Below are 144179 nucleotides of genomic sequence, written 5' to 3'. Positions count from 1 at the left end.
CAACAGCATTAAATGACTGGAGTAAGGAGAAACAATTTAGGAGGTTGCAGCATCATATTGAAAAAGAACAGAAGTTTGCTGTTGTCAGAGATGGTCAAGTCATCCAAATACCCATAACTGACATAGTTGTCGGGGATATTGTTCATATCAAGTATGGTGACCTTCTACCAGCTGATGGTGTGCTTCTCCAAGGGAATGACCTCAAAATGGATGAGAGTTCACTCACAGGAGAATCTGATCATGTTAAGAAGACTTCGAGTGGAGATCCCATGCTGCTATCTGGTACCCACGTGATGGAAGGCTCTGGAAGAATGATAATAACTGCAGTGGGTGTAAACTCACAGATGGGAATTATCCTCACTTTGCTTGGGGTGGGAGGAGAACTAGAGAAGGAGAAAGTGAAAAAGAAAAAGAAAAAACAAGATGTCTCTCCTGAGAACAGCAACAAAGCAAAAGCTCAGGATTATGCAGCCACAGAAATGCAGTCTGGAACTAGTAAACAAAGCACTAATGGAGATGAGACAGTCACCAGGCAATCAAATTTGCCAAAAAAAGAAAAATCAGTCCTACAAGGGAAACTTATTAGATTAGCAGTTCAGATTGGCAAAGCAGGGTTGGCAATGTCTACAATCACAGTGGTTGTCCTTATAGTTTATTTTTTAATTAAAACATTCTTGATTCAGAAGCGTACTTGGACTGCTCAGTGCACCCCAGTTTATATAAAATATTTTCTGAAGTTCTTCATTATTGGAGTTACGGTCTTGGTTGTGGCTGTGCCAGAGGGTCTCCCACTTGCTGTCACTATCTCACTCGCTTATTCTGTAAAGGAAATGATGAAAGATAATAACCTAGTGCGGCATTTGGATGCTTGTGAAACAATGGGCAATGCAACAACCATTTGCTCAGATAAAACAGGAACATTAACCATGAACAGAATGGCAGTAGTCCAGGCTTTCATCAGCGAAATGCATCATAAAATTATTCCTGCATATGAATCAATTCCTCAGACTACTCTGAGCTATCTTTTAACAGGTATTTCTGTGAATTGTGCTTACACTTCCAAAATATTGCCTCCTGAAAAAGAAAGTGGCTTGCCACGTCAGATTGGCAATAAAACTGAATGTGCCTTGCTAGGATTTCTTCTGGATTTAAAACAGGATTATCAGGCTGTAAGACATCAAATACCAGAAGAAAAGTTGTATAAAGTATACACTTTCAATTCTGATAGAAAGTCAATGAGTACAGTACTGAAAAATGTTGATGGTAGTTACCAGATGTTCACCAAGGGTGCTTCTGAGATAGTACTTAAAAAATGCAACAAAATCTTGAATGCTGCTGGTAAACCTAAACCATTCAACTCAAAGGACAGTGATGATATTGTAAAAAATGTGGTTGAACCTATGGCTTCTGATGGACTCAGAACGGTATGTCTGGCATTCAGAGATTTCCCAGCTGGGCAGGCTGAACCAGAGTGGGACAATGAAAATGATATTATCATGGAACTTACATGTATTGCAGTTGTTGGCATTGAAGATCCATTGAGACCTGAGGTTCCTGATGCAATAACAAAATGCCAGAATGCTGGCATCACAGTGCGCATGATTACTGGCGATAACATTAATACTGCACGCACAATTGCTTTGAAATGTGGTATTTTGCATCCTGGGGAGACCTTCCTTTGCTTGGAGGGAAAAGAGTTGAACAGATTAATACGTAATGGAAAAGGTGAGATTAAGCAAGAGCTCCTAGACAAGATTTGGCCAACACTTCGGGTGCTTGCAAGATCCTCCCCGACTGACAAACACACTTTGGTAAAAGGTATAATTGACAGCACCATCTCAGAACAGAGACAAGTTGTAGCAGTAACTGGTGATGGTACTAATGATGTGCCAGCACTGAAGGAAGCAGATGTTGGTTTTGCTATGGGCATTGCTGGAACAGATGTAGCCAAAGAAGCATCGGATATTATTCTCACAGATGACAATTTCACAAGCATCGTTAAAGCAGTTATGTGGGGCAGAAATGTGTATGACAGTATCTCCAAATTCTTGCAGTTCCAGCTTACTGTCAATGTAGTAGCAGTAATTGTTGTATTTGTGGGAGCATGTATCACGCAAGATTCACCACTGAAAACTGTGCAGATGCTGTGGGTGAACCTCATTATGGACTCATTTGCTTCTCTTGCTTTAGCTACAGAAAAATCAACTGAGTCTCTCTTGCTACGGAAGCCTTATGGAAGAAATAAACCCCTAATCTCCCGCACAATGATGAAAAACATTTTGGGTCAGGCATTCTATCAGCTCGTGGTCATCTTTACACTTATTTTTACTGGTGAAAAGCTTTTTGATATTGACAGTGGAAGAAACGCTCCTCTGCATTCCCCACCCTCCAATCATTACACGATTGTATTCAATACTTTTGTGTTGATGCAGCTTTGTAATGAAATCAATGCCCGAAAGATTCATGGTGAAAGGAATGTCTTTGAGGGAATATTCAGTAATGCCATCTTTTGTGCTATCACTGCTGGTACGTTAATTCTACAGATACTTATAGTAGAGGTTGGTGGGAAGCCCTTTAGTTGTACTGAGCTTACAGTAGAACAGTGGCTATGGTCACTTTTCCTAGGGATAGGAACATTACTGTGGGGCCAGCTGATAACAACAATTCCAAATAACTATTTGAAGTTCTTGACAGAACTTGGTCATGGGCCACCAAAGGAAGAAATCCTTGAGGAAGAACTAGCTGAAGGTGCAGGAGAGATTGACCATGCTGAAAGAGAATTACGTCGTGGTCAGATCTTATGGTTTAGAGGGATGAACAGAATTCAAGCTCAGAGCCGAGTGGTGAATACATTTCGCACTTCCTTTTATGAGGAGTTACAAAAACCACAAACACACAGTTCTGTTCGCAGCTTAAGAGAATCTAAGCAATGAATTTTAAGTCCTACCTTCCCATTATTGAAACATCACTCAAAAAATAATACTGGGCTACATGTTAACACATTCACTGCCTTAAGAAATAAATGGGATTTTTTTTTCACACAGAGTGATAACAAGACAATCTTTTTGTCTTGAACTGCAAAGGAAAGCACACTGGCATGAATGGAGATTTGTTGAATGGAGATTTGTTGATTAAATAGCTTTCTGGCAGATTTGAGGGTTTCTTTTTTGGAGAATGGGAAAATAAATTCATATAGATAACAGTAGTTCAGCATAAAAAGGCTGCTCCTAGCTGTACTCAAAAATGGGTCTGAAGAGCATATTAAGAGTGCTTATGTTTATCTTGAGCCTTTCATTTGGCTTTTTTGTGGGAAAGGGGTGACTATGCTGCCGATCTATTTACTCTAATTTCTGATGTCAGCTGTTAAAATTTGACTAGTTTATTTTATAAAAGACAACGATCTTTTTATAAAGTTCATAGATACTTTCAATTTTTCTCTGTTTATGGAGGGCAAACCTCTTTCTATGTGAGTCAAAGAAAAAAGTCATTTAAATAGTGCTGTATTTTCTGGAGTAGGGGGTTTCTATTGAAACAAAACTCAATTCGGTTTCCAATGTATATGATAAATTCTGGAGATAAGTTGCTAGAGCTAATGCTTCAATACAGGCACTGCTAGTGCTTTGTGAATTCAAGTGTGTGGGGCTGGAGACCTTACAAGAACCTAAAGGAGTTTGCTACACAACATCTATTGAAATGGAGTGGGTGATGCTTGCCTGACTCCTTTACCCTGGCCTAGTGAATAAATTAGAGCCTCTGTTCTACTTAATGTTTGTAGTACTGAAAGGAGGTCAGTCACAGCTTTGTAAATGATCCAGCAACTTTAGAAATCTGAGCTGACTTTCCCCAATAACCCAGGCAAGAGGGATATTGGCCATATTTGTAAATTTGATGGTATGTATTCTTTGGGAAAGAAGCTCGTCTTTAGAACTTTCAGCTCTACCCAATGCCAAGCATCATCCTTGTAAGTTATGTTGCAGCCTGACTTCTGTCCTACTGAAGGATGGGACTCGGGAATAGTGTTTCTATAATAATATGCTTAATAATATTTTCTAAAGTGTTTAATCACAATCCATATTCCACAGAATATTCAAAATCAAAACATGTTAGGGAACATTGCATACTGTGAAAAACTAAAGCCCAGGCCGAGCAAACCCAGTGACTCCGGGCTCCATGTAGCCTGGCAGCTCGGAACACATTTTTATCCCTTTTGCAAGCTTAGGCCAAGTCCAGCTCAAGGTCCAGGGGAAACTGGTCCTTTCTAGGCCAGCAGTATTCCTTGGTGAGTGGAACATCACTGGCAGAAGAGAAGGTGCTCTGGGGCACCATGCAACACAGGAAGCAGCAACTCCAGACTTCCCCAGGACATGAAATGCAAGCTGCCGAATGCCCCTCTCGCTCTTGTTATCTGAGGCATTCAGCACATAACACAGTGCTATCAATGGAGTTTTGAAAGGCCTTCACTGCACAGCATTAATGGATTTGAGTATATTGTTTAATGTTGTTAAATCTTGAAAACTGTATGTAATAACTGGTTTTGTTCAAAATTCAGTAGGATATTGTTAAATGTGGAAGATCGATAAACAATGGAACTTGCTTGAAATGTTTTTTTAAATCTAACAAAATGTGTTAAATCAAAATTGATCAATACATTAGTCATTTTAGTCAACATATTAGCTCATTGCTGTCCTGGGGCCCCATACAGCTCTCATTTATGTCAATGGAATATTTACCACTGACTTCAGCTGACTAGGATCAGGCCCTTGACAATCTGTGAATGGGACTATGTTCATTTAAATCTAAGTGTTTAAAAACATCCCTCCAACAGGGGATTGGCATGTACAAGAAGGAGTGTTACGATAGGTGCAGTTGACATGTTTTTGTTTTGTTCACCATAGTTGTTTATGAACATTCCTTATTATTAAATAAAAATAATTTTGTAAAAAGCTCTCTTCTCCCACATTGCTTGATCAAGATAGAGGCCAGAATCTGGGAGAAATCAACAAGAAAATGCCTAAAGGGGTGGGTTGGTTCCTTTGGTTGCAGAAACTTGGGGGAGCAGCTCCAAAGGGTTCTGTGCACTTTAAGAGCATGAATGGGAGGGGCAGAACCATGGATAAGGCAATGGCTGCTCATCTCACATTTTCAAAAGCCCCAAAAGGCACCCACCTCTCCCTAAGGCGCAGCTTCTCTAAGGGCTTGTCTGTGTTTGCAGCACTGCAGTGGTGCTGCTGTAGCACTTAAGGGAATGTCTACACTTAAAATACTGTTAATGAAGACACTCTAAGCTGATGGGAGAGAGCTTTCCCATCAGCATACATAGGGGATTATTTAAGTATAATTACATTACTGAGGGGTGTGGATTTTTCACACCCTTGAATGACACAGTTATACCGATATAGGTCTGTAGTGTAGACCAGACCTTACTGAAGATGCTATCTACACTGACAGGAGCGCTTGTCACATCAGCATAGGTACTTCATCTCTTTGAGAGGCAGTAGCTAAGTAGATGGGAGAAGCCCTCCTGTTGACATAGCACTGTCTACACTGGGTATTAGCATTTTCCATGCCCCTGAGCAATGCAGTTTTATCAGTATAAGTTTGCAGTATAGACCAGGTCACCCTTTGCCTCTCATATCTGCAGCACACACACCCATATGCTGACTGTGATGATAGTATGTATGGGAGACAGAAAGGCAAAGAGAGTGACAGATCTACTTGCCTTGACCAAGGAAGGAGAGACAGGAGGAACACTAGGCATATCTCTGGGGGAGGCCAAAGGGAGGGGGCGATGTATTTTTGGTGGGATGAACCTTGTCAGGCTGGGGGATGTTGCACAGTGCTACACCTGTCATATTGCTTCCAGCCATGATTCTGTTCTATATAAAGAGGCAAGAGGAGGAGGGCCAGGATGGCACTGGCCCAGAGCTGGAAGAGGAAGACACAATTCTACTTTGCTAATAGGATGTCTGAGAGTGCCAGGATCTTCCTTGACCTTCCAGAAGCATATGCCATGCAGTGGTAGAAACTCACCTCTGAACTCACCATGCAACTGTAGAATGAGCTCAGTGAGAACTTAGAGAGAGCCACAAAAGGTACACATGCTCTTTGTGCATCCAGAACAGTCACTACCACCTGGGGCCTTCCAAAATACCAGAGGGGAGACCACAGACATAGCACAGCCTCATGGAGTCTCTTCAGACCCTCATCAGAAGGGCACCAGATCACATCAGCTTCTCATGGAAAGAGCCACTCAGCTGTTAACCATGCTGGGGTTCCACCCACCAGGCCACATCCCCTCAGTGCTGGGTTGTGGTGCCACAGGCTGAACGGTGCAAGCTTTCGTAATGGATGTGTGCAAGGATTCCCAGGGACTGTCACACTTTTGTCCTCAATAATTCAGACCTCCCAGTGTTGGATGGAAGTCGGGAGGCAGATGATGGATTCCTAGTGGCTGAGTACCAGACACTGCTGAAGTGCACACTGTCATGCTGTCTGGAGTGGCTCATGACTGTGAGTGCGTACCTTTGGGCAGACTGTCGGAAAACAGGCAGACACCCCAAGCTGGCAGTATGTTCTGTAATTAGATTTCACCAAGACAGTAACAAATGTGAACTCCTGGATCATTGTATCAGTCTTCCCATGGAGTCACAGACAGTCCCCTCAGACTCTCCAGTCTATCTTGCCACCCAGACAAACTGGACCTTGTGATAAAAGGTCACTTATGCCAAAAATACACCACATCAGGTTACTCCCAGTCCCAAGAGACCAGCCACTTACCCCAGATCAATTGGTACTCTAGATCGTATGCCAAAGACAACTCTGGCATCCAAATTCTATAGTAAACTAACTAAAAGTTTGTTAGCAGAGCCCTACCAAATTCACAGTAATGTATCACAGACTGTGAAAGCTGGTCTTGCCCCATGAAATCTGGTCTTTTATGTGCTTTTACCCTCTACTATACACATTTCACAGGGGAGACCAGCATTTCTCAAACAAGGGGTCCTGACCCAAATGGGAGTTGCAGGGGGGTTGCAAGGTTATTTTAGGGTAATTGTGGTATCACCACATTTACAATTGCATTGCCTCCAGAGGTGGATAGCTGAAGAGGAGCAGCTGTTGGCCAGATGCCCAGCTCTGAAGGCAGCACCCTGCTAGCAGCAGCACAGAAGTAAGGGTGGCAATACTATACCATGCCATCCTTACTTCTGCACTGCTGCCTTCAGGACTGGGCAGCTGAAGAGTGGCAGCTGCTGACTGAGGGCCCAGCTCTGCAAGAAGAAGCGCAGATTTAAGAGTGGCAATACTACACCGTATCATCCTTACTTCTGTGCTGCTGCTGGCGGCGGCTCTGCCTTTAAAGCTGGGCTATCAGCCAGCAGCTGCTGCTCTCCAGCTGCCCAGCTCTGAAGGCAATGCCGCCACGTGCAGCAGTGCAGAAGTAAGGGTAGCAGTACTGCCCCCTTCCTCTACAATAACCTTGCAACCCCACAACAACTCCTTTTTGGGTCCCCTCTAATTTTTTCCATCCATGCGCAGAATGAAATTTGTTATATTTACCAAATTATCGAGGTAATGTGCAGATGTGTGCCAGCAGTAGAAACAAAAAAACCTAGCTATAATATATAATTTTTAAAAGTTACCATAGGGAAAATTACTCCAGCCAGGACAGATTAGGCATTTTAGGAATCACTACTAATTAAGTTTAACTGTAAGAGAGAAATAAAAAAATTATGAAATGCACAGACCAGTCAAAAAACACAAATAACATCACTTGGAAAGAATAAAATTACAGAGAATATGTGTGCATTGCAGGAAGTATCAAGAAGTAACAACCACAATAATACAAGTATGGGGAGGTGAGTGTGAAAGACTGTATGTGTGTGTGTGTGCGCGTGTGTGCGTGTGTGTGTGTGCGCGCGAGAGAGAGAGAGAGAAACATGTGTTTCCCCTTTAAGTACGTTCACAGCCTGGCAGGACTCCCCAGTGGACAGCAGCTGCCCTAGGGCATCCTTCAGGTAATCAGTATTGCTAACTCTCACACTATATGGTGCTTTTGCTTAAAGCCCCAGTGTGTACACATGGGCACAAGAGGATGATATTGAGGAGGTAGTGTGTATATACAGCATCTGTATGCCCAGAGTGTGGAGTCCTGGCTGAGTGACAGCTCCGACATGGAGCCGCATGCTGAAAGAGAAGTCAGTCCATTGCCTCAGTCCCGGGCAACATGAATCTTTTTTCTTATTTTATGGACGGCTCAGCCATTTCTCACCACTAGGGGCAGCTCTATGGAGGTTACTGTCATTCTAGTGTTTACACATAAATTTACAGTGTTATGACTCTGTTTTCACAATGGAAAAAGATAGAAACTCGGGGATTGTTTTAATTAAAGTGCAGAATTTCAGATGATGGCAAAATGCAGTCCAAATGGTGGAGCCTCACTAAAATCCTGAGTGCAGCTGTTTCTTTTCAGCCCTATGATTTGCCCTTATAAGTAGATTGGTACTCAAAGCAGACACAGCAGCAGCAGCCACCAGCAAGCTCCCTCTGTCCCACTCCTGAGCCCTGTCGCATTCCCCTCCCTATGGCTCTGCAGAGATGAGGTACAGGGGTAGGAGAAGGGGGACACCCTGACATCAGCGCCCCCTTCCACTCCCCTCTGCAAAGCAAGCAGGAGCAGCTCCAAGGCAGCAGGCAGGAGCAGCACGGCAGTGGGACACCTGAAGTGTGCGGCACTTGATAGCTTGCTGGGCAGCCATCTGGCCATGCAGCTTAGAGGGAACTTAGGTCAGGACCCCTACAATTACAAAACAGTGAAATTTCAGATTTAAATAGCTGAAATCATGACATTTACCATTTTTTAAATCGTGTGACTGTGAAATTGACCAAAATGGACCATGAATTTCGTAGGACACTATTTATTTGCTAAGAAAAGGAAGTGAGAGTCATTAAGAGGTTAAAACAGGTAAAATATATGCAGAAGTGAGTTGCAGTTTGTAATTCCAAATGGTGGCAGTGATGTAATAAGCTGCCAGTTTCCCAGAAGTCTTTTCACGGTTCTCTGATTGTGCCTGAAAATCTCCACTTTGCATCTGGTACACTTCCAAACAGTCCAGAGACAAAGGATCTTTCCTTGAATACGTATTTATAGCTTCTTCTCACAGAAAACAAGCTGCAGGGTCACCACCCATGTGGGCTTTTCTTTTGATGATGGACAGTGAGGAATGCATTTTGAGTCTTTGACCTGTAATCATCATACACAATGACCACTTGCTTTGAAATTAGGACTTTTCTATTAGAGTTCTTCATTTGCATTCCACAAGGCTTCTTTCTCCTATGGTGGGTCATTTAATTACAGGAATATACACAGTGTAAATATTTGCTACGACATTATAACGGGATACAGATAAATGAAAACAATGCAAATAATAGGCACTAGTTTTCCTGAAGCTTAAACATCAAATACACACTTCTATGTTTAACAATCACTTTGATCTCTAATAATCAAGAGCTTGGCTTGTTTAGTCTAGCCAAAAGAAGGTTGAGGGGGGATATGCTTGTTATTTATAAATATATCAGAGGGATTAATATTAGGGAGGGAAAGGAATTATTTAAGCTTAGTACCAATGTAGACACAAGAACGAATGGGTATAAACTGGACACTAGGAAGTTTAGACTTGAAATTAGACGAAAGTTTCTAACCATTAGAGGTGTGAAGTTCTGGAACAGCCTTCCATTGGTCCCTTCTGAACCTAAAGTCTATAATATACAAGTGAATTGGCTTGGGGCTTTGACATGAACTAGCACCTGGTCTGTCAGCATCACACTCTCAATACAAAACTGATGTATGAAGGGGCGTCACTGATGCTCCTGAACACACTCATGGTTCTCCCAGTCTCAATAAGGCATTTTTACTGCCATCTCCCTTTCATTGTAAGCTTTTAATCTATTGATACACATTGTTTGCACAGCTCCTCTGCCATTGGGCTTCTTTATATCATATGTGATTCCATGCACTTTCAAACACCTCAGAAAGGCCTTCCCGATAAGCCTGCATTTTGCTTTTCCTCACAGGAATCAGCACTAACACCAAATCACCATTATCAAATGATCTTTCTTCAGTAGGCTGATAAGATGAAACTTTCTGACTTTCCTGACTGTTTTTAAGGTTCTGTTGGACTAAATTAATCATAACTCCTTAAAACAAGTGATGAACTCCCTTACTGGCTGTCCTGTTTCCTCAGTACAGCCATCCCAAGAGCCTCAACTCAAATCTAGGGGTCCCCTCACCTGCCTCTTATGGATGAGATCAACCAAGAAGGTCAGAGGATGTGCCAGGTGGGTTGTATGTGACACAGCATCACCATGGATGCCCTTGTCAGAGGAGGAAGACATGGGACAGCATCTAGCTCGTGTGGCAGAGGAAGACAAGGGGGGTGGGGAATAACGAGGATGCCCAGAATCAGAAACCCCAAAGATCTGCTAGGAAAAGGTGACCCTGGAAGAAAGTGGCCTGCTCCTGAGGCTCTTACCCATATAGTCATGGTTCCAGCTAAGAGATGAGCTAGTAAAAAGCCTGCAATGATGAGTCCCCATTTACAATTACATATTGAGCTCTATCAATTAGCCACTTTTTAGTCCATTTAATGTGTGCCATGTTAATTTTATATCATTCCAGTTTTTTAATCAAAATGTCATGTGGTACCAAGTGAAACACCTTACTAGTCTAAGTATGTTATAACAACATTATGGGCAAGAATCACCAGACAGTACTCAGAAGTTCTTTTAAAACTCTTGGATGTAAGTTATCTGGGCCTGCTGATTTAAAAATGTCTAATTTTGGAGCTTCCGTTTAGCATCCTCTAGAGATAATAGTGGAATTGAAAGGCTGTTATTGTCACCATCTGATGAGACCACATCATCTGTCTTTCCCCCAAATACAGAACAGAAATATTTATTGAACACTTCTGCATTATTATTGATAAGTCTACCATTTCCAAGTAGTAATGGGCCAGTACCATTGTCAGGATTCTTTTTGTTCCTAAAATATTTTTAAAAACGCCTTCTCATAGATTTTTCCTTGTATCCTTTTGTTTCTCTTAGTTTTCTACATTGCCTAAATTGTGATTTATATACATTACTATCAACTTCCCATTTGTTATATATTATTTTTTATAGCTGCCTTTACCTCATCTCTAAATCAGGTCAGTTTTTTTGACCAGTACAACAGTTTCTCATTTGTGGAATTGTGGCTTTGGGCAACTCGTAAGGTCTTCATAAATTATTCCCACTTATCATTCCTATTTTTTATTACATTCTTCCTCCCAGCTGGAGTGCAGCGTATGCTTAGAAAATCTGTGGATGACACCAAGGTGGGAGAGGTTGCAAGCACTTTGGAAGTGTAGCCCCCTTCTCCTGTTCACTGGCCCAGTATGAGGTTCTTCAAGATAGGGGAAGCCTGCCTTGTGACTTTTTACACAGCTTTGGGAAACTGGGCCTGCAGCAACTTTGTGTGCTCTGTGTTGTGTGTCAGTGTGCATTCATGTCATATCCTTGGAGGGAGCAGTTTTAGGAAAAAAATCACTTGAGACACAGAGAACTGTAAACCTTGAAAGCAACCATTTATTGTCACACACTGAACGAACCAAACCAGCCAAAACTGGCTGGGCTACCCCCTAATAATCTAACTCAGTTGTCATAGCAACAATAAGATTCTATTACCACTACAACCAAATACACAACATATTCCTCTCCCCTTAATAAGAACATCTCCTAAATAAAACAAACGCTAAACTAGAGGAGGGTAGACTGCCTCCATTCCTGGCTAAACTCTGGGGATTATTCTGTGCCATAACTGTGGGTTTGCCCTAGCTAAAAATCCAGCCACTGAGGAGGCCTTCTATCTCTAGGTGGATTATGGTGGACCTCTGGAGTTGTTGCATCCAAAAGTGTCTTGGGTGCAGGCCTGACAATGGGTGCAGGGTTCGTAGTGCGAATGGGCGAGGATGTGGTATCAGCTCGTTCCAAGAAGGGGCATCTCTCAGTCACTGGCAGTAATGGAAGGGGACAGTCAGGAACAAATAACTCTTGATTCGGTGTCTCTCCAGAATTGGTGAAGTCAGGCAACTCAACTGAAGATGTGTCCTGAGGACAGGTATGACCTGGCAACAGCTGATCTACATGTCACTGCCAGATGAGATCCTCTGTAGTCCAGACTGCATAGAAAACAGGTCCTATCTGAGCAAAGACAATGGCAGGGACCCATTTATCTCCAGAAGTATAATTCCGAGCCAAAACTGGCTGTCCCAGGCTAAAGGTTCAGTCTTTTGCTCTGGGTGCATGCCTGATGACTTGACCTTGCTGCTGACGTAGCACAATTTGTCAGGGTCCAGAAGGTTTCAGCAGATCAAAGCAAGTGTGCAGCTGTCGTCCCATCATTAGAAAGGCCGGGATGCCTTGGTCGTAGCATGAGGTGTGTTTCTGTAGGATAGTAAGAAGATATCCAGGCGCTTTTGAATGGATAATTGTCCCCTTGCTGATTTCAAAGTTTGTTTCATTGTCTGCACAAATCTTTCAGCTAATCCGTTGGTGGATGGATGGTATGGGGCTGAAGTGATGTGATGTATCCCATTTGCCTTCATACTATTTTGAAACTCCTGAGAGACAAACTGCGGTCTGTTGTCACTCACAAGTTGTTCTGGCAGACCAAAACGATTAGAGAGTCCCTGTAGTTTTTGGATTGTACTTTCTGCAGTAGTGGACTGCATTATAGAGACTTCTGGCCATTTAGAATGGGCATCTGCCACCGCCAAGAACATGCTTCCTTCAAGGGGCCCAGGGAAGTCAACATGAATACCTTGCCATAGGTTTTCAGGCCAGTCCCATGGGTGTAGGGGTGCCCACTGGGGTGCGTTCCTCACACCCTGACATGACATACAAGCTTTTGTCTTCTCTTCAATAGCACTGTCCAATCCAGGCCACCAAAAATAGCTTCGTGCAATTTCCTTCATGTGCACAAATCCAGTGACCGAATGTAGATGTTCTAACATCTGTGATCTCAGTGGTGATGGGATAATGACACATCTCTCCCACAACAAACCACCAGATTGGATCAATAACGCCGTCCTCCTGGACATGTAGGTAACAAGGTAGGGTGAGACCAGAGAGGTTCGTTGAGATAGTCCATGCATCACCAGGTCCATAACTTGGGACAATATTGGGTGAACTCAAGTTGCCTTCTTTACCTGAGTAGTGGTGATTGTTGTATTCTCTACCTGTTCGAAGTAAAAGATTTCTTTCTGGGCAATATCTTGATGTTTGACTGGCAAAGGCAATCTTCAGAGACAATCCGTATTGCCATGCAGAGTGGATTTCTGATATTTGATTTCATATGTGTGCGCTGAAAGCAACAATGCCCAACATTGCATACAACTAGCAGCTAATGGGGGAATGCCTGTGTTGGGTCCAAAAATTGAAGTCAGAGATCGATGGTCTGTGAGAAGGGTAAACTTCCACCTAAACAGGTACTGATGAAACTTCCGAATTCCGAAAACAATTCCCAGTGCCTCACATTTGATTTGGGCATAGTTAGTTTCTGCTTTGCTTAGAGTGCATGAAGCAAAAGCAATAGGTCTTTCTTCTTCCAAAGGCATAATGTGTGACCCGGTCACCCCCACTCCATTAGGGAAGGCATCGCAGGTCAACTGTAGGGGTAAGGATGGATCAAAGTACATCAGAACTTCAGAATTTAGCATTGCATCCTTAGCTTTGTTAAATGCACAATCACAGGCTTCAGTTCACTTCCAGGCCTTGTTTTGCCCAAGGAGTTCGTGAAGTGGTTTTAGCAGCATGGCTAACTGTGAGATGAACTTTCCATAATAGTTCAGTAGTCCTAGAAAAGAGCGAAGTTGGCTAACATTTCGATGAGGGGTAGCCTCCATAATAGCCTTAACTTTTGCAGGGGCCTTATGAAGACCCATAGCATGAATGATGTGTCCCAAATATTCAACAAAAAGTTGGAAGAATTCACACTTGTGTTTGCGGACTCGTAGGCCATACTCTTCCAGTCTTTGTAAGGTAGCCTCTAAATTCCTTCCAGTGACCAAGATGTCATCCAGATAGCACTGGACTGCTGTTAAGCCACACAAGATCTGGTCCATAGCCTTCTGGAACCAGGCGGGAGCAGACATTATTCCGAAGGTATTGATAAAGCCCTTTATGCATCACAATAGTCAACAGCTCTTGGAACTTTTCATCGATGTGCATCTGTAAATACGCTTGACTCAGATCAATTTTACTGAACTTTTGTCCCCCAGCCAGGCCCACAAAGAGGTCCTCGATGCAGGGAAGCAGGTATTGCTCTGCACACAACACCGGGTTGACAGTGACTTTAAAATCACTGCAAATCCAGAGGGAGCCATCTTTCTTCATTATTGGAATGATAGGAGTTGCCCATGGGCTATAGATAACTGGTATTAGGACTCCATTTATGACCAAGCGCTCCTTGTCTGCTTCAACTTTTTGCCTGATGGCATATGGCACAGTTCTGGTGTTCAGATATTTTGGTTGACTGTCAGGTTTAATGTTCAATGTCACAGTGATTCCCTTCATACCTCCCAGATCCTCTCCAAAAACAGCAGCATGTTTCCTTAGTATAGCGGTCAGACCGGTTTCTTCTTTAGTCATTTGGTGCACTTCTGTCCAGTTCAGCTGAATCTTCCTAAGCCAAGACCTACCCATTAAAGCTGGGTAATTACCTCTCACCACAACCAGTGGCAATTTAGCAGCCTGTCCATTGAGCTCCACCTTAACATCAATAGTGCCCAACATGGGCACAGCTTCTCCCATATACATCTTCAAAACAGTTTTTGTTACCTTACGTGGAAGATGCTGTAGCTTTTCTTTATACACAGTCTCAGAGACCAGCAAGATGGCTGCACCGGTGTCCAGTTCCATGTGTTTAGGTTTGTCGTCCAACAACGGGGTTACCCAGTATTCATGTGAGCCCACTGCCAAAGACAAAACGTGGAGTGGCACTTCTTGCGACGAGGTGTCTGGCTTACCAGAGCGGTAACATTCCTGACTCCGCAGTTTTGTGGGTAGGTTCTTGTGACACCATATGTACCCTAGGGGAGGCACCAATGTATTGCACCTCCTTTGTAGCCAGTTCCATGGAGGCTGTAATATCAATAACCTTCTGTAAGGTAAGCTGAGCCTCTGTCAATAGGCGCTTCCATATAGCTTCACTGTGCAGGCCACACACTAACCTGTCACATAGGGCATCATTTAATATCTCCTGTGGCAAATTGCGGGTACTGTTATGCTGGGTCTTGCGCTTTCTCTTCTTTGGGAAAGGTTCAGGGCACCATTGCTTGCCTCTGAATCAGTATTTTAATTACCCCACTAGTGTCCTTGAGGAGGGGAGTGGAGAGGGAGGGACCTGGGCCCACCCTCTTCTCCAGGTCCCAACCCAGGGGTCCTGAGGTTTGTGGTGAACCTCTTGAACTAGTGGTTCCTTCCCTAGGCTACTTCCCTCTCCTGCCCTTCAGCTTGTGAAGGGGCTTCTTGCCTTCCTTCTACACAAGCCAGGTGCCCCTTACCTAGGGTTTCTTTTGGATTTCTCAGCCCACCGCAGCACTCCTCCAAATTTTCCTTTTGTCTCTCTTCAGAACTGTTCTCTTCTCCAATTCCTTCAAACTGCTCTCTGCTCCAACCAAACCTTCCTGCTCCAACTCCCACACTGTCTGACTGAAGCAGGGGTTTTTAATCACATGACTGACTGCTGGTGTTCTAATTGGCTTCAGGTGCTCTAGTTAATCTATAGCAAACCTTCCTCCCCTTGCAGGGAATAAGGCTCCCTGCTAACACTCTCCTGCTGCCCTCTGGCCATCCTGTATCACATATCCCCCACCCCTGCTCAACACCAAGAGGTTGGGCTACTTGGGACGAGAGGCAGTGCCATCGTGATAGGCCATCAGCGTTGCCATGTTGGCTTCCAGCTCTATGTTGGACCTGAAAATGGAAAGGCTGCAGACAGAGGAACCACCTCGTCACTCTGGCGTTCTTCTCCTTGTTCCTGTGCATCCACTGGAGCAGAGCATGGTCTGTCACGAGGGTAAACCGCCACCCCAGTAGATAGTAGCGGAGCGTCTCCATAGCCCATTTTATCACCAGACATTCCTTTTCGACAACAGCGTGCTTTTGTTCCCTGGGGAGGAGCTTACAGCTGAGGTATAAGATGGAGTGCTCCTCCTCCCCTGCCATCTGGGAAAGGACAGCACTGAGCCCCACCTCCGAAGCGTCTGTATGTAGGATGAATTCCTTCTCGAAGTCTGGGGCTCTGCGTACTGGATGGCAGCATAGGGCTGTCCGTAAATCTGCAAATGCTTCTTCTGTCGCATCAGTCCACTTTACTATCTCGGGGCCCCGAGCTTGTATCAGATCCGTCAATGGCCCTGCTCTTGTGGCGAAATGAGGGATGAATCTCTGATAGTATCCTACTATCCCTAAAAATGCTCTGACCTGCTTTTTGGGGATTGGGCGAGGCCAACCTTGTATTGCCTCCACTTTGTTCCATTGGGGTTTTACCAAACCTCTTCCTATTACATGCCCGAGGTATCTGGCCTCAGCTAGTCCTATCACACACTTGAGAGGGTTAGCAGTGTGACCAGCCTTTCACAGGGCATCCAGCACTGCTTCTACTTTTTCTAGGTGCGTTTCCCAGTCAGGGCTATGTATGGCTATGTCGTCTAGATAGGCGGCGGCATACTTGGCATGGGATCATAGTAACCTATCCATAAGTCTTTGGAATGTTGCAGGGGCCTCATGGAGTCCGAAAGGGAGGACAGTGTATTGAAACAGGTCATCGGGTGTAGAGAAGGCAGTCTTTTCCTTGGCATCCTTGGCCAGGGGAATTTGCCAATATCCTTTGGTCAGATCCAGAGTGGTTAGGTATCGGGCCTTGCCTAACTGATCAACCAGCTCGTCAATGCATGGTATCGGGTAGGCATCGAAGTGGGATACTTCATTCAATTTCCAGAAGTCGTTACAAAACCTCAGGATGCCATCAGGCTTGGGGACTAGGACGATTGGGGTTATTGAAGAATCTCACAGTCAGTGGTCCAGCCCGAGTTCCAGCATCTTCTTCACTTCCATCCTAATTTCTTCCCTTTAGGTTCCGGTATTCCGTATGGTCTTATCACCCTTACTCCACGTGCTGGTGACAATATGATGTTGGACTAGTGTCATTCGGCCCGGTTGTGTACAGAATACGTCCTGGTTCCGGTGGATCATTTCAATGACCTCTGTTCATTTTTCTGGGGTTAAGTCAGGAGATATCTTTACCTGTCCCTGTGGGTCGTCTGTCTGAGGTAGAGCTCCTCGAATGACCAGACACATCTCTCGGTCATGCTAGGGCTTCAGTAAGTTGACGTGGTAGATTTGCTCTGGCTTTCGGCGGTCTGGTTGTCTAACCTTATAGTTCACTTCCTCAATGGCTTCCACTATCTCATATGGTCCGTGCCAACTGGCTAGGAGTTTGCTTTCTGCTGTCGGTACCAACACCATCACCTGTTCCCCCGGCTGAAATCTCCGTACTTTCGCCCAACGGTTGTAATATGTCCACTGGGCCTCCTGTGCTTTTTCCAAATGTTCCCATACTATCGGGGTTACTCGAGTTATTCGCTCTCTCATCTGTGTCACATGCTCAATGACATTCTTTCCTGGGTTGGGTTGTTCCTCCCAATCTTCCTTGGCAATATCTAATATCAAGCGTGGGTGGCCTCCATATAATAGTTCAAAGGGAGAAAAACCTGTAGACAACTGGGGAACTTCCCGTATAGCGAACATTAGCTATGGTAGAAGGGTATCCCTGGACTGCTATTACCTGTGCTACCACCTTCCGGATTATACTTTTAAGGGTACGATTAAATCGCTCCACCAGTCCATCTGTTTTCATTAGTTTTGACATGAAAGGGGTTCCTTGGTCTGTCAGGATCTCCTTAGGGATGCCCACTCTGGTGAAAACCTGTAGTAGTTCTTTTGCTATTGCCTTGGATGTGGGGCTTCTTAAAGGAATGGCCTTTGGATACCAAGTGGCATGGCCTTTGGATACCAAGTGGCTTAGCCAAGGATAACTAGTACATTTCGGTGGCCCTGTGCCGATTTTTCTAATGGGCCCATTATGTCCATGGCTATCCTCTCGAAAGGGACATCAATAATAGGCAAAGGTACTAATGGGGCCCGCAAGTGAGGGCGGGGGCTATGCAACTGGCATTCAGGGCAGAAAGTACAATAGCGCTGGACTTCTGTGAGTATCCCTGGCCAATGAAACCTTCTTAGGATTCTATCCAGTGTTTTGTCTACTCCTAGATGTCCCCCAAATAGATAACTGTGAGCTAACTCTAGTACGGCCCTTATGTGTTTCCGTGGGACTAAGAGTTGCTCTACTTCTTCCCCTCTTATTTGCTCTATCCTGTACAAAAGATCACGTATGAGCACATAATATGACCTTGGGCCTTTGATCTTTCCTTCCACAGGCACACCATTTACTTCCACTACCTCCTCCCTCACGTTCGCAGGAGGTAGTGGATCTTCGGCCCGGTCCTGCCCAAAAGTCTCACGTGCGGTACCGAACTGACCTAATTCTAGGGGGCCAATTTCTGCTTTTCCTCATGGGGTGCTCCCACTTGGGCTAGGAACCACCTCCGAGTCTTCCTGGGCCTGATTTATCTCCTGAGTGGGTTCGCCTACCCACAAGGGAAGTTTTTTGATTTACTGCTAGAATCCTGGTCCCTAATCTTTTATCTGCCCTTCGTTCTCGCCTACACTTTCAGGGTTTTCCAGGGGATGAAAATAATTCTAGAGCAAATTCAGCAAACATTGGGCTGAGGCTATTTGTAATTGCCTCCGTCTCAGCCTGGGGGTTGCTACCCTCCCCTGGCTCTATTGGGGTAAGTAAGCTTTCAAACCTGGGGAAGTCTCTACCAATTAAAACAGAGTGGGGAGCTTGGGGACCACCCCTTCAGAAACCCTGGTAGTATTCCCCTGGATCTCAATCCGTACCGGAACTGTAGGGTAAAACTTCACGGAGTCATGTACGCAAGTTACCCCTGTGTTTTTGGCCCGGGTTAGTTGGTCTGTTCCCACCAACTTTCCCAAGACCAGAGTGACAGCACTCCCGGAATCTATTAATGCTATGGTCTTTATACCATTCATTTTTACTGGTCTGGTATATCCATGTGAGGTCATTGTGATCCCTGCCAGGCCGATTAGGCCACATTGCTCCCCAAAATCCCCCAGATTACACTGCATAGGTTCTTCCTTGTTGGGGCATTGGGCTGCTATATGCCCCAATTCCCCACACTCATAGCACCGCCCCCTTATTCCAGTTGTCACCCTCTGCCTGGGGCTATTTGGTTGACCCCCCACCTCTCTTCCCAACCCCCCAGACCCCTTCCTGGCCTTGAGCCATTCCTCGGTGTCTTTCCTCCCGGTTACAGTTCTCCTATAGTTCTCGACAGCCCGGGGCCTTGGGTTTGGGGTTGGCTTCCTGGATTGTCGTGTCTCCCCGCCTGGGGTCTGGAACAGTTCGCGGGCTGCCAGCTGTCTTTCCACAAGGGAGACCAACTCATCATAGGTAGAGGGATCATTCTGGCCAACTCAAGACCTGAGACCTGGTGGTAGCCCCCTCAAATACTGGTCCAATATCAGTACCTCCATCTTCTTCTCAGCGCTAAGGGCCTCAGGGCGCAGCCATTTCTGGGTCAGATGGATCAGGTCAAACAATTGTGACCGGGGTGTCTTGTCCTCCGTATACCATCACTCATGGAACCTTTGGGCTCGCAATGCCGTCATTACTCCGAACCTGGCCAGGAGCTGTACCTTCAGCTGGGAATAATCTGCTGCAGCCATATCGTAGTAGACCTTCTGGGCTTCCCCACACAGGAATGGGGCAAGGATACCAGACCATTGATCTTGGGGCCAGGCCTCCTGCAGGGCTGCTCTTTTAAAAGCCAGGAGGTATGCCTCCACATCATCCTCCCATGTCAATTTCTGTAGGCAATGGCTAGCCCGTATGGTCTGGGTCCCTTCATAGTTGCGATTCTGCTCCATAAGGGCCTTCATCTGGTTCGCCAGGTCTTTCAGCAGGGCTCGGTCCTGAGCAGCCTGACTCATCAATAGATGATTGGTCTGCTGCATTCTAGTCACCTCTTGTTGGGCAATTGCTTGGACCCGGGTAGCCTCCTGCTGGGCCGTGGTGGCTTGTATAAGGGCCTTGACCACGTCATCCATCTTAAGGATGAGAGGGTTTTGCCTAACCCTGGTCTAAGTCCCCAGCCCCTAAATCCCACCCCTGACACCACATGTGGCAAATTGCCAGTACTGTTATGCTGGGTCTCACGCTTTCTCTTCATTGGGGAAGGTTCAGGGCACCATTGCTTGCCTCTGAATCAGTATTTTAATTACCCCACTAGTGTCCTTGAGGAGGGGAGTGGAGAGGGAGGGACCTGGGCCTGCCCTCTTCTCCAGGTCCCAACCCAGGGACCCTGAGGTTTGTGGTGAACCACTTGAACTAGCGGTTCCTTCCCCTGGGCTACTTCCCTCTCCTGCCCTTCAGCTTGTGAAGGGGCTTCTTGCCTTCCTTCTACACAAGCCAGGTGCCCCTTACCTCTTTTGGATTTCTCAGCCCACCGCAGCACTCCTCCAAATTTTCCTTTTGTCTCTCTTCAGAACTGTTCTCTTCTCCAACTCCTTCAAACTGCTCTCTGCTCCAACCAAACCTTCCTGCTCCAACTCCCACACTGTCTGACTGAAGCAGGGGTTTTTATCACATGACTGACTGCTGGTGCTCTAATTGGCTTCAGGTGCTCTAGTTGGCTTCAGGTGCTCTAGTTAATCTATAGCAAACCTTCCTCCCCTTGCAGGGAATAAGGCTTCCTGCAAACACTCTCCTGCTGCCCTCTGGCCATGCTGTATCATAGTCCTTAAAATCACAGTGTTCCGCAAGCCTTTTTAAAGTTGCTACAAATTGTACAACTGTTTCATCTTTTTGGTCTCTTTTGTGGAACCTATATCTTTCAGCAATTACCAGTGGTTTTGGATCAAAATGGGACCCCAGGATTTCCACAAAGTCACTGTAAGATTTGGCTCAGGCTTAACAGGGTGTAGTATGCTGCGTAGCAGGGAGTAGGTCTTAGCCCTTGCTTAAGAATAGTGGCACCTTCCTCTCTTCTGTAATGTCATTTCCAATAACAAAAAGCTCAAACCACTCAGTATATATGTGCCATTGCATTATAGTATACACAAAAGGTTCCCGCAGCCCCCTGAATGCAGACATAGTTTTAGTTTCAGGTTGCACAGTCAGTCACCCCCTTCCAACAGCAAAAGGCTTTTCTTTTGGGTTTTTTTTGTACCTTGACTTCTACTTCCTTCTGTTGCTGGGGCAGTGCAGGAATCCCACCCTTGTCGCTACTTTGTTGTATCCTTGGGGGCAGCAGTTTTAGGAAGAAATCACTTGAGACACAGAGAGCTGTAAACATTGAAAGCAGACATTTATTGCTGCACACTGAACTAACCAAACCAGCCAAAACTGGCTGGGCTATCCCCTAATCTAACTCAGTTGCCATAGCAACAACAAGGTTCTATTACCACAACAACCAAATACACAACAGTTCACCTCGGACCAGACCCACTCAGAAAAACCTCCAGGAACAAGGCTTTATTCTGTAAAGAACATAGAACAGGATTACAGTCTAGCAGCCTCCTCTTGGTTTGCCTGTTATGTGCTGCCAGCTTAGCCAGTGCTGACACCTCCTGCTGTGGGGGCGCGCAGAGGGTACATCCTGGCAGGAACCAGGAAGCTCTCCCAACATGCCGCAGTTTGTTGTCCACAACTCGTAGCTCCCAGGGCTGCTGTTGAAGCACACTGGACCTTGGGCCCTTCCTCCACTTATTGAAAGGACGACCTTGTCCCTTTCCTTAGTCAAAAGCCTCTCAGCTTGAATATCAGGTCACCCCCTTTTTCAATGTTTCCAAATGCTTCCTGGTGCACGTCGCCCCACAGCAGCACTGGCCAAACCCCTAGTCTCTGCTCCTCTTTCATCAGGCAGCCTACTGTTCCAAATTGAGCTGGACAGATGCCCTTCGCTGTATTATTGAGTGCTGAGGAGCTGGTGAACTATCTCTGGGCACCTCTCCAATATGCTCCCACTCTGTCTGCCCTTCTCCAATCCAATTAAGTTCATTCAGACTCTCCTCAGTTTGGTTGGTCTCCTTCTGTGGGCCCCGTGGTCTGGTCAGGCTTTTCCAGGTCAGATTACTAAGGATCTGAGCCAAAATGGTCTGACTCTGGGTCTTGTGACTAGGTACAGTGTAACCCTGGCTCCCCTTCCGTGCATTGCTCAACCCCCATGTCCTAGGTATCCCCTGTGTACATCACCTCCCTAGTTGTTTTCTTTCCCCTATAGCAACCTGGTTTATCTAGAGACCCCTACAAAGTTCCTGCTCTGCCCCTGCCTCCAATGGGAAGTTTCCCTCGAGTCCCAGCTTGGCTCCCTCCATTTGTACCTTCCTGCCTGCTGGTTGATTGATTCCATTGATAAGTAGAAACATGCATGGTGTAATTTGTGTATGACATTCCCCTTCTCCTGATTCCAGCTTACAGCATAGACAGGCAAGTCCCCTTGTCTTCTGATCGTGATATAAGGAATTTGTTCCCATCTGTCTCCCTTTCTTCTCCCTGGCTACTAGCACCCTGTCTCCAGGAGTCAGTGGGGTTTCTTGGCAGTCATAGTACTGTTTCTGGTGATATTTGGCAGTTTCAGATGCCTGTGCAGCCTGTGATATGCTCTCTCTAGGCATTCCCTTAGCTGGGAGATGTACTTCTCTGCCTCCACCGTCATCTCCCCAATGGGGGAAACCCAGGGCCAGATCTACCTTCAGCCTTGGGTGCTGGCCAAACATAAAGAAGAATGGGGAAAACCCAGTGGACTCATGCAGGGTGAAGTTATAAGCATGAGTCATGGGCTCAATATAGTCCTTCCAGTTTGCCTTTTGGTCCAGATGCAGAGTTCCCAGCATATTCATGAGTGTTTGGTTGAGCTGCTCAGTAGTTCCATTCCCTTGAGCGTGATAGGGCTCTTTGAAGTCCCCAACAGTTTCTAAAACTGGATTGCTTTCAAAAATTCTCACCTGATCTCTTTATATCTTTTCAGGATGCCATAGTGGCAGATGAACTGTTTCCACATCACTTTGGCCACAGTAGATGCCTGCTGGTCACGAACAGGGTATGCTGAGTATAGTGAGTGAAGTGGCAGTGACTACAAGGACATTCTTGATGCCCCCTCACCCCTGGGATGATTTCGGGGTGAGAAAATCGAGGCACACTAGCTCCAGGGACCTACTGGTTTGGATTGAGGTAAGTGATAGGATCAGAAAATTCCCCTTCAGAGTGATAGGATCAGAAAATTGAAAGGAAGATGCAGATACAAACCCTATACATTTACTATTTGTTTTCCATTCTCTGTATCTGTCATCTGTAGGTTCTGTAAATAATAAGGAGTATCTTGATGAAAAGAGGTACAGGAACAAGTGTATTGTGGGGATTGGTATACAGGATAAGGGAAAATGGGGAGGAGATCTTAACATTATGTTGATGTTACTGGTCCTGATCTAGTTGACCTGAAAAGGAAAATGTATGCACTTCTGCCACTAAGATGGGCAGCCCAATTGTGAGGGCTGATCAGCCTTATATACTTTCCTTGGGCAGTACCTTTCACCAGAGAGGCATCACCCCTGCATGGTGGCCTCGCCAATAATAGCGAGTGTGGATGAAATCCACCATATGTTCGATGTTCATGAAATCCACCATATGTTCCATGTCCATGTCTCTGGAGTTTCTCTGGCAGCACCACCTGTTGGATCTGTCCCTCTTCCAGGATTGTTGTCCTCCTGTAAAGGATCCCCTCTACCAGCTGCAATTGCTTCCATTAATTCAGTAATGTCCATACTGGTGTTTCTTCCTTCTGTCTCTCCTGGGCACTGGGTGCCCATTGCCTGGGCAGGTAGGTCCTTATTTTGGAGATTACTGTATCCTTTTCCTTTAACCTTTTGAATTCTTCCTTAGGTATGCCAGGGATTAATTCTATACCTGGCCTGTGGAGTGGCTCAGCTGTCTCCATTGCATTTCTTTGGCATTCACCCTGGGTTGCTATGGAGGACACATTGCAGCCAGCATTCAAAACTGTTGCCACCTCCTCTCGGGATAACCAAGACAGGCTATCAGCATTGGCATTACTTTTCCCAATCTGGTACTTTATATCAAAGTTGAACTCTGCCAGCTTTGCCATCCACCTTTAACTGGTTGCTCCCAATTTAGCAGTAGTAGACTCAGACTCATAGACTTTAGGGTCAGAACGGACCAATATGATCATCTTGTCTGACCTCCTGCACAAAACAGGCCACAGAATCCTACCCATCCACTTCTATAACAAACCCCTAACCTATGTCCGAGTTATTGAAGTCTTCAAATTGTGGTTTGAAGACCTCAAGCTGCAGAGAATCCACCAGCAAATGACCCATGCCCCACACTGCAGAGGAAGGCGAAAAACCTCCAGGGCCTCTGCCAATCTGCCCCGGAGGAAAATTCCTTCCCAACCCCAAATATGGCGATCAGCTAAACGCTGAGCATGTGGGCAAGACTCACCAGCCAGCACTCAAGAAAGAATTCTCTGCAATAACTCAGATCCCATCCCATCTAACATCCCATCACAGACCACTGGACATACTTACCTGCTGATAATCAAAGATCAATTGCCAAAATTAAGCTATCCCTTCCATAAACTTATTAAGCTTAATCTTAAAGCCAGATATGTCTTTTGCCCCCACTACTCCCCATGGAAGGCTGTTCCAGAACTTCCCTTCTCTAATGGTTAGAAACCTTCATCTAATTTCAAGTCTAAACTTCCTAGTGTCCAGTTTATACCCATTTGTTCTTGTGTCTACATTGGTACTAAGCTTAAATAATTCCTCTCCCTCCCTAATATTAATCCCTCTGATATATTTATAAAGAGCAAACATATCCCCCCTCAACCTTCTTTTGGTTAGGCTAAACAAGCCAAGCTCTTTGAGTGTCCTTTCATAAGACAGGTTTTCCATTCCTCGGATCATCCTAGTAGCCTGTCTCTGAACTTGTTCCAGTTTGAATTCATCCTTCTTAAACATGGGAGACCAGAACTGCACACAGTATTCCAGATGAGGTCTTACCAGTGCCTTGTATAGCGGTACTAACACCTCCTTATCTTTGCTGGAAATACCTCGCCTGATGCATCCTAGAACTGCATTAGTTTTTTTAACAGCCATATCATATTGGCGGCTCATAGTCATCCTCTGATCAACCAATACTCCAAGGTCCTTCTCCTCTTCGGTTGCTTCCAACTGTTGTGTCCTCAATTTATATCTAAAATTCTTATTACTCCTTAAATGCATGACCTTGCACTTTTCACTATTAAATTTCATCCTATTACTATTACTCCAGTTTACAAGGTCACCCAGCTCTTCCTGTATGATATCCCGGTCCTTCTCTGTGTTAGCAATATCTCCCAGCTTTGTGTCATCCGCAAACTTTATTAGTACATTCCCACTTTTTGTGCCAAGGTCAGTAATAAAAAGGTTAAATAAGATTGGTCCCAAAACTGATCCTTGAGTTCTTGGACTAGCCGAGTTAGACCCTACACTGCCACTAGCATCACATGATCTGGGGTTCTGCTGAGTTGAGGCACCTTGGGAACAGCCTGCAAAGCATCCTTTGACAGGGCAGGCTCCATGCTGTTTATTCTTTGAGCTGGCATATCCATTCTACTCTCTACGTTCCTCTCCCGGGCCAGCTGACAAGTTCTTCTTGCAGCTTTTGGAATGTCATGTAGCAAGGCTGCATAGGTGTCAGCCTGTCCCACACTTCTTGCTCCTGGATGTCTCACATGAACTGCTGTGTCAACTTATAGTCCTGATCAGGGAAAGGATGGCCCTCTCAGAGCTTCTCCTCTACTACTCGCAGTAGGGCCTCTAACTTGATGGCATAGGATGAGGTTGTCTCCATAGGGCATTGGTGCCTCTCATAAAAGTCTCTCATAAAAGTGATAAATGGCATTCACTGTACTCGGCACTAAGCTCTTCACTAGCTTGGGCTGGCTCCTGGGACGGCAGGTTAAGGACTAATTTATGCCCCTCCCTCCAGGTATCTGATGAGGGTGGGGAACTTCAAAGGCTCAGGAATGCCAGTGGCTGCTAGCAGGTACTATATATCTTTTATCCAGTCCTCTACGTCTACCCTGCAATCAGCCCCACCACTGAACACAGGAACCCCACGGATTTCATGCTCTGCAGGGAGATATTGCATTCCTTCCCAGGATTCCTCCCCCTACCCCCCGCCCCCCGATACCTTCACCCTGAGCAGCAGGAGTATCCTGGTTACAACACCCATTGGAGGTCTCTATTCTCACTAGCACCAAATCAGGGTCAGGCCAATCCTCCTGGGCTCCAAACTGTGAATCCATACTGTACAGGTTCTCTTCTGTGGCAGCTGACCTACTGTATGCAAAAAATTAAACTTCTGTCTGAGTCATGGCACCAATAACTAAAAAATGTAGCCCCCTCTCCTGTTCACTGGCCCAGTATGAGGTTATCCAAGATAGGGGAAGCCTGCCTTGTGACTTTTTACACAACTTTGTGAAACCAGGCCTTTGTGTGTTCTGCATTGTGTGTCACTGTGTGTTCACCTCAGACCAGACCCACTCAGAAAAACCTCCAGGAACAAGATTTATTCTGTAAAGAACATAGAACAGGATTACAGTCCAGCAGCCTCCCCTCTGCTTTCCTGCTACGTGCTCCCAGCTCAGCCAGTGCTGAGACCTCCTGCTGTAGGGGGCAGAAGGTATATCCTAGCAGGAACCAGGAAGTTCTCCCAACATGCTGCAGTTTGTAGTCCACAGGGTTGCTGTTGAAGCACACTGGACCTTGGGCTACAGAAGAAAGGATTAGAATTAAAAATGACCTTGACAAATTAGAGAATTGGTCTAAAATCAATATGATGAAATTCAATAAAGATAAGCAGACATCACTTAGGAAGGAAAAATCAAATGCACAACTGCAAAATGGGGAATAACTCACTAGATGGTAGAACTGCTGAAAAGGACCTGGGGGCTAAAGTGGATCACAGATTGAATATGAGCCAACAATGTGATGCACTTGCAAAAAAGGCTAATACGACTCTGGGGTGTATTAACAGGAGCGTCATATGTAAGAAACAGGAGGTAACTGTCCTGCCCTACTTGGCACTAGTCAAAGTCACCCAGTGAGTTTGTGAAACAGTTAGCAATAGAACCCGTGTCCTGGAGCCCAGGCAGCATTTGAGATTATGTGCCAGCAGCAAAGCTGAGGGAAAGCAGGTTAATTATGAGTAGTATTACGTACCTAGGATGCCCATGAAACAATTTTAAAAATATTTAAAGCAAGAGTTCCTGCTCTGAAAAGTTTGCAGTCGAAGTTAACATGTCAACAGGAAGCGATAAGTCAGGGTTGGATAATGGGGCAGTAGTAGGTTGAAGCTGAGGATAAAAGGGGCAAAATCAGCATTCAGAAGTGAGTCCCGTGGGGTAGGACAACAGTGGGACAGATGTAGTGATGGGCCAAGCATGAGAGTCGGCAGCAGTGGCAATGATGCCTAGGAAGGCTATAAGGGCAAAAGCAGAGGAGGGACAGGAAAAAGTGGGCATTTCAGTGGTGCAGACAGAGGAGTCAACAAGGTAGAAATACCTAGAGTTGTGCTAGGGAAACTGTTTGGCAGGGTGGGTTTAAGGGGCCAGGGCGAATATGGCAGCAATGGGGCATGGTGAGATGCCTGTCTCAGACTTTGTGCACCACCCAGATTTTTCCATGTGTTCATGCCAAAGCATACATTTTTAACAGTGGTGGGAATTAACTATTGGAACAACTTATCTAGTGACACAGCAATTCTCCATCATTTCCAGTCTTTAATTCAAGGCTGGATGTCTTTTTAAAAGATCTGCTTGTAGTTCATACAGAACTTATGGGCTTGATGCAGGAATTACTGGCTTAAGTTCTCTGGCCTGTGTTCTGCAAGAGGTCAGACAAGATTATCATAATTGTTGCATCTGGCCTTAAACTCTATGAATATCCAAACTTTTCTCAGAGCCACATAGCAGCTAACCCCACAAAGCTCACCACTCCTGGGAAGGCATTGTACTGGCACTCTTGTTCCTCCCTTTTCCTGTAGGTGGGGTTTCCCTAGGAAACAGCAGCTGTTCTGCTTCCCAGTGCTGGCAGGCAGCCGACTGGAGTCTGCATTGCCAGAGTCAGCCTGTACTTGCAAAGACTCTTCTCTTTTCCCCCTACACTGAGGTTTTTCAGCCTGGACAACAGCTGGATCTCCTACCTGTTCTTCTAGGTACTGGTGGAAAAGGTGGGGATTTTCTCTCAGTGTAGCTGGACTTGCCTGGGATTTCTGTTCCTCCTTCAGCTGGTAACATACACTGATGGTATCTGGAAATGGGACTGTCCTTGGGTGAAAACAGAAATGATTTGCAGGTTCTTTAAGCTTGGTCTGGGTGTGCAAAGTTTTGAGGAAAAAGCCATCTGTCTTGGGGCTGAGCAACAGTGTGGTTGGCTTTCTCAGAAGCATGCTTTTATTGTCACACTTTCTGCTTCAATTCTTGGTGTTGTGCTGGCACTTTTTCCTTTGTATGGATTGCCAGGAGGTGTCCCCCTTTGCTATGCAATACAAAGTGTTAGAAGAAGTGCCAAGTGGAACTGTGATAGGGAAATTATCTGAGGATTTTGGCTGGGAAGAGAGAAGTGAACCAGCAGAGACCTTCCATCAGCTGCATTTCCCCAAGGAGCTCCCTGTCCGCATTAGGTCTGGAGATGGTTTGCTTAGCACGGCAGGGCGGTTGGACAGAGAGCAGTTATGCAGGCACAATGATCCATGCTTGTTCTCTTTTGATGTTCTGGCTGCCATACACTTGGCTTTAATCCACGTGGAGATTCAGGTCTTGGACATCAATGATCATGCACCCCAATTTCCAAAACCTGAACTGGAACTAGAAATATCAGAGAGTGCATCTTTACGAACACGGATCCCACTGGACCGAGCTCTTGACCCAGATGCTGGCTCCAATGCCCTCTGCTCTTATTCATTATCACCCAGTGACCACTTTGCTTTGGATGTAATTTCTGGATCTGATGGGACTAAACATGCAGAACTTGTAGTTGTTAAAGAAGTGGACAGAGAGCTCCACTCTTGTTTTGATCTAGTATTGACTGCCTTTGATCATGGAGAATCACCAAAATCAGGCACAACCTTACTTAGGGTAATTGTTTTAGACTCCAATGATAACAGCCCTATGTTTGCAGAGAGTTCTTTGACAGTGGAAATCTGGGAAGATGCTTTGCCTGGTACAATTCTTATAAACCTTACAGCCACTGACCCTGATCAGGGTCCCAATGGGGAGATAGAATACTCACTCAGTAAACATGCTTCACTGGAGCTGTTGAACATGTTCAGCATTGAAGCCAAGACAGGCAGTGTAGTTCTGAGACGCCCACTGGACTATGAAGAAAACCATACCTATGAAGTAGATGTGCAAGCCAGGGATCTTGGAGCCAACCCTATCCCAGCACACTGCAAGATCCTCATCAAGGTCCTGGATGTCAACGACAATGCCCCAGATTTGCACATCACTTGGGCTGCCCAGGTGCCAGTGCTATCTGAAGCTCTTCCTAAGAACAGCTTTGTTGCTCTGGTGACAGTAAGTGATCCCGATTCTGGAAACAATGGTCAGGTACATTGTTACCTTAGTCAAGGACTTGAGCATTTCAAATTGAAAAGAACCAACAGATACACTTATATGCTGTTGACCAATGCCATCTTGGACAGGGAGAGATGGGCAGAATATAACCTGATATTAATAGTCCAGGACAATGGGAACCGCTCCTTATCTGCGAGGAAACACCTCACTATATGCATCAGTGATGTCAATGACAACCCACCATTGTTTGAAAGAATTACATATGATGTCACCATTGCTGAGAACAATGTGCCTCCATCCTACCTGATTACTGTCAAGGCTCATGATGCTGACTTAGATTTTAATGGAAAAGTCAGTTATAGCATCCAGGATTTCCTTGTTTCAGACTTGGTCTCTATTGATTCAAAAACTGGTGAAATCTTTGCGCTCAGAGCTTTTGATTATGAACAAATGAGAAGTCTGGAATTCCTGGTGACAGCAGAAGATGGGGGTCACCCCAAACTTGTGTCAAATGTTTCTGTTAGGGTTAGTCTGCTTGATAGGAATGATAATTCCCCTGTGATCGTGCAGCCAGTGCTGGTGGAAGGCAAAGCAAGGATCATTGTTCTAGTCAATGCACAGACCGGATGCCTGTGGCTATCCTTAGGGAATGACAGCCCCCAAGGTACAGCAATAACCACCATGACACCAACACTGAATTCAAATGTTTCCCTGCTATTCACCATGACTGCCAGGGATGCAGATTCTGGCATGAATGGGGCCGTCCACTATGACATTCTGAGTGGGAATGATACCAGTTTGTTTCTCATTGATCCACTGTCAGGGGAGGTGTTTATCAACAGCAGCAATGCCAGCAGCCTCATTGGGGGTGAATGGGAATTGGAGGTGTTGGTAAGGGATCAAGGGAACTCACCGCTGCATGCAAAAGCCCTTGTGCAGTTAAGTTTCAGAAATCATCTTAACCAGCTGACAAGCTCAGCCCAGGAGGCTCAGATGCTGAGCCCATCCACGGTGACTGTTATCTGCCTAGCTGTGCTATTAGGCACTTTTCTTCTTATTTTGGCTTTAATCATGTCTATATGCAGAAGAGAGAAGAAAGATAACATGGCCTACAACTGCAGGGAAGCAGAACATGCCCACAGACATCAGCAGCTCAAGAAGCCCCACAAACACATTCAGAAAACAGACATATATTTAGTCCCTGTACTCAGAAACAGGCAAGCTGTGCAGAGTGAGGCTGAGCAAGTTCGGTCCTGTGAAGAAACTTTGCTGAAGGAAAGTGCCTGGGATGACCCACTGCAGACTTCATTTCATTTAACCCCAACACTGTACAGGACCCTTAGAAACCAGAAAGGTCCAAATGAACAGAAAGATGCCTTCAATCTCCCTGCGATACAGTGCAGACCCTTCCACCCACACAGGCTAAGAAATGCATCAAAAGATCGCTCAAGCCTTCAAGATGCACAAACTCATTCCAAAAGCTTAGAGAACCCACAGCTGGAGCTTTTGGGAGATCAGAATTGCGACCTCTCACTGCCAACTACTCATCTTTCAGACATGACTCTGAAGAGACAGAGAATTGCTGAGCCAGATGCGAGGCCCAGGGAAGCCCATCCCCACCAGCACCTCCTGAGAAGCCTAGTGAGGCTGTCTATGGTGGCACTTGCAGAACAGGACCCCATGGGAGAACTTGCAATGGAGTCACCTCCTGTTCAGGTAGGCGCTGCCTCTCAGCTGTACTAGATGGAAGGGCCACATTCTCCCTCACAGTCTCCTGTGAGTCTCTGGGCATACAGAGGGCACACTGAGGGAAGAATTTGACCTGTCCTATCTGGGTAAATGTTCCCAAGTTACAACCTGGAGCCAGTCTCTCCCCACCCTGCATAGAGGGCGGGCCAATTTGGGAGAGTGTTGGGACATGTCAGGGGCTCAGTGTGGCAGCCACTGCACCAAAATCCCCTCCCCCTGACTGAGTTCAGCGCTGCAGGGACAGGCCAGGAGAGCTGGGTCAGAGGGCGGGACGACTGTCACACAGAGAGTGTGTGATGCCAGTTTGTTTTCCCCAAGTGTAACTGTGGTCAAATATAGTCTGTGCTGCAAAGGGAGTGAGAGGCAGCAGGCATTGGGGCTTAAGGCTGGGGGGCTGCTTGCTTGCTCTTTGGTTTCAGTCTCCAAGTGGGAATGCCAAACCATCTGCAAGAGAAGGAAACACTATAAAGCGCCAGCACAGTGAGAACATCCTGACAGGAAGCATCCTGAGTGGTGACTGCATGCAATCAACAGACTCTTCCTGTCTTACAGCAAATCTCTCAGCTGCTGTCTCTGCTGCACCAGGGTCAGTTCCAGCCCAAACCAAATCACAGGGGAAACAAATACACAGCCAAGAATGGTAGCAGGTAAGATTCATACACAGCTAGTCCCCCTGCCTGCTTCTCCCCAGCCCCTGCCAGGAGAAGTCAGCTCCAAATTTTTCCAAAGAGAAGATCTTCATGCTAAGAGGGCTCCTTGGAGCCTCAGGGTAGCGGCTTGGCCACAGGCCCATGTGCTGCCTCTCTGCTCTGTGTACCTGAATTTGGAGATGAGAGGGATGAGGCGACAGGGCTGGACTCACTCTGACTTCGCCAGGGACCTAGGCCACAGCCCCATGCATGCTGGCTCATCCCTCGGGCCCTGCTCTCATGTGGTCCTGCCTGTAGCCTTGACTTGGGCACTAACACTTCTGCACTTCTCCCTTCTCCCCACATGAGCTGCTGTGGGTCAGCACCATTGGCATGGCTAGGACTGAGACAATGGCTGGATGGAAGAGTGAGAACATGGTCGTGGGGCTACAGGAGAGCCCACTGAGAGGGAAGGAGGACCCAAAGGGGAACTGGGAGGAGATAACCCAAAGCCTGCAGCAGCAGCATCCACACCCAGGGAAGGGGCCTTGGTGAGAATAGCAGCTAGCAGAGAGAAGTGAAGGGGGGGAGCAGAGCAGGAAACTCTGGGCTAGTGGGGGAGAAAGGGAAGCCCCAACTGAGGAGATGAGGAGAACAGAGACTGAGAGGGATGGGGGGAAAGGGAGAGAGACCCTGAGAAGTATTTGGGAGGGGAAAAGAGACTATCAGAGGTATGCAGGAGAGGAGAGAATGTGGGAGGGATTGGGGAAGGGAGAGAGACTGAGAGAGAGATTGGGAGAGGGAGACTATGAGGTGCCGGAGGGGATGGAGGATGTGGTCTGTGGGAGGGAGTTGGAGTGTGGGGTGCAGGCTCTGGGCTGGGGCAGGGGTGTGGAAGAGGGTGAGCAGTGTGGGCTCCGGCCAGGCTGTGCTTACCTCAGGCTGCTCCTGAAAGCAACTGGCACATCCCTTTGGCAGTGGCTCCTAGTCAGAGGGGGCCGGGGGTCTCCGCACACTGCCCCTGCCCATAGTCACCACCCCCACAGGTCCCATAGGCCACAGTTCCTGGCCAATGGGAACTGGGGAGTTGGTGCTCAGGGCAGGGGCAGCACATTGAGACCCCTTGACCCCTCCACTCCCGGCTTGAGCCACAGGGATGTACAGGCTGCATCTGGGAGTAGTGCAGAGCTAGGGCAGGCAGGGAGCCTGCCTTAGCCCTACTGCACCACCAGATTTTTAGGGCCTAAAATCTCCTGGTTTGGCTTCAGTAGCCTCTGGACATAGATCCTGATTCTGGGAGACTCCCAGTAAAACCGGGAGGTTGGCAACCCTAATACTGAGAGGGATGGGGGAAGGAGTGTGAGAATGTAATCAAGTCACCTTTCAATCATCTTTTAGACAAACTAAGCCGATAGAGCTCTGTCAGTCTCTCACTGTCTGGCATTTTCTCTAGCCATCAAATAATTTTTGTGGCTCTTTTCTGTAACCTCTCCAATTTTTCAACATTGTTTTTACAATGTGGCCACCATAATGGCAGACAGTCCAGTGCTGGTCCACCAGTGCCGTATGCAGGCATCAAATCTTTGAGGGGACTGGGCAGGAGGAAGTCCTCTCTGCCATGTCTTCTAGGTCATCTACCTTCACTTCTGCAGCCTCTTGGCCCATGCCTGCACACTGCCATCCCCACTTGCCTTTCTTTAGCAAGTTCTTCACCTTAAACCCAAACCCAGCTCTGCCCCACCACATCCGCTCCCCTTCCCTTGCCCACTTCTCCAGTGAATCCAGCTGTCTCTCCCATGCTCTTCTCCACCCCTTGAGCCCTTCACCTCCTTCCTATCAAATCCCACCTCTCCCACGAAATGTGAAATTAAACACCCTTGGGTTAATCTATACTAGGGATCAACACTGCATTAGAACATAAGTGAGGAGTTGGTAGCATTGCCGGCAATGTAGGCAAGGTCAAGTGAAGTCAGCACTGTCACTTGTACCTAGGTACAACATCAAGGTGTGCCATGGCCTGTTGACATGATGCTGCGCACACTTGCCCCACCTATGCTGCCTGCAAGGCAGGGGCCTGCCATGTCCTAGCACGGGGTCATGTTCTAGTTAATACAAACCCAGAAAATAGTCGTGTGTGTGTGTGTGAGAGAGAGACAGAGACCTCTAGAGTCTCCTGTGTGTTTGTGGTATTTGTATCCTTGACTGTGGGCTCCCTAAGGCATCAAGCCTGAGACATGTTGCAACCTGCCCTGCCTCTGCCCCTAGGGTTGCCAACTTTCTACTCACGCAAAACTGAACACCCTTGCCCCACCTCTCCCTTGCCCCTCTTCCAAAGACTCACCCCTGCTCTAAACCTTCTCCAAGGTCCTGCCCCCGCTCACTCCACTCACCCCCTCCCTCTGTTGCTTGCTCTCCCCACCCTCACTCACTCGCTCAGTTTCACCAGACTGGCTCAGGGGGTTGGGGGTGTGGGAGGGGGTGAGTGCTCTGGTTGGAGGTGTGGACTTTGAGGTGGGGCCAGAAATGAAGAGTTCAGGGTGTGAGAGGGGTCTCCAGGCTCAGGCAGTGGGTTGGGATGCGGGAGAGTGTAAGGGCTCCGACGGGGGGTGTGGACTCTGGGGTGGGGCCAGGGATGAGGGGTTTGAGGTGACAGAAGGGGCTCCAGACTGGGGAGTGGCGCTGAGGGGTTCAGAGTATCGGGGCAGGTGGGGGGCTCAGGCAGAGGCTTGGAGTGTGGGAGGGAGTATGGGCTCTGGGCTGTAGGGTGTGGGTTCTGGACTGGGCCAGAAATGAGGGGTTCAGGGTGCATGAGGAGGCTGGGGAAGGGGGTTGAGGTGCAGGATGTGTGAGGGCTATGGCTGGGGATGAGAGGCCTGGGGTGCAGGAGAGGGATCCTGCTGGGACCAAGGGGTTTGGAAGGTGGGAGGAGGATCAGGGCTGGGGGAAGGGGTTAGGGCATGCGAGAGGTGGAGTGTAGGCTCTGGACAGTGCTTACCTCAAGCAGCTCCCAGAAGCAGTGGGATGTTCCCCCTCCAGCTGCTACACAGAGCAGCCAGGTGGCTCTGCGTGCTGCCCCGTCTGCAGGTGCCACCCCTGCAGCTCCCATTGGCAGAAGTTCCGGTGCTTGGTCTGGGGGCAGTGTGCGGAGTTCCAGTGTTTGGTCTAGGGGCTGCTCCTATACATAGGAGCCAGAGGAGGGACATGCCATTGCTTCCGAGAGCTATGTGGAGTCAAGGCAGGCAGGGAGCCTACCTTAGCTCTGCTGCGCTGTCGACAAGACTTTAACGGCCCAGTCAGCACCAGGGTCCCTTTTTGATGGGGTGTTCTGATCCAAAACTGGACACCTGGCAAACCTACCTGCCTTAGGGTTGTCAATTTTCTACTCACACAAAACCAAACACCCATGCCCTGCCCCTGCCCCACCTCTCCTCTGAGGCCTCATCCATGCCCTGCTCCTTCTCCAAGGCCCTGCCCACGATCACTCCATCCCCCGTCCCTCTGTTACTTGCTCTCCCCACTCTCACTCACTCACTCATTTTCACCAGGCTGGTTCAGGGGGCTGGGGTGCAGGAGGGGGTGAGGATCTGGCTGGGGATGCAGGCTCTGAGGTAGGGTCAGAAATGAGGATTTCAGAGTGCGGAAGGAGGCTTCAGGCTGAGGCAGTGGGTTGGGATGCAAGAGGTGGTGAGGGCTCTGGCTGAGGGTGTGAACTATAGAGTGGGGTCAGGTATCAGGAATTTGGGGTGTAGGAGGGTCCTATGAGCTGGGGTCAAGCGGTTTGGAGGGTAGGAAGTGAATCAGAGCTGGGGCAGGGGCATGGGAGTGGCTCAGGGCTGCAGGCTCCAGGCAGTGCTTAACTCAAGCAGGTCCTGGAAGCAGCAGCATGTCCCCTCTCCGGCTTCTATATGGACACACAACCAGGCAGCTCTGCACGCTGCCCTGTCTGCAGGCACTGCCCCTGAAGCTCCCATTGGCCTGGGTGCCCAGACAATTGGAGCTATAGGGGTGGCACTTGGGGCGGGGGTAGTGTGCATAGCCCTGTGGTTCAACCTATGTGTAGGAGCCAGAGTGGGGACATACCGGCTGCTTCCCAGGAGCCGCACAGTCCAGAGACTAGCAGGGAGCTGGCCAGCCCTGCTGCATGGCGCAGGCAACCAGACAGTCAACAGCCTTATCAGAAGTGCTGACTGGAGCTGCCAGGATCCCTTTTCAATTGGATGTTCCGGTTAATAACCGGTCACCTGGTAATCCTAGCCTGCTCACCAGTGCACAGAGGACCTAGAGTCAGCCCCTTACTGCATACAATCCAACATACTGTGGCTCCAGGGAGTGCTGCGAATGGCCAGATCACCGTGCTGGCCCTTCCAGATCCCCAGTATGAGCAGAGGGTACAGAGACAAGGGAGCTTCAAAGGAAGACAAAGGAGCTGGGTCTGCAGACAAGGCTGGGAAGTACATGAGCAAAGAGCAGTGAAGGGAAGCTAGATCCTCATCTGCCAGGGACAAGGGTGGTGGGTAAGGTGGAGGAAGGAGGGTGCCTGGCTGAGGCGTACACAGAGGGAAGAGTAGGCTCGGTGTGCCAGAAAAGCCGGGGGGGGGGAAGGAGGGGCAAGCAATCATTTTTAAAGCTGAGAGGGCTAAGCCTTCAGTGGTGGGAAGCAAGGGGTGGGTAGGCTAGGGAGTGGAGAGGAGCTAACGGCAGGGGTTTGTTACAGGAGTGGGTAGCTGAGATTCTGTGGCCTGCATTGTGCAGGAGGTTAGACTAGATGATCATAATGGTCCCTTCTGATCTTGAAGTCTATGAGTCTATGTCTGCTGTACTGCCCAAGTAGGTTGGAGACTGTGGGGATCAGCTGACACAGTATCCCCAGCCCAGGTGATGTGAGCCAGTGGTGGATTTAGAGTTAGTGGGGCCCCCTGGCCCTGTGCTCAGCTTCATTTTTGGGGCCCCTCCTTGGGACCCAGCCAAGAAAAAGAACATTCTCTCTTATCTTCCTCCACTCCTGTTTTTTCATTCTTTTTTCTTCATCCTCCTCCTATAAGAAATCTCAAGTAAATGAAAATAGACTCATAGACTCATAGACTCTAGGACTGGAAGGGACCTCAAGAGGTCATCGAGTCCAGTCCCCTGCCCTCATGGCAGGACCAAATACTGTCTAGACCATCCCTGATAGACATTTATCTAACCTACTCTTAAATATCTCCAGCGATGGAGATTCCACAACTTCCCTAGGCAATCTATTCCAGTGTTTAACTACCCTGACAGTTAGGAACTTTTTCCTAATGTCCAACCTAAATCTCCCTTGCTGCAGTTTAAGTCCATTGCTTCTTGTTCTACCATTGGAGGCCAAGGTGAACAAGTTTTCTCCCTCCTCCTGATGACACCCTTTTAGATACCTGAAAACTGCTATCAGGTCCCCTCTCAGTCTTCTCTTTTCCAAACTAAACAAACCCAATTCCTTCAGCCTTCCTTCATAGGTCATGTTCTCAAGACCTTTAATCATTCTTGTTGCTCTTCTCTGGACCCTCTCCAATTTCTCCACATCTTTCTTGAAATGCGGTGCCCAGAACTGGACACAATACTCCCGTTGAGGCCTAACCAGCGCAGAGTAAAGCGGAAGAATGACTTCTCGTGACTTGTTTACAACACACCTGTTAATGCATCCCAGAATCATGTTTGCTTTTTTTGCAACAGTATCACACTGTTCACTCATATTAAGCTTGTGGTCCACTATGACCCCTAGATCTCTTTCTGCCATACTCCTTCCTAGACAGTCTCTTCCCATTCTGTATGTGTGAAACTGATTGTTCCTTCCTAAGTGGAGCACTTTGCATTTATCTTTATTGAACTTCATCCTGTTTACCTCAGACCATTTCTCCAATTTGTCCAGATCGTTTTGAATTTTGACCCTGTCCTCCAGAGCAGTTGCAATCCCTCCCAGTTTGGTATCGTCCGCAAACTTAATAAGCGTACTTTCTATGCCAACATCTAAATCGTTGATGAAGATATTGAACAGAACCGGTCCCAAAACAGACCCCTGCGGAACCCCACTTGTTATACCTTTCCAGCAGGATTGGGAGCCATTAACAACTACTCTCTGAGTACGGTTATCCAGCCAGTTATGCACCCACCTTATAGTAGCCCCATCTAAATTGTACTTTCCTAGCTTATCTATAAGAATATCATGCGAAACTGTATCAAATGCCTTACTAAAGTCTAGGTATATCACATCCACCGCTTCTCCCTTATCCACAAGGCTCGTTATCCTATCAAAGAACGCTATCAGATTAGTTTGACATGATTTGTTCTTTACAAATCCATGCTGGCTATTCCCTATCACCTTACCACCTTCCAAGTGTTTGCAGATGATTTCTTTGATTACCTGCTCCATTATCTAAATAAAGGGAGGTACCTTGATTGTTCTTGTAGTCTAACTTATTTTTCCACAGACCACTTGAAAATCGCAGAGGGTCTCAAAAGACTACTTAATAATTTTTCCAAATATTAAAAAAAATGTTGGGGTGCAGGGTCTGGCCAGGAGCTAGGGTGAGGGAGGGGGCTCAGGGTTGGAGCAGGAGGGTGGGGTGTGGAGCGCTTACCTGGGGCAGCTCCTGTTTGGCACAAGCGGTGCAGGTAGGAATGCAGGGGGGGCAGGAGCTCACGTTTGGTGCTCAGAATGGGGGTGGGGGTGTGAGGGGGTTCAGGAGTCAGGGCATGGGGTGGGAGCACTGAGTATGTGTAAGGGGTGCAGGAGTCAGGGCAGGGGGCTGGCGGTTTGTGAGAGGGTGCAGGGGTCAGGGTAGGCAGGGGCTGGGGTGTGTGTGAGGGGCTTACGGGGGTTGGAGCTGAGGGCTAAGTGTGTGTGAGGGGTGCAGAGGGCAGTGTGTGTGGAGTGCAAGGGGCTGGGCAGGGGGCTGGGTGTGTGTGAGGGGGTGCAGGGATCAGGGCAGGGGGCTGAGCATGTGTGTGGGGGGATGCAGGAGTCAGGGAAGGGGGCTGAGGGTGTGTGAGGGGGTGCAGGGGTCAGGGCAGAGGGCTGGGGATGTTTGAGGGGGTGAAGGGGTCTGGGTGTGTGTCTGTGTGGGGATGCAAGAGTCTTTGGGTGTGGTCTGGAGTCATGGGGGTGCTCACAGCAGGGGGCAGGAGGGGGTATGCCCCAGTTCCAGCCCCTTCCCCAAGGCTCCGCCCCTGCCTCTTCTCCTCCTCGTCCCTGGAGCAGAGAGCGAGCTGAGGCTCCGCTCTCCCTCCTCGCTCCTGCTGGCAAGCAGCTGATCCAGCTGATCGGCGGCGGGAAGGGAACAAAAGAGGCAGGGGAGGAGCTTGGCTGCCAGCAGCGCCTGTCCTGCTGGAGCAGGAGCTGGCAGCACTAAGCTTCTGTCACCATAGGGGGTGGGGAAGGTGGAAAAGAGTGAGCCGGGCCAGGGCCCCTTTGGACCGTGGGCCTAGTGTCATGGTAAATCCAGTACTGATCTGGGTGAGGAGGCTATGGAACTTGGGGAGGAGGGCAGTTTGTTACACAGGGGCTGCAGAGGCAGTCTGTGCTCCTGCTGCCTTTTCTGCAGCTCAACAACACGCTGGAGAATATCAGTTTGATCTTCTAGTAGCCTCAGCATTGCATCCTGCCTCCTCTCATCATGCTGATGCCACCTATCATCTTGATCCCACCATATGTCCTCACATTCATTTTGTATTTTCCTGCACTCTTACAGTGCCTGCGTCCATGCATTCTGCTGGGCTCTTTCAGTGAGGGAGGACTGCATGAGCTCAGAGAACATTTCATCGCAAGTGTGGTTTTTTTGCCTTCTAATCTTCGCAAGCCTCTGGGATGGAGATGATACGGGGAGCGTTGAAACATTTGCAGCTGCAGGAGGGGAAAAAAGGGAGAGATGTCTTTAAAAAGACATATTTTAGAGAACAATGGGTAGACTCTTTCACAGTGAACCAAGCGGTTAACATTACATAGCACGTGTGCTTTCTTTACAAGGTCACATTTTGCCTCTTATATTGAGGCCCTGCCAGTTTGGTATGAGAGATCACACACGCAGGGCCGATGGGCAACAGAATTCGGCTTGCAGGCACCCATGGTAAGCCACAGTCTTTTGGCTTCTTTAACCTTCATTGGTTCCAAACAGCAGTGACCTCATTTCACATACCAAGTACCCATTGAGTTGGCTATTTAAAATAGGTTGGCCATTTAAAAGGAGGGGCTGCGGTTTTCGGGTTAACGTGCAGCACAAACCCAACTAACACCCCCCCGCTCCACACACACACTCTGGGGTGATCGCTTCATCCCTCCCCGCACCGTGTGGCTAACAGGCTTTGGGAGTACATCCAGGAGAGCTTCACTGGGATGTCCGTGGAGGATTTCCGTTCCATCCCCATACACGTTAACAGACTTTTCCAGTAGCTGTACTGGCCGTGAATGCATCCCAAGTCTTCAGGGCAAATTAATCATTAAACACACTTGCTTTTAAATCATGTATTATATTTACAAAGGTACACTCACCAGAGGTCCCTTCTCCACCTTCTAGGTCTGGAAGCCCGCCTTTGGTAGGTTGGGAGGGTACTAGATCCAGGGTAAAAAACAATTCCTAGTAGTTGGGGAAAACAGTTTCTCTATTTGCTTGCTGTGCGCAATCTTCAACTTCTTTCTCCTCATCATTTTCCTTGTCCTCAAAATCCCCATCCCTGTTGCATGAGAATCCATTGACGGAGTCCATGCACAAGGCTGGGGTAGTTGTAGGGGCACCCCCTAGAATGGCATGCAGCTCATCATAGAAGTGGCATGTCTGGGGCTCTGACCCAGAGTGGTCATTTACCTCTCTGGCTCTTTGGTAGGCTTGCCTGAGCTCCTTACATTTTATTCATCACTGCTGCGGGTCCCTGTTATAGCCTCTGTCCTTCTTGCCCCTGGAGATTTTTTCATATGTTTTGGCATTTCGTCTTTTGGAACAGAGTTCTGAGAGCATGGATTCCTCTCCCCATACAGCGATCAGATCCAGTAACTCCTGTTTGGTCCATGCTGGAGCTCTTTTACGATTCTGGGACTCTAGGGTCACCTGTGCTGATGAGATCTGCATAGTCACGTCTGAGCTCGCCATGCTGGTCAAACAGGAAATGAAATTCAGAAGTTTGTGGGGCTTTTTCTGTCTACCTGGCCAGTGCATCTGAGTTGAGAGTGCTGTCCAGAGCGGTCACAATGGAGCATTCTGGAATAGCTCCCGGAGGCCAATATTGTTGAATTGTGTCCACACTACCCCAAATTCGACCCAGCAGGTCGATTTCAGCACTAATCCCCTTGTAGGGGAGGAGTACAGAAATCGATTTAAAGAGCCCTTTAAGTTGACAAAAATGGCTTTGTCGTGTGGACAGGTGCAGGGTTAAATCAATCTAATGCTGTTAAATTTGACCTAAACTCATAGTGTAGACCAGGGCTGAGAATCTCCCAGATCCTCAGTGGTGTTTAGCACCTAACTCCCATTGATTTCAGTGGTAGTTAGGAGCTGAAATACCTGTGAAGGTCTGGGCCTTGGTCCCTTCTCCATAGGGATTTGGAGAAGAGGAAGCAGGAAAAACTGAGTACACTGGCACGGGGGAGCGACACTAGGGCAGAAAAGAGGGATGAAGAGAGACTGAGTGCTTGTCTACATGGGGAAATTTTCTGGCATAAGTATACTGTGATAATTCTACTGGTGTAAGTCACCATGTGGACATGTATTTGGGAAAGAGGACCTTCTACGGTTTAGCTCATACTTCTTCCAAAGCGACAAGAGCCTAACCAGAAAAAGGTTATACAATGGTAGTAAATACCCCTAAGAACTGAGAGGGAAAGGGCACTGAGAGTGAACAAACTGAGGGAGTGAGGGTCAGAGGGGCCCCCTGTAATAAATACCAAGCTTTGCCTTCCTGCATGCAGCACCTGAATTGGGGAAACTCTACACACAGGCAGCTGATACTGGAGTAGTATTCCCTTTCATAGGTCTCTGGACAGAGGGTCAGGGACCTGTCCTGCACCACCCAGAAAGTGAGTGACAGAGTCCAGGGCCTCCTGGCTGCCCACCCTCCAGCCAACACTTTGAAGGGACTAGGAGGGGACTGGAGAGGCTGCTTTCAGTCACTCAGGTTTCTCTGAAATGGTCGGCTTTCAGGAGGACACTTCCCAGACTCAGTCTCTTTCTACAGTTTAAGCAAAACACCTCCAAGAGTTTTAAAAGAGCTGGTCAATTAATGTTGATTTTCAGTATGTCTTGAAACATTGGGAAAGTTTCAGAAGACTGGAAGAAAGCTAATGCTGTGCCAATGTTTAAAAAGCATAAAAAGAAGGACCTGGTCAATATAGGCTTGCCAGCCTGACATTAATCCCAGGCAAGATAATGGAATGGCTAGTAAAGGTCTTGATTAACAAAGAATTGAAGGAGTAATATAATTAATGCCAATCAATACAAGTTTATGGAAATAGGTGCTGTCAAACAAACAATGAGATTACAAATTTGGTTGATAAAGATAATAGTGTGGATGTAATATACTTAGACTTTTGTAAGGCATTTGACTTGGTACCCCATGAGTAGGGCCCTACCAAATTCATGGCCGTGAAATCTGGTCTTCCCACATGAAATATGGTCTTGTACTTGTCCAGCTAGAAATATATTGTTAAGTTGGAAATCAATAGCAAAAAGCGCAAACTCTGTACTCCAGTTCTGTACATGTCACAAGCATGCAGGGCTGCAGAAGTGTACAAAATTCTATTGTATTATTTAAGGAAAAGCCTGTGACCATGTAATTCCAGCTGATAGAGATGAGGGGGAAGATGTATGCTGAGAGGAGGAGGGGTGAGAGAAACTAATGGAAACAGGAAGCACCAATAATGGGCTTCAAAACAATCAAGATGTGACAGTAGCACAGCAGCTCTGCTCCCCCAAGGCCTGTTTTTCTGGGAAGAGGCAAACCATAAAGAGATGAGGTGTGGGGGACATGGAGATTGGTCCCTGGAAAAGGACAGCATCAATGCTCTGGATTTGGTTTCCTTTGCAGGAATGCAGGGCTGGATGCTGATTGCCTCACTATAAAGGACAGTGGTCAAGGAGAGAGTGAGGCAGATGACGAGGATTCAGAAAATGGACTCAATCTTTCCATAGACCAGCTGGTGGGAGAAGAACTCGAGAGCCTTCTAGAGCCCCATGCAGGTACGATCACTATGTTCTGTATGGCACCAGAGAGAACCTGCTCCATCCTCACAGAAGACCTTCTTTGCACCAGTGTGGGGCTGCCTGGGAGGGGGACTCTGATTGTCTGAAACCACAATCTAATTAGCTGGTTGGGCTTTTTTGATGATGACGCTGCTGAGATCAGGAAACTGAGAGCTCTGGCTGCCCAAGGAGTTGGGAAGCTCTGGCAGATGAGGGAGCAAACTGAAAATTTCCATTTTGGTTTTCCCAGAATGGAATTTTTCACACTTTTTTCTTCTGTGAGAAATGGTGAATTTTTGACCTTTTGTTCCAGTGTGGGACAATTTCCCCCCTCCCCTAAAATTCCATTTTTTTCATAGGAGGGAAAGTCTTTTTCCTGCTTATTCTAGTGATGCTCTTCCAAGCTCCTCTCACAAAATAACCTTCACACATGTGAATCACCACAGTGGGATATGTCTCATATTAAATTGTGCAGATATGCAGAATAGGATTGTCCTGCTCCCAGGCTCTGTTGGCTCTTCTTAGTGGGGCTTGAACATGGCCATATGGTTGACTGTGCTGGGCTTCTCGAGTGGGGGGAGAAACCCATGAGCAGTAAATTGTGCAGCTGCTGTGATTTTCCCTCTTCCTCCTTACATGAGAAAGGGTTAATTATGTTATCTTGTAAATTATCATTATAGGACACCTTCCTTAACCTCTCATTGAGCCCCCCGCTCCCGAACTATTGTTCCAGGCTATCTGCAGATTCAAGTGTACATCCTGTCTCCCATTTCTTTTTGCAATGCCCTTTCCCCTGCAGTCTCTGTCTAGCAGGGTCTGTGTGAAACACGCTTCTTCTTCTGCATTGTGGACCTTGCCCTGCCTTTCTCTCTCTTCCCCTTTGACTCTGACTGTCTCCCCAGGCTGCAGCTCAGGGTGGGGCCTTGCTGAACTGTGCTTGTCAGAACAATCTGCCTATTCCTCAGGCAGATTCATCATCTTACAGAATCTGGTCAGGGTCTGTCCATGTAGGAACAAATCCCACTCCGTTCTGAGAGCTGCTGCTATTTGCCTACCAGCATCAGTGAGTCTGAATTAAGCTGATGCACGCAGAGTTGGTCTGTAAGTGGATGAAGCTAAGAATGGATTTTCTTCAGCTGTCGGCACAGTCACTTGCTTGACGATGGGATGACTGGAAACCATATCTTTGCATGGAAGCATGGCAGTCTGGTTGGATCAGGCATACATTTTCCTGTTCCCTTTCCCACAGTATGAATGTTGCCCCAGGCCTGGTCACCAGGCTTATAAGTATATCTGAGCACTGCGCCATCTCAATAGCACTCTGCTGTGGATCTATCTTCTCAGATAAATCCTAAGTACAGTGCTCTCTGGAATGTTTTAAAAGAGCTCCTGGTTCCTGACCCCAAGTCACATCCCCCTGCTAACTTATATAGGCTTCTAGCAAACAGATTGGCTGATACTGCAGGTGAATGAGCTAGTGACAATAAGCCCCCCAGGAGGATAGTAATAGGAAATAACCAGCTGGTGCCTCAGAAGGCTCCAAGGGAATTTGGCACTCAACTGCTCAGGGCTCCTGTGGGATTGCCAGCCCACATTTCTCAAGGACAGTCTGTTTCACAGGCATTCACTCCTATTTGCTCCTCTCTCACTAAAGCTCTGTAAACATATCTAGCTTCCCTCCCCCGGGCATGCACACCAAGTGCACACCATGGCCTAATCTTCCTCCCTCTGAGCTCAGTGCTGATGCTTTCACTCCACCCAGGTTGTGGGCTGATAAAAGTTGAACACCCAGGAACAGCAAACAGGCTTGTAGTGAGGAGATACCAATGCCTCCCAGAGTTCCTCTGACACTACATCATGATAGATAGAGCCATGGTCCATGCTACATAGGAAGGGTGTATGAAAGAAAATGACTATGATGACAGTCCTACAAAGGCTTTGCCACACCACGAGTGGAACTTCATCCGGACAGACATATCTAGTGGTCAAATATACTGCAAGTAGGCATCATTCCACGGGGGAGGAGAAAGTCTAAATAATCCAAGGAACTATATGGAAAAGTCTTACAAAACTGATGGAGTTCTATAAAACTGGGAAAGGGACCAAGAGAAGCTACTGCATGGAGAATAGCATATTTTCTATAGGGATTTGGACCTAGCCTATAGAATTTTATAGCAAGAATTCTCCATTCAATTCCTTAAAGTGTTTAAACATACTGTAGAAAGGCTACAATTTTTATTACATTCTACAGAATTTTTCCCAAAACAGGAGGCGGGGCTGGGGGAGAAAAAAAATTAACAAAACGAAATCTACTACAAGTCCTTGCACATCTCCCCCTCTCCTCCCCCAGCAATATAGGGAGCCATAAGGCAGTAGCTAAGCCCCTGGCTAACACTCCTAGCATAGGCACTTCCACAATGGTGTAGAACTGGAGCAGCTGTCTTGATGCCCTCCCCCCAGCAGAGGGGTTACTCCGGGGCAGAAGGAGCATGGCAAAGCACCATTGCATGAATGTTATTCTGATGAAGCAGCCGCTAGGGTTTTTCCATTCATTATAAATGCCTGCAGCCCTGAGGTTGTTCTAATTCACTCCAGGAGCTGGGCAGGGCTCTAGAAAATTCCAGGACATAGCATGACATCAAGGCATTTATTGCTCCTTACTCCATTCCTATACTGAACGGAGGTGAGTAGGGTTGAGAATTATTTCTGCTAGTCTCTCTTCTTTGTTCATGGGAGCTGCTCCCCACAATGGCAGATGCTGTATAAATCTCCATAACATTGTTTCTTTAAAAAAGTTTTGAATAAATTGAATGAACTCAGACAAGCCTCAGCAAGGGAAACCTATAGGAACTATAGACTATCAGAACTGCATTAGGGCAAAAGGCAGAAAGGCACCAGAGACGCACTAAATAGCTGGCTGTTCTCACCTTAGCAGGGTTTATTGTTACAAGAGTTAAATTGACTTTATAGAGCCCAGAGAAGGCTGCCATGGTGGGGCAGGTGTCTTTACAAAGGTTGTTTGGAAAATAAGAAGAAGAGAAGACAGCTTTACTTCTCTTATTCTATCCAGATAGAGACCCACAGGAAACAATTTTCACTGATCTAGAGTTTTTCAAGGCCTGAAGGGACCATTCTGCTCATCCAGTCTGAGCTCTTGCAGAGACAGGCCAGAGAATGTCACCCAATGACTCCTGCACTGAGACATCCAATCTTGATTTACAGACCCTAAGTCAGAGAGAATCCATCACAACCCATGGTGAGTTGTTGAACATAAGAACGGTCATATTGGGTCAGACCAAAGGTCCATCTAGCCCAGTATCCTGTTTTCTGACAGAGGCCGATGCCAATTTTCAGAGGGAATGAACAGAACAGGTAATCATCAAGTGATCCATCCCCGTCGCCTTTCCCAGCTTCTGGCAAACAGAGGCTAGGGACACCATCTCTGTCCATTCTGGCTAATAGCCATTGATGGACCTAGTCTCCATGAACCTATATAGTTCTTTTTTTGAACCCTGTTATAGTCTTGGCCTTCACAACATCCTCTAGCAAAGAGTTCCACAGGTTAACTGTGCTTTGTGTGAAGAAATACTTCCTTTTGTTTGTTTTAAACTGCTGCCTATTAATTTTATTTGGTGACCTCTAGTTCTTGTGTTATGAGGAGTAAATAACACTTCCTTATTTACTGTCTCCACACCAGTCATGATTTTATAGGATGTATATCATATCCCCACTTTGTCGACTCTTTCAAGCTGAAAAGTCCCAGTGTTATTAATCTCTCCTCATATGGCAGCTGCTCCGGTACCCCTAAATAATTTTTGTTGCCCTTTTCTGAACCTTTTCCAATTCCAATATATCTTTTTTCAGACAGGGCGACCACATCTGCATGCAGTATTCAAGATGTGGATGCACCATGGATTTATATAGAGGAAATATGATATTTTCTGTCTTATTATCTATCTTTATCCTAATGATTCCCAAGTTTCTTTTTGCTTTTTTGATTGCCGCTGCATATTGAGGGTATGTTTTCAGAGAACTATCCACAATGACTCCAAGATCTCTTTCTTGAGTGATAACAGCCAATTTAGACTCCATCATTCTATATGTATAGCTGGGATTATGTTTTCCAATGTGCATTACTTTGCATTTACCAATGTTGAATTTAATCTTTTGTTTTGTTGCCCAGTTTTGAGAGATCCTTTTGTAGCACTTTGCAGTCTGCCTGGGACTTAACTATCTTGAGCAATTGTGTATCATCTGCAAATTTTGTCACCTCACTGTTTACCCCTTTTTTCCAAATCATTTATAAATATGTTGAATAGGACTAGTCCCAGTACAGACTCTGGGGGGACATCACTATTTACCTCTCTCTATTCAGAAAACTGACCATTTATTCCTAACCTTTGTTTCCTATCTTTTAACCAATTACCAATCCGTGAGACGACTTTCCCTCTTATCCCATGACAGCTTAGGAGCCTTTGGTGAGGGACCTTGTCAAAGGCTTTCTGAAAATCTAAGTACACTATATTCACTGGATCCCTCTTGTCCATGTTTGTTGACCCCCTCCAAGAATTATAGTAGATGGGTGAGGCATGATTTCCCTTTACAAAAATCATGTTGACTATTCCCAACAAATTATGTTTATCTGTGTGTCAGACAATTTTGTTCTTTACTGTAGTTTCAACCAGTTTGCCTGGTACTTAAGTCAGCTTTACCGGCTTGTAATTGCTGGGATCACCTCTGGAGCACTTTTTAAAAAATTGGCATCACATTAGCTATCCTCTAGTCATTTGGTACAGAAGATTATTTAAATGATAGTTACATACTACAGTTCTGCAATTTCACATTTGAGTTCCTTCAGCACTCTTGGGTGAATGCCATCTGGTCCTGGTGACTTATTACTGTTTAGTTTATCAATTTGTTCCAAAACCTCCTCTAATGACACCTCAATCTGGGACAGTCCTTCAGATTTGTCACCTAAAAAGAATGGCTCAGGTTTGGGAATCTCCCTCACACCCTCAGCCATGAAGACCGATGCAAAGAATTCATTTAATTTCTCTGTCCTTATCATCCTTGAGTGCTCCCCTCACTGTGAAAAATGTGCACTTTATTTCCAGTCTCAGTTTGTCTAGCTTAAATTCACAGCCACTGGATCTTGTTATACTGGTTTGCTGGATTAAAGAACCCTCTTCTAGCAGAAATCTCTCCATGCAGGTGCTTATGGGCCATGATCAATTCACCTAACTTTCTCATCAATAAGCTATGTAGACTGAGCTTCTTTAGTCTCTCACTGTGAGGCAAATTTTCCAGCCCCTGAATCATTCTTGCCGCTCCTCCTTGATCCTCGCTAATTTTTCAACATCTTTTTAAAAATATCAGGTACAAGGCTCAGGAGTTGGCTGTTGGTTGTGGATGGTATCTTGCAGATGGCTCCTAGCCCATACTCTATCCATCTCTGAAATGGGCACACATGGTGTTTGTCACTGTGATCTTCATGTGACTGTTTTGAGTTGCATGGCAAAATACACCAGCTTGGATTAGGGTTGCCAACTTTCTAATCAAACAAAACTGAACACCCCTGCCATGCCCTCACCCCACTCCTTCCCAAGGCCCAGTCCCTGCGCCACCCCTTCTATGAGTACCCACCCCTGCTCACTCCATCTACCCTCCCTCCATCACTCTCCCTCACACCCACTCACTGTCACCACTGGACTGGGGCAGGGTGTTGGGGTGTGGAGAGGGGGTGAGGCCTCCGGCTGGGGGTGCAGGCTCTGGGGTGGGGCTGGAGATGAGGGGTTTGGAGTGTGTGAGAAGGCTCTGTGCTGAAGCAGGGGGTTGGAGTGCAAGGGGGTATGGGCTAGACATGAGTGGTTCAGGGTACAGGAGAAGGGTTGGATTGTGTGGGGGCAGTGAGGACTCTGGCTGGACATGCAGACTCTGGGGTGGGGCCAGAGATGAGGGGTTTGGGGTGCAGGAGGGGGCTCTGGGTTGAGGCAGGGTGTTGGGGTGTTAGGGCTTTGGCTGGGGGTGTGGGCTGAGTGGGGCTGGGGATGAGCAGTTTGGGGTTCTGAAATGGGTTTAGGCCTGGGGCAGGGTTGGAGTGTGTTTGGAGGGGTTGCAGGGTGCAGGCTCCAGGATGGGGTTGGGGTGCATGAGGGAGTTTGGGGTGCAGGGTTCCTGGCAGCACTTACCGTGGCTCCCGGGAAGCGGACTCCAAACCTTCTGGGTTTGGTGCAGCTGAGTGGGGGTTTTGTGGCTCACAATGGAGGCTAAAATGGAGACAGTTACCTAAATATTTTTATGGATCAGACCCTAACTCTCTTTGGGGGGCAGGACATAAGCCCCATACCTCTCCTCAGCATTTCCCACTGGCTAGTTTAGGTGAGCGTGCTGGCTTCTGTGAATCCTATTGTTAGGCACCCAACTCTCCTCACACAGGTGTATGGGGAGCCTGGGTACTGCACTCAGGTTTCAGGATTCCATTGGATTGCAGGGTGCTAAAAAGTTAACACATCATCACCACATGTGGATCCCCCCTTTTGGGGATCTAGCCCAGGTGCTCAGCAATTATACAGTCTAAAGAAGTAGCTGTTTGGTTGTGGAGTTAGCTTCACTACACTGTGCTGTCTACACTAGGAACTGTATGGCTCTCGGATGTGGCTTCCAGGTCCCTGCAGCCCTAGATGCATCGGCGGCCAGGGAGGCTCCGCATGCTGATCCTGCCTCTGCAGTTCCCACTGGCTGGGACCTGTGACCAATGGGAGCTTGGGGGGGGGGGGGCACCTGCAGGTGTGAGGACAGCACGTGGCACTTCCCTGGCCACCCATGCATCTAGGGGCTGCAGAAATCTGGAGTCCGCTTCCCGGGAGCCGCAGTAAGTGCTGCCGGGAACCCTGCACCCCAAACTCCCTCATGCACCCCAACCCTGTCCCAGGCCTAAACCCACTCCAGAACCCAGAAGACATTTTAAAGGTAAAAGTCGCTTAGATGCCCAAGTTTTGGCATCTAGGGATGCACATGGCTGCATCACTCCAGGTGTCTTGACATCTGTCTCCTGCTTATGCACCAAGGTGATGCACAACCTAGGGGAAGATAAAGGCAGGAGTTTCTACATCAGCTATGGGGTCAAATCTAACAGGCATGCTCAAAGGCCTACCAGATTGGGACCCATTCAAAATGCAGTGGGGGAGAGAGGCAGGTCTCGCTTTATGAAGAATTCTTCCATCGACCTTGCTACTGCCTCTCAGGGAGGTGAATTAACTACATTGATGGGAGAACCCTTCCCATCACTGCAGTGAGTGTCTGCACTGAAACACTAAAATGTTGCATCTGCAGATCTGCTGCTATGCCACTGAAACATTTTAAGTGTAGACATACCCAGTGTCTCATAACTGTTTGCATAGCTGATTCCACCTTACTGTCACTCTGGGGTACGCTCGGAAGGAATTGTGGTGGTCAAACTGTATTGCATGCAAATTCCTTACAGTGAGGACTCAAGGAGTGCAATCTGTTAACAAAGAGAAGGTGAAGGGGTGAGTTGATTACAGTCTATATGTACATACATGGGAAACAAATATTTAATAATTGGCTTCTCAATTTACCAATAAAACCTATAACACAATCCAACAACTGGAAGTTGAAGCTAGGCAAATTCAGACTGGATATAAGGTGTAAATTTTTAACAGTGAGAGTAATTAACCATTGGAACAATTGACCAACAGTTGTGTTGGATTCTCCATCACTGATGATTTTTAAATCAAGGTTGGATGATTTTCTAAAAAATCTGCCCTAGGAATGATTTGGGGGCAGTTCTCTGGCCTGTATTATACAGGTCAGACTAGATGATTGCAGTGGTCTTTTCCTAGCCTTAGAATCTATGAATTCTTCTGAGGCAAACTGGGGTCTGGATGGGGAATACAGAAAGTTGGCTCAGTTTGCCTAACACTGCCTTGCTTCTTGAATGAGGCACGACACTGACCTCCCAAAAATTTAAGTGTAAGTCCACTGTAATCAAGTATTGCTTTTCCTTGAAGGTAAATAAGTCTGCTCCCACCTTTTCCCATGGTTGGATGTGGTAACAGCCTCTTTCTGCTGGCAGTTGTCACATGACTGACAGGTGTCACACCCTTCTGTCAAGGAGCAGAGTTGTGTATTTATTCTCAGCCAGTAAACATATTCTTGAGCCTATCTAAGACAGTTGTCGATGCCCCGGTATGAGGCACATATTCTGTGCATGAAATACTTTGTAATGAAGTGGAAACAAGAGGTGTCTGTCCTTGTGGCTCTGCTCCTACTAGTACTTGGCTTTTGCCTCTGGTCACCCTACTGGGAGTGCCTGTAGTTGGATGTGCTTTCCATAGCCTCTTTGATTTCCATCAGCTTCACTTTTGAAACTTGGAGATAGGCAGCATGTTAATGGAATCAATGCCCTTATCTACCTCCCCCAAACTTGCTGATTCTGGTTGTACATGCTCTGTTCAGGGTGTCAGCCAACACTAGTTCATGCTGGACAGCAACTGATCTCTACCTGATAGTGCCAGAGATGCATAAACATGTGCTGCAATCTCTTTAGAGCACTAAGGGCTTGTCTGCACTTAAAAACTGCAGCCACTGCTGCTTTGTGAGAGCTTTTCCCATCAATGTAGCTACCCCACCTTCCTGAGAGATGGTAGCAATGTTGACAGAAGAAGCCCTCCCATTGACATAGTGCCATCTACACCAGGAGTTAGGTTGGTGTAATTGCATTGCTCGGGGGAGGAGGGATTTCCCACACCCTGAGTGATGTACTTGTACCTACGTAAGTTGCTAGTGTGGACCAGGCCTGAGAAGGGGCTTTACCAAAATTGTCACTAGGGGGCTTTGGTGAGATTGGATGTCCTAATGGAATTGCTTCACTCCAAATACCCCAGCCAGAAGCTATTTTTCTATTTAAATGTATCCTTGTTCTGCCTGGCAGGGATTTGCTGGCATAAGCAACCAGCTGCTCTGCAAAAGAGCTACATGCAGTCCTTTCTCTGATGCATGACACTGGAGTGCTAGTGGCTTTACTGACTGGTAGTACAGTACTTCATGCCAGGTAGCCATTATCATGTATGACATCATGTCAAATACTTGCTGTTAGGGACTTGCCCAGTCCCAGTCAATCTCCTGCCTTATGAGCTGATGTATGGGTTCTGCTACTGCAGGTGTGAACAGAACTTGGAAAGAAAAGGTATCATTCCTGTGAAGCTCTGTACACCTTTCACATCCAATGGAGCTGGTGTTCTCTGCCTCAGTCTTGTTGAGATCTGATTTCAGTCTCTCTGCCTCAGAGCAAATGTGCAATGTATTTCACCTCATGTATTTTCTGGGTTGAGTTTTATGTTCTTGTTCCTGTATCAATGCTGAAAAGCTTGTTTTCTGTTATTCTTGTTCAGCTTCTGCATCCTCTCCCCTTCAGATTTAGTGAAAAACCTGTGTCACTCCACAGTTTCGTTCTGCTTTGGGGAGCAATAGCTCCCCAAGACTCCTAGGCTTGAGGCAGTGGGGAGCTGTTCCCTATTAATAATAGTTTTACTTTTCTGCTGTTGTCATCCTCCTGGATGGCCAGGTCTGCATACATCTTGAACTCCTCCTTCCACTGCAAAACTTAGGACTCCAAAGAGACCCCAGACCAAGCTCCATGGCTCATACTGCCAGCTCTGCATGGATTCCGTGGCTTTCCGCGACTTCTGAAGTGGCTGGTACTGGCAGAGCTGAACAGCCCCTGGACCAGCAGCAGCAGTTTGGGTATGTGGGAGGGGGCTCAGCACTGGGGCAGGGAGTTGTGCTTGGGGTATGGGGTGGTGCTTAACTGTGGGGGAGGGAATTCCTGGCTCCCACAAGCATGTCCCTGCAGCTCCTAGACAGGAGGACCAGGGGGCTCCACATGCTGCCCGCACCCACAGCTGTGGTTCCCAGCCAATGGGAGCTGTGCAGCCGGCACTTGTGGCAGGAGCAGGCGCAGAGCCCCTCTGACCGCCCCTCCCCTAGGAGCTGCAGGGACACACCAGTCAGAGCCAAGTAGGGATCCTGCCAGCCCTGCCAACCCCACCTCCCAGCACCAGCTGGGGTCCCAGGCTGTGCACTGCTGCCCGCCCCCTCCCAGAGTTGCCAACTTTCTACTCACACAAAACTGAACACCCTTGCTCCTCCTCATGCCCCACCCCTTCTCTGAGGCCCAGGCCCCCGTTCACTCCACCCCCTCTTCCTCCGTCACTCATTCTTTCCACCCTCTCTCACTCACTCATTTTCACCAGGCTGGCTCAGGAGACTGGGATGTGGGATGGGGTCAGAGCTGGGGGTGCGGGCTCTGGGACGGGGCCAGAAATGAGTTCAGAGTGTGGGTTGGGATGTGAGAGGAGGTCAGGGATGAGGGATTTGGGATGCAGGAGGAGGCTCTGGGGTGGAGCCGAGGGTTTTGGAATATGAGAGGGGAGTCCAGGCTCAGGCAGGGGGGTTGGGTGTGGGAAGTGGTATGGGCTTGAGGTATGGGTTCCAGGGTGGGGCCAGAAATGAAGGGTTCAGGGTGTGGGAGGGGCCTCTGGGGAGGACAGGGGGTTGGGGTCAAGGGGGGTGAGGGCTCTAGCTGGAGGTGCAGACTCTGATGTGGGGCACAGGGTGAAGGATTTCGGGTGCAGGAGGGTGCTCCGGGCTGGGATTGAAGGGTTCAGATGGCAGAAAGGGGATCTGGGCTGGGGTAGGGGGGTTGGGGCCCAAGAGAGAGTATGAGGTGCAGGCTCTGGGTGGCACGTACCTCAAGCATGTCCCCCATCTGGCTCCTACATGGAGGCATAGCCAGGTGGCTCTGCGCACTGCCCCATCTGCAGGCGCCACCTCCACAGCTCCCATTGGCCACAGTTCCCAGACAATGGGAGCTAAGGGGGCAGTGCTTGGGGCAAAGGCAGGGTGCGGAGCCCCATGGCTACCCCTACATGTAGGAGCTAGAGGGGGGATAGCTGGTTGCTTCCTGGGACCCATGGAGGCTAGCAGGGAGCCTGCCAGTCCCACTGCATGGCACTGCCAACCGGACAGTCAATGGCCTGATCAGCAGTGCTGACCGAAGCCACCAGGATTTGTTTTCAACCAGGTGTTCCAGTTGAAAACTGGACACCTGGTCATCTTACCCTTCCCACCAACACCAGGCCCGTGCCACACACACACACACACACACCCAGCGGCACCCTCGCCCCTTTTTAGCCAAGGGTATATAGTAAAAGTCATGGACAGGTCATGGGCTGTGAATTTTTGTTTACTGCCTGGGACCTGTCCATGACTTTTACTAAAAACACCCGTGACTAAAATAGTCTTATTCATGATACATGGCTCACTTATTCTTGAAAAGAACAACATAGGTGGGTAAGCTGTCTAACTCCAAGAGAAGATTCCACCTGCAGCCAGGATTCTGGCACATAATTCTGTGAGGGGGCAGGGCTTAAGCCAACCTCCCTTGGCACTTCACACTGGCTACTTTAGGTGACTTCCCATTTAGCATGCTGACTGCTGTGGATTGCATTGCATAGGGAGCCTGGACTCCTAACTCAGGCTGCGTGGATCCCACTGTTGTTCTGGTGATTTTCTAGGTGCCTGAAAGTTATTAATTGTGACACTCAGCACCACAACACCCATGGGTGGTAGGTATGAAAGGCAGGGGAAGGCTAAGCCTACCCAACTGCCAGTGTGGCCCTGCATGGCCCGTCCCCCAGGCCCGTCCCGTTGCCCATCCACTTTTTGCCCAGATGGAACCCTCCTTCGCTCCCCTCCTCTTCCCCCTTAGGCCCCACCATCAGCCAGGGCGGCATGGAGCTCAGGCAGCTGTGGGGAGCCATGGCGGATCTTTCACCTGCCCAGGGGGGCTGACAGTAGCCCCCAGCCCATGTCCCTGTCTCCCCCCTGGCTCTCCAGTAGCCTGGGGCAGGAGGAGGATTCCTGAATCCATGCCGGCTTCCCACAACTGCCTGCAAGGCTCTCCCCAACTGTGCTCCAGCCAGCGGAGAGGAGCCTCAGTGCCACAGCCCGGCCATGGCAAGAGTCCCTCCTCTTGCCCCGGGTGGCTGGGGAGCCTGGGGGAACGGAACACAGGCTGGGGGCTGCTCAGACCCCCCCCCCCCACAGTGCAGGCAGGCAGAGGGTCAACCACAGCTTCCTGTCTGGCTCTTACCATGGCTGGGCTACAGCTCCTAGCCCCTCAACCCCAGCCAGAACCAGGTCGGGGACAGCTGCGTGGGCAGCTGTGGGAAGCCTCAGTCCCTCCACCTGCCCTGGGCAGGGAGGCTGAGACATGGAGAGTGGGCTTTTGTTTTGGGTAGGAGGCTTCCTCCTTTCCCCCTTTTGAGCTGGCTCCAGCATGGAGCCCTTGCCATGGGCTGAGGCTACTGGGGGCCAACCTGCAGCCAAGGACTCCCATTTGTCTGCCTGCCAGGCACTCCAGGGCTTGGGCTGGAGGCCACGCTGACTGCCCACCTGCCAGGTGCTCTGGGGCTGGAAAGCCAGGAGCTGGCAGTGGGCAGGCCCCGGGCCCCAGGCAGAAGGGGTGGTCTGGCCAGGGGCTAGCCTCCCCAAGCCCATCCATCACCCACCACCCATGACAACACCTAAGACCCTTTATGGACCTGGGTCTAGGTGCCTATCTCTGCTTGCAATTCACAACTGTGAACTGTCTCCTGGAATTAGGCATCTAAGCCTGATCAGCTATTTTTCATAACAAAAACACAGAGACCCACCCACCTAACCCACGATAACCAATAGCCCAGCAGTTATGACACTCACCACACCTAGATTAGATCTACAGAATTTCTTTTGTCTAAAAATAAAGTTTCTTCTCAAATAAAGAAATCTGCTTGGTCTGGCACCTTTTGTAAAATCATGGTGTATTTTATCCCAATTATTGATTATCTCCATGTTCTTAACTACTTTCTCTTTCAAAATTTGTTCCAAGACCTTGTATACAATTGAAGTCAAACTGAAAAAGACCTGTAGTTTCCCAGATCATTATTTTCCCCTCTCTTAAAACATGGATACTACCAATTCTCCAATCATAGGGTACGGCTCCCAAGTTTACAGATGCATTAAAAATCCTTGCTCTGGACTTGCTATTTCATATGCCAGTTCCTTTAATATTCTTGGATGGAGATCACTTGATGATTACCTCTTCTGGTCATTCCCTCTGGGGCACCTGGCATTGGCCACTGTTGGAAGACAGGATACTGGGCTAGATGACCTTTCATCTGACCCAGTATGCACATTCTTATAAGATTAAGTATTTATTTAGGTGTTGGGCCATGACTAGATTATTTTAATCTCCACCCCATCCTCAGTGTTTAGCAGTCCCCACTACTTCTTTCCTTGATTTTTTTTTGTTTATATGGCTAAAGAACCTTTTACTATTGGTTTAAATTTCCTTTGCAAGGTCCAACTCTGCTTGGCTTTTGGCAGTTCTACACTTTCTGATCTCCAAGAGATAGCTTTCCTTGTTGACTCAGCCCACCTTCCATGCCTTGTAGGTTTTCTACTTTCTCTCAATAATCTGTTAGAGATGCTTATTCATCCAACTTGGTTTGCAATCCTTCCCTAGAATTTTTTCCCCCTTGCTTGCGATGCAGGCTTCAGATAGCTTCTGCAACTTTGACTTAAAGCAAATCCAAGCCTCCCTCACATTCAGATCCTTGAATTGTTCAGTTCAGTCCTTTTCCCTAACTGTCCATTCCCTTAATGTTTTAAAGTCTGCCCTTTTGAAATCAAGGACTCTTGTGGCAGACCCATTTCTATTTAGTTTAAACTGAATTAACTCCAGATCACCTGAAACAAGGCTGTCCTCTACAACCAGTTCTTCTATGAGGTCTTCACAAGGTACCAATTCTAAATCTAAACTGGTATCACCTCTTGTTATTCAGTGAGTATTTGGTGAAGAAATCTGCCAGCAATCACATCCAGAAAAATCTGGACCCTACCATTATTAGTAGCACTTATTTTCTAATCTATATCTGGGAAATTAAAGTCTCACATAATCACACAATTCCATTCCATTCCATTCTTTCTAATTTCTTTACAGTCGACCTCATCACTAATATACGTGACACCACCACTTTTGCCTTTTTCTGTTTTTCCTGAACAGTCCACATTCTTCAAATACTCATACTCCTGTCATAACTCGTATTCCACCATCTTTCTGTTATCCCTATAATAATGGGTTTCACTTTCTGCACCAATAGTTTTAGTTCTTCCATTTTGATTTCCAGGCTCCTTACAGACATCTTAGTTGTTTTTGTTTGCTGTGCCCAAATTCCTCACCTGATTGGGGAGTCATTTTACTACCAGTATCACCTGCCTGCCTGTTAATGTCAATACTAAGGATACTATCTTTCCTCTTGATGTCCATTCTTCTACCCAGTTGTTCCTCTTTCAAGTGCTATATCCTCTTTTACTTGATTTTCCACTCACTCAGTATTAGAATCAGACATGGAGATTACAAGAGCATCTCCCAACCAGCTTCCCCAAATTGTGTCACTCCTGCTCTGCAACCTTGGCTCCCTTGCAATACCTTGCTATAGTAGCTTTCACCTGGGCCACTCACAAACAGTCTTCCAACAGGCAAGTCACACCCTGAGTGTCTGTGTGTAAATGCAGCCTGCCAGCCGCATTCTGGATCTTACCAGTCTTGAGGTGTGCAAGGATCACCATGCAGTATAACCAAGTCCTGGATTCCTCCCCCCCCAGAAATGCATGTCCTGTACTGCCCAGCCTTCTCCTGGATAGCATAAATTATTAAGTCCATTATTCTTTTAAGGCAGTGCTCTCCAACCTTTTAATGCTCAAGATCACTTTTTCAATCTAAGGGTAACCCAGGATCTACCCCACACCTTCCCTGAGGCCCCACCCCACTCACTTTCACCAGGATGGGGTAGGGGTTCAGAAGAGGGTGCGAGCTATGGGCTGGGGCCAAGGGGGTCACAGTGTAGGAGGGGACTCTGGGCTAGGGCAGTGAGTTGGGGTGCAGAAGGGGATAGAGGCTCTGGGAAGAGGGGGTCAGGGCTTTGGCAGAGTGTGGAGGTGCAGGAGGGGGGTACAGAGTGCTGGCTCTGGGGGTATCAAGGATGGGGTTTGGGGTGCAGGAGGGGGCTCAGAGTTGGGGTGTGGCCTCCCGCTGGGCAGCGCTTATCTCCAGCAGCTCCCGGTTGGTGCAGTTTGACGGAGACAGGCTTCCTGCTTACCCCAGCCCCACACCACTCCCGGAAGGGGCCAAGCACACCTGTAGGAAAAGGGGGCAGGAAGCACATGGCTCCGTGCACTGCCCCTCTCTGCAAGTACCACCCTTGCAGCTCCAATTGGCCAGGAGAGCTGCAGGGGCAGTGCTTGCAGGTAGGAGCAGTGTGTGGCAGGAGACCTGTCCCCCCGCCCCCAGAGCCATGCTGGCCGCTTCCAGGAGTCTGCCTTAGTGGCAGCCATGCTGCACTGATGGAGATCGGTATCGACTGGTTGGGGACTACTGTTTTAAGGTAATACTATACCATTATATTATACTAAATAGTTGCCTAGACTCTAAAAAACCCAATGGCTTAAATAAAACAGTAAAACAAGTTTATTAAAGAGAACTGAAGTGTCTATAAGTAATGAGGTATAAAAGCCAGAAATGGTTACAAGAAAAACAGAGACAAAACACTTTTTAATATCTACTTAAGAAACTATCTTAGTTGCAAAGCACACTTTCTCAGCACATGCTCCAGCAGATTACTGGTCAAACTCTCAGGTCAGGACCCCTCCCCCAGCATCCAACAGCTGTTTCCCTTTTCTCTTCTCAGGTGCAGAGAATGTAATGGGCAGGAAGAGAGAGGGGGATGTATTGGATTGTCTCTTCTTTTCATAATATCAGTTGCCCTCTTGAAAAACATTTCTGGCTGAGACCAAGAGTCTATGTGGCAGGATATTCCCTGCTGGGTTTTTTTTCCCCACCTGTTGAAACTTCATTTGTTTCCCTCCCTGCTTGATGACTTTGTTTATTGTTTAAATTAAAATTAAGGCAAGCACACATTACTTCCTTTGTTTAGGACAGACCTCACTTCTGCCTGGGCAGGGCTGTGGCATTTGGAACATGTTAGTAATATCATTCAGGGGAATCTTAAAACTTCACATACAGTGTTGCCACATATGTTTTACAACCATAATTACTGACCAGCAAGTTATAAAAGTTTTCAAATGATACTCTACAGGGCATACTTTGTACAAACAGATTACTACAACAGTGTGCAGGGTGTGAAGGACAATCAGTGGCTTCTTTCCTGCTCTCATTAGGATCCTCTGCAGCCTCAGGTCCACATCCCATATCTTAACTCCCAGCATACACCACACCCTTCTGTTCCCTAGATCAGCTCTGGTGACAGGCCTGTCTTTCTTAGTAGGTAGTCCCTAATCACACAGACCTGCCTCTTCCTGGTGTTGGTGCAATTCTCTGGCCTTCCTCCTCCAGTTTTTTCTGGCTGCAAGTCCTCTCATCCTTTGCTCTTACTTGCAGTCTTCTGTCAATCATCCTCTATCCTCCTGTGATTCTAAACTCTGGCTTTCGTATAGGACTAGCCACTCTTCTCTTTTTTGTTGCCCTCCCACCTTCTTTTACTGCCCGCTATGCTCATTCTTCATTTTGCAACTCAGCAAACCTGTTCTTCACCTCTATTTCCCCTTCACTAGGTGGTCTTTTCCTCTGCCTGGTTCTTGCTGTCACATGGCTCCACTAGCCACTTTCCTCATCTAGCAGTTTACCATTCAGCCTCCTTTCCATCAACTGCTCAAATCTCCTTTGAAACTCAACCATAGTTTTTACCTGCAGCTCCAAACCTTGGCGCTTCTCTTCCATCAGTTGTCCCAGATAGCACTTCATACAAATGAAGCACCTTTCAGGTACTTGTTCTGGGATACATCCTGCAGCTCCTCATCCAGTCATCTTCATTGTCTTTTCTATTCCTTGGCTCACTGATATTGCTGTCATAGCCTTCCCTCCTATAATCCTCTCAACAAAAAACAGAACACCAAACATTCTCTCCCCCAAACACTCACTCATACTACATTTTCAACTGTTTGCTAAGTCCTATACTACTGGCTAGCTACTTGACTGCCTTTATAGGCCCCCTAATAAGGGAAACCCCACCTCCTAACAGGGCTCTGCTATGATCAAAGACTCTGTCTCTCTCATGGCACACAGCTCCCTATCAACTTCTGCAAACTGAAAACAAACCAGCAAGCAAGCAAAGGTCAACATCTGATCTACACTGGAGGGCAGGCATAAAGTCATAACCCCTCAGGAGAGCCTTGTGGCTGCAAAAGCAGCTATTAAAAGTGAGAGAATTCAGAGATAATGGTGAAATTAAATATTTGAAAGCATGGAAATTCATGGCCACTGGGTTTGATTTCCTCCTCAGGGTAACCTGATTGAATAACTGGGACAGATTCCTCTCTCTCACCCACCCTAGTGATGTAAATCAGGAGCAACCCCACTGGAGACTGGAGTGACACTGGAGTAAAACCAGGGTAATTGAGAGGAGAATCAGACTGACAGTACCTAAACAACCCTAGTTCTGCCCCAGTATGGAACTAGCTTATCTGCCTTGTTTTTGCACTGGAACATCAAAAGATGAACACTATTGTATTACCATTTTCTAAATCCATTGGCTCCTCTCCCCAGGATCCTGTGTATTGCACTAGGAATGCAACTGCAGAAAGGGTCTTGCAGAATTGGAGGGAGTAGGAGGAGGGCAATAAGAATAATTAGGAGCTTGGAGAGATCGCCATGGGGGAGAGTGAAAAGGTCAGAAAAGCTTAGTTTAGAGAGCAGACAAGAGGCGATATGACAGACAGAATAATGAATGATCTGAAGCAAGCATATTGGAAATTGGGAACCCCATTTACCCTCCTACAAGAGCAAAGGGCAGTCAAAATTCTGGCATTTCCTAATATGCAAATGCTTGATTTTGCAACCCTAATATAATTCACTTAACTGGGTTTCATAAGCCATTTGCTGGGTTTTAGGTGTTTTTTTTTTTAATTAAAATATCATTTTATGGGTCACTCTTCACCTTGTGCTGTGCCTTTAGCAGGGTTTGAACTCTAGTTTTCCATGTTCCACCTTTAACAACTTTGCTGGCAGCAAGAGTAGGCTGCTATCCTGTGTGGACCAGCCACTGGCAGGGGGCACATCACTACATGATAACATAGCCAAACCAGAAATTTAGCTGTTTCTTTTTAACAGGCAGCCTGGCTAAGTGAATGAAACTGAGCCACCATTTTAGAAAGAACTTTCCTAGGGGACTGCTGACTGTAAAAGGGCTGTGTGGGGCACACAATTATTACAGTGATGCCACCTCCTGCCATTTTAGAGTGACTTTCATGCTATTTGGTGTTTTCCTTAAAGCTCCCAGATGCTGAAGCCATGTGATGACACCAGAATCTCACCTCTGATTGAATAAATGCTAAATATAGGCCCTTGTGGTTGTGAAATAAAGTCTAAAATGTGATCACTAAAAACTCCAAACTACCAAGGCAAGGAGGCCCCACATTTATTTTATTTTAAAATCTCATTACTTTTAAGCCACTTCCATGATTTTTGGACTGGCTGCCTCACAAGGTTTGAAAGCCTGGAGTCAGGAATGCTCCCCTGCCCTTCTCCCAGCTGGTCCAGGGCACTTTCCAGTCTTTTCTTTCTTCTACCATGGACTGCTCAGCCCCAGCTCTTACCATCCCTGTTTCCTTTTGGTGCATTGCTCCCTGCAGGGCTGGCCCTGGAGAGGCTGACGGCAGACCCTGCATGGATGGCTCGGCTCTCCCTGTCCCTCACCAGCAGCTACAAGGACAATGTTTTCTCCCCTGCTTCTCTGCACTCTTCTCAGGACCAGGAAGATGCAGGGCAGGATAAACCAAGAACCTTTGAGACATTTGGCAAAGTTACTGGATCTGACCCAAATGCAGCCAGGATGAGACTGGCCAGCACTTTCCTCTCCGAGATGAGCACCCTATTTGAAATGATCTTATCCCAGAAAGCACAGGCCCATGCAGCAACGGCCTCGGGGCTCCTGCAGCAGCTCTCTGCACACAGCAAGCCCTTTGGGGTGGACGGCGAAGCTCCTGCTGTGTAGGTCATGTGGGAAGGCTGACGGCTGCAGCACACACATGAGCAGAACCAATGCTCTTTGCAAATGGAAATAGCAACTGATGGTGGTGAACAGTTCCAGCGTGAACCACACCTCAGTAGAGATTGTCATAGATGCAGCTGCCCTCCTGCTTCCCTTATCTGATCCCACCACCCCCAAATCCCCTTCCATCTCTTGGCTCCTCCCAAAGGAGTTCCTATTCTCCACCCCCATATCCCAGCTCTGCTTCCCTGCCCTTGGCCCGGCACCAGGCCCATCTCCCTGCCCACAAACAGCCTAGCACTCAGCCTCTCCTTTCCACCCACAGCCTGGCACCAGCCCCACCTCTAAGCCCATAGCCCAACACCCAGCTACTCCTCCGTACCCACAGTCAAGTCTCTCTGCACACACCTCCCCATCCACAGCCCGGTACCTGGTCCCTCTTCCTCATCCATGCCCAGCCCTGCATCTCTGCCCACAGCTCATCTCCCTGCCCCAACACCGCAGCCCAGTGTCTGGTCCCACCTCCCACCTTACAGTCTGGCATCTGGACCCACCCGCCCTGCCCATAGCCCATCTCTCCCTCTCCAACCATGGCCCAGCCCCCGGACCTTCGTCTCCCACCTATGGCCCAGCTACAGGTCCCATTTCCCATCCACCATGTTTCCTCCTTTCCGCCCATGGCCTATCCCCTAGCCCCATCTCTCCACCCATTACTTGGGCACCTCCCTCCTGCTCACAATCTGCCCCCACCTCCCATCCATTTGCCTCAGGCCCAGCATTCCTCTTTCAAGTTTCTCCCTTGCTGACATGGGAAGGTAACTTAGGAGAGCATTTACCATACTGCAATCTGCCCTACATCACAGCTGGACCTGGGCTTTCACTTCTGGTAGCAGGAGGACATGAAAATTGGGCAACAAACACTATGGCAAGTGCAGTAGACACTGCAGTTACTGAAGCCACCTGACTGTCTGACAGGCAGTGACACTCTTGCAGGGGTCATAATTCAGCAAGGCCCTTTCCTGAGTCTGGGTAGGGCAGAGTGGATTGTGCTAGAGAAACAATGAACAGAACTCACTCAATCACATGCAAACTTCATTCTGAGACCCAAATTCAGCAATCCTGAGCTCACAGACAAGACCCCAGCTGCAGAATTCACATTGCCGCAGAATCAGACTCCGGGATCTTCAATTTTATTTAAAATTAAAATATTTTTAGCCTTTGTGGTTGTGACAAAAGTCTCATAAATGTGATCAAGTGTAATCAATACAGTAATGCCTGCCTGAGTCTTCAAAGAAACTGAAAGTATAGCTTGGAGAGGTGAGACCTGTCTTGTTCCTCTCTCTCAGACTTCATGGGCTCTATGATTCCACAGCTGTGGACTAACACATTTTGCCAAAATGCCTCAGAATTCAGTATTTTTCTCTCACATCCCCCATGGTGCTGCATCAGATGACTGACACCATGGTTTCTGTATCCCTGCCTGGCTGGGAACTGCCCACAACTGCCTCATGTTCCCCAGCTTTCCCACAGGGGCAGGAGCCAGGCTGCAGTGTATCAGGGTCCAGCGTGTAGCCAGGGGGTGGGGGAGCAAGAAGCCCAGCTCGATAGAAGCCCAGCCTGGAGATAGCTGACCAGTAAGGAGGAAGGGAGCAGAGCAGAGGACCCTGGAAAGTACAATGGAAACCCAGCTGTAAAAATAATCACAAGGCTCATCCCTGTGACCATCTTCAATTTGGCACTAAGGGGTGTGTGTATGTGGAGGGGGGTGAGCCATAAGGATGTGTATGTGGAGGGGGTGAAGCCATGGGGGGTGACCCTTAGGGGTATGGGAGGGCAGTTGAGCCATAGGATGTAAGGGAGGGTCAGTCATGGTGGATGGTGAGCTTTAGAGTTGTGCATGTGCATTTGTGAGAACTAGAACATGGGGGAGGAGAGGGACCTAAGTTTTGGGGGCATGTATTTATGGCATTGCTCCATCACCTGTGCCAGCCATACCATGTAGAAGGCACTCTCATAGGGCTGTGGGGACAGTGAATGAGCCCTGGGTAGGAGTGGCTTCCTTGCAGATCAAGTGCCACTAAAACTGATCTCTGGTCTGGCTGGATATTCACAGTTTGTCCATCACTGGCAGTCTTGTCACACCACTGAAGCTTTTGGCACTCATGTGATCACCACTAGTTCATGGCATTCCTTGGTACATGTGCTTCAGAATTAGCTGATCTTCCATCCTGACATGACCATGCCAAGATAACTGTCAAAACCAAACCCCTGCCCATTTCTGATCCTGTCCTGCCTCAAATAAGGAGCAAGTTGATGATGATGACAAGAATTGAAAACGTCAGTCCATGCTCTTCAGCCTTCCTCAGCGCCCATGTTTCACTTCCATACAATAAAACTGGTATAACCATAGTTCTATAGACCTACAGCTTTGTGGTAAACTTATGTCCCAACATTTCCACAGAGGTCACATGAAGGGCCCAAAACATGGCAGTAGCTTCTGCTGTATGAGTGTCCACGTCTTAGGAGCATCCTCCAGCACTGACACTACCCAAATATTTGACAGTTGTCACCTGCTCAATGTTCCACCAGACAGGTTAATACTGAGGTGGTTGTAATCTGGAGCTGGAGGCAGCTTGTTGGCAATGGCCAGAGGCCTAGTTAAGGCTAAGCAGCACTTTCTGTTTAGATGTACTGATAGCTCCACTTTAGTGTCTCTCTTGTTACAAATTTTGAGGTGAGCGCTCCAAAACAACTGCATTTCTGGCTCCCCTTTATGTAACAGCATTTCCCCAGAGCTGGCAAAGATCTAGCAGTACCAGTACAGGGCCAAAATTGTCTAGTGAATGCTCACACCTGCCCTCTCACTATCTTTCCCACATGCATAGCAGTTACAAAACTTTGTTTTGTGTGTGTGTGCACAGCAACCCACAGCAGGAATAGACACTGGGGTGGGGTCCATTTAAAGGAGTGAAAATGAAAAGACATTTTGGGGAGTGGAACTTGCTCCCAACTGTCCATCCCCTTGAGAGTGCCTTCTACATGGTGGGGCTGGCACAGGTGATGGAGCAATGTAAGCAAAAAGTCTCTAGCACTTGGAGTTCTGTAATTTTTCAAAAATCAAATCCTTCTAACACTGGATTCTCTAAAATACTTTAAGAAATGTCCAAAGATCCTTGGAAGCAAAAAACAGTGACCTGAAGGATGGGGCTCATTATTTGCTGCTTGCATCATCTTATTATTAGTTACACCACTAATTCTTCACTACTTGCTGTCTGCTGAAAACAAAATTGTTTTTCCTCAGCAATCAAATGACTGAGGCAAATTCTGGCCCAGCCACAGGCCTGAACTCCTCTGCAAGCTACAGGGGACGTGCTTGTGGCTGTGGGGGAGCTCAGCACTGGAGGGCTTGCTCTCATCTCTGACTGCAGGCATCCCACAAACACAACGAACAACTTCCCAACTTTCTCACTCTGCACTATTTGCATGTAGCCACTGGATTTATTTGTAGACAACAATAAATTAGTGAATTAAAGTGGAGATTAATTCCATTCCCCTAGCTTAGCCTTGCTATGCTTCATTCCTCCCTGCTGCACGGTGAGTTCTATAACAAAGGAAGGGGGTGGGTGCAGCTCCCCCTTCCTCCCTCCGCCCACAGCAGGGAGATGATGCTCAGGAGCAGCCCTGGTTATGATGAGAGTAGGGAAATCCGTTGGAGGGATTTCCTGCCAGTTGCATCCTGCCTCACAAAGGAAGAGCAAGTAAACTGAGTGGCCTTGAATGCAAGGCCACAGGTTTTGGAAACAGAGTGGGAGCTACCTACAGTTGCAGAATGGAGGCTGGAATTGAGAATAGATGCCAGGGGACAGACAGCTGCTGTTGTGAGGCCAGACCTACATGCAGAGATGCACCAGTTTGACTACAGGGAGAATTTGCTACTGAATTAAAACAGTGCAATTTGTGTCAAGATACTCTTAACACAGATTAAACCCTGTTTGTATCGGTTTAGCTTGTGTGGGTACATGTACAGGCGCAGGCAGAGATCAGCATCTGTTTGACTTAATCGGCTTTTAACTGATTTAATTAAACTGCTGCAACATGTGTGTGCAGAGCCACTGTGTGACCTGCAGCCCTGGTGGCAAGTCATGACACTGCCAGACAGTACAGGTAGGGGATGGACCAGCGAGCCAAGTGCAGCTCCAGCATGGAGCAGAGCACTGGTGTTCAGAGGAGGAGCCTCCAGCAAGGCCTTCAGGCCAGCAGAGACAGTGAGGTGCTGGCCCAGTTCACAAAGCATGGTGGCTGAGCTGGGTTAGGCTGTGTAAATGCATATGGTTAGGCCCCTGGGCCAAGGCAGAGTGGAGGAGCTGGGGCCCGGGGTTGGCTGGGGCAGTGTGAAATTAGGCCAGGTAGTGCAGAGTAGTATCAATAGGGTACAGGGAGACTGCTCTGGAAGCACGTGTATCATTCCTGTTCCATTAGAGAACTTGCACTGCCCCCTCCTCTCCAAACACCATAGCCTATCCCCATCCACCATCACCCCGCCCCCTCCACACTGCTGCCTCTCCCCAAGGGCTGGTGGAGTTACAGGAGGACGATACTGCTCCTCTTGGGCATGATTTCCACAGGAAGGGATTGATTCCATTTGTACCTACTAGCCAAGTGCTATCCCCTGAGAATAGAGCACTGGCTGTGGCTCCAGGCAGGAAGAATCCGATAGACTTGCTGTGTGTTCTGGGGCTGGATTCCATCTCAGTCAGCTGACGTCAGCCCCCGCCAGACTGCCTGTGCTCCAGGAGTGGGGCAGGGGTAAAGCACGATATCCCATCGGAGGGGCCTGGCGCTGCTCTGCTAGTTGCTCCAGGACCCAGAGGCAGGGGCTGGAGGAGAACGCTCTCATTCCAGAAGGGGCTGGATGACTGCTCTCTGCGGCTGTCAAGCCTACAAAGAGGAGACGTTACTGAAACTCTCAGGTTGCAGGTGACCAATCCCACCATTCAGCATGGTCAACAACCAACCAATGAGCACAGGGCAGGGTGGAGAACAAGAGTAGAGACCCTTACTGCAGCAACATCGACAGCTGCGGAGCTGTCTCCCCTCACGGCCTCTGGTGACATGGGCTTCCCGCCTAATGGGGTCCCAGCCTCTGGTGACAGGAGCCTCCCCCCGCCACGGGAGTGCTGCCCAAGCCTTTGGCATGTCCCTTTTGCCATGAACCTCTGATGCTGTAGTACCTGCCATCTCCTGCTCAACAACTTGCATTCTCTCCTGAGCATGTCTGTTTCCTGCAGCAGCTGAGCGCTGGTAATGCTCCATTGCTTCTGCAAAGTTCTGTTGTACTCCAAGGCCCTTCTCATAGCAAACACCAACATGATACCTGCTTTGGGAATCCTAGATGTAAACATACACACAGCAGTCAGGGAGGAGGGGGGTCAGGCTATTCAATTCAATTGATATGACATACATCTTTGGCAAATACAAAAAGAAAAACATTCCCAATCTAAAACCAACACCAATATCCATATAATACAATAACATGTCAATCAGAACTTAAAAAACCTCTCTTCTTCAAGACAATGCTAAAAGGGCAAAAATTGCTATCGATTTCATTACTATCAGGGATTGAGAAAATACTAAAAACATTATCTTCTGAGATAGTGATAAAAATTATTTATTATACAAAAGAGGTAAAATCCAGCATGCTTTCAAAAGCTGGAAAATTCTACAGTGCAAAAGATAATGAGGTAAATCTTCCAACACTCCAGATTTACATGGGCAAAAACACAGACATAAAGGAACTTTTCCATATTTACCTTTAAGGACAGCAGTTTCCATGGTGAGAGATCTTTACTGAATATATGCCTTACGTAAATGAGGATTTGATAATTCATTCAAATATGGTTAAAAAGCATGGACTGTCTTCAAAATAGAAAACCAAAAGGCAAACTAGGACTCATGACTCCTACTAGATCATCTTGTTGGGTAATATCTGTCACTCTCTTGTTGTACATATACTCTCCCTCATCCATCCATCCATCCATATATGATTATGTTGATTAAAAGATAGCAATAATAACTGAGTGTGACAGGGTGGACTAGGCCCAGAGGCCCCCCTGTTAGAGGCTTCAGGGTCCTGCCACATCCGTCCCAGGAAAGGAGCAGTAGAGAGGCCCTCCAAACGGTCTAGAGGGACAGTGCAGGAATGAAAGAGGCTAGAGGGAGTAGCCAATCGGGGCCCAAGAGGGCCATATAAAAGGAGCTCCATAGCCAGCGACAGGCATTTCTTTGCTGGAGCTAGATGAGCGCAGATGGCACTCCTGGCTGGCCAAAGGGAACTGCAGCACCACAGACAGTTCAGTGCTGGCAGGGACCTGGGGAGCAAGGAAGAGCATTGGCTGGCTGCTAGGCCTGAATGTAAAAGAGCCCTGAGCTAAGGGTGAAGCTTTGGTAAAGGCTGGGGCCATGGGGAAGTGGCCCAAGGAATTGAAAGCAACATAGTTAAAGGGACATGGCAATGTGTGGCTGCTATTCTTAGGGTCCCTGGGCTGGGACCCAGAGTAATGGGTGGGCCCAGGTCCCCCCGCCCCTGACAGGCCACTGGTAAATTGGTCTACAATCCTCAGAAGGGGAAAAGAACTACTTAGTGGCCTGGCTGGAGAGCTGGGGCCAGAGTAGATCAAGAGAGTGAAACCATTGTCTCCAGGGATGAAGCCCTGGGGGTACAGCCCAATACCAAGGCTGGGACTGGTTTAAAGACTGCAGACACACCCAACCAGAAGGGGTGCTCATGAGAGGTGGGTGCCATGCTATTACAGTGAGTAACAGAAAACCACAATCTAGTTATAATAAATTTGAAAGTCTTATACCATGGAAATATGGAGTATACAAACTATTCCTCAATTTCCTGGAGGAACAAAGATAGGGCAATCTATAATCTGGAAGAGTACAGACTCTTGACCAAAATTTAAGAAAAGCAATATAAGATCTATTATAGGATCAGATTACATGAAAGGGGAACTGACAACCTATAGTAAACACAGGAGAGTCCAAGTCTTGAGGCTTCTTTTTGCTCCTCTATCATTCGCCCTCTCTCTCCCAGACTGTTACTTACTCCTCTGAGCATCTCTTGAGACGGAATTTCTGTCAGATACCTCCAGTCTGTTCCTTTTATCATACCTTGCTAAACAATTTGATTGCTCCCCCCAGCTTCTAGGCCTATGCTGAAGGAACAAACCAAACACCTGGCTCAAGCAAACATACAGATTGCATAAGTAAGCACCCAGAAATTGGGATACCAGAGCTAAGGGGGCATGTGCAGCCCTATGTATGTCCCCTTGTCCATGAGCACAGCAATCATTAATGCACGGTCACACACAAAGGGTGCTTGTCCCACAAGACACCTTGCCTCCTGCACAGAGGACACATTGAATTGTGAGGATTTACAGAGTCCTATAAAGCTGTAGTGAGTGGCAACTCACAAGCAGCCCACAGCTCTGACTCAGCGGCCACAGCTCCCCACTGGCAACCTAAGCACTATAGCTTGCATGCCTGTCACACAATGGACAACCACACTATTGCTCAGTCAAGTCTAAAAGAGGATTGTGAGGAACTTCAGGAGATCAAATGAAGCTAAGCAAATAAGTAACAAATAGGGACAATCTGAATTATCCAGATCCCAGACTTACTGACTGGCTCTAAATAAACTGTAATCTCTTGAGTAAAAGACCTGGGGGTGTCACCGTGAACAGCTCACTAAAACCACACCTAAGTCAGCACTATTCTGGATAGATATGCAGCTCTGGGCAGCCCATCCCAGAGATCTCGAAGGAAGAGAGGAGGCCTAGCGATGGGCCCTGCAGAGAGGGGTTGGAAAAAGTAGGGTTGCTTAGTACTGGTAGTTGTGTAAGGGACAGGACAGAAACATACAGAAGAACCAGTGCGCTAGAGATGATCCCTAGGGCTCTATTTATCCTCTCCTAATGGAAGAACAAAGGGATACTTACTGGGTACGTCTATGCTGCAATTGAACACCCACGGCTGGACTGGGTCAGCTGACTTGGGCTCCCAGGCTCAGACTATGGGGCTGTTTAACTGCAGTATAGATGTTCGGGCTCAGGCTGGAGCCTAGGCTTGGGATTCTGTGATGAGGAAGGGGCTGTCACCTCCAGTGTGAGATGGGTGAGGCTCCAGCTGTGAGCTTGGGCTGTCAGCCACAGGGTGATGGGGCTCCAGCTGTGTGTGCCGCATACTGCACCACTTTAGTGGGTGGAAGTGCTCCAGGTGAGGACACACATCACTGACAGAAGGAGCACATGTGGGCATGAACCACTGCTTTAATTACTGTGGTGGCTGTATTTTGACTTAATTTTGTAGTGTAGACACGCCCAGAGACACTGTTTTTATGGTTCATTACAACAGTTGGTAACACACCCTTCTGCCGGCTAACCCTTAACTGCCCACTTAATTTTAAGTGGTCTCCTACAGCATGTATGAATCACTTACACTTAACAATCTGTCCCATCTTGTATTTAGCTTGGACACTTTGGTTACCTTCTCCTTATCTGAAGAAGAGCTCTGTGATGCTCAAAAGCTGGTCCCTTCTACCAACAGAAGGTAGTCCAATAAAAGATATTACCTCACCCATCTCGTCTTTCTAATATCCTGGGACCAACACAGCTACAAAAACACTGCAAACATTTAGAGAGAATCTCATTTCCAGCAATCCTGGCTCCTGGCCTTTGAGCTCAATTGAGAAGTCCCAGTGAGCCCATGACCTGAGCAATTATCCCCTTCTGCAGGCACAGAAAGCACTTACCCCATTCTTGGCCGCCAGCCACAGGTATTTCAGAGCCCTCTGCTTTGCAGACTGCAGTCCCTTCATGTAGAGCACCCCAAGGTAGGCCTGTGCCTGCAGCAAAACCACACAGCACAAATCACTAGGGATTATCTGTCTTTATTATAGATCATGCCCATCACCATGGTATCTGTGTGCTTAGAGACTCACTCCCTGTGTGGTGTCAAACCATGGGCTCCAGTGCCACAGGCAAGATGTTCACCAGCAGACTGGAGGGAAGAACATCCTCCCTGATGCACAGCCCATGGAAGAGGTTGTCCTGAGAGGATAAACCTGGGTCTCTGTCATGGAAAAAATGAGGAAGCCATAAGTGTATAAAAAAAGGGCAAAAGGCTCCAAAGCAGAATGCTTGGAGGTAAATACCCTATACTTTGCAATAAAACCCCTGCACTAACACCCAGGTTATGCTTTCATACTCACTGCCCTAGGCAAACAGAGCCACATGTGTGCATGACAATGGAGGAATCCTGACCACGAACTGTTACCCCAAAGCCTACAGACTGTCACTCATACAGTAGCTGTGCGTGTTTGAACACCGCCAGCATGGAGTGCTCCACACAACGCACAAGCTCTGAACTTTCTGGGCAGCAGTGTCCCTGGGGCTGGCATATACTGTTCCTATATACTGCCATGTCCTCCCCTATCTGAAGATATGTATGAGGGAGCAGAGTCCCAAATACAATTCGGTGCCTGCCATAGAATCACCACTTTGTTAAAACTCCAAACTAGTAGAAAAGGAGGGAAGGGAGCGTAGATCCATGCAGGTTACTCATGTCAGAGAGCCACAGTTACTGGGTAAGTAACTGTTCTTCCTTCAAGCACAGCCTGCAGGAATCCCTCCTTTTGGGGATTAGCAAGGCTTAATGAGGCGAGGTTTAGGAGTCTCAGTTGAGAGTTAAGATTGCAGGTTGGTTTAGGTCCTAGAGGCTAAATCTGGTGAACTTGGCCAGGGTCATGTGTGGCTGGAACTCCAGATAATAACCTTGCATGATTCAGAAGAGGACGCATTTCGAAAGCATGCTGTCTGGTGGCATGTGCTCTCTTTCTAGTACTGGGATCCTAGCTACTTCTTAGCAAGAGAGTGCACAATGTAATCTCCCTGGAAGGAGTCTGTGTGGAACTTTACTGACCCCTTGTACTATTCCCAGGCGCTACAATAATCCAAGTTATTTATGAAACCCCTTCATCCTGTTCAGACAGTTGGTATGTCTGCACTAGCGACTGTACATGCATACATGCACTTGGTTGTGCCATAACCCTATTGTCCACACCTAAACCTCACAATCACATCTGAAGGCGAGTAAAAGGCAAGTATAAGGCTAGCACCATTGAGGGCCATGGGTAAGTACACGCTGCAGGCTGTGGCATAGCTCCATACGACTGCCAGTTTGCAGTATGGATAGGGGTAATAGTCCTCCCCCTCCATTCCCACAATGAACTGAACTCTTTTCTTCCTGACGCTTACCCAATCTATAAAGGTCCTGGTCCCCCCGTTTTCACCAGTAGTAGTGAGCTGCACTAACCATATCAGAACAGCTTCCTGGTGCACTTTACAGATCAATCCAGGTGAAACTGGATCCTGCTCCAAGAGCAGCCACTTGGTCCAACAACCACACCTGGATGTCAATCAACGTGTGGTCGGAGTACACCATCTTCCACAATGTCACCTGGAGCGGCAGAAACATGCACTGTACCAGGAAACATCATGGAAGTAGGACCAGGCAGGCATTCAGCAGACTCCGGCCTAGTGCCTGGAACGTATCAAGCTCTTGAGTTCAAATGCAAGAGGGCTAAAGACAAGGACAATCATTCCAGGAGGGTTCGCTGTACATGCCCCTTCTACAAGGAGCTTGTCAGGATGCTGTCATGGGCTCCTAGTACAGAGTCTGGAGTGGCTCACAATCCTCTCCTCCATCTCCCCAGCCTCCTTGTCTGTCAGGATGCTGATGAGGGCAAGTGCAAGGAAGCAGCAGGGACCACGGACGATGTCCTGGAAGACCCAGCAGATGAGGAGCATGTTGTTCTGCGCCACCTGGATGAGCCAGTTAAGGAAGTCCCCCAATCAACCCAAAGTTGACCCTGCATGGCGGCAGGAACCAGAACCCCAGGCTGGTAAAGTACAACAGCCTTCCACCCTCTTCATGAATCTCCCCTCTTACTCCATTGCTGCAATCCTGATTTTAAGATCAAAGGCATTTGCAGTACTGTGCACTGACTTTTCCTCCATGGATACTATGCCATGCATTACTACATCTGCAAGTTTGAACTGTCATGCTGAAATCATGGCACTGTCATGCCCTGGCCTCTCACACAAAACTTCCAACTTTCTCTCCTCCATCCAGGCCACCCCACCCTGACAGTTATCAATCAATGATTTTACTCATTTCTGATAAATAACTATTATGCATTTGGCTACAAGTTTTTCTTAAAAAGAGATTATTAAAGAAAAACACTGCTCCTGTGTCTGTGTGTTTCTCAGCCAGTGGTAAGGTTGCAATGGTCCCAGCACTGAGAAGACTGGGAGATGGGAGTGGGTGGGTTACACAGCTCCTGACTGGGGAAGGGAAAGTTGTAGAAAACGTATAGTTGGTTGTCTAAAGTTAGACACAGCTGTCTTTTGTCCCCTGGGAGATTACACAGTTTCAGTGCTTCTCCCACCCCACTGATCTTACTGCCCCTTTACAAGTAGGAGACAAGCAGACAGGGCCGGGGAGTTAGGTTCGAGAAAGAAGGGAACAGAACACAGTTGTAGAAAACTTTTGTTGTCTGTAGTAAAATTAGTCACAGCAGTCCTTTCTTCTTTGGCAGATTACAATTTTTTTACCATCCCTGAAGTCTGGGCTCTCTCTGCACTAAGGCATGCTGCACAAGCTGGGGAAAAAGGGAACAGGAGGATATGGTCTGGTAGTTGGATAAACACAGTGCAGGGTCCCTTTGCAGAGGAGAGGTGAGGGGCTTGCAGTGCTTGTCAAGCTGTCCTGCAGTGACTCAAGACCATGAGTACCAACCTCAGGGAAGACTGTTAAGAAAATGGACACAAACCCCACATTGGTTTTGAGTTCTCTACTTAGATTTCACCACTCAAGTGTGAACTCCTCAAGAACGATAACCTAAACTACAGCTTTAACATGGAGTTACAGACAGTCCCCTTGGGTGCTCTGATCTATCTTGCTACCCGAAGCCTGCCTTTGTGACAGATGGTCCCTTACACCAAAGATCACAGCAATATTCAGGTTATATCCAATCTCAAAGGACCAGTCACTTACCGTGGTCAATTGCACATTCAATTCAATTTCACACTGAAGACAAAGCTTGTAGCCACTCCTATAATAAACTAGCTAAAGATTTATTAACTATTAAAAGGAAATAGGAGCGTTATTCAAAAGGTTAAACATATACATAAAAATCAGTTCCAATCTTAAGTTTCAAAAAGTAACAGAAGCTTCTGTAATAAGCAAGCTCTATGTGTTCTTTTGGGCTAACCCAGGCCAAACACTGGGGATCTTTTGTTTATGCTTAGTAATCCTTGCCCCTCGGAAACTAAGCAGCATAAAAGATACAGTTCCTCCTTGTTAGTGCTTTTATTCCTTCCCCACTTCTGCTTTAAGTTGCAAATTTGGCTGTTGGAAGGAATTCACTTGTTTGTCTCCCCTTCATGGGGGAGGAAGGGGGCAGAAAAAGGCAATCAACAAAGTCTTTTGTCCTCTGATGTTCCAAAGTAGTTCATCAGGCACTGATGGGCAACAGGTAACACCTCTTGTTGGAAACTATTTCACACTCAGTGTCTCTTTCCTCCTCTTTCCTCTTTGGTGATTTACATACAGAGCAAACTACCTGAAGGGGGATTCTAAAGAGGATGAAGCTCAGCTGTTCTCAGTGATGGCAGATGACAAAACAAAAAGTAATGCTCTCAAATACCAGTGGGGAGGTCTACATTGGATATTAGGAAAAACTATTTCACTAGGACAGTGGGTTACCTAGGGAGGTAGTGGAATCTCCTTCCTTAGAGGTTTTTAAGGCCCAGCTTGACAAAGCCTCTGAATAGGATGATTTAGTTGGGATTGGTCCTGCTTTGAGCAGGGGGTTGGGACCACATGACTTCCAGAGGTCTCTTCCAACCCTAATCTTTTATGAGTCTATGAAACACTTAAACATTACCTTAGAACAGAGGGTACAGGTATTATAAGTGAGATTAATGCAAGCAGCAACTTAAAAGCATTTAATAAAGTCTGAAAACTAAACACATTCTTATAATTCCTAATACCTATTTTAACAGTATCAACACACTGGTAGAGCCAAACTGGTTCCAGCTATATTTGATCAGTGTTCAGTTGAGACCTACGGGCCTTGGCACAAGCTGGTGCCTGGTCCGCCAGCATCACAGTGCTGATTTGAAACACCAGGGAACCAAAGTGACTGGGGCTTTAGGAAAAATACAGGTAGGCTGATGAACTGATTGGTTTGGTAGAAACTGGAGGACACCTTTGATGGATTTTAGGGTGCGAGCATAGGTATCACCTTGTCCTTAGAGGGCACCACATAGGTGGGTGAACCAGTAGTGCCTGTATCTCAGACTTTCCAGGCCAATGTGATTTCCAGAAGGAATTCAGTCTTCAGTGCGAGAAATGATGATACCCTGACAATGACTGGGGCGGAGTGTCACATTGATGTCCCAGTATGGAGGTGGTTCCTGAAGAAGTCAGAATGTTATAACTGTAGGTGAGAGACATGGTAAAGTACTGTCTGATGGGTGGAAGGATGAAATCTCAGTGGGTCAAACAGCATCTGGCTCAGACTCAGGGCAGGATGCAGAATCTGGCTTTACCCATGAGACAGCAGATCCAGGCTGGACCAAAGAATCCAGCAGATTGGAAAAGTCCATATTGGGAAGAGACCAGCACCGTTGCCTGGTCCACTGCCTGGCAACGAGGACTGGGGGCTGCCTGGTTTCAGTCCAGGAGGAATGGGTCTGCTAGAGACCCAGGGCTGTTTCTGCCCCAGGAGCAGAGCTGGCTGCAGGTGGCATTCTGTGCTATTGCACCAGAGTGGCTCCCCATCCCAAGATCTGAGCACTGGTTAGTGAATGTCTGAGCACTCCCTGCTGTGGCAACATCCCAAGCAGCTCTCTGCCCAGAAAAGGTGAGAAGTGGTGAGTCTGATGTGATGATGGACACACCATCATGTGATGTGAGCCAGCTGAGACTGAGGCCACGTCTACACTACAGCATAAAATTGAAATTATTAAAACCGGTTTTATAAAACTGGTTTTATAAAATCGATTTTACGCGTCCACACTAGGGCACATTAATTCGGTGGTGTGCGTCCATGGTCCTAGGCTACCATCGATTTCCGGAGCGGTGCACTCTGGGTAGCTCAGTAAAAGAATGAGACCAATAACTTTGATTTCCGTCCACACTAACCCTAAATCAATATAATAATATCGATTTTAGGGTTACTCCTCTCGTTGGGGAAGAGTACAGAAATCGATTTTAAGAGCCCTTAAAATCGATTTAAAGTGCCTTGTAGTGTGGAGGGGTACAGCGTTAAATCGATTTAACGCTGTTTAAATCAATTTAACGCTGTAGTGTGGACCAGGCCAGACACTGACCTCTGGCAGTGAGACCTGCCCTTTGCCTTCTGGTTGCCTTTGTGCAGATTGTTGTTGGGGGTCTCTGCTTGGCAGCTGAAAGGGGCATGGAATATAAAAGGCTCCTGGTCAGAATCCACAGTTCGGGACCAAGACCTTGACATCAACTCCTGGATGTTTGAAATTGGGGAGGAGCCCCCTTTGAGGGCCCGTCGACAGCTGGCTCCTCCAGCCTCTCTCCTTGTTTGAGCTTAGTAAAGGCCTAATCCAAGGGGAATCAATGATGACAGAAAAGGCACTGAGTGTGCATGTCCACCATAGGCCTAGCACCATAGTGGGAGCAGGGGGCTTGGACTTACCTGAACAAAGAGCTGCACACTGGAGTGGGGAAAGCTCACCACAACTCTGACACACAGGAGCCAGAAAAACCTAGCATAGTGCCAAACCCCAAGGCTTCTACACGCCTAAAAATACAAGGGCAGGAACAAATCTTGCTGAGGTGATGCTAACGTGTCACTGCAGCTAGCTGACTCTGGCATGCCGGTATACTGGGGGCGGGGGTAGCAAGGACACAAGCAGGGTTTCCCCAACCCCATGGACACTGCCCTACAAAGGACCCAGTATTGTGCAGAGGGGGTTCCCTGGTGGCTCCATGCTACTCAAACGCTCAGCCTTAGCAATAATTCATGTGCTATAGAAACTCACCTCCACTAGCCCTGCTGCTGCTGCCTGCTCTAGCAGAGTCACAGCCTTCTGCACATTAGCCCCTTCAGCTTTGAGCCCATGGCGTAAAAGGAACTTGGCATAGCGGTACTGGGCCATGGGGTGCCCGTTGCTGGCTGCACGATGGTAATAGAGAGCTGCCTGGAAACAGAGAAACACCATCACGAGTGCCCGGAGGTATGTGTGCCAGGCTGTATTGTCCCAGGCATCGTTGTGAGGAGGCTGCCACTCTCCAATACTTACCCAGACTGGCAAGGACACCATAGCATGCATCTGCATCCAAACCCTCTTGCCGGTTCTCATCACAAGCTATGCATACTCCCCCAGGCAGCCATTAGCAGAAATACCCTCCTTACCTGTGCAGCCTCCTTTATACTCAGTGCCCTGCAGATCCCAGACATGCACCAGATTTAGTTGGGGAATGGTCCTGCTTTGAGCAGGAGGTTGGACCAGATGACCTCCTGAGGTCCCTTCCAACTCTGATATTCTATGATTCTATGAAACATAAGACTATTCGGGTGAGACTCTGCTTCTCAGGTATGATCGTCAGGGAGAGAACGGACTATGGGAGACATGCAGCCTCTCCCCAAGTGTGCACTATCCCTCAAGAACAACCCAACCCCAAGCACACAAGCACATGCCTGCACCACTGCCCTGTACACAATCATACCCATCCTGCCATCCAAATGCCATCACATTACAGCTCTGTGCTAGCTGCAGCAACTGCTCATGTAGGAGAGTGAAAGTAGGGATGTGAGATGATTGGCAGCTGGGGACTGTACCCATTCCCTCTTTTCCTAGCCACAACTCCTATTCCATCGGGGGTGGCATAGGGCCAGCTACACCAAAGATTCTTCTATGCTTTGGGACTGACACAATGCCCAACTAAGCTGGTTTTGCAGTTCCTTTGCACCAGCTGAGTGGCACAAAATAGCCACAGCAGGGGCACTCCTATGAACAATGCTTCCCTAGGTTCAAGATGTGGATCTCAGTGCACCTACACAAAGCTGCTGGGAGGTGGTCCAGGCAGGACATGGTTCCTGCACATGTGGTGGTGTTTTACATATGTACCATATGGTAACAGGATTCCCCAGTACTCTCCCAGCCACTACTAATGCTGCATACATCAGTGTATGGAACAGGGCCTGGGAAGGTATGTTTGAAAAAGACAGGGCTGCAAAGGAGCCCAGTCTTCTCCCATGAGGGGCAGTCTTCCCAAGGCACCCATGCCATTAAAGCCTACACTGGCACACATGCAGCCTTAGCTTTAGCATTTCCCAATGGGAAGGTGTTTGACTCTGCAGCCCTAACCTTCCCTCCTAGGAGTTTCCTGGCTGGAATAATGAATATTTTGCGTTTATGTGTACAATACCTCCCACTAGAGCCCTGCAACAGGACGGGAATCCTGCAGGTCCTGTAGGACACGCTGCCATAATAGCAGGAGTGGGATAAAAATTCAAAGAACAATGCGGGAGCGGGTGGTAGTGGGTACTGCAGGGCGGGATGGGCAGGATTAAAAAAACAGTCCTCCATCACCACAAACATAAACACCCCAGCCAGCAGTGGCTGCTCTCTGGCTACCAGCTCTGAAGTGCAGCAGTACAGAAGTAAGGGAGAGCCCCCATTGCCAACCTATGTCTGGAGATGGCAGGGCGTGAGGGCCTTCCATCCCCTTAACATGATAATACAGTGGCTCTTCAGCCATTTGCATGGAGGGATAGAAGTTTCTAATCCCTTTGCATGGGGATGGGAAGACACAGGGGCTGCTCATCCCTTCACAGGCGTGCATGAGGACTCTAAGCTTTCTGTATGGGCGATTTGGGCTGGTTGGATGGTCCCCATTCCATTGCAAGAGGATGTAGGGAGTGGGTGGGTGCCAGTGGGGAAACATCTGCTGACAGCAGCACATCCAGCCATTGCTGGGACAATTTTAGAGTCCTGCAGAGGGACTGGAATTCCACGGGTCCCACAGGATCCACTGGTATAATAGCAGGAGTGGGATACAAATTCAAGAAATAATATGAGAGTGGGTGGGAGTGGGTACTGCGGCTCTGAACAGTGGGATTAAAAAAATAGTCCCGTACAGGGATCTACTTCCTACCCCAGGATTTCTGAGGGCCCCCACACACACCCAAGTGTTGCAGGGTGCCCCTGCACTGACAGGCATTCACCGATGCACACTAGGGCATACATAGGATCAGCACCTTGCTCCCTGAGGCAAGGGACTTTGGAGCAAAGTGTCTCACAGGCGCTCCCTCCCAATCACTGCTCCTACTCATGCTGTGTGGAACAAGGCTAATAGCGCTCCCCCAGCCTCCTGGTAGTACAGGGATGTGTGTGTGTGTATGGCTCTGCATGCCACCAGGTACCTTTGCCAGGTCTTTCTCCGTGCCTCTGCCATGCTCATAACACAGGCCCACGTTAAACTGGGCTTTGCTGTAGCCCCGATCTGCTGCCAGCTTGAAGCAGGAATAGGCTGCCCTGTAGTGGCCATCACTCACACTCTCAATCCCTGGGGAGGGAACAGTGCATGTTCAGCAAAGCAGCACAAAGGCAGCAGGCAGGACAGGGTCATGGAGCTCATCATGCCCCACCCATGGCAGCTGGCCTCACTGCACCCTGCCAAGTTTGCTAACTCTTGGCCCCGCCCCACCTCAAGCCATACAGTTTAGGAGGTGGGAGGGACCAATGACCCGACCCTATGTTGGGGGAGGGATTCTCTGGCCTCATCACCAGCCTCTCCAATGCTCCAGGTTCCCTGTCATTTCATTTCCCAGAGTTCATTGCAAAGCAGGGTGAATGCCAGTAAGAGGTGGTACAGAAGAATCTGAAAAGCCTGACAATGGTTGCAGGAACCCCACCCTCTGGACAGGTAATGGGACCGTGACAACAGACAACTCACACAAACAACACCTGGGAACCATTACTAGTGCTGCAGATTCCATAGACTAGAATAGCAAGAGGCTTCCCATTTGAAATCCTCCAAAAAGGAGAGGGTGTGTGGGTGTCTCTGTCTCTATTCCTGCTATCTGCAGTTTAGGACACAATGAAGCCTGGTCCACGTTACCAAGGATATTGAGCGCAATGGAAACGCTGACCCGGAACACCTGCTGCAGCTGGGTAGCTGCTTCCTCCAGGCGTTCCTGCTGTGCTGGCTTCCCCTGTAGAGTGGAAAATGACAGCCCCTAGGAGAGAAGAGGAGTGTTAGCAACCCCCCTAAGTCTCATGACAGCTCATGTCATGGCTGCCAGAGCACCTCCCTCACATTAGGGCCACATTATACCAAACTAGAGTGTCATGGCGTTTGTGCTTTAAGAGGTGACAAAAACCTCCCCACCAGCCCCATCAGGCCAAGGAGCTGTCTCAACACCCCCACCCTTCTCAGCACCCTCAGGCCAGGGAGCTGGATCAAAGCATCCCCAACCTGAAACAGGATCCTCAGGCCAGGTAAGCCACCTCAACACTCTCCTAGCCCACCCAAATAGCCCCTGCAAGCCAGAGGTTGCAGCTCAACATTTCCTGGGTTCCATGCAGGCTCCTCAGACCGGGCTAGCAGCATAGATGTTCCCCCAGCGCAGTGCCATCTAGACCATTCTCCAACCCAGGGCAGACCCCTCAGGCCAAGAGAGCGCTGTGCCCCCTCTTACTCAGCAGCAGCTCCAGAATCCAGGAGAGCCCTGAAAAGGCAGTCAGTAACTCTCCCATACAAAAATACTACCCGCTCCTCCCCTTCCCAGATCAAGTTCAGCAGCATAGGCAGCATCTCCCTACAGCAAACATGGAACAGCCCATTTCCTGGTACTCTAAATCATTCAAACTTAAATAGCCTGTCAGCTAAATAAATCCTTCCCCATTGTCCTTGTTTAAGGCTTTTTCCTAACATCCCTGCTAATTAGCAGTATCTCCTAATTTGCCTTAGTCAGGAGTGGGAGGGACTCAGGCTCAGAGTAATTGATTCCTAGTATCTATAATACAGTCTGGTGCCACCAAGTGGCAGCAGTGCACACTTCAGCTAATTTCAGATTAGCTCCATGCTACTATTTACAATGCAGTTCTAATCAGGAGAGGAAGGATGGAGAGGCCCTTCTCATCCAGCAGGTTTGCTTTCCACTTGTCAGTCAGAGCAACCCTCAGCAAACAGAAATATAGGGATCTTTTCACTCCTGCAAGCCCTACAGAGCCAGCCCAGCCATGGAACAGGGAGCTGGGTCCATCCCTGTGGGACCTGTAGAACTAGCCCAGCAACAGAACAGGGAGTTGGGTCAATCCCTCAGGGCCCTGCAGAGCCAGCTCAGCCACAGGGGAAGGAAAAAATAGTGCAGAAGTATGTAATTAAAGACCATACAATAATACAGATACAGGAAGAGGTCTTGAACTAAGGCAGTCTTGATTCTGATATTTCCTAATTTTCTGTGCTTGAGTTTGCAACCTTAATGTTATTTGAGTGCACTTTGTGTGATATGTATGTACAATGGCGTCCTGATCAATGTTCCCTCTAATTTTTTACATCCATGTGTGGAATGAATTTTGTTATGTGCACCAATATGGAGGTGATGTGCAGCAGAGGTGGGGCTGAGTGGTTCAGTGTGGGAGGGGCTCAGGGCTGGGGCAAAGGGTTGGGGTGCAGGCTCTGGGGTGGGACCGGGGATTTGGGGTTTGAGGTGTGGGAGGGGGCTCAGGGCTGGATCAGAGAGTTCAGTGCAGGGGGGTGAGGGCTCCGATTGGGGGCTCTGAGGTGAGGCCAGGGTTGTGGGGCTTGGGGGTACAGGCTGCTATGGGGAGAGGTGCCTTTCCCCACTGTGACAGCTCTGGGGCTGGGCCATGGGAGAGGTGCTTCTCCCTGCCGCAGCCCTGCATGCCCCCTACCTCACTCTTCTCCAGGCCCCTGGCTGAGCACCTGCATGGCCCTTGATAGTCTGCAGGGCGGCTGTGCAGCTTAGGTCCTGATCCTGACTGGGCCCTATTGGTGGCACGTTCCCACAACACTAGTGGCATCCCTCCTAGGGAAGGATGCCACTACACACAATCTGCAGGATGCCACTACACACAATCTGTGGAAAGGGGGCAGAAGTGCCATAGCTATGACTCCTGCTCTGTGGCTAAGACTCTCCAGGGATATGGTGCATCAGCCAGGCTGTACTGGAAAGAGCACTGACTATGTGATTTGGGACAAGCTCCTCCTAATGCCAAAGACCCACAGAGAAACAAAGAGACTGTACCTGTACACTGCAGTAGGCTGGCCCCAGGCTGGTGCTGCAGCTCTCAGGGAATGAATGCTCCTCTGCAAGGAGAGATCAGAGTAAGGCATGGGCCTGAGACAGACCAGTAATCCTGCAACCCTTCTTCCTCCCTCTTCCACTCCACTCCACTCTGGAGAACTGGATCCTATCCCTGTTCTGCAACTGAGTTCTTACTGGATACCAGGCAAATCTCTGCAACCAAACTTTCACACTCATTGTGTGTTCCTCATTTCCTGGGTGCCCAACCTGAGCCCTTGGGTCTGATTTGCAGAAGCTCTGAGTACTCACAGCTGTAACTGAACTCAACAGGAGCTGTGCTTTGAACACATAAAGTGCTATGTAATGCTGTGTACTCTAAAAATAGGCATCCAAATTAATGAACACTTTTGACTTTTATCTTCCTGTGCCTCATCTGTAAAGCAGATATAATAACCCCTGACCGCCTTACAGGCATTGTGAATACAAACTGGAGTGTAAAGTGTTCAAACACTGGAGTGACAAGTGCCAGGAAGCAATGAATTCTGCTGTGTTCAGTGTGGGGTTTAGATGGAAGCAGCAAATAAGGCAGAGGCTGCAGTGAGAATATGTACTGAACAGGTAGCTAGCCATTCAGTGAAAACCTTCCTGTAGCAGCATTCTGGACTATGTCAACAGCATCCTCCTCGATGCACTGCTGCTCCAGGACACTCACAGACACAGCCTCACACTCACTGACACCAGGAACTGGAACATATGCTCTAGTTCCAGCTGGAATTGTTTTGGGAAAGTCTCTGGCTTGTGTTATATAGGGGGGTCAGACTAGATAAGTAGTGGGCAATTTGCGGCTCGTCAGAGTAATCCGCTGGTGGGCCGTGAGACAGTTTGTTTACACTGACCGTCCATAGGCATGGTCGTCCGCAGATCCCAGTAGCCGCGGGTCACCGTTCCTGGCCAATGGGAGCTGCAGGAAGCGGTGCGGACTGCAGGGACATGCTGGCTGCTGCTTCCCGCAGCTCCATTGACCAGGAATGGTGAACTATGGACACTGGCAGCTGTAGGCAGCCGTGCCTGCGGATGGTCAATGTAAACAAACTGTCTTGTGGCCTGTCAGCAGATTGCCTGATGGGATGTGTGCGGGCCTGCAGGGTGCAGGTTGCCCACCACTACACTAGATGATCGCAATGGTCCCTTCTGGCCTTGGAATCTATGAATCCTCCACTTCTTAGTGACATCAGCTCTCCGAATGGAGAAACTGCCATGATGGGTCATCTGGATTTATAGCTTATTACAACAATTTGTAACCCACTAACACCCTCTTTTTGTCTTATGAGTACAGGGGGGTTAATGAGCCACTTCACCTTGAATGGTTTAACATAAAGTGTGTTAACGACTTATGCTAATCATAGAATCATAAATATTAGGGTTGGAAGAGACTTCAGGAGGTCATCTAGTCCAATCCCCTGCTCAAAGCAGGACTAATCCCAACTAAATCATCCCAGTCAGGGCTTTGTCAAGCCGGGCCTTAAAAACCTCCAAGGAAGGAGATTCCACCCCTTCCCTTGGTAACCCATTCCAGTGCTTCACCACCCTCCTAATGAATAGTGTTTCCTAATATCCAACCTAGACCTCTCTCACTGCAACTTGTTCTTGTTCTGTCATCTGCCACCACTGAGAACAGTCTAGATCCATCCTCTTTGGAATCCCCCTTCAGGTAGTTGAAGGCTGCTATCAAATCCCCCCTCACTCTTCTCTCCTGCGGACTAAATAAGCCCAGTTCCCTCAGCCTCTCCTTGTAAGTGATGTGCCCCAGCCCCCTAATCATTTTCATTGCTTTCCGCTGGACTCTCTCCAATTTGTCCACATCCCTTCTGTAGTGGGGGACCAAAACTGGACGCAGTACTCCAGGTGTGGCCTCAACAGTGCCTAATAGAAGGGAATAATCACTTCCCTCAATCTGCTGGCAATGCTCCTACTAATACAGCCCAATATGCCGTTGGCCTTCTTGGCAACAAGGGCACACTGCTGACTCATATCCAGCTTCTCGTCCACTGTAATCCCCAGGTCCTTTTCTGCAGAACTGCTGCTTAGCCAGCTGGTCCCCAGCCTGTAGCGGTGCATGGGATTCTTCCTTCCTAAGTGCAGGACTCTGCACTTGTCCTTGTTGAACCACATCAGATTGCTTTCTTTCTAAACAATCTGTTGATATACTATTTTGCTGTGACACTAGGAGTTCCTTTTAAAGACCCGAGGAAGAGCTCCGTGGCTCGAAAGCTTGTCTCTCTCACCAGCAGAAGTGGGTCCAGTAAAATATATTATCTCACCCATCTTGTCTCTCTAATATCCTGGGACTGACATGGCTACAACGATAAGACCCAGTGATGGCTTACTGGTAGGTAACCCTCCAACACACACCACTTTTACCACCCCCTACAGCAAACCATCAGGGGATGCAGCTCTTTGCAGGTTCAACCCTCCCACAGCAAACTGACAGGCTGCTCATGATCAAAGTTACCTCAAAACCTGGGATAAGGTAAAGCAGTGGGTCTTTTTTTTTACTTTTTACTGGTGACCCCTTTCATGTATCAAGCCTCTGAGTGTGATCCCTGTAGTAAATTAAACACCCTTTTTAATATATTAACACCATTATAAATGCTGGAGGCAAGCGGGGTTTGAGGTGGAGGTTGACAGCTCGCGACCCCCCTTGTAATGACGTTGTGACCCCCTGAGGGGTCCCAACCCCCAGTTTGAGAACCCCTGAGCCAGAGAGATGGGACTCCCTACAATTCTGACTGTGAGGCAGGTTTCTAATTGCTCTTGAGGCTCTTTCCTGGACTCTTTCCAAGTCAACACCCCTTCTGAAGCAAGGACACTAAACTGGACATAGAGTTCCAAGTGCCAAGGCAATCAAGCCCATCCTCAGTTGCACCATAGGCTCCTTCCCCACCTCCAGGAGACACCTTGGGCTCCTTGAGATTCCCAAAAATCCCTGCCTTGGGTACCCTGCCCCATACACCCTGGTCTGGTACCTGTTTCTGGGCAGAGCTGGTGCTTTCCTTGCCCTGAGGGGATGCCAGAGGATGGATTCTCTGGTGCAGCATCTGGAATCCCTCCCAGCAGGAAGCAGGGCACCTTCTGGTTACTGTGGCAATTGGATGAACCTGCAGCTGGCACTGAAACACAGAAGACAAGCCCCAACACCTGAAAGTCATGCAGGATGTCACCTGTGAGACATGCCTGGGGTCGCCCCTCCAAGTTTGGCAGTCCCTGGGGCCCTGAGCATTTGCTCAGAGCTTTCCCACTCTGAGCATGAGGCCAAAGGGCAGAAGAAGAGAGAATTCCAGAGTCATGGGCAGGGAACACAAGGAACCTGCTATGTGTCTCAACCCAGAAGGTGCCCAAGCCAGGATGAAAGGATAGGATGTTTCCCAGCGACATGACCCCCAGGCTCAGAGTACTTCACACCTGCTGGCTCCCAATTTCAGACTGACAGATGCCTTCTGCCCAGGGAGCACAGCCCTCCTTGTACCCTCAAGCACTTCCACAGCAGAGACCCTCAACTTACAGTCACCCTGGGCCCCTGTTCTCCTGCAGGAGGCAGAACTGACCTGAGTGCTGATGAGGCAGCAGAGAAGAGAGGAACCCACCCACTCGGGGATGCCTGTCCTCTCTTCCTGCCTGCAGCTGGAGGAACCCACCCACTCGGGATGCTGTCCTCTCTTCCTGCCTGGCACGGGGCTCAACCATGGGATCTGCCTGGCCAACTGCAGAACAGCACAGCTAGTGCACCCTAAAGGAAGGAAAAGATACATCAGAGAAAACAACCACCCTTCCACCAGCACACAGCAATTCCTTTCCATTGGGTGCCCAGACACAGCAGAGCATCCTGCCCACAGCTCCCTGTGATGAATTGGGACTGTTCTTAATGTTTCCTCTGAATCCTGTGTGAGTGCCTCAGTTTTCCCTATACATTTCTTAAGTCTCCAGTGTGCATAAATGGCAGACACTCTGTATCCTGGCAACAAATGGCTGGGGCCCTTCCCCTTGCAAGGGAATAGCTAAAAGTGAACAAAGATCAGGTGACCTCCTGGCCTGGGAAAGAGAAAAAGGCCAGAAAGGAGGGGCTGGAGGCGGTTTTTTCAGTTGGGAGCTGGCTGGGGACGGGAAGTGAGGGCAGACAGGGTTGTCTGGCTTGCTGGGCCCCAGAATGGACCCATCTGAGGGGTCCCATTCTCTGTACCTACAAGCTCTGTTTTAGACTGTTTTAGACTGTGTTCCTGTCATCTAATAAACCTCTGTTTTACTGGCTGGCTGAGAGTCACGTCTGACTGCGAAGTGCGGGTGCATGCAGGACCCTCTGGCTTCCCCAGGACCCCCTGGGCAGACTCGCTGTGGGAAGCGCACAGAAGGGCATATGATGAATGCTCCAAGATCAGACCCAGGAAGGTGAAGCAGTGTAAGCTTCTTACCCTGAAGACAGTCTTCTCCAAGGGAGAGGAGGCTCCCCAAAGTCCTGACTGGCTTTGTGGGGAGCAGTTCCTAACCATCGCCCGGGGACTCCGTGACACTTCCCACCTACACAGCATCCCAGCTGCAACTTCCCTCCACAGTGCCATATGCATCCCGTCCACAGCTCCCCAGACATCCCTGACTCCCCTACCCCATTCCCTCAGGGCATCTCAGGCTGAGCTCCCCACCTCACTCCCGAAAGCATTCCATCTGTTGCTCCCCATCCAACTCAGCTGGCCACACCATTCCCACAGGGTGTCCACCCCACACACCTCTGCAGGGCATCTGGGTCACAGTTCCACAGCTACCCATCTAGCCACAGCTTCTTCCCTCCAACTACCCACATCCCTGCAGGAGCTATCTTGATCACAGTTCCCTTCAACCCCCAGCTGCAGCTCTGCCAACTCCCTCTTCACAGGTGCCTTGGCCACAGTCCTTTTATAGAGGCATGCATTGGTTGCAGCCCCCTCCTCCACCACCAGAGGAGACTGTCCCTTACCCAGGTGAAGGCATCGAGGACTGTGTAGTGAGGCTGCAGGTTCAAGAAGGGTCTCTGCGCATTCCCTTGCTCCCAACCATCTCGACCCCATCTGCTCTGCCAGGCGGCTGAGAGAAAATAACTGGAAAACAAACAATAACGTAAAACTCCTTTCCCTGCAAAACTAGGTGAGATATGAGCTCTCTAGACCACAGTTAAGTCAACCAGAGTTTTCTATTTAGACCTGAACTTTCAAAGCGCTCTACAATGCAAGACAGACAAAGTCTGATTTGAGACCTGAGGGTGGGTTTGCAGTGCAAATCTGAGGTCCATCGATGCAGGGGCTCAGGAAATACAGGACCTCACCCTCCCTGACCTGCTTTTAAAATTTTCAGGTTATGAGGCTTTTGACAAAGACCTGGGGAAAAAACTATGGCCATGAGCCACATAAAACTAGTACAGTAGGACTTCCTGATCCAAATTAGTGTCCAGCACCAAGAACCAGTCTGGTAAACGAATATTTCAAGTTACTGCACTTTCATTCTGGTTCTCCCAGCACTAAACTGAGCTACTATAATTCCGAGACAGCTGACACAGGCCAGACCTGGGTGGTTTACTGCAGTGTAGAGACGTCCCATTCTGGTTCTCCCAGTGGTGTACTGAGCTTCTGCATGCAACAATCCGGAGTGGAGACAGGAAGCCACTGCTTATGTTCATTAGTGCTCTCAGTTTTACAGATCAGCCTGAAACTAACTTCAGACCAGGGGTTACGGCACAAACACAAGGTCATTAGGTCAGGTGGTTCCCAGGATAAGGCACTCCCATCCGTACACATCCAACAATGACCTGGCTCTGTTTATCAGCCTGTTGTAAAATGTACATGCAGAGTACATGTACTGACTTGAAAATGTGAATGTCAGGTAAGGACCAGGAATAGACTGAAGAGAACAAATCTGGGGGCATTTGCACAGAGGTTCCTGAGAAGCAGCCTCCTCAAAATGACCTTTCTGCCAGAGCAGCATGGCATGAAAATTGACCTGCCAGTTGAATGCCTGTATGATGTACTATGTGGGAAACTTAGCATCAGTTAAGGGGACTCCCACGCTGTGTCAGGAGAGCAGCTGCCAGCTCAGTTTCTCTGGAGGCTTGCTACTGCAGGTACAGGGACAGAGCTGGCAGCTGTGGGGTCTCGACACCCCTTAAGCCAGCTCCCAGGGAGCCAGCAGTAGGCCATGAGAATGAAACATAACCTCACTCCTTCCTAACCCTGCCATTTTCTCTGTACTCAGCACAGCTCCAATCCACCATTCTCATCCATGTCTCCTGATGCCCATGTCACAGGATGCATCAGGAAGCACCACCAGCAGCTGGTGCGCCACACCTGACACTGACATCTCAGGAGGCTCATGGCTACAGCCGTAGGGATCAGAGCTTTAAAAACTTTAATGCCACTATTCACCAATTCTCCTTCTGTATTCTCGCCAAGCTGGCAGAGGGAATTCAGTGCTGCTTCTTGGCTGCTCCTGCCTCCACAGCACTAACTACAGCTCTGTTATTCACTTCCCTCCCTTTAGGTGACACCGCTTGGTGCGCTCCCTGAGAGGTACTGGGTGGGAAACAGGGCAAGCAGCAGCAATGTGGGCAGTGGCAGAGGCCGCGGCAATTAGGGACAGTGAGGGGAGCCCAGTGTGAGGGTGGGAAGGAATGCAGAGAAGATAGATCTGGGATGGAGCCATGACTTGGACAGTCTCTGGTGCTGTGGATAAAGCTTAGCCGAGATGCTGGAAGGGCAAGGATTGCAGAAATTATCTCAGCCAGGACCGGCTCTAAGTTTTTTGCTGCCCCAAGCAAAAAAATTTTCTCACGTCCCCCCGGCCCCGCCCCAACTCCGCCCCTTCCCCGTCCCATTCCAACCCCTTCCCCGCCTCCTCCCCCAGCCATGCTGCATTTCCCCTCCTACTCCTCCCTCCCAGGTTTGCATGGGAGGAAGGGGGGAGAAGCGGAGTGGCGGTGTGCTTGAGGGAGGAGGTGGAGGTGAGCTGGGGGGGGAGCGGTTCCTTTGCCCCTCCCCGGGTTACTTCCTGTGGCCTTCCCCGTGCCTCCCACCACCGCAGCTCACCTCCGCTCTGCTTCTCCCCGCTCCCTCCCAGGCTTGGCGCAAAGCAGCTGATTCGCACAGCAAGCCTGGGAGGGAGTGGGGAGAAGCGGAGCAGTGGCGTGCTCAGGGGAGTAGGGGGCAGTGGAGCGGAGGTGAACAGTGAGGGGGGTAGTGGTTCCTCTTCCCACCCCCAGGTTACTTCCAGCGGCCCTCCCCACACCCCCCCACCACAGCTCACCGCCGCTTAGGGCCGGCTCCCATTTTTTTGCACCCCAAGCAAAAAAAAGCAAAAGGAGACGAAGTCTCACTTGGAAGTCTCCCTTGGAAAGTGCTGCCCCAAGCACATGCTTGAAGCGCTGGTGCCTAGAGCCGACCTTGAACTCAGAAAAGCAACTAGAGGGCATCTGGGCATTTTCCTGCTCTCGTTACTCCCTCTGTTCCTGGATTTCATAGTTGCAGCTGTTGCCAAGAGCACTCTTTATTGCCTGGCTTGGCAAGAATGTTCCAGTCCAGCCTTCTCAGGGCTTCTAGGCCCCTGTGCTACTGCTGTATTGCTCTCTGCAGGGCAACGTGCCTGAAGAGGATTCACAAACTGTTGCAGATGCCTGCCTACAAATTAAGCATTGCCTTGTGCCAGCGGCCACACTGATTGCTGATTCCTTTCTAGGTGACATGTGAGGTCCTACTGGTGACCTATAAATATGGCTTGAAAACGCCACTCAGCCAATGGCTTAGAGCAATGAAAATGAGGATGAGTAACTGGGCTGAGTTCCCACACTGAAATGGCTTGAGTGCTGGGTTCCGGCATGAGGTGACCTGCTCCAGCAAATCTGCAACCTCTTCTCCATTCAGGACAATGCAGGGAGTAGGAAAGTGGAGCGGCTGAGAGCCCAAAGGCAGAGCAGCAAACTGAGCAGACTGGGACGGGGGCAGATGAGAGGGCCAGATGCGGGAAGCAGAGGTACTGGTGAGGGTCTGTTACTGACCATCAAATAAACCAGAGGACAGATGGCTACTCCTATCTGTAATGTATGGACAGAAAAACTATGTTGTTTTGAGAGGCCTTTAGTTTAGGAGACATGTTGGAAGGTGTCCTGCAGCCAACAGTAAAACATCATTAATTTCTAAACATTACAATTTTCTATCCCAAAAGGACAACATTGGCTAACCCATCCTGGTTCAGTGGCAAAATAAAGGCGGCAATTAGATATAAAAAAGCAATATATAACAAATGGGTAAAAGGGGAAATAGACAATCATTATGAATCAAAAGTTATGATGTGCAGAAATATAAGGGAAGCTAAAGATGGAAAAAATCCATGGTTGACAGGACTTCATATGGACAGTATGAAGGAATTGTTTAAAGTATATTAGGTACAAAAGTATCCAAGCAATGGTGTAGGCCTGTCACTATATGGAGATGGTAAAATTGTTAATGATGATGCAGATAAGGCAGAAGCATTAAATAAATGTTTCTGTTCTGTGTTTGGAAAGAAGGAGAATGACACACTCACATAACATTAGAATGAGAAAGTACTTTCCAGTACATTAGTAAATAAAAAGGATATTAAACTACATCTACTAAGGACAGATATTTTTAAATCATCTGGCCCAGATAACTTGCAACCAACATTCCTGAAAGGGTAGGCTGAAGAGATCTGTTGTCTGCTGATTTTTTTTTTAACAAATCTTAGAATACTGGGGAAACTCCAGAAGACTGGAAGAGTGCTAATGTTGTGTCAATATTGAAAATGGGCAAGGGGGAGGATCTGGGTAACTATAGGCCAGTTAGTCTGACATCAGTCTCATACAAAATAATGGAATGCTGAGCTGGGATTCAATGACTAAAGAATTAAAGGAGGATAACACAATTAAGGCCAGTCAAAGTGGTTTATGGAGAATGGATCTTGTCAAGCAAATCTGATTTCATTCTTTGATGAGATAACAAGTTTGGTTGATAGAGGTAACTGCACAGATTTAATGTACTGTTTTTTGTATGGAAAGAGTTTGACTTAGTTCCACTATGATATAACACACCCAGGGCTGGCTCCAGCGTTTTTGCTGCCCCAAGTGGCAAAAAAAAAAAAAAAAATTAAAAAAAATCTGAGACGCAAATACTATGGCAATGGCGCTTCATTCTTTGGGGGCAGTTCGGCGGCAGGTCCTTCCCTCTGAAAGGGACTGAGGGACTTGCCGTCCCACCCCTTTCTGCTGGCCGCCCCAAGCACCTGCTTGCTGCCCTGGTGCCTGGAGTTGGCCCTGAATACACCCCTATGTTCACACTCAATACACTATTGTAATAATCTTTGTACAAAGTATGCCCTGTAAGGCATCATTTGAAAACTCAATTTGCCGTTCAGTACTGTCCTGATAAAATGTGTGGCAACATTGTATATGAAGTTCTAAGATTCTCCCGTATGATGTTATTAAGGCTATGTCTATACTAGCACTTTTGTAGGAAAAACTTCTATCGGTTGGGGTGTGACCGACAGATTTCACTGACAGAAGCGCCGATGTGGACAGCAGTATGTCGGTCGGAGACGGTCTCCTGCTGACACAGCTACTGCCGCTCATTGGTGGTGGTTTAATTATGCCAATGACAGAACTCTCTCCCGTTAGCATAGAGCGGCTACATGGGAGACCTTACAGCGGCACAGCTGCAGCATTACAGCTGTGCCGCTGTAAGGTCTGTAGTGCAGCCATATCCTAACACATGTTCCAAATCACACAGCTTTGCCCAGGCAGAAGTCAGGTCTGTCCTAAATAAAAAGGAATGTCTGCTTGGCTTAATTTGGATTTAAGTAGTAAATCAAGCAGGGAGAGAAAACAAAGAAGTTCAAAGGTGGAAAAAAGCTCAGCAGGGAATATCCTTCCACACAGACTCTTTGTCTTCTGGGTCTCAGCTAGAAATGTTTTTCAAGAGGGGACTGAAACTATAAAAAGTTGGGACAAACATCCTACGCATCCCTTTCTCTCTCCCTGCCTATTGCTTTCTCTGCACCTGAAGAGACAAAGGAGGCAGCTGTTGGATTCTGGGGGAGGGTCCTGACCCGCGAGTTTGGTCAGTAAGAGTGCTGAAAGCATGTGGTGAGAAAACAAACTATATTAGATTCAAAGCAAAGTTAAACTGAGCACCCAGATAGCATTCTACCTTTATTTTTCTTGTAAGCAATTCTGACTTTTACACTTCATTACTTGTACTCTCTTACAAGCTTTTTCTCTATAGTTAATAAACTTGTTTTAATGTGTTCGCTGAAATGTCCAGGAACACCATTTGGGGTAACAAGTTGTGTGCATATTATTTTTTCAAAAGAACAGACTCAGTATATTTGCACTGTACAGGAGATGGCTCGACAGCACAGACATATGTTTCTGGGGGAAGATCTGGGACTGGGAATGTGCTTGGCTCACCCTCTGGATTCTTTAAGACTGGTAAGAACCAAGGGGTGGCTGGCTGGCTGCAGCACACACAGACATAGCGAGGAGTGACTTACATACTACAGGCTGTTTGTGAGCAGTCCAGGTTGCTGGCTCCAGCAGCAAAGCAGTGAAAAGGGCACCCCAAGTTACAGGGCAGGGGTGACAGATACTCATTGGTCTGAACTGTACCTTGGTATGTCACAACATTCTGGGTTTTAAATGAGCACTATACAATATCAAGCCATACTAAAAGGATTAAGAACTGGCTAACTGACAGATCATCTTGGAAGGGAATTTTTCTAGTGAAGTTCTGCAGGGATAGGTATTAGGCCCAACACTATTCAATATCTTTATAAAGACCAGGAAGAAAATATAAAAGAACCCACTGATCAGATTTGAAGATTACACAGAGATTGACAAAGTAGCATATAATGATGAGGACAAGGTAGCTATACAGAGCGACCTGGATCACTTAGTAAGGTGGGACCATTCAAATAGAATGCTTTTTAATACAGCCAAATAGAAAGTTATACATGTAGGAGGGAGGAACGCAGGTCAGACCTACAGACTAAGGGATTTGGAACAATTACATTTTTTTTATTTCTCTGCTCTCGCACCAATAGTGACTGCTACAGCTCCGGGCAAAAACCTGCAGCTCCACTGCTCCAAGCTCCAGCTCCGGGCTCTGCTCCAAAGCCCTGAAGGAAGCATATTCTGGAAGACAGGGACTCTGACAAGGATTTAGGGGTCATAGTGGAACATGAGCTCCCAGTGTAATGCTGTGGCAAAAGGACCAATACAGTCCTTGGAGATATAAACGTGAGTGCAGAGAGCAGAAAGATAATTTTATCTCTGTATAGGACATTGGTGAGACTGATATGGAATACTACATCCATTTCCAGTGTATGCATTTTAAAAATGATGTTGAAAAATTGGAAAGGATGCAGAAGAGAGCCATAAAATGATGTAAGGGCTGAACAAAATGCCTTACAGTGCCAGACTTAAAGAGATCAGTCTGTTTAAAGTTATCAAAAAGAAGACTGAGATACTGGGTACTAAGGTACTCTTTAATCTAGCAGAGAAAAGCAAAACAAGAACCAATGGCTGGAAGATAAAGCCAGACGTTTAAAATAGAAATAAAGCACAAAATTTTAAGACAGTGAGGTTATAAACCATTGAAACAAACTAGCAAGGAAAAGAAATGGTGAATTCTTCATCTCTTGATGGTTTCAAATCCAGGCTGGCTCCCTTTCTGAAAGATGCTTTAGCTAAATACATGTTGCTGGGCTCAATACAGAGGCAACTGGGTGGAATTCAAGGGCCTGTGTTATATAGGTCAGACTACATGGTCTAATGGCCTTAAAATTTTTACTCTGTGAAACCCAGGACCATCAACGACAGAACTGTGGTGGGGAGGAGGTGGTGGAAGGGGAATACAGACAGAAATAAGCATGTGCCTGGGGGAGAAATGCATAGAACCTCCTGCAACGTTTTAGCAACCCGAGCTTTGCTTGGGCTGCGTGGACCTTTCTCACCCTGATTTCTCTAGGATCATTTCAGTTTCAAAATTCAACCTTAAGCACTATTGAATTTTGAACCCCTCATCCTCTGTTCCCCCTGGGTTGGAGAAGCAGCCACTCTATTCCTCCCCTAGCCCTGTCTTACTTCCCTGGGACACCTATTTCTTCCTCCCTCACAGGGACCACCTGACTGGGCATAAGGACCCCATCACCTAATCCTGCATCAAGGCCAGTGAGAAGGGTCCTGGCCCCACAGCACTGGATCCTTGTCCTGATCAGTTGAGAGCACCTGAGCACCCAATCGCCAGCAGCAAGCACAAGTTATATGTAAATTCTAATCCTGCCAGTAGTTTGTCAGACTACACTGGCTGATGTACTGATGACGAGCCAATAACCGAGCCACTAGGCTCAGTCTTCAGGCCAGCAGTGCTCAGTAATGTTTTCCAGGCATGTATAAAGCCTTAAACGGGTCAGGCGTGAGAGGTTGAGTTGGGAGACCCACTGTGAACATTTACATTGTTTCCAAGCACTCAGACAGCAGCTTCACATCAGCAAATCACCATCCTCCTGAAGATGAGGCAAAGGGCAACGCAGGGCTGGAGAGGAGTGGAGAGTGTGTGAGGCACAAAGCAGCTGCATTAGCCCTGGGTGCCATTCACTGCTGCTGGAGGAAGCAGCAGCAGCCAAGCACTACCCTGGTGTCTAGCTCTACTCTGAGTAGGAAAAGTTACATGATAAGATGGCAGAGCTCCAGCTTAACAGCAGCTTTGGAGCAGCACCCACTCACTGTAAATGGTGGTGAGGTTCCTGTGTAGACATGGCCAGGGTACAGCACAGGAAGACAGGCTGTGCCACACTGTCAGACCCATGCTGCAGCACCAGTATGACTCACCAGTCGGAGTGCTGGGGAAGAGACCAGGAATGCACCCTGACCTTGGGCCTGCACAGACTGGCCAAAGGGGTTCCAGAGCACCATGGAGACCTCACTCAGTCACATGCATGCACCCATACTGAATGCCAGAGGATATACAAAGGGTTTAGCTAGAACACTCTCCCTAGTGTGGATATCTGAGGCAGGAGGGGAAGAGATAAAGGGAGGAGGACTATGCTGGAGGTCTGCCTGGTGCAGTAGGGAGAAAGACATGGGGTAGGAGCCTGTGACCAGAGGTAAAGCTGAGTTAGGTTATGGGAAGGGCAAACAGAGAGAAAACCAAGACCTAGATTAAAATACGATGACTTCAGCAATTCCTTAGATCACCATCAGGAAAAGGAATTTCATGTTGCAGTTCCTGAGAATAGGGTGATCTTTACGGTATGTTTGCTGCTGTCTCCAACACTGGCTGAGGTGAAGGGATGGTATGACCAGACCAAACCCAAATGGGAACCATTCCTCAGGACTCCCTTTTACAGTTCTTGCCTTTGGCTAAGAAGTCCAGTCCACGCAGACCACAAAAGCCGCTTCCCTGCTGCCTACAGGCATAGTGGGCACTGAGGATTATGAGAGAACCCTCAGTTGTGGCTCTCCCTCAACACAGAATGGGACACGTGGGCTATGCAGGGCTCTCCCTTGGTTCCCTGACCCTCATTCTGCATTCTAGCTGGGTACCACACTGTAGAGGCTGCCCAGATCTCCTCCCTGCTTCCCCCATTGGAAGGCTACCCATCCTCACCTCTGTTCAGATGGAGTCTGTCCAGCACTGATTGCTGAGGTGGTGTTCCGGAACTCCTCATTGCTGGGGAGGGTTGGGATCCCATGGATAGAGCTTGAAGCATTCAGCACATGGAGGCGATGAAGGGCTGCATGTGGAGTTAGAAGGAGAGGGAACCAATGCATTGGGATTCTGCTGGGAGGAGATTCCAGACACTCCAGCATGTAGCTCGAGGACAGAGCAGCCTCCCCAGCATTAGGACATGCTCTGTCCCCTCGCGAACACTGGGTCCGGCTACATAAGGGTGTCTGTACTGCCTCACTGGCATGAATTCTGCTCCACAGGGACCCAGAGACCTCATTCTCCGTTCCCTTCAGGAGTGAACTGGTGTTAGCACAAGGAAAGTCAAGCCCCCATCTCTAGTTATTTGGGGATCAAGCAGCCTGAATTGGAAGCTGTCAGAGCATTTCCAGTCTAATCCTCACTTGGTGTGGAATTTCCAGGAACTCTCTTGTTTGGGGCAGAAGTTCCCAGCCTCAGCATTCATCCAAAGAGGAAGGATGGATTGCAGCCAAAACTGGCTCAAGAAATGTGGGCAGCAGTGGCTGTTATGCTTCTGCCATGGAGGTCATAAAGTTCCCTAAAAATGCGGTATTTTGAATTTTAGGAGAGGGGTAGTCGTGTTAGTCTGGATCTGTAAAAAGCAACAAAGAGTCCTGTTGCACCTTAAAGAGTCCTGTGGCCAGCATGCGTCTGACAATATGGGTATTCACCCACGAAAGCTTATGCTTCAATACATCTGTTAGTCTTTAAGGTGCCACAGGACTCTTTTTTGAATTGTAGGGTTAATTGAAATGGAAATTGTAGTTTAGCAAGTACTTGAATTCACTAGAGGCAGGCAGTCACAGCTTAGTGAGCATGTACTAAATGAAAGGTGGGGGGGGGAAGCTCCCTTCCAGGTAAAGAAAAAGGAGTAGGCACCTGACCAAAACAGCCAACAGGAGGCTAGAACTTTTTAAAATGGGGGGAAAAAACTTCCCCTTTGTCTCTTGTTCTCCGGAGGAGACACAGAGCAACAATGCTACAAGAAGTAATGCAATGTAAGGTATAAAAATTCATCTTCCCTACCTAGAAGAAATCATTGGACAAGGTATGTTTAAGTAGACACAGGTTTATTTCTTTATTTTGGCTTGTGAATCAAGGTTTTTTACACCCTCATTTTAAAAAGTTCTAGCCTCCCACTGGCTCTTTTGGTCAGATGCCCATTCCTTTTCCTTTACTTGGGGAACTTTGTTAACCCTTTACAGGTAAAACAAGCAGAAAACGGCCACGAAGAAGGACTTCATAGCTAACTGGCTGGCTAGGTGTTCATGAAAGAGAGCTCTTATTCCCCCCCTCCTTTCATTTATTAGACTAACCAACCTTCCCCACGCTGCATGTGTAATTGAGCCACTGAGTTCTGGGAACGCTGTGCTGAGCCAGCAACAGGCAGGGGAGGGAGTTAAGGGCTGGGCCGGGAGGCTGATTGCTAGGACCTGCTAACAGGGCTGGACCGCCTGGCTGGGCTCTGGGAACGTTACGGGCCCAGGACAGCAGTTGAGGCAGCCAGCACGGGGGAGCCCATGGAGACTTGCTAAGAAGAAAATGCGACCTTGCGGCGGGAAGGGGAAGTGGGCCAAGCCAGCCCTTCTAGCCCTAGCCCCGTCAGGAGCTGCCCAGCCGGGCTGCTGGTGCCCCCGGAGTGTGGGGCCGGGCTGTGCCTGCGCTCAGGCTGTCCCCGCTGCGGGCTTCGGGACATCGCCCAGCCCCGACTTTGCAGCGCTGCCAAACCCCGGCCCGGCAAGGTCGCGACTCTCGCGATAAGCAGCGTGTGTGTGAGCCCCGCTCCACACCCCTGACCTCGGCTCAGCAGCCCAGGCAGCCGCCACATCTTGCTCTCGCGTCCCGGCTCCCAGAGGGCACCACGCGGGAGACCACAGAGAGGAAACGTCAGGGGTAGAGGGGCCCCGCAGAAACCATGGAGAAGGAAAGTGAGGCCTAGAGGGAGCCAAACGAGCCCATAGAGAGGTAGCGAGAAGGCTAGATGGGACACACCAGAGAGGGTGCGTGACCGATAGAACGCCCACGAAACCATAAATAAGAGGTGTGTAGACTAGAGGGACCTTATACCATAGCGAGGCTATGGAAAGGCTAGACGGTGCCAATCGACGATAGAGAGGCAGTATCGAGGCTAGACTAAGCCGGAACCATAGAGGAGGCACATGCTATAGAGAGGAAATCCGGGACGCTGGAGAGACAGACTGCCGAGAGAATCTGAGGTTGGGGGCCAGTCGGCCCCACTCGCACGGAGACTGGCAACGTGCGGGCTGTCGGGCCCTGGAGGACCGGTGGGTGGCTGGGGCAGGAGCCCGTTCACGCAGGTGATGGTCGCTGATAGTGTTGCTAACTTTCTAATGGCACAAAACTAAACACCTTTGCCCTACCCCTTCTCCAGGCCCTGCCCCCAGTTTGTTATATTCCCTCTCCCTGGAGTGCAGGAGGTGGTGAGGCTCTGGGGTCAGGATAGGGGTTTGGGGTGCAGGAAGGTGCTCCAGAATTCAGTGTGGTGAGGGAGGGGGCTGTGGGTTGAGGCAGGGGGTTGAGGTGTGGCAGGAGGTGTGGGTTCTGGGCTGGGGGTGCAGGTTCTGGCCTGGGGCTGGGCATGAGGGGTTCAGATGTGTGAGGGGGCTCTCAGATGGAGCAAGGGGTTGGGGTGTGGGGGGGTGAGAGCTCTGGCTGGGGGTGCAGGCTCTGGGGTTGGGTTGGGGGGTGAGGGATTTGGTGTGCAGGCAGATGCTGTGGGTTTTGGGGGGTGTCAAATCTGGGCATGGGCTTAGGTCATGTGGCTCCTGGTCAGAGGAGCACTGGGGCTAAGGCAGGCTCTGTGCCTGCCCCAGCTCCACACTGCGCTATAGCAACAGCCAGGCCAGCTCCCAGTGGGACACACTTTATGTGGAGTCCCGCCTCTGGATGAGCCACAGGACCAGGGACGCAGCTGCCCAGCTGAGTGCACATTGGCTCGTGCTGGGAGTAGGGCCATAGCCCTCAGTGATAGTCTGCAAAGAGAGGTTATCCTCTCTGCACAAGGAGGTAGGTGCAACAGGGGAGGCCTCTTGAATCATACTGAAAAAGGGCAATTAGCTAGTTATTTTTGGTGCCTGTACACAAATGCAAGAAGCCTGGGAAACAAGCAGGAAGAAGTGGAAGTCCTGACACAGTCAAGGAACTATAATCTGAGTGGAGTAGCAGAGACTTGGTGGGGTAACTCAGATGACTGGAGCACTGTTATGAATGGGTATGAACAGTTCAGGAAGCAGGAGAAAAGGTGGAGAACTTGTACTATATGTAAGAACACAATATGATTTCTCAGAGCTCCAGTATGAACTGGAGAAAAGCTTGTTGACAGTTTTTAAGTTTAGAGGTGAGAGCAACAAGGGTGATGTCCTGGTGGTATGAGGTAGGACGAGGCTTTGGACGCTAACAGAAGTTTCTAGATCACAGGTCCTGGTTCTCATGGAGGACTTCACTCACTTCGATATCTGCTGGGAGAGCAATACAGCAGTGCACAGACAATCCAGGAAGTACAGGGGACAATTTCCTGGTGCAAATGCTGGAGGAACCAAATAGGAGCAGAGTTCTTGTTGACTTGCTGCTTACAAACAGGGAAGAATTAATAGGGGAGCAAAAGTGGATGGGAAGCTGGGAGGTAGTGACCATTTGATGGTTGAGTTCAGGATCATGACAAAAGGAAGAAGGGAGAGCAGCAGAATACAGACCTTGGACTTCAAAAAAGCAGACTTTGACTCTCTCAGGGAACTGATGGGCAGGATCCCCTGGGAAAGTAGCATGAAGGGGAAAGCAGTTCAGGAGAGCTGGCTGTATTTTAAAGAAGCCTTATTGAGGATGCAGGAGCAAACCATCCTGATGTGCAGAAAGAATAGTAAAATATGGCAAGCGACCAGCTTGGCTTAACAGAGAAATCTTCAGTGAGCTTAAATACAAAAAGGAAACTTACAGGAAGTTGACTAGGGAGGAGTATAAAAATATTGCTTGAGCAATCAGGAATGCCAAAGCACAATTGCAATTGCAGCTAGCAAAGTATGTGTAGGGTAACGAGGGTTTCTACAGATATGTTAGCAACAAGAAAGGGAAAGTGTGGGATCCTTACTGAATGGGAGAGGCAACCTAGTGACAAATGATGTGGAAAAAGCTAATGTACTCAATGTTTTTTTTCCTTGGTTTTCACAGATAAGGTCAGTTCCCAGACTGCTGCACTGGGCAGTACAGTATGGGGAGGAGGTGAACAGCTCTCAGTGGTGAAAGAACAGGTTAAGGACTATTTAGAAAAGCTGGACATGCACAAATCTATGGAGCTGGAAGCAATGCATCTTAGGGTGTTGGAGGAGTTGGCTGATGTGATTGCAGAGCCATTGGCCAAGGGCAAGTCATGCCTGATCAACCTGATTGCCTTCTGTGATGAGATAAGTGGCTCTGTGGATATGGGTAAAGCATTGGATGTGATATACCTTTACTTTAGCAAAAGCAGCAAAGAATCCTGTGGCACCTTATAGACTAACAGACGTTTTGGAGCATGAGCTTTCGTGGGTGAATACCCATTCTTCAGATGCATGCATCTGAAGAAGTGGGTATTCACCCATGAAAGCTCATGCTCATGCTCCAAAACGTCTGTTAGTCTATAAGGTGCCACAGGATTCTTTGCTGCTTTTACAGATCCAGACTAACACGGCTACCCCTCTGATACTTTACTTTAGCAAAACTTTTCATACAGTCTCCCACAGTATTCTTGCCAGCAAGTTAAAGATGTGCGGATTGGATTGTAACAGGGATCGGCAACCTTTAGCCCACAGCCCTGGCAGATTTGTTTACCTGCTGTGTCTGCAGGTTCGACCGATCGTGGCTCCCATTGGCTGCAGTTTGCCGTTGCCAGTCAATGGGGTGGCAGAAAGTGGTGGCCAGCACAATGCTCAGCCCCCGCCGCTTCCCGCAGCCCCCGTTGGCCCGGAGCAGCAAACTGCAGCCAGTGGGAATTGCAGTTGGCCAAACCTGCAGAGGCAGCAGGTAAATAAACTGGCCCACCAGGGTGCTTCCCCTGGCAGGCCACGGGCCAAAGGTTGCCAATCCCTGGACTATAAGGTGGATAGAAAGCTGGCTAGATCGTTGTGCTCAATGGATAGTGTTAATGGCACGATGTCTAGTTGGCAGCCGATATCAAGCGGAGTTCCCCAGAGGTTGGTCCTGGGGCCGGTTTTGTTCAACATCTTCATTAATGATCTGGATGATGGGATAGATTGCACCCTCAGCAAGTTTAAAGATGACTGTAAGCTAAGGGGAGAGGTAAATATGCTGGAGGGATAGGGATAGGGTCCAGAGTGACCTAGACAAATTGGAGGATTATGCCAAAAGAAATGTGATGTGGTTCAACAGGGACAGGACGGAAGAATTCCAGGCAGTGCTACAGCCTGGGGACCGACTGGCTAAGCAGCAATTCTGCAGAGTATACCTGGGAATTACAGTGGATGAGAAGCTGGAATTGAGTTATGTGTCCCTTGTTGCCAAGGAGGCTAACAGCACATTGGGCTGTATTAGTAGGAACGTTGCCATCAGATTGAGGGAAGTGATTATTCCCCTCTATTCAGCACTGGTGAAGCCACATCTGGAGTTTTGGCCTCCCCCACTATAGAAAGGGATGTAGAAGTTTGGAGAGAGTCCAGCAGAGGGCAAGTGATTAGGGGGCTGTAGCACATGACTTATGAGGAAGGTTGAGGAGGATTTGATAGCAGCCTCAACTACCTGAAGGGAGGTTCCAGAGAGGATGGAACTTGGCTGTTCTCTGTGATAACAGATGACAGAACAAGGAACAATGGTCTCAGTAAGCAGTGGGGAGCTCTAGGTTGGATATTAGGAAACACTGTTTCACTGGGAGGATGGTAAAGCACTGTAGTTGGTTACCTAGGGAGGTGGTGGAATCTCCATCCTTAGAGGTTTTTAAGGCCCCAGCTTGACAAAGCCCTGGCTGGGATGATTTAGTTGGTGGTTGGTCCTGCTTTGAGCATGGGTTGGACTAGATAACCTCCTGAGGTCTCGTCCAACCCTAATCTTCTATGATTCATTAATATTAAACAACAAGAGGGGAGAATGCAAGCCAAATAGGGAAAGAATAGGTTAAAGAATATTTAAATAAGTTAGATGTATTCAAGTCAGCAGGGCCTGATTAATTTTTTCTTAGATTACTCAAGGAACTAGCTGAAGCAATTTTGGAACTGTTAGTTGTTATCTTCAAGAATTCAATGGAAGACACAATGAGGTCCCAGAGGACTGGAAAAGGTCAAACATTATACCTGTCTTTAAACGGGGAACAAAGAAGACCCAGAGAGTTATAAACCAGTCAGCCTAACTTTTATATCTGGAAAGATACTGAAACAAATTATTAAATAATCCATTTTTAACCACCTGGTTAGCTGATATAGTAAAGTTATAAGGAATAGCCAGCATGGATTTGTCAAGAAATCATGCAACCAACCTAATTTCCTCCTTGACAGAGTTACTGGCCTAGTGGAGCGGGGAAATCTGTAGACTTTGTATATCTTGATTTTTAGTAAGGCTTTTGCACAATCCCACATGAATTCTCTAAAGCAAACTTGGGGAAATGTGGTTTAGTTGAAATTACTGTAAGATGAGAGCACAACTGGTTGAAAGGCCATACTCAGAAAGTAGCTATCAGTGGTTCACTGCCCAACTGGGAGGACGTATCTAGTATGGCTCCAGAACTGACCCCTGAGGAACCTCACTAATCAATATGTTCATTAGTGACTTCGAGATGGAAGGGAGAGTAGACATATAACATTTGTGGAGGACTCCAATTTGTGGGAGGGGTTACTAGAATTTTGAGGACAGAGTATGGGGAGATTTTGGCAAACCAGTAAAGTGCCTGGAAACCACTATGGCTTATTGTTAAAGCAACCTATTAAGCAGTCTCAGCTTGACCAAGGCAGGAGGGGAGGGGAGGGGATTTGGGGTGCCACAGAAAGGACAGCTGACCCAGCATCCTTGCTGATAAGAATTGAGTTGAAGTTGCTGATACACGCCTTTTAAAGAGCAGATGCCAGGAATGTCTATTGGGGACTCAAGGCTGCAAACCCTGGAAAAACCCACACCTGAAGGAACATCTTGCTTGATCCTTGAAACTGCTTACTTAACAAGTGTTCTTTAAGGGATATGTCTTCTATACTAATGTGTAAATAAGAGGAAAAAGTTTGAAATAGTTGGATTCATTTGGGGACTCTTTTTGGACTCTCCCTCTGGATACATCTTGCCGTCCCCACCAGCAGACAGAAGATTTGGCCAATAGAAGCCTGCTACTTTGTCACTCGAGAGCCACACTCAGCTTTGGTAATTATCAAAGATTGGGGGTGTTTTACTAACTTGTTGCAGATGTGTGTAAGTGCTTGAGACTAAGTAAAGTTTAGCTTTAAGTGAAAGCACTCTTGTGTTGTTCTGTTTATGCCAGCCATCTCTTGGTCTGACAGCCATGTCTCCTTGATTATTTTCCTGATACCACCTTGCACAGAGTAAAAGTTACAAGAGCTTTGGGTTGAAAGAGCCCTGGGTAACAACCCAATTAGAATTCCAAAGGATCTTGATAATTAGAGAATTGGTCTTAAAGCAACATGATACATTAATAAAGACAAATGCAAAGTACTACACGGAGGAAGAAAAAAATCAAATGCACAACTTCAAAATGGGGAATAACTAGCTAGTCAGTAGTACTGCTGAAAAGGTCTGGGGTGGATAGTGCGGATCCAATATTGAGTATCAGTCAACAGTGTGATGCACTTGCAAAAAAGGCTAATTCCACTCTGGGGTGTACTAAGGGAACATTGTAGTGTAAGATCTGGGAGGTAATTGTTCCACTCTATTCAGCACCAATGAGGCCTCAACTGGTATTGTGTCAATTCTGGCCACACTTCAGGAAAGATTTGACCAAATTTGAGAGTCCAGAGAAGAGAAACAAAAAATGATAAAACTTTAGAAAACTTGATTTATGAAGAAAAGTTAAGAAATGGGGCATTTTTAGACTTGGAAAAGACGACTGAGGGGAACCTGATAACAATCTTCAAATAGGTTAAGGACTGTTACGAACAGGATAGTAATCAGTTGTTCTCCTTGTCCAGGACAAGAAGAAAGGGGCTTAATCTGCAGCAATGAAATTTAGTCTAGCTGTTAGGAAAATCTTTCTAATTGTAAGGGTAATTAAGTTTGGGAATTAGGCTTCCAAGAGAGCTTGTGGAATCCCTGTCTCTGGAGGTTTTTAAGAACAGGGTGGACATACACTTGTCAAGGATAGTCTGCCTCATTTACTTGGTTGTGCCTCATTGCAGAGGTCTGGACTTGATGACCTTTCAAGGTCCCTTCCAGGTCTATAATTCTATGATATCTAAAGAAGGCAAGTGAATTGTTGTCTGCAGATTGCGTATCATGTGTTGCCTGCTCCCATAAAACTGGATTACAGTTGTTGATATTTCTTGTTTAGTGTTCCTTCATTCAGAAGATGCTGCTACACTCAGCATTCCCTCTAATTGTTGCCTATGCATGTGCAGAATGAATTTTATTGTATGCACCAATAGGAAGTGATGTGTGTCACACACAAAATTCATGTATGGGGGGTGGGCTAAGGGGGTTTGGAGTGTGTGGGGGGCTCAGGACTGGGCAGAGGGTTGGGGTGAGGCTCTGACTGGGGAGTGTGGCTCTGGGGTGGAGCTTGAGATGAAGGGTTTGTGGTGTCAGGCTTCCCCACGTCTATAATGGTGGAAAGAAAAACTCCCCCAAGCTCTTTCCCTGCAGCAGCACCTGGGCTAGGGGGGGGAGAGACGCCTCTCTTCTCTGGGGCTAGGGGAGAGGCATCTCTCCCCTCCGCAGCCTGAGCACTTGTGTGGCAGTTAATTGGCTGCTGTGCAGCTGCGCAGCTTAGAGGAATTTAGGCTATACCCATTTCAGTACATTGGTGATCCAAATGAGCTCTCCTCCTGCCATCTATTGACAATCTGGAGGAAAAGATGTAATGAGCAGACTTTATTTGCATAGACACACCTACTTTGCCAAGGTGATCAGTCTTGACTGTTATTCAGATATGAAATTTGCAGAACTACTAATGGTGCTGTGTAACCTACCACTTAAGGGATAGCTAATACGATAACAATTTTTTAAAAACAGGCTCCAGAGACAATCCTGACAATTAGAGGCCGCTAAGCCTAACTTCAGTCATTTGACTCTTGTGTTTAATGTCATTTGACTCTGTGTTTAAAGACAGAACTTACTAGACTTAATTGAGAGTCTGTGTCTCTTTCCCAGTGATCACTACAGCTGAAATCATTGATAGACTGGTCTAGGAGTCTGAGCCTTAGACCTATGTGGGGACAGTGTTTCAGTAAAAGACAGCATAGAGGATGCAGTGGCAGTGAGGTTCCTCCATACCCAGTGAAGTTACTTGAGCTGAAATCACTGAAAAGTGGCTGGGTGGTGGAACCTCAGAACACAGCATGGTGGACAAAGGCAGCGTAATGAGAGACACCACAGCACCAGCACCAAAGGTGTCACTACTTGCTGGGCTAGGTGATTGTGGGCTATAGGACCAAGGACACAAGAGTACAGAAGTAGTTGGAACAGCAGAGGCAGCAGCAACTATGCAAGCAGCAGTAGCTGCCAGAGCAGAAAGCAGCAAGAAGTGGCAGCAGCAACAAAGAGGCAGTGGCAGAGGCACCACTCACATTCTTCTCAGAAGCTGGAGGTGAATCCCTGATTCACCCCTGATCTTCAGGACTTTGCTGACCTTGGACATCAGACTGTAAACAGTGTGCAGCAAGAGGAAAGAAAAAGTGGCATGTTAAAGGGACATTGTCCACTGGACATTCAAAATTTCAAGGTGAGCAAAGGACTACTGCCCAGGATACTTGGTTGGAGTTTTTATTTAGTGTTTGCATGCTTTTGAGTCATTTTCCTGTAAATGAATGCTTTGTTCCCTCTCCCCCTTTGATAAAATTTCTCTTTTGTTATATAGACTCAATGCTTGTGAATGGGGGAAGTATTATCTTTTAGGATTTGTCTACACTGCAGTTAAACACCTGTGGCTGGCCCATGCCAGCTGACTCAGGCTTGGGCTAAGGGACTGTTAATTGTGGTGTAGATGGTCCAGCTCAGGCTGCAGCCTGAGCTCTGGAACCCTTATACCTCTGAGGCTACGTCTACACTACAGGATAAATTCGAATTAGCTTAAACCGAATTTTATAAAACAGATATGTATAAGTCAATTGTGAGAGTCCACACTAGGCACATTAATTCGGTGGTGTGCGTCCATGGTCCGAGGCTAGCGTCGATTTCTGGAGCAGGTGCACTGTGGGTAGCTACGGTAAATAATGAGGCCAATAGTGCCAATTTGCGTCCACCACCTAACCCAATCCGATATAGTAATATCGATTTTAGCGTTACTCCTCTCGTTTTGTAGGAGTACAGAAATCTATTTAAGAGGCCCTTTAAATCGATATAAAGAGCAGTGTAGTGTGACGGGTCAGCATTAAATCGATTAACGCTGTTAAAATCGGTTTAAGCAGCGTAGTGTAGACCACGCCTGAGTCCTAGAGTGTGGGCTCCAGCCCAAGTCTGACCATCTACATCCATATTAAACAGACGCCTTAGCCTGAGTCAACTGGCACGGGCCAGCTACGAGTTTTTAATTCAGAGTAGAACACATCCATAGAGGTAGTCAGGGGAGGTTTTTACTTTTTCCAGATTGTTGGGTGGGGGGCTTGAGGTGGTTCGGTTTTGTAATGTTAAGAGAAACCCCTAGGACATGGAGCCCATCCCTTGTTGCTGCCAAAACAACCTGGCAGAAGAGTTACGAAGGAGTTTGCTTTTATGTGGCGTCAGCAAGAGAGTGTTACAGAATACACTTTAGCTGCACCAACTGAAGAAGCAGTTTCTGTTTAAGCAGCCTTTTTTCCAAGTGCTGTAACATCTTCATGTGCAGATCAGATTGTCCTGGACATTGGTGGGCTGGCAGAGAGCTCGTGGGTCACTTGCTCAGGGTGTATACACTACCAGGATACAGGTCTGGAATGTTGAACAACAGTGTCCCCTTAACTCTCCTAGGCTTGGATGCCTTTTACACTGTTTGGTGATCAGAACATCAATGCTTGGCCTGCTCACACTGCCTTCAGCATGCAAATTTACTCCCAGCTAAATACATGAGCACTCTGAGTAGTCACCTCAGAATTACATACAGTGCCACTTCCATGAATTTCTAGTCCCAATCTTGTCCCCCGAGCAATGTGCATCTTGTACTGTCCAGCACACTGCTGAACAACGCAAGCTCATAGAAAGTCTCTCAGTTCATCAAAGGAAAATGATAATGCACCAGCCTTATTATCCCAGATGGAGTTTCCCCACACTCTACTGCAAACACACTGGGTTAATATAAACAATAAGATAAAATCTATTGGTTGTAGTTAATAAACTTAAGTGATTACAAGTTATGATGCATAAAAGTCAGGATTGCTTACAAAAGAAAATAAGAGTAAAATGCAAGCTAATGGCTAACTTAACAAATTAAACAAAATTCAAAGTGAAGATTGCTTCATCGCACGCTGCAGTACATTTCACAGGCTGGGTTTCCTTTCAGTCCAGGACACACGCATCCTTAGTTCAGTGTCTTCAGGTGTTCATTGATGTCATGAGCAGAGATGGGAGGAGGAGGAGGTGAGTTGGGGAGTTTATTATTATAGCCCTTTCCCCTCTTTAAGAATTATCCCAGCTGGGTGCAGGCAACAAGTAGTCTCTTGTGGAGCACTGGGGTTTGAACCATCCCTGTGATGAAATGTAAATGTCTTCTTCACTTCTTCCCTCTCTGGAGATTGGCTGCTTAAGCAGGTGGTAGTCATTCACACTGACCCCAGCGAGGTGTTATCGTTGTCTCTGAAAACTGATTTGTGGGTGTAACCCAGAATACAATATATTTCAGTAACAATCTTGTAACTTCACATACAGAGTTGCTATACATTGTACAAAATGTATCAGTCTTGTAAAGTGGTGAACATAATGGTATAGGCTGTCACAGAGGGTCCCGGTTGTGACAGATGGACCCCCCTTCCAGGGGTGCCACCTAATATACTGGGTTTTACTAAGCCCGTCTGCTCCACCAGCCTGAGTGCCCTTACACTGTTTTGCCGAGCCAGGATCTCCAATCTCCTCTAGCATACACACAGTTAGGGACCACCAAGCTTTAGAATCACACACAGTCTGCAATCAGCTTTGCATGCGAAGACTCAGCTAGGAAACTGCCCAGCAGTCAAGCCCACACTCCCTCTGGAGAGTAAACCCAAAATTGTATTGTCTTGTGCAGCACAGAAAACTGTACAGTGTAACTCATGAAATTTCCTCCCTCCCTCAGGGTGGAGGAAGATTTGCACAGCTTTTTGCCCACGCCGCCATGGCCCCAGCCAGTTATGAATTGAACTAAACTGGGGTTTTAGGAAAACAAAACAAGTTTATTAATTACAAAGGATAAAATTTAAGTGAATATAAGGAATAAACAGATCAAAGCAGATTACTGAGCAAATAAAACAAAAAACACACAAACTAAGCTTGATACACTAAATTAGCTGGTTAATAGTAGCAAATTCTCACCTTAAATGTTGTTTTATGCAGGTTGTAGAGTTTCTTGAAGGTAAACTGCACTGCTCGCAGTTTAAATCTCTAGCTATTCCTTTCACAGGCTAGACATTTCTCACCTGGGCTCAGCCCCTGCCCCATCTTAGTTCCTTTGTTTTTTCAGGTGTTTTCAGCAGTCTTCCTTCTTGGGTCAGGAGGCAGTGGAGAAGAGCCTAGATTAACTCACTCCTCAACCTTAAATAGGATTTGCATATTGCAGGAATCCCTTGTTTCCCAGTTTGACCCCCACCCCCCCTCTTAATGGAAAAACCTGGAAGTCCAAGATGGTATCTAGTACAAAATGACATGATCATCTGAACCTGGAGTGTCAAAAACAGCATCCCAGGAAACGTTTCAAGGAGGGAGATTAGCATCTTCAGAGTTCTATTGTTCTCCTGAATGGCCCATCCAGGCTGACTGCATACTATCCGTGTGGCATTCCCCAAGTTGTAATTGTTACAATAGTCAGTATTCCTAACTTCAGATACAGAAATGATACATGCATATAAATAGGATAATTATATTTAGTAAATCATGACCTTTCCACTAATACCTCACATGAACCCATCTTGTGTAACTTAGCGCCCTTGTGGCCAAGATGGAGTCTGCTCTGCAGGCAGCTCTGGCCAAGAGAAGGCATGTGCAGGAATGCAGCAGGAAAAATCCCTTCCACCCCAGGGGCACCTGTTCCAACCCCCACAGAGTGATTGGTATGATGGGATAGCCTAATTTTGGCAATTGATCTTTGATTATCAGCAGGTAAGTATGCCCAGTGGTCTGTGATGGGATGTTATATGGGATGGGATCTGAGTTACTGCAGAGAATTCTTTCCTGGTGCTGGCCGGTGAGTCTTGCCCACATGCTCAGGGTTTAACTGATCGCCATATTTGGGGTCGGGAAGGATTTTCCCTCCGGGGCAGATTGGGCAGAGGCCCTGGAGGTTTTTCCGCCTTCCTCTGCAGTGTGGGGCATGGGTCACTTGCTGGAGGATTCTCTGCAGTTAGGGTCTCAGACCACAATTTGAAGACTTCAATAACTCAGACATAGGTTAGGGGTTTGTTATAGAAGTGGATGAGTAGGATTCTGTGGCTGCTTTTTGCAGGAGGTCAGACTAGATGATCATAATGGTCCCTTCTGACCTTAAAGTCTATGAGTGTGAACACACCCCCCCACAGGAAAAGTACAATGGATATAAGAAAGGGAAATATTTATTTACAGAGGGATTAGAGGAGAAAAACAACAAGGAGAAATATAGGGGGAGCAGTAAAACAGGGCTGCATCCAAGCCAAGGCCCCACTAGCCCAGTGGTAGCACAGTCTGGAAGGGCAGATACAAATGTGTCTGCAACACAGAGTTCAGGGGTCCTGAGCAAAGTTCCAGTCCAGTGGTGAGTCTTGGGTGCTCCTGGTTGTCTTCAGCACCAGTGAACTTTCCCCCAAGAAACCCCTCCCGTGCCCTCTTCTGCCGCACTCTGCAAAGCCATGGAGCGACCACCTCCCTACTTAACTATCTAGCAACCTTCTACCTTGTTCCCAATGCAGAGTCACAAGCCCCAGTACTTACACCCCCATGCAGCTCTGGGCAGCTGTGATACTGGGTCCAGATCTGGCTTGTCCTTCTCGAGCAATTCCTCCCTGGCACAGGGCTGCTTCTGTCCTGGGGTGCCCCCGATCGGCCATCCTGTCCTTCCTAGACTTCAGGAAAGTTCTCTCTGCTGCTTCCTTTGCAAGGGCCTGCGGGCTGCTGCTGCTGCTGCCGCCACCTCTCTCCCTCCCAGCTCCAGAGAGCCCCCGGAGTTTCCTTCCTTTTTTCTCACTCTCTCCCTCCCCCAAGTGTGTGTGGAGGGGTGGGGGTTAGTGCTAACGAGGCAATTCAATTAAGGTTGAAATGGCATATTCTCAACAGTTAACAAGAAGGGGTGAATACCAAGGGAAGGAAAATTACTTTTGTAGTGCTAATAGTGTGACTAGACAGCAAGTGTGAAAAATCAGGATGGGGTGTGTGGGGCGGGGGTAAGAGAAACCTATGTAAGAAAACGACCCAAAAATTGGGACTGTCCCTATAAAATTGGGACATCTGATCACCCTAAATTCTAACGAGGCCAATGTAATCAAGGTGGTCCATTTCAAACAGTTGACAAGAAGGTATGAGTATCAGCAGAGGGAAAATTACTTTTTGTAGTGACCCATCCACTCCCAGGCCTGGTCTACACTACGTGTTTATACCAAATTTAGCAGCGTTAAACTGATTTAACCCTGCACCCATCTACACAACGAAGCCCTTTATATCAATATAAAGGGCTGTTAAAATCGATTTCTGTACTCCTCCCCAACAAGGGGAGTAGCGCTGAAATCGGTATTGCCATGTTGGATTAGGGTTAATATGGCTGCAATTCGATGATATTGGCCTCCGGGCAGTATCCCACAGTGCACCATTGTGACCACTCTGGAAAGCAATCTGAACTCGGATGCACTGGCCAGGTAGACAGGAAAAGCCCCGCGAACTTTTGAATTTCCTTTCCTGTTTGCCCAGCGTGGAGCGCTGATCAGCACGGGTGGCCATGCAGTCCCAAATCCAAAAAGAGCTCCAGCATGGACCATACGGGAGATACTGGATCTGATTGCTGTATGGGGAGACAAATCTGTTCTGTCAGAGCTCTGTTCCAGAAGACGAAATGCCAAAGCTTTTGAAAAAATCTCCAGGCTATGATAGACAGAGGCCACAACAGGGACTCAACACAGTGCTATGTGACAAGCGTAATGGAAAGCCAAAGAATCAAATGGACCCTCATGGAGGGAGGGAGGGGGGACTGAGGACCCAAGCTATCCCACAGTTCCTGCAGTCTCCGAAAAGTATTTGCATTCTTGGCTGAGCTCCCAATGCCTGAAGGGTCAAAAACATTGTTGCCAGTGGTTCAGGGAATATGTCGTCAATTTACCTCCCCTCCCCCTCTCAAAGAAAAGGGAAAAAAATCATTTCTTGCCTCTTTTCAATGTCACCGTATGTCTAATCCAGTAGACTGGATGCTGCAGCGCTAAACAACAGTATCCTCTCCCCTCTCCTCCGCGGTGGCAGATGGTACGGTACAATATGAGTGATAGCCGTCCTCACCATCATCCTGTGAGTGCTCCTGGCTGGCCTCGGTGGGGTCGGCCAGGGGCACCTGGGCAAAAATGGGAATGACTCCCGGTCATTCCCTTCTTTAAGCTTTGTGTCCTGGAGATTCAGGCCTGGCAGGTGGTGCAATAGGGCTGGTAACCATCCTCATCATAGCAGCTGGAGGCTGAGCTCCTCTCCCCTCCCCCGCTTTCATATCTAATGGAGATTCTGGACTATCATAGCAGCAGGAGGCTGTGCTCCTCTCCCCCCAAACCCTTTAATGAGTAATGAAGATATCCTGCCTGGAATATCATAGCAGCTGGAGGCTACCTCCCCCTCATTTTATCTCACTAAAAAGTCAGTGTTTCTTATTCCTGCATTCTTTATTACTTGATCACACAAATGAGGGGATAACAGCCACGGTAGCCCAGGAGCGGTGTGGGAGGAGGGAAGCAACGGTTGGGGTTATTGCAGGGTCACCCCCTAGAGTGGCCTGCAGCTCATCATTTCTGTGGGATATTTGGGGCTCTGACCCAGAGTGGCTGTGCTCTCTGGTTCTCTAGTAGACTTACCCCATATTCTAGGCAGGACTGACTCTATTTTTAGACAAAACATAAAGAAGGGAATGACCTGGGAAGTCATTCCCATTTTTGTCCATGAGCCCCCAGCCAACCTCAGCGAGGCCAGCCAGGAGCACCCATGACAGCAGCAGATGGTACAATATGACTGGTAACCATCATCGCCAATTTCCAAAGCAGCAGACGCTGCAATAGGGCTGGTAAGCATATCTTTAACCTTGCAAAGGCAAATTAATGCTGCTGTGTAGCACTGCAGTACCGCGTCTGTCAGCAGCATCCAGTACACATATGGTGACAGTGAAAAAAGGCTAAATAGGCTCCATGGTTACCATGCTATGGCATCTGCCAGGACAATCCAGAGAAAAAGGGTGCAAAATGATTGTCTGCCGTTTCTTTCATGGAGGAAGGACTGAGTGATGACATTTACCCAGAGTTGCCCGCAACACTGTTTTTGCTCCATCATGCATTGTGATCTCAACCCAGAATTCCAATGGGGGGGGGGAAGACTGCGGGAACTATGGGATAGCTACCCACAGTGCAATGCTCTGGAAATTGACGCTAGCCTCAGTAAATCGATGCACGCCGCTGAATTAATGTGCTTAGTGTGGCCATGTGCACTCAACTTTATACAATCTGTTTTAAAAAAACTGTTTCTGTAAAATCGGAATAATTCCGTAGTGTAGACATACCCCTAGTCTTTATTCAGGCCTAATTTGATGGTGTCTAGTTTGCTAATTAATTCCAGCTCTGCAGTTTCTTGTTGGAGTCTTTTTGAAGTTTTTTTGTTGAAGAATTGCCACTTTTAAGTCTGTTATTGAGTGTCCAAGAAGATTGAAGTGTTTTCTTACTGATTTCTGAACATTACAGTTCTTGATGTCTGATTTGTGTCCATTTATTCTTTTACATAGAGACTGTCTGGTTTGGCCAATGTACATGGCAGAGGGGCATTGCTGGCACATGATGGCATATATCACATTGATAGATGTGCAGGTGAATGAGCCCCTGATGGTATGGTTAGGTCCTATGATGGTGTCCCTTGAATAGATATGCGGATAGAATTAGCAGTGGGGTTTGTTGGAGGGATTGCTTCCTGGGTTAGTGTTTTTGTTGTGTGGTGTGTAGTTGCTGGTGAGTATGCTTCAGGGCTGTCTGTAAGTGAGGACTGACCTGTGTCCCAAGGTCTGTGAGAGTGAGGGATCGTTCTTCAGGATAGGTTGTAGATCCTTGATGATGTGCTGGAGAGGTTTTAGTTGGGGGCTGTAGGTGACAGCTAGTGGCATTCTGTTACTTTCTTTGTTGGGCGTGTCCTGTAGCAGGTGACTTCTGGGTACCCTTCTTGCTCTGTCAATCTGTTTCTTCACTTCAGCAGGTGGATATTGTAGTTTTAAGAATGCTTGCTACAGATCACGTAGGTGTTTGTCTCTGTCTGAGGGATTGGAGCAAATGCAGTTGTATTTTAGAGCTTGGCTGTAGACAATGGATCGTGTGATGTGGTCTGGACAAAAGCTGGAGGCATGTAGGTAGTATGGCGGTCAGTAGGTTTCTGATATAGGCTGGTGTTTATGTTTGCAGTGTGGTGTCCAGGAAGTGGATCTCTTGTGTGGACTGGTCAAGGCTGAGGTTGATGGTGGAGTGGAAATTGTTGAAATCCTGGTGGAATTCCTCACGGGCCTCCTTCCCATGCGTCCAGATTATGAAGATGTCATCAATGCAGCATAAATAGAGTAGAGGCGCTAGGGGACAAGAACTGAGGAAGCGTTGTTCTAAGTCAGCCATAAAAATGTTGGCATGCTGTGGGGTCACACAGGTTCCCATAGTAGTCCTGCTGACTTGAAGGTATAAATTGTCCCCAAATCTGAAATAGTTATGGCTGAGGACAAAGGCACAACGTTCAGCCACCAGGTTTGCCGTGATATTGTCTGGAATACTGTTCCTGATGGCTTGTAGTCCAACTTTGTGTGGAATGTTGGTGTAGAGTGTTTCTGGCTCTGTGAATGAGGGAAAAGCAGCGGACGTGTTATTCCTTGACTTTAGCAAAGCTTTTGATATGGTCTCCCACAGTATTCTTGCCAGCAAGTTAAAGAAGTATGGGCCGGATGAATGGACTATAAGGTGGATAGAAATCTAGCTAGATCGTCAGGCTCAATGGGTAGTGATCAATGGCTCCATGTGTAGCTGGCAGCCGATATCAAGTGGAGTGCCCCAAGGGTCGGTCTTGGGGACAGTTTTGTTCAATATCTTCATTAATGATCCGGAGGATGGCATGGACTGCACCCTTAGCAAGTTTGCAGATGACACTAAACTGGGAGGAGTGATAGATACGCTGGAGGATAGGGACAGGATACACAGGGACTTAGACAAATTAGAGGATTGGGCTAAAAGAATTCTGATGAGGTTCAACAAGAACAAGTTCCATGCACTGCTACAGACTAGGGACTGAATGGCTAGGCAGTAGTTCTACAGAAAAGGACCTAAGGGTTACAGTGGACAAGACGCTGGATATGGGTCAACAGTGTGTCCTTATTGTCAAGAAAGCTAATGGCATTTTGGACTCTATAAGTAGGGGCATCGCCAGTAGATCGAGGGACGTGATCATTCCCCTCATTCAGCATTGGTGAGGCCTCATCTTGAGTACTGTGTCCAGTTCTGGGCCCCACACTACAAGAAGGATGTGGAAAAATTGGAAAGAGTCCAGCGGAGGGCAACAAAAATGATTAGGGGGCTGGAGCATATGACTTATGAGGAGAGGCTGAGGGAACTGGGATTGTTTAGTCTGCAGAAGAGAAAATATGAGGAGGGATTTGATATCTGCTTTCAACTACCTGAAAGGGGGTTCCAAAGAGGATGGATCTAGACTGTTCTCAGTGGTAGCAGATGACAGAACAAGGAGTAATGGTCTTAAATTGCAGTGGGGGAGGTTTTGGGTGGATATTAGGAAAAAAGCTTTTTCCCTAGGAGGGTGGTGAAGCACTGGAATAGTTTACCTAGGGAGGTCATGAAATCTCCTTCGTTAGAGGTTTTTAAGGTCAGGCTTGACAAAGCCCTGGCTGGGACGATTTAGTTGGGGATTGGTCCTGCTTTGAGCAGGGAGCTGAACTAGATGACCTTCTGAGGTCCCTCCCAACCCTGATATTCTATGATTTTATAGCCATAGTGGCTAGGATGGTGTTTTCTGGAAGATTGTAGTTTCCTCAGGAAGTAAGTGGTGTCTTGAAGGTAGCTGGGAATGCTGGTAGCGTAGGGCTTGAGGAGAGAGTTCACAAAGCCAGACAATCCTGCTGTCAGGGAGCCAATGCTTAAGATGATGGGGCATCCAGGATTCCCAGGTTTATGTATCTTGGGTAGCAGATACAATACCCCTGGTCGAGGCTCTATAGGTGTGTCTGTGTAGATTTGCCATATACATAAGCACACTATGATACTGTAGTGCTCCCTCTGAGGGAAGCTATCTATTGTAACAGTCCTTTTGTCACATTTGTGATAGCAAAATTAAACACAAACCTCATAACTTGCTCACATATTGAACGTTCTAGTACACGCCCTTAAAATCTATGTAATCACGTATGACTTAACACCAACTATTCATTTTTTTTTTTATTCTACTAATTGTTAACTTGCTTGGGAACGGAGGTATTTTCCTTTGGGTTTGAGAGGGTTGTTCTTTCATGCCTGTGTCTTGTGTCTCCCTTGCAGGCAGGTTGATGTTGGAGCAAATACAAGTCTTGTAATGACAGGTGAGGGTATCGTGGTGTTTTGAGAGTTGCTCCAATATCTATCAATTGCTCATTGATTTGTGTTCCTGATGTGTCCTACTGATCAAGTCTCATAGCAGGATGTATTTCACTGTCCTCCATGTCTGTTCATTGTTGGGCACGTGGATTTGTGGTTTCTGTGAAACATGCTCAGCCACTGCTACATTACAGGAGTGAGGGTTTACCTGTAGCTTGCTCCAGAGGCATAATTTGTCTGGAGGAAATGATTTGATCCTTACAGGTTCTCATGGTTGTAGTTCTGGGAGGTCTTTCAAAGTACTTTACAAAGGAGGTCAGTATCATTACCCCATTTTTTAGGTGTGGAAACTGAGGTTCAGGGATGTGAAGTGACTTGTCCAAGATCAGCCAGCAGGCCAGTGGAAGAGAGAGGAGCAGAGTCCAGGTCTGCTGAATCCCTGCCCAGTGCTCTATCCCCTAGACCACACTTCCTTTGCACATCTTTCTTTTCCTTTCCACTGTGATCAATGGTTGTAATGCTGGAATTATAAGTACCAGGCTACACATGTCTTCACATCAAGCCTTCTACCAGGCTGCTATTAAGGTTGGCTTGCCACATATACAGCTTTCTTTAATACAGTCTTAGCAATTTTCACTGCCAGTTGGGCTTTGCCATTTGACTGGCTGTGACACATTGAGTACGTGATGGGACTGAATTCCCATTCCTTGGTAAATTGTATAAACTCACTGCAACGTAACTGAGGTTCTCTGTGTGAAATGACGCTGTCTAGGATCCCATGCCTGCTGAAATGCTGCATTGCTTTGTTTGTGGTAGCAGTTGTGCTAGTGTCTAAGAGTTCATCTAGATCCAGAAATCTGAATAAGTACTTTACAATAAGGAGATAGTCTTTGTGGTTTGCTGTAAAGTCAATTTCTACTTTACAAGGCGTGTTGGGGAAGCTGAGTATTTTACTTGTTGCTATTGTTTTTGTGTTTTCTGCTTTGTCCTACATTTCCCCACATGTATCACAACTGCTCATCAGGCCTCTGGTCAGAGGCAGTGTGGCCCAGCAGAGACAGCACTGGACTGGGATTCAGGAGATTTGAATCATATTTCCAGCTCAGCCACTTGCCTGCCAGGTGACTTCAGGCATCTCGCTACACCTTCCTGTACTTCAGTTTCCCCATCTGTATGATAGGGAAAATGATGCTAACCTCCTTCGTAAAGGGCTTTGAGATGTAGTCATGAAAAGCGCTACACACGCACTGTGTATTATTGTTATTGGTCATGTTTTGCCAGTATATATCATCTCTGGTTTTTCAGATACAGGTTCAATTCCAGAATGGCTCTGCTGTATTCTCAAGAAAACGTTTGTTGTCAACAATCTGGCTATTATGATTCCACTGCCTTTATGTATGAAGCTGTTGTGGCCCCTTTTTGACCCAAGCTGCTTTGGGGCCCTGGGGATGTTCCAGTTGGTAGTGGAAATTGATGGTACTGAAAATAATGTTATGAGTAATTTCTTATCCATAAGTTTGGACATTTTTCCAACAGGCTGACTTTGTTTGGCCTGGGTGTTGTGATTACAAGTTGCTATATGGAATATGGTGACAAGCTTAAATTCAACCAAATGTACTGCCAAGAGACAATTAGAGGAAAAATAGGCAAAAAGCCCCTATGCAGAGAAACGGGTCAAGGTGACCTGGTCAAATTTGCACAGATATGCATAATCAGTGGTAATAAACCCATCAGAAGAAAGAATAACCAAATGAAATTAGCAAAGGCAGCAAAAGTTACATGCCAATTAAAGTTAATGCATGCATATTATGTTACATGTAATAATATTCATCATATCAAATGTTTTTGGAAGATAAATAATAAATATGTAATTAGCATGTTTGATAAAATATGTTGGGTGGACAGGGTAGTTGGAGTTCATAGGAGACATCTATCCTGACCCCATGTACATCCCAGGAGAAGGTAACTGGCCATTAATCTTTTTCTGTATGTCTGTCATTTCTTACCTTTAAGTAGTAATACTAATTGTCATTGCAAGGAATCTTCTGTATACATAAAGGTTTGAATTAATAAATCAGATGGTACACATTCTAGTCTGAGACATTCTCACCAATCATGGGAGTCTGGTATTTTCTTCAATGCAGTTTTGTTTATTTACAAAGACCATACAAAATCCTGCGTCTTTGGATGCAGAATGAATCATAGCAGGAAATAGCTTCTTTGGCTCAGAGCACCAAGAGCACTCTTTTCAGCCTGCAGCCCAGTCCATAATCCTCTCCCCAGGTTTTTTTCCGGGGTCAGCCACCATGCTTTCACCAGATCCATTCCTGGTTTTTCTGTTCTGCCCACCCCACCTGCAAAACAGTATTTAGCCAAAAGCTCCTGAGTGAATTTACTTATTCCTTTTGTCTTAGGCACGCGCTTTGCTTAAAGTTATGCTTGAAGGTGAATGTGTTAACCCCAATAGGGTTTTAATTCAACCCGTATCAAGGCTTCGCCCATGACAGTATGCTCAACTCAGCTCAATAATTGCAGTAGTCTTGAGAAGCATGTGGGATTTCTCCCATAGGCATGACTGCTATATTTGGGTGGGTGGGGAACATTGAAAGCAGTTCCCTTGGCTCATTGGTTCTCTCCTGCTGCCTGGGGTTGAACCCAGGCTATCAGTGCTGGGAGTAGGCTGGCTTACCAGGGGAGCCCCAGCTGCTGCTGCTGAGGGATGCTGCAGGCCGGGCTCCTGCTTCCCTTCATAGACTCATAGACTTTAAGGTCAGAAGGGACCATTTTGATTATCTAGTCTGACCTCCTGCACATTGCAGGCCACAGAATCTCACCCACCCAATCCTGTAACAAACCCCTAACCTATGTCTGAGTTATTGAAGTCCTCAAATTGTGGTTTGAAGACCTCAAGCTACAGAGAATCCTCCAGCAAGTGACCTATGCCCCATGCTGCAGAGGAAGGCGAAAAACCTCCACGGCCTCTGCCAATCTGCCCTGGAGGAAAATTGCTTCCTAACCCCAAATATGGCAATCAGTTAAACCCTCAGCATGTGGGCAAGACTCACCAGCCAGCACCCAGGAAAGAATTCTCTGTGGTAGCTCAGATCCCACCCCATCTAACATCCCATCACAGACCACTGGCATACTTACATGCTGATAATCAAAGATCAGTTGCCAAATTAATTGCCAAAACTAGGCTATCCCATCATACCATCCCCTCCATAAACTTAGCAAGCTTAGTCTTAAAGCCAGATATGTCTTTTGCCCCCACTACTCACCTTGGAAGGCTGTTCCAGAATTTCACTCCTCTAATGGTTAGAAACTTTTGTCTAATTTCAAGTCTAAACTTCCTAGTGTCCAGTTTATATCCATTTTTCTTGTGTCTACATTGGTACTAAGCTTAAATAATTCCTCTCCCTCCCTAATATTGACCCCTCTGATATATTTATAAAGAGCAACCATATCTCCCCTCAGCCTTCTTTTGGTTAGGCTAAACAAGCCAAGCTCTTTGAGTCTCCTTTCATAAGACAGATTTTCCATTCCTCGGATCATCCTAGTAGCCCTTCGGTGTACCTGTTCCAGTTTGAATTCATCCGTCTTAAACATGGGAGACCAGAACCGTACACAGTATTCCAGATGAGGTCTCACCAGTGCCTCGTATAATGGTACTAACACCTTCTTATCTTTGCTGGAAATACCTCGCCTGATGCAGCCTAAAACCGCATTAGCTTTTTTAACGGCCATATCACATTGGCGGCTCATAGTCATCCTATGATCAATCAATACTCCGAGGTTGTTCTCCTCCTCTGTTACTTCCAACTGATGTGTCCCCAATTTATAACTAAAATTCTTATTACTCCTTAAATGCATGACCTTGCACTTTTCACTATTAAATTTCATCCTATTACTATTACACCAGTTTACAAGGTCATCCAGATCTTCCTGTATGATATCCCAGTCCTTCTCTATGTTAGCAATACCTCCCAGCTTTGTGTCATCTGCAAACTTTATTAGCACATTCCGACTTTTTGTGCCAAGGTCAGTAATAAAAAGATTAAATAAAATTGGTCCCCAAACCGATCCCTGAGGAACTCCACTAGTAACCTCCCTCCAGCCTGACAATTCACCTTTCAGTATGATACATTGTAGTCTCCCCTTTAACCAGTTCCTTATCCACCTTTCAATTTTCATATTAATCCCCATCTTTTCCAATTTAACTAATAATTCCCCCTGTGGAACCATGTCAAATTCCTTACTGAAATCAAGGTAAATTAGATCGACTGTGTTTCCTTTGTCTAAAAAATCTGTTACCTTCTCAGAGAAGGAGATCAGGTTGGTTTGGCACGAGCTACCTTTTGTAAAACCATGTTGTATTTTGTTCCAATTACCATTGACCTCAATGTCCTTAACTACTTTCTCCTTCAAAAATTTTTCCAAGACCTTACATACTACAGATGTCAAACTAACAGGCCTATAGTTACTCGGATCACTTTTTTTCCCTTCCTTAAAAATAGGAACTATGTTAGTAATTCTCCAGTCATATGGTACAACTCCCTGAGTTTACTGATTCATCAAATATTCTTGCTAATGGGCTTGTAATTTCATGTGCCAGTTCCTTTAATATTCTTGGATGAAGATTATCTGGGCCCTCCGATTTTGTCCCATTAAGCTGTTTGAGTTTGGCTTCTGCCTCGGATGTGGTAATATCTACCTCCATAGCCTCATTCCCATTTGTCATGCTACCATTATCCCCAAGATCCTCATTAGCCTCATTAAAGACTGAGGCAAAGTATTTGTTTAGATATTGGGCCATGCCTAGATTATCCTTAATCCCATTCCATCCTCAGTGTTTAGCGGTCCCACTTCTTCTTTCTTTGTTTTCTTCTTATTTATATGGCTATTGAACCTTTTACTATTGGTTTTAATTCTCTTTGCAAGGTCCAACTCTTCATGGCTTTTGACCTATCTCACTTTATCCCTACATGTTCTGACCTGAATAAGGTAGCTTTCCTTGCCAATCCCTCCCATTTTCCACTCCTTTTAGGCTTTCTGCTTTTTCTTAATCACTTCTCTAAGATGCTTGCTCATCCAGCTTGGTCTAAAACTCCTGCCTATGATTTTTTCCCCCTTTCTTGGGATGCAGGCTTCTGATAGTTTCTGCAACTTCGACATGAAGTAATTGCAGGCCTCCTCCACCTTTAGATCCACAAGTTCTTCATTCCAATCACTTCCCTAACTAATTTCCTTAATTCTTTAAAGTTAGCCCTTTTGAAATAAAAAACCCTAGTTCCAGATCAGTTTGAACTGAATTAGCTCATGATCATTCAAACTAAGGGTGTCCCCTACAACCATTTCTTCTATGAGGTCCTCACTACTCACCAAAACCACATCTAAAATGGCATCCCCTCTTGTTGGTTCTTCAACTACTTGGTGAAGAAATCCATCAGCTATCACATCCAGAAAAATCTGAGCCCTATTATTATTACTAAAACTTGTCCTCCAGTCTATATCTGGGAAGTGTAAAGTCTCCCATGATCACACAATCCCCATTAGTGTTTACTTCATTAAAAACATTAAAGAGGTCTCTATCTATATCCAGATCAGATCCCAGCGGTCTGTAGCACATCCTAAGCACTATCTCAGGGGAGGCTCTAGTAGCTTTCTTTCCCAGTGTGATTTTTGCCCAGACAGACTCTGTCTTATCCATTCCATCACTTCTTATTTCTTTACAGTTAACCTCATCATTGATATACAATGCTACTCCACCACCTTTGCCTTTATTTCTGTCTTTCCTAAATAGCACATAGACTTCAATACCCGTACTCCAGTCATGACTACTATTCCACCATGTTTCTGTTATCCCTATAATATCCGGTTTTACTTCTGCACCAGTAGCTCTAGTTCCTCCATTTTGTTACCTATGCTCCTCACATTAGTGTACAAACATCTTAATTTTTGCCATTTGGTTTCACTGACGTTCTTTACCCAATTAGGCACAGACATTCTACTACCAGTATCACCAATTATACTGGGATCTATACTACCCTTAGTCCTTATGTCCATTCTCCTGCCCATGGCTGCATCCTCCCTTAGTTTGTTTTCTCCCTCTCAGTGTTGAATTCTAGCATGAAGATTACCTGGACATCTCCCAACCTTCTCCCCCAAATTCCTAGTTTAAAGCTCTCTTAATCAGTTGTGCCAGCCTCCATCCTAGAAGTCTATTTCCCTCCTTACTCAGATGAAGTCCATCCTGAGAGAACAGTCCTCTGTCCATGAATGCTTCCCAATGGCCGTACATCCCAAAGCCCTCCTTATAGCACCACTGTCTGAGCCATCTGTTGATCGTCATAATCTTCTCATACCTTTGTTGCCCTTCTCTAGGAACAGGCAGAATCCCACTGAAGATCACCTGAGCCTCGATTTCCTTAAGCGTTTTCCCCAGTCTGGCATAGTCTCCCTTCATACTTTCCACCTAGAATCTAGCCATATTATTTGTTCCCACATGAAGGACAATCAGCGGATTCTTTCCCACTCCCATTAGGATCCTTTTCAGCCTCAGGTCCAATCCCATATCTTAGCACCCGGCAGACAGCATATCCTTCTGTTTCTCCGGATCAGCTCTAGTTACAGGCCTGTCTATTCTTCTCCGTAAGGAGTCCCCAATCACTGTAGACCTGCCTTTTCCTGGTGACGATGTGATTCTCCAGTCTATCCCCTGTTCCCTCTGGCTGCAAGTCCTCTCGATTTTTATTGTCCCTTGCAGTCCTCTGCAACCCATCCCGTATCCTCCTGGGGCTCACATTTGGTGTTGTCTCTATTGACTCTTCCCCGCTTCCTATAGGACTAGCTCCTTCTGTCTTCTTCCTTGCCCTCTCACCTTCGACCACCTGCTGTGCCCTTCCTTTATTTTCCAACTCTGCAAACCTGTTCCTGAGCTCTATTTCTCCTTCACTGGCCCGTCTTTTCCTTTGCCTGGTTCTCTTAGTCACATGCTTCCGCCATCCACTTTCCTCACCTAGCAGTGTCCCCTCAGAATTCTTTGGTCCTGTTTCCATCTGCAAGTCTGAGCTTATCCCTTCAGCCGCCTCATGTCTTTGCTCCATCATCCGCTCGAACCCTCTTCTACACTCTACCAGAGTTTCCACCTGCATCTCCAGTCCTTGGATCTTTTCTTCCATCAGCTTATCAGGCGGCACTTCATGCAGATGAAACTCTTTTCAGGTACCCCCTCCAGGATCATGTACATGCCGCAGCCTCCACATCCAGTCATCTTCACTGTGTCTTTCACTGCTGCCTCTGTATCTGTCATAGCCTTCCCACCTAAATCCTGTTAGTCCAGGAAACACACATCAAAACAAACCCCCAACAGGCAGCAGAACACCTGCAGACCACCACCTACTCCCTTCATTAGTCTGTCAGTTCCTCTGCCTAGGTCTCTAAGTCTCTCCCGCACACTCCCCCGTAAACTCCCACTGAAACTCCCCCGTTTACAGCTCTGTTTACAGGGGAGTGTGCCACAGCAGCGCTCTATGCCGCTGCCTGCCTGACTGGCTGGCTACCTTTTATAGGATACCTAAGCAGAGAAACCCTGCCCCCTAAGCAGGGCTCAGCTTCCTTCCCCATCCCCCTCCCCTTTCCTCCCCACACTCCTACATGCCTCTGCCTGATTCCCCTATGCTCTTCTCTTCCCCTCTCCCTATCCCATCCTCTTTCTTTCCCACTGCCTTTCCCTCCCCACCTCACCCTCCTTCCCTCATATCCTGAAACCCCAATCCTCCATGCCCTTACCCCCCTCAGTTGTACAGAAAACAGAGTGGTGGCCATATAGGGCATCCAACACACGTAAAATGGGAAGACCAGCACTAGGACCCAAGAGGTGGTGTCCAGCTGCAGAGACGAGCACTCAGCAGGAGAAGCAGCTCTACCATCCACTCTGCTCCTGGCCCAGGCCTCGGGGGAGGGGTGGAGGAAGGAGGGGCATTGCCCTCCTCAAACAAACTACACCGATGGGTGTCTGGCTGTTCTGACAGCATGACACACCAGTGCTGATAAATCTTTGTTCTCAGATTCTTTCCAGACCCTGCCTCGAAGCTGGCACATAACTAGCTTGGTTGATGCTTTTTATGTCTGTTTTCTGTATTTCTGTTAGACTGAGGCCTAGTCTACACTACAATTTTAGGTCGAATTTAGCAGCGTTACCTCGATTTAAGCCTGGACCTGTCCACACAACAAAGCCCTTTTTTCAACTTGAAGGGTTCTTTAAATCAATTTATTTACTCCACCTCTGATGAGGAAATTAGTGCTGAAATTGGCCTTGCTGGGTTAAATTTGGGGTAGTGTGGATGCAATTTGATTGGTATTGGCCTCCAGGAGCTATCCCAGAGTGCTCCATTGTGACTGCTCTGGACAGCGCTCTCAACTCAGATGCTCTGGCCAGGCAGACAGGAAAAGGCCCACGAACTTTTGAATCTCATTTCCTGTTTGGCCAGTGTGGCAAGGTGCAGATGAGTGCAGATCTCATCAGCAGAGGTGACCATGATGGAGTCCTAGGATTGCAAAAGAGCTCCAGCATGGACCAAACGGGAGGTATGGGATCTGCTTGCCGTATGGGGAGATGAATCCGTGCCTTCCAAAAACCAGAGAGGCAAACGGCTGCTCTGGATCAGAGCCCCAAACATGCTGCTTCTATGATGAGCTGCATGTCATGCTAGGGCGTACAGCCACCACTCCCCCAACCCTGTGCTTTTGACTCTGTCAATGGAGAATCACGCATCACAGAAACGGGTTTTTGGGACGAGGAAGATAGTTTCTTCACTTTCTTGCTGTGAGCTGATTTCCCCAACAGCCAAGATATGTTTTTCAGCCTGGACACTGGAGCCAGTAACCCTCGAACCCAACCAAGACGTGCTCCCAGACCCTGAAGACAGAGAAGGGACCTCTGGTGAGTGTACCTTTGTAAATATAATACATGGTTTAAAATCAAGTGTGTTTAATGATTAATTGGCCCTGGCATTCGCGGCCAGTACAGCTACTGGAAAAGTCTGTTAATGTGTATGAGGATGGAGCGGAAATCTTCCAGGGACATCTCCATAAATCTCTCCTGGATGTACTCTCAAAGGCTTTGCAAAAGGTTTCTGGGGAGGGCAGCCTTATTCCGTCCGCCATGGTAGGACACTTGACCACACCAGGCCAGTAGCATATAGTCGGAAATCATTGCATAACAAAGCATGGCAGTGTATGGTCCCAGTGTTTGCTGGTATTCAAACAACATCTATTCTTTATCTCGCTGTGTTATCCTCAGGAGAGTGATATCATTTATGGTCACCTGGTTGAAATAGGGTGCTTTTATTAAGGGGACATTCAGAGGTGCCCGTTCCTGCTCGGCTGTTTGGCTGTGGCTGAACAGAAATGTTCCCCGCTGTTAGCCACGTGGTGGAGGGAGGGGTGACGCATGAGTGACCTCTCACACCAAACCAGCAGGCCCTCAATACAAGAGGCAAAAGGAGACCTTGTAACGAAAGCACATGTGCTGTGTAATGTGAACAACAAGGTTTAACGTGAAAGAGTGTACCCATTGTTCTCTAAAATGTGTCTTTTTGGCTATCACTCTCTCTTTTCCTCCACCAGCTGCATATGTTTCTCCTTTGCAGAGGCTCATGAAGATTAGAAGGTGAAAAAAATGCACTCGAGATGAAATGTTCTCTGAGCTCCTGCTGTCCTCCCACACTGACAGAGCACAGCAGCATGTGTGGAGGCAAACAATGTCAGAGTGCAGGAAAGCACAATATGAATGTGAGGAGAAGTGGCAGGCTGAAGATGATAGGTGGTGTCAGCTTGCTGACAGAAGGCAAGAGTTGATACTCAGGCTGCTGGAAGAGCAAACTCCATATGCTCCAGCGTATGGCTGAGCTGCAGGAAAGGCAGCAGGAGCACAGACCGCCACTACAGCCCCTGTGTAACCAACAGCCCTTTTCCCCCAAGTTCCAGACCTCCTCACTCAGACACCCAAGAATGGGGGGGGGGGCCCTCCGGCCACCCAGCCACTCCACCCCAGAGGATTTCCCAAGCACCAGAAGGCTTGCCTTCAATAAGTTTTTGTTAAGTGCAATGTGGCCTTGTACTTCCCTCCTCCCCCACCCCTCATGGGCTATCTTGGCAGTTAGCCCCCTATTTGTGTCATGAATTAATAAAGAATGCATGAATATGAAGCAACTATGACTTTATTGCCTCTGCAAGCGGTGATCGAAGCGGAGAGGGGAAGGGGGCTAGCTTACAGGGAAGTAGAGTGAGCCAAGGGGGGAGGTGGTTCATTAAGGAGAAACAAACAGAACTTTCACACCATAGCTTGTCCAGTCATGAAACTGGTTTTCAAAGATTCTCTGATATGCACCATGCCCTCCTGTACTCTTCTAACCGCCCTAGTGTCTAGCTGTGCTCAATCAGCAGCCAGGCGATTTGCCTCAGCCTCCCACCCCGCCATAAACATCTTCCCCCTTACTCTCACAGATATTGTGGAGCGCAAAGCTCGTATAATAACAATGAGAATATTGGTTTCGCTGAGGTCTATGCAAGTCAGTAAGTTGTGCCAGTGCAGTTTTAAATGTCCAAATGCACATTTCTACCACCATTCTGCACTTGCTCAGCCTATAGCTGAACAGCTCCTGACTACTGTTGTCATAAACCGATAGCTAAGGGTTAATGTTCTTTTACCTGTAAAGGGTTAACACAGGGAACCAAACACCTGACCAGAGGACCAATCAGGAAACAAGACTTTTTCAAATCTGGGTGGAGGGAAGTTTTGGGTGTGAGTTCTTTGTCTTGGGTCTGTGCCCTCTCGTCTCTGAGAGTGATTTTTCTATCTCCAGGCTTTCTAATCTTCTGTTTCCAAGTTGTAAGTACAAGGATAGTAAGACAATAGGTTTATATTGTTTTTGGTTTTGTATTTACATGTGTGTAGCTGCTGGAATGTTTTAAATTGTATTCTTTTTGAATAAGGCTGTTTATTCATTTTTTTTCCTTTAAGCAATTGACCCTGTATATTGTCACCTTAATACAGAGCCTATTTTTAATGTCTTTTTCTTTCTTTTTATATAAGGCTTTCTTTTTAAGATCTGTTGGAGTTTTTCTTTAGTGGGGACTCCAGGGAATTGAGTCTGCAGCTCACCAGGGAATTGGTGGGAGGAAGAAGTCAAGGGGAAAATCTCTTTGTGTTAGATTTACTAAGCCTGACTTTGCATACCCTCTGGGTGAGGGGGAAGAGAGATTAGCTCTCTCGGTACTTGTGTTTCAAGGACTGGAAGCAGGGAATCTCCTAGGGTCGTCCAGGGAGGGGAGCCTGGGAGGAAGTAACAAGGAAACAAGGGGAGGGGGGGTTATTTCCCTTTGTTGTAAGACTCAAGGCATCTGAATCTGGGGGTCCCCCAGGGAAGGTTTTGGGGAGACCACAGTGAGCTAGGCACTGTATAATTCCTGGCTGGTGGCAGCAATTACCAGGTCCAAGCTGGTAACTAAGCTTAGAAGTTTTCATGCTAACACCCATATTTTGGATGCTAAGGTCCAGATCTAGGAAGAAATGTTATCACAACTGTCCAAGCTGCCTGTGTATGGCTTCATGAGCCATGGCATTAAGGGGTAGGCTGGGTCCCCAAGGGTATCTATAGGCCTTTCAACATCCCCAATGGTTATTTTCTGATCTGGGAAGAAAATCCCATCCTGCAGCTTTTGAAACAGACCAGAGTTCCTGAAGATGTGAGCGTCATGTACCTTTCCTGGCCATCCCACGTTGCTGTTGGTGATACGTCCCTTGTGATCCTCCACTGCTTGCAGCAGCATTGAAAAGTACCCCTTTCGGTTTATGTACTCGCTGGCTTGGTGCTCTGATGCCAAGATAGGGACATGGGTTCCATCTATCGCCCCACTACAGTTAGGGAATCCCATTTCAGCAAAGGTATCCGCTATGACCTGCACATTGCCCAGAGTCACTATCCTTGATATCAGCAGCTCTTTAATTGCGTTGGCTACTTGGATCACAGCAGCCCCCAAAGTAGATTTGCCCACTTCAAACTGATGCCCAACTGACCGGTAGCTGTCGGGCATTGCAAGCTTCCACAGGGCTATCGCCACTCGCTTCTCAACTATGAGGGCTGCTGTCATCTTGGTATTCTGGCACTTCAGGACAGGGGAAAGCAAGTCACAAAACTCCATGAAAGTGCCCTTATGCATGCAAAGGTTTTGCCGTCACTGGGAATCATCCCAGACCCGCAACACTATGCGGTCCCACCAGTCTGTGCTTGTTTCCCAGCCCCAGAATCGGCATTCCACAGCATGAACCTGCCCCATTAACACCATGACGTGCGTATTGCTGGGACCTATACTTTTTGAGAAGTCTGTGTCCATGTCTGTTCTCATCACTGTGCTGCCGTCGCCTCCTCGCCTAGTTTTGCTTTGTCAGCTTCTGGTTCTGCATATACTCCAGGATAATGTGTGTGGTGTTTACAGTGCTCATAATTGCTGTGCTGATCTGAGCGGGCTCCATGATCCCAGTGCTATGGTATCTGGGCTGAAAAAAAGATGTGAAACAATTGTCTGCTCTGACAGAGGGAGGGGCAACTGATGACATGGCATACGGGGAATTAAAATCCACAAATGGGGTGGCTTTGAAGAATAAACACAAACTGTCACATAGAATGGCCCCCTCAAGGATTGAACTCAAAACCCTGGGTTTAGTGGGCCATTGATTTCACAAAGAGAGGAAGCAAATGAATACAAAACAAGTGAGGTCTGTTTCTAGTTTTGAGCCACTCCATCTATCTTTTACATCTTTAGGCTGGCAGCAGACAGTGCAGTCTGACTGCTAGCTATCATCATCTCCCGGGTGCTCGGCAGAAGATGCTGTATTATGACTGCTAGCCATCATCATCTCCTGGCTGCTTGCCAGAAGACGGTGCAGTAGGACTGCTAGCCATCGTCATCTCTTCAGTGCTTGACAGATGTGTGTGACCTGGATGAGCTACTCCCAGGTCTGCCCGGGCGCCCCGATTGACCTCACCTAGGTTGGTTAAAAGAGCACCCAGGGGTACAATAACAATGGCTACCCATTGTAACACACCATCTGCTACCAAAAGGCAATGAGCTGCTGCTGTGTAGCAATGCAGTCCCACGTGACAGAACCCAGGAGACTTACACTGACAGTCAGCTGTGTGGGCTCCATGCTTGCTGTGGTATGGCATCTGCAGAGGTAACCCAGGAAAAAAGGCATGAAAGGATTGTCTGCCATTGCTTTCATGGAAGGAGGGAGGGGGAGCCTGATGACATGTACCCAGAATCACCCACGACACTGTTTTTGCCCCATCAGGCATTGGGATCTCAACCCAGAATTCCACTGGGCAGTGGAGACTGCAGGAACTGTGGGATAGCTACCCACAGCTGCCCACAGCGCAATGCTCTGGAAGTCGACACTAGCCTCGGTACTGTGGATGCAGTCCGCCAACTTTATGCACTCTGAGCATTTTTTGTGGAGACACACACAATCAACTGTATAAAAACAATTTCTGAAAAACTGACTTCTATAAATTCAACCTAATTTTGTAGTGTAGACCTACCCTGAGATAGTGAGATGTGGCACAAACATGAGACAATGTGCACTGGGCACATACCCATGCAGGTGTGGGAACAGAGGTGGTTTTGTGTTACCTTTATGTTGCCAGATTCTATCAACCCCTAAGTAGCTCTAAGATGGACAGTGGCCATAAAGGGTTGTCCAGCAGCCAGGGAATCCCAGAGGGCAGTGATGATTTGCCTAAGGCATCTTTTTTTTTCTTGCAGTGGGGGCTGGGATGGAGTTTGGTATCTTAGCTATAAGCCAGCTGGGATTCCCCTATCTTGGAAGAATCCTTATCTGGTTGGATTTGCTGCCCTTTTGTATCTCTTTAGTGTGGGACAAAGAATATGACCCATGACATCTCTGTTGCCATGACCTGCTTGTGGTCTGCCCTGGCTGATTCTGGATCCTGCAGCAGAGGGAGAATTTGTGGCACTTTGTGTCACCTCAACTGCTCCCTGGCAGACTTTGTACACCTGGAGTCCTGCCAACCCCCTCCATAATCTCTTTGTTAAAAACCTTTCACTACAGTAATTATTTTTATACATGGCACAGTGCAATTTCCAAAGTGTATTCAGACTTCTTGGATGCCCTTTCTTAGGTACCACACTGCCAGACCGTAATGATTAGCACATCCAGTGACCTTTTCATATGTTGCTTTCATTATGTTTTACAAAGGAAATTCAGAATCATTATCCCTATTGCAGAAATAGGGAAAAGCCAGCCAGCATTTCACAGCAGTGGTTCACATTTCTGCCAAATTCTGCAAAAAGAACAGGAGTACTTGTGGCACCAAAGGCCTGGTCCACACTACACAGTTAAATCGATTTAAACAGCATTAAATCGATTTAACACTGTACCCGTCCACACTACAAGGCACTTTAAATCTATTTTAAGGGCTCTTAAAATCAATTTCTGTACTCCTCCCCAACAAGAGGAGTAACCCTAAAATCGATATTACTATATCGATTTAGGGTTAGTGTGGATGGAAATCGAAGTTATTGGTCTCATTCTTTTATTGTAGCTACCCAGAGTGCACCGCTCCGGAAATCGATGGTAGCCTAGGACCATGGACGCACACCACCGAATTAATGTGCCCTAGTGTGTACGCATAAAATCGATTTTATAATATCGGTTTTATAAAACCGGTTTTAGTAATTTTGATTTTATGCTGTAGTGTAGACGTAGCTTTAGAGACTAACAAATTTATTTCAGCATAAGCTTTTGTGGGCTACAACTCACTGTAGCCCATGAAAGCTTATGCTGAAATAAATATGTTAGTTTCTAAGGTGCCACAAGTACTCCTGTTCTTATTTCTGCCAAGTGCATCTTTGTATTTGTCAGTCTCTAACTTTTTATCAATACCTAGCACAATTCTACACACTCATAGCATGCATAGTCTTAGGAGGGATGGGTGGGGCCTGGTCCACACTACAGCGTTAAATCAATTTAACGCTGTACCCGTCCACACTACAAGGCACTTTAAATCTATTTTAAGGGCTCTTAAAATCGATTTCTGTACTCCTCCCCAACGAGAGGAGTAACCCTAAAATTGATATTACTATATCGATTTAGGGTTAGTGTGGACGGAAATCGAAGTTATTGGTCTCATTCTTTTACTGAGCTACCCAGAGTGCACCGCTCCGGAAATCGATGGTAGCCCAGGACCATGGATGCACACCACCGAATTAATGTGCCCTAGTGTGGATGCGTAAAATCGATTTTATAAAACCAGTTTTATAAAACCAGTTTTAATAATTTTGATTTTATGCTGTAGTGTAGACGTGGCCTGGGAAGCAGTCAGGGACAGTCTGCCTTTGGAGTTGGTAGTAGGAGAATATCTGTAATGCTTTTTTACATTTGTAATAGGAAATGAGGGCACCCTCCCCCCACCTCTTCTCCTGTTATTGAGAAATCCTCTGCAAAGCTTTGCCTGGTCAGGTCAGTCTGGCCTCAGAGGACACTGATTTCTGTGCTTTCCTCCCAATTTCTTATAGCTGTCAGGTCAAGGATTTCCGACCCCTTCTGGTGTCCAAGGGGTGGGCATGGAAAGAACAGGCAGACCCTACTGCTGGCAGGCTCCGGACCCTGGGCTTGTACGCTCAGTCCCATGGGTGTAAGACAAATGGTTGCTTTACTATAATACTAAAAATCACTATAATACTAAATTAAATACAGTTTGGTGTTGGTTTTGAGCCCAACAACCTTCCCCACCACCCAGCGATTTCTGCCATTGTGCTTCCACAGCTCCAGCCTTCCCTTTGCTCCCCAGGGCTTCCCACAGACCCATGCATTTCAGTGGGCAAGAGAGTAAGCAAACACTAATTGAGAAGACTGAGTATCTGTCTATTCTCAGCTCAGCTCTGGGGTCCATGACTCTCTTCAGTAACTGCTGTGGTCAGGGAGTCTAGCTTGCTGCTCTCTCACCCCGGTCTCTCTGGCTGTGACAACTGGAAAAGGACTGCTATACACTCTTTTCTAGGCTAGAGCTCCCTGAACTGACACAGGCATCTTTTTAAAGGTGTGTAACAGCAGAAAAGAGAAGACAGAGGGGTTCACTTTATACCAGCTCTAAGGGCTGGTCTACACTATGGGGGAAAATTGATCTTAGTTACACAACTTCAGCTACGTAAATAACGTAACTGAAGTCGAAGTATCTAAGATTGAATTACTCACTGTCCTCACGGCGCAGGATCAATGTCCGCGGCTCCCCCTGTCGATTCCGCAACTCCGTTTGGCTTGGTGGTGTTACGGAATCGATATAAGCGTGTTACGGGATTGATATATCGCGTCTAGATGAGACGCGATACATCGATCCCCGAGCAATTGATTGCTACCCGCCAATACGGCGGGTAGTGAAGACGTACCCTAATAGAGTTAATATTCAATACAAAGAAATACCCAAATGTTCATCAGGATATCAAGGCAGGTCCTTGCAGCAGCATCAGATAACTTCCATATTCTTCTATGCCTATCTGTTGGTGAAACAGGCCGCATGATCCGTCAGGCATTGTGTATGTGCTCTTGCAAGTTGACTACACATCATGAGTCCTTGGCTATGCAGACTCATATTCATTAACCAACTGAAACACATAGCTAATATTTAGTTTCCAGCTAATCGAGCCACCATGGATTCATCATTACTTAAAAAAATAGTCTCCTTTCACTTGTCACAAAGACACTTTCAGAAATGGATCATTCTGGGGCAAGGCAGAGAGGGTCTGTCCAATGTCTAGGAACCTGCTCCTCCAACTTACTATTTGTTAGTATATGAAGTAGTCTGGATTCTCTGACTACTGCATCATGTCTCTTATCCTCCGTGCAAGGTCTACACTTAATGTGCAATTAAAGGCAAGCTCAAAGGAAACCTCCACTTATCTTAATCCTGTTTAAAACAGATACAATGTATATTACAGAACTGCAATGGCAAATATAGAGCTATATCGGGGGGGCCACTTTAATTTTAAATCTTCTTTCCAATTTTTTTTGTTTGAGCAGGAATTCCCCTTGCTGCTCCTCAGCCTAAAATTTTTTGGAAGTTTTGTAAAATAGCGAGCAGCTATTTTGGTATGAGAAGTGTTGGATTGAAATTCTCTTATTCAGCAAATGGATTGAACATATCTTTATTAAGGCAAAAACACTCAGCAAAACACAGTTACTCACAAGCTCACTGGAATGAGCTCATCACAGTTTCCTCCAGCACCAGACCATACAGCTTCAACCTTTCTTTGTTACACAAACTTATTTATAACTTTTTGTTATGTTTTTCATATACATTTGCATTAGTCTCTCATTTTTATGTTAGCTCTCTTGCCCTTTCAGTACAGTGTTAGTGTAAGTTCAGACCAGTCTTTTCTAGATTTTAACTTATTTTATCTTTTCTTTTTCTCATAAACACAGTTACCCTGCAGTTTCTCACACAGGTGCAACACTAAACACGGTCTCTCTGCAATTTCTTACACATGCACAGTTCTTATGCTTACGCTGTTAAAAATCAGAACAAACTCTTAAAATCCACAGGATTCTGTCTGGCCTAAATCTGCTTTGCTCTCATCAGGACTCATATTTTTGTTTTCTTGTGTATGTCAGATCTAAACAATAGTATTGCAGAAAGGTTTTCTTCATTCTTACAATTCTAAATGTATAAGTACACAATACAACATTAAGACAGTACAGTTTTAATACATTCAGAAAACTCCATAATATTGTGACTATAGAATCCCTAATCCAGCCAGATGTATATCCCATTTATATAGATGTTACATACAAGTAAAGTATGTTAGAAGAACATTATTGAAGATGAAAAGTCAAGAACACAATAGTTAGGAGATGCTAAAATTCTAACAAAAGGAAGAAAGGAGAGCAGCAGAATATGGACCCTGGACTTCAGAAAAGCAGACTTTGACTCTCTAAGGGAACTGATGAGCAGGCTCCCCTCGGAGGCTAATACGAGGGGGAAAGGAGTCCAAGAGAGCTAGATGTATTTTAAAGAAGCCTTATTGAGGGCATAGGAACAAACCATCCTGATGTTCAGAAAGAATAGCAAATATGCCAGGCAACCATCTTGGCTTAACAGAGAATTTTTCAGTGAGCTTAAACACAAAAAAGGAAGCTTACAAGAAGTGGAAACTTGGATAGATGCTTAAGGAGGAGTATAAACATATTGTTTGAGCATGCAGGAGTTTAATCAGAAATGCTACAGCATAGTTAAACTTGGAGCTAGCAAGGGATGCAAAGGGTAACAAGAAGGGTTTCTACAGATATGTTAGCCATAGGTGCGGACTCCTTGGGTACTCCGGAGCTGGAGCACCCGTGGGGAAAAATTGGTGGGTTCCCCTCTCGGCTCCGCCTCTGCTCTGGCTCCATCTCTTCCCCTGAGAGTGCTTCATGCCAGCTTTCCCCCCTAGCTCCCAGTGCTTGTGCCGCAAAACAGCTGTTTTGCGTGGCTAGAAGAGGGGTGGAGAGGGAGTGCGATGTGCTTGGGGAAGAGGCAGGGCTTGGGCAAGGATTTGAGAAAGGGATCCAATAGGGGCAGGGAGGGGGCGGAGTTGGGGCAGGGAATTTGGTAAAGGGGTTGGAAAGTATGCGATCTTTACTGAATGGAGGCAGGGGCGGCTCCAGGCACCAGCGCTCCAAGTGCGTGCCTGGGGTGGCAAGCCGCGGGAGGCGCTCTGCCAGTTGCCACTAGGGCGACAGGCAGGGTAGCTTCAGCGGCTTGCCTACGGAAGGTCCACTGATCCTGTGGCTTCTGTGGACCTCCTGCAGGGGTGCCTGTGGAGAGTCTGATGGTCCCGTGGGACCAGCAGACCCTCCATGCTTGGGGTGGCAAAATGTCTAGAGCTGCCCCTAAATGGAGGAGGCAACCTAGTGACAGATGATGTGGAAAAAGCTGAAGTACTCAATGCTTTTTTTGCCTTGATCATCTCAGACAAGATCAGCTCCCAGACTGCTGCACTGGGCAACACACTATGGGGAGGAGGTGAGCAGCCCTCAGTGGTGAAAGAACAGGTTAAGGACTATTTAGAAAAGCTGGACATGCATAAGTCCATGGGGCTGGATGCAATGCATCTACGGGCGCTGAGGGAGTTGGCTAATGTGCTTGCAGAGTCACTTTGAAAACTCATGGTGCTTGGAGAAAGTCTTGGACAATTGGAAAAAGGCAAATATAGCGCCTATCTTTAAAAAAGGGAAGTCTGGAAAAGTCCACAATGCTAGGAACTCAGTTTTATTTACCTTAACAAATAAAGGAACGTTACTCCCAGGATCACTATGGACATTATTGGTGTGGAGATTGCTGGCTTGTCCTCTGCCGCCCTGTCACAGGCCACTTGGACAGTAGAAAGGCACTATTTAACTACCACCTCAGCAGTTCCAGAGTGACAGTACAGTGAGTATATTGTAGAATAAATTGGAAGCTGCAAAAACAAACAAGCAAACAACCCCATGCCAAAGGCTATGTTTATACTTTCGCATAATTGAGGACTGGGCTGTGCTGGACACACCTATAGCGCATGATACACATACATTACCATGTTCACACTCCCACTGAAGATATGTGATGTTAGTGCTTCCATTTTAGCAGTGGTATCCCAGGCTAATGTGTGTCACAAGGAGACATTCTAGGAACCACTTTGCTGTGTGCTGTTTGTACTGTCCCCTGCTGAGGGCACATCCTGATCATTTCTTCCCTCACTGTTGTTCCCTGCAAAAGTGGATGAAAGTAATGGAAATTAGTATAAGGGGCTTATAGCAATCAAACATTGGCTCCTCCCTCAACCTGTTAACCCACTGGTCACCCTAAGACCCGCCCACTGAGATATTACTTCCAGGGTCAAAATAGATACATGCCCTGAAACAAGGGGTGTCATGTGAACCCTCTAAGAACTCTTCCCATCACCCTCTACCAATCATAGTGCACCACCACCACTCTGTAAGTCTCAGTGCCATATGGAAGAGGCCATCTCATTTCAAGAATGTGTATTTTAGAAATGAGAGCTTCCCAATTTGTTTTAGCTCTGAGGGTTTCAGCCACCTGCAGAGAAAGAACTACATGAGCTAAAGTTCCAAGGAGGAAGAGGGGAGAGAGCGGCTGAGAGGAGCCCTTTGGCCCAGCCGTTGCTAGATACATTGGAACCCAACACTGAAACTTAAGAATTCATGAGGAAGACCTATGATTGGAATGGCCTCTTGTTGTCCACCACTATGGAGGAAGCTGAGGAGGCTTTTGGGAGTCACTGGTGGACAAGTTGAACGGAAAACACATCACTCACGTAAATGAACAATTAAGAAGTGACAGTTGAGGATGATGTGTAATGGGGTCAGGAACCAACCCGGGAGTGCATAAATCTAAAAATAAGCAGTGGGGGCTTACAATTGTTTCTTTTATGAAAATCTCTTGACAGGTCAACAGCGTCTTTCTAGAGAACCTGGGGGCCCTGGACAGCGTTGCATCAGACCAGAAAGATGAACCGGACCTGTCTTGGTTTTGCTCAACACCAGTCCTGAGGGCTGTGCCATGACTGTGAGACTTGAACTTCAGAGGCTATAAACTGCAAGCTCCAGGACCCCTGTGCTGAACTGTGTTTTAAAAGTTGATTGAACACTATTGCCATAGATTATGCAATGCAATAACTGTGCTTAACTCAAGAACATTTAGCACAAGGGGTGACCTTGGTAAATGTTGTGCAATTCGGTCGAGACCCTGACAGTATTTTTTTAAAAATGACAATACAAAAATAGTTTGTGAGAACCTAGCTCTTGTGTCTTTGTATAAAAGAGACTCATTTACAGCAAAAGCTGAAAGGTGTGTAGTAGACTCTTGTGGGGGGAGAAAAACAAAAAATGCATTTAAAATAAAAGCAAATAAAAAAGCTTCTATATTATATATAAAACGGGGATGTTTGAGTACAATAGAGCTGTCTCCACCTGTTGAGCTGATGGTTTAAACATACCCCCACTGAATAGCAAGGATGATTCCTTTGCCTTAAGGAGTCTGTAGTCCACCTTTGTTTCCATCAGTTTGATGGATGTACACCCACAGTAACGATGTTGGGTGGAGATGTGAAGCTCTGATTAATATTAAATGAAATAAAACCTCAGGAGTTTGTAGATGCTATTGGATGGTTTAAATATTACCCCAGGAGGTGGTTGAACACTATGTGTCACACATTTTAGCGACTCATAGTCATTAAAAGTTTAAAATAATATAGTTACAAAAAGAATCAAGGCTCTAACCCCAAACTGAAATGTTTCAAGGGTTCACAACCTCTAACACACTGACATGCATCTGAAGAAGTGGGTATTCACCCACGAAAGCTCATGCTCCAAAACGTCTTTTAGTCTACAGGGTGCCACAGGATTCTTTGCTGCTTTTACAGATCCAGACTAACACGGCTACCCCTCTGATACTCTAACACACTGTGTCTCCTTTTGGAACCCTAACAGGATTTTAATTAAGTACCATGTTTTGTTTACATTCCTTTTACCCCTTTTCCAATACACACTGCACATGTCCTAGGAAATAGTTTAACTTCCATAACATTACAATTGGCTGCTGGAGAGGGGGACTTACAGGCTGCCACTCACCTATCCGATGCGATGCATCCGAGTCATGATGTTAGGGCGATTATTTCTTCACCCTCTCACTTCCCTAGTCCTTCTCCCATGAACGGAGAGCAATACCCAGAGTCTAAAGGTGCAAACAATTCAATGTTTATTGGGGTGAACTTCCAGCAAGCATGATTCAAGTTTCCTTCCTTAATGGCCCCCTTCCCAGCTCTGATACCACAAAGCCTTGCCTGTGTCCCTGTTCCTGTTCCCATCCCCTGTTCCCATTCCCCTTTTAGCAAAACATTATCCCAATTCCCCCATCCCCAGTCCCCAGTCCCTCCCCCCTTCCTGATTGACAGCAGACTGTATCATAAAACCTGAGTGTTGCTTAGCTATTCCTTAACCAATCATTTTACTGAAATTTAACCAACCAACCTTAACATATTGTAAAATGGTTATTTAACCAATTGTCTACCATCTTCATTGGTTTACACCCAACTAAATTAATTATACAGCAGACAGAAACAATTACAGAACCAGAAAGAGACCATGCAAATAAACATACAAAACAATACAGAAGTCAGCATTTCACAACTACCTCTATACAGACATAAGGGTTTTCCAGCTGTCTATTGATAAGTGAGTTCTTGCCAGACAGGATGCTATCAAACTAAATTTACTTTTACATCTTTCAGGCTCTTCTCTTTCTCTGGAGGTGGTAGATCGGATCACCTCCCTAACAACTCCAGATTACCTTATTTCAATATGACTAAACAGGGCCTCTGCTTATAGTTAGTAAATATGAAACTCCATGGTGCCATTTATACAAAAACACTTTTTAAATTATAACTGCAATTTGGAGCTGACCAGCAGAGGCTTTTTTTTTAAAAGTCATTTGTGATGTTGCACTCCACATCTTTTGTGGAAATATGCTTACGTATGTGAATATGACGTACCCGGAATATGCTTTATGCAAAAGTTCTCTTGTAAGGTATCATAATAAATGTTATAACTTACTGAATTTATTCCTCCTGTTTGTTTTCATTCTTGTATCTGAAGCTAGAAATATGAAGTATAACTCTGAGGCCCTATTGTAATTATGCAAATTGTGAGCCGTTAATGGTGGTTTAGAATCTTGATGGCTCCCTTTGACTAGGCCAATTGGTTGTAAAAGGTTTATTTACCTGCACGTCTTCCTGTGGACGCGTTGGCCAAACCAAGAAGAATGGAGATTGGGGGCGAGGGTCTTACAGTGACGTGGCCATGTCACATGATATTGGAATCCATCATAATCCTGGTACTTTTCCATTGATAAGGCAGGGGTGAGGACGAGCACAGATAAAAGATTCCTGCCTTGTGCCAAAGGTATAAAAGGGGTGGCAGGGAGCAGGACAAAAGAGGCTGCCCGTCATGAGAAAACGCCTGCTTACAACCTGACCACCTGATGTCTGCTGGATCTAACAAAGACTGTACCAGGGGAAAAAATTGGTCCCAAACTAGAAAGGAGTCTAGTCTGTGAAAGGAGATTATTGGAACATCGTTGAGGGTGAACTATTACCTGTAATCAGTTTCTTAATTTATTAGGCTTAGACTTGAGTGTTTTGCTTTATTTTTCTTGGTGATTTACTTTGTTCTGTCTGTTGTTACTTGAAACCAGTTAAATTCTACATTTTATACTTAATTAAATCACTTTTGTTTATTAATAAACCCAGAGTAAGTGATTAATAGCTGAGGGAGAAAACAGCTGCTCATATCTGTCTATTTGTGATGAAGAGGGCGGACAATTTATGAATTTACCCTGTACTTAAGCTTTATAAAGAGTAAAACAGATTTATCTGGGGTTTGGATCCCATTGGAAACTCCTTTTTATTTTTTCGTTCATGCAAGATCTCGTGGTTAAGCCAAGGTGGTGTTTTGCCACATTTTCTATCTTTCCTACCCATCGGAATAGCTTACTTTTGGGCCCTTAATAGTGTCCCTTTGAAAAACTGCCAACTCTCAGTTGTTTTTCTCCTCAGTCTTGATTTCCATGGGACCTTACTAAAATCCTCCTTCCTGAAATCCATTGTCTCTATTTTGCTGTACTCCCTTCTACCCTTCCTTAGAATTGCAAACTCTATGATTTCATGATCACTTTCACCCAAGCTACCTTCTACTTCTAAATTCTCAATGAGTTCCTTCCTATTTGTTAAAATCAAGCCTAGAACAGGTTCCCCTCCAGTAGCTTTTTCAGCCTTCTGAAATAAAAAGTTGTGTGCAATGCAGTCCAAGAACTTACTGGAGAGTCTGTGCCCCACAGCGTTATTTTCCCAACATATATCTGGATGGTTGAAGTCCCCCATCACCACCAAATCTTGGGCTGTGGATGATTTTGTTAGTTGTTTAAAAAAAGCCTCATCCACCTCTTCCACATGGTTAGGTGGCCTATAATAGACTCCAAGCATGATATATCCTTGTTTTTTACCCTTTTTATCCTAACCCAGAGACTCTCAACACTTCCGTCTCCTATGTCCATCTCCACCTCAGTCCAAGTGTGTACATTTTTAATATATAAGGCAACACCTCCTCCCTTTTTCCTGACTATCCTTCCAGAGCAAGCTGTACCCATGCAAATCAATATTCCACTCGTGTATTACCCCACCAAGTGATGCAAACAATGTCATAGCTGTATTTATTTATTAGCTCTTCCAGTTCTTCCCATACTTCTTGCATTTGAATATAGGCATCTAAGATACTGGTTTGATGTTGCCTCGCAGTTTTGCCCTGGCCCTCCTTTCTCTCTGCCACTATAGTCCGCGCTACGTCTTGTTTCTGACCCATCTCCCAGGTCTCCATATTCCCCATTTACCTGTTGGCTTTGCTCACCTCTGTCTCTCGAAGCTAATTTAAAGCCCTCCTCACTAGGTTAGCCAGTCTTGTGTCCAAATATGGTCTTTCCCCTCTTCGAAAGCTGAATGCCATCTCTGCTTAGCAGTCTTTCCTCCAATAGCATCCCGTGGTCGAGGAAGGCAAAGCCCTCCTAGTGACACCATCTTCGCACCCAGGCATTAATCGCCATGATGCATCTGTCTCTGCCCTGGCCCCTACTTTTGAGAGGAAGAAACCAAGAGAATACCACTAGCACTCCAAACTCTTTTCCTCGTATTCCCAGAGCCCTGTAGTCACTCTTGATCCACTCAGTGTCACACCTTGCAGCATAATTTGTGCCCACAGGGATGAGTAGGAGGGAGGAGTAGTCAGAAGGCTGGATAATCCTCGACAATGCCTCCATAACATTTCGGATATGGGCTTCCGGCAGGCAGCAGACCGCCTAGCCTTAGGGGTATGAGCCTTCTCCTCCTTTACTGTAGGGGTGATTGCTTCTCTCCTGTATCAAGAAGAGCATAATGGTTGCCTACCACGGTGGGAGGGTTCGGAGCAAGGGTGGAGCACTACCAGTGCCAGAAGTAACCATCTGCCAGTGTCCACCCTGAGCCATCTCCTCCTCCACCCGCGGTGTGTCAAAAGTCCTGTGTATTGGGACAGCTACTTCAGCTGTCTCCACATGGACACTGTCCAGGAATTGCTCATGGATTTGGATGCTCCTCAACCTAACCACCTCCTCCTGTAGCTCTCCCACTTGCTGCCTGAAAGATTCCACCAGTAGGCACCTTTCACATTGGATGCTCTTCGCAGTCTGGATATAACTAAGTGGAAATTGCAAGTTACAGTTCCTGCAAAACCACACCAGGATCTGGGTAAAATCATCCATGCTCAGGCGCGCTGTCTGGGTACAGGCGCAGGTGGAAGAGACGGATGGAGGATGACATCTTCATCAGCTGGACCGATGGAAAAGAAGCTCTTGAGGAATTCCATCATGATTTCAGCAATTTTCACCCCACCAACCTCAGTCTGGACTAGTCCACTAAAGAGATCCACTCCTAGACACTGCAGTACTAATAAACGATGGCCACATAAACACCACCCTATACTGAAAAAGTACTGACTGCTATACTTACGTACATGCCTCCATTTTCATCCAGACCACACCAGTCAATACATTGTCTACAGCCAAGCTCTATGATATGATCACATTTGCTCCAACTCCTCAGACAGAGACAAACAACTACAAGATTTCGACCAAGCATTCTTAAACTACAATACCCACCTGCTGAAGTGAACAAAGGAACACAACGCCACTAGTCATCACCTTCAGCTCCCAACTAAAACCTCTCCAGCGCATTATAAAGGATCTCCTTCACGCTCCCAGCTCTTGAGAGATGGGCCAGTCCTTGCTTACAGACAGCCACATACCACACAACAAAATCTCTGACCTAGGAACCTATCCTTGCAATAAAGCCCCTTGCCAACTCTGTCCATATAGCTATTAAGGGGATACCATCATAGGAGCTACTCACCATGTCCGGCTCTACAGTTTTTTCTACCAAAAGCAGCGCGCCGAATTGCCGCCCAAGGCGGCAGGGACAGTCCGTGTGCCCTCAGGGCTGCAGATGCGTTTCTGCGGCAGCATTTCTGCAGAAGCTTCTATGTTTAGTTGAAGCCGCTGAGGAGAGCCAAACATAGAAGCTGCTCCGAGTTGCCCTTGCCGCGGAAACGCGCCTGCCGCCCTAACGGCGCAGGGACTGCCCCAGCCACCCAGGGTGGCAATTCGACGCTGTGCTTGGGAGCAAAACAACAGGGACTGCAGCTCCTTGCAGAATGCTGCTCCAAGCACCAGCTTGGAATACTGGTGTCTGGAGCCATCATGTGCCAGTAATGTCTCTCTGCCATGTACATTGGCCAAACCAGACAGTCTCTACGTAAAAAGAATAAAAGGACACAAATCAGATGTCAAGATTTATTACATTAAAAACCCAATTGATGAAACTTCAATCTCCCTGGTCATTCTGATTAAAGAACTAAAACTAGCACTATTACAAAAAAAAACTTCAGAAACAGACTCCAACAAGAGACTGCTGAATTGGAATTAATTTGCAAATTGTACACCATTAAATTAGGCTTGAATACAACTTTCATGATTGGCCAGGCTACAGTGTGACCATTGTTTGTGTTTTTCTTTGATGCAAAACCTCCCCCTTTGTTGACTTCAATTCCCTGTAAGCCAATCATTTTACCCCCTTTGATCACAGCTAGCAAAGGAAATAAGGTCACTATTGTTTTAAAACCATGCATTCTTTCTTTATTAACAAAAAAGGGAGCTAACTGATAAGGTAGCCAGGCGGGGTAGGGGAGGAGGAAAGGACAAGGCCACATTGCTTATTGTTGCCACACTACAAATCAAAACTGTTTGAATGACAGCCTTTTGTTGCTTTGGCCATCCTCTGGAGTGGAGTGGCTGGGTGTCGGGAGCCCCTCCTCCTGTGTTCTGGGCATCTGGGTGAGGAGGATATGGAACTTGGGGAGGAGGGCAGGCGGTTGTACAATGGATACAGCAGCAGTCTGTGCTCTTGTTGGCTTTTCCGCAGCTCCACCAGATGCCTGAGCATGTCTGTTTGCCCCCCCTATTAACCTCAGCATTTCATCATGCCTCTTCTCATCATGTTCATTTAATGCTTTCCTGAACTCTCCCACTGAATACCTCCTTGCATTCCACTGTGCCCTATCAGTGCGGGAGGACTGCATGAGCTCAGAAAACATATCAGTGCAAGTGCGTTTTTTTTTGCCTCCTAATCTGTTATAATTTCAGGCACCGAGATGATAAACGGAGCATAGAAACATTTGCACTTGTGGGGGGATAAAAAGGGAGAGTAAAATTTAAGATGATACATTTCTGAGAACAAAAGGGAGACTTCCAGTTAATCA

General features: G+C 47.2%; 3 protein-coding genes and 1 long non-coding RNA gene across 7 annotated transcripts in view; 3 read left to right on the top strand and 1 right to left on the bottom strand.

Moving 5' to 3' along the window:
• The window catches only part of LOC115656204 (plasma membrane calcium-transporting ATPase 1-like), a 14559-nt gene extending 11626 nt beyond the window's left edge, over positions 1–2933 (top strand). The window contains exons 3-4 of the mRNA XM_030572613.1: positions 1–2552; positions 2652–2933. The exon at positions 1–2552 is cut by the window's left edge and continues 107 nt beyond it. Coding sequence (XP_030428473.1) covers positions 1–2552; positions 2652–2933 — 2834 coding nt within the window. The remainder of the gene's footprint in view (positions 2553–2651) is intronic.
• A 25444-nt stretch (positions 2934–28377) lies between these two features.
• On the top strand, positions 28378–74180 carry PCDH12 (protocadherin 12). Of its 2 annotated transcripts, none has more exons than XM_030573982.1 (4): positions 28378–31535; positions 32121–32215; positions 43229–43380; positions 73288–74180. In XM_030573982.1, the coding sequence occupies exons 1-4, from the start codon at positions 28692–28694 to the stop codon at positions 73719–73721; spliced, it is 3525 nt and encodes a 1174-aa protein (XP_030429842.1). In that variant the 5' UTR covers positions 28378–28691; the 3' UTR covers positions 73722–74180. The 2 variants fall into 2 exon arrangements, with proteins under 2 accessions (XP_030429842.1, XP_030429843.1); XM_030573983.1 differs by lacking the exon at positions 73288–74180 and adding an exon at positions 62155–62985.
• LOC115656830 (DAP3-binding cell death enhancer 1-like) lies at positions 63134–98715 on the bottom strand. Its single transcript, XM_030573984.1, is given in 14 exon segments — positions 63134–67451; positions 67745–67901; positions 71326–71418; positions 77657–77815; positions 80044–80186; positions 80742–80859; positions 82894–82955; positions 85920–86063; positions 86499–86569; positions 86617–86665; positions 86668–86680; positions 87899–88019; positions 96585–96711; positions 98463–98715. Coding segments are annotated over 14 exon segments (1677 nt in total). The 5' UTR covers positions 98698–98715; the 3' UTR covers positions 63134–67266.
• A 184-nt stretch (positions 98716–98899) lies between these two features.
• Positions 98900–137567, top strand: LOC115656831. Of its 3 annotated transcripts, none has more exons than XR_004001762.1 (3): positions 98900–98983; positions 125592–125669; positions 137231–137567. It is a non-coding gene; the product is annotated as an uncharacterized LOC115656831 (long non-coding RNA). The 3 variants fall into 3 exon arrangements; XR_004001763.1 differs by lacking the exon at positions 137231–137567 and adding an exon at positions 129554–129578; XR_004001761.1 differs by lacking the exon at positions 137231–137567 and adding an exon at positions 126379–126414.
• The last annotated feature ends 6612 nt before the right edge of the window (positions 137568–144179 follow it).

The sequence above is a fragment of the Gopherus evgoodei genome, chromosome 8, assembly GCF_007399415.2.
Source record: "Gopherus evgoodei ecotype Sinaloan lineage chromosome 8, rGopEvg1_v1.p, whole genome shotgun sequence".
Lineage (NCBI taxonomy): Eukaryota > Metazoa > Chordata > Testudines > Testudinidae > Gopherus > Gopherus evgoodei.
This window is presented reverse-complemented; position numbering and strand designations above follow the sequence as displayed.

Coding starts and splice junctions, on each gene's coding strand:
- PCDH12 (XM_030573982.1), top strand. CDS start 28,692: ATGCTTTTATTGTCACACTTTCTGCTTCAATTCTTGGTGTTGTGCTGG. Junction 31,536..32,120: donor TGGAGTCACCTCCTGTTCAG/GTAGGCGCTGCC, acceptor CCTGTCTTACAG/CAAATCTCTCAGCTGCTGTC. Junction 43,381..73,287: donor CCTTCTAGAGCCCCATGCAG/GTACGATCACTA, acceptor CCATCTCCCCAG/CCTCCTTGTCTGTCAGGATG.